This window comes from Falco cherrug, chromosome 7 (genome assembly GCF_023634085.1).
Source record: "Falco cherrug isolate bFalChe1 chromosome 7, bFalChe1.pri, whole genome shotgun sequence".
Lineage (NCBI taxonomy): Eukaryota > Metazoa > Chordata > Aves > Falconiformes > Falconidae > Falco > Falco cherrug.
The window spans coordinates 40,954,118-41,098,296 of record NC_073703.1 but is presented as its reverse complement, the minus strand read 5'-3'; the positions used below and the strand labels follow the sequence as shown (position 1 = coordinate 41,098,296).

Here is a 144,179-nt window from a genome sequence, read left to right as displayed (position 1 = left end):
GAAAACACATTCACAGCTATCAGGAGAGAGATCCTCAGTCTCAGAAAATCTCTAAACCAAATAGCAGTATTCTGAGGAATATTTTTGCCTTGCTTGTACACATGTACTCCTTCCTAAAAGTCTGTGGTTGGCTACCACCAACGGTGGGGTGCCAGGCAGGCCAGGAGCCTAGCACAGGTCTGACACAGTGTGACAGTTCCCGTGCCGAGCCGGCACACAGCATTCATGCAGTCCAGCTGCCTGGGCTGCCACAACCCCTGAAGCGCCCCTTCACGTGCTCCCATACCGTCCCCTTTCCTCTGGACTCCCGGGACAGGCGACCACGCAGGCAGCCTCCCAGGCATCATGGCCCGCTCAGACAGACGACACAGCATAAGATCACACCCTTATCCGTTTAACTGGGGTTAAAGCTTCATTCCTATTCAGGCAGTAAAGATCCCAGAAACTGCCCAGTTTCAGAGGGGACCAGAAGCCTGTCTGTTCAGTGGGGTATTTCTCACTCTATTAGTGCTTTCTTTAAATACATGTAGTAACGACTTACTGAAAAACTAGGCTGCTTGACATTGTTGTGAAGTTCAGGCTGTCTTCAAGGCCCTTACCTTCAATTCACATGTTGTAAGCCTTTCGAGTCTGGTATTAATAATAAATATTATTCCATGCATCCTTATTTTTTGCTTAATTTAATTACAGAAAATGTAATAGCCTTATGAAAACAATATATGAGTTTTCAAACCTAATTAACATGATACAAGTGCACAGGTCACTAAAACAGTTGTTTTATCTGGAAGGCTTCCATGCAAACAGATAAAAACAAAACTACATTTAATTCAGCAGTTTCAGTTGAAAGTTAAATCAAAGATGACTAGTTTTTGCCTAGGGGTACAGCCTTCCTGGTAATAAATGCTTTCCTCTTGTCATGATTTTAGAAAAAGAGAAAGAGATATGAGAACCCTATCAAAGTGTTTAACATATGTCCAAGTCAGCCATGACCAAAGCTTAGCTGTTAGATCAACCCTCTATCACCAAAGAGAAAATCAACCCAGATGTATCGTACTGTTTTATTAGCCTGACAGCAAGTTTTACATTTAAGGTAAACTCACCCATTTTTCCCCCTTCTCCACTTTGCTATCCCTTCTATACCACCCCTTAAAACCCCAAGTCTGACCCCACAATTGCTTTTGGGGTATAATGTAAGTCAGCAGGAGCTCTGAGTCCAGTGAGACAGAAGCTGAGCCTTATGCTTTTACCCTCGTCTTACATTTTCTTGAATATTCTTCAAGAGTTACCCTGAAGAAAAAAAAAAAAAAGCAAGCAAGCTTGATAATGGCAGCAAAGCCATCTGTAAATCAGGCCTGGAGACCTGCATTCAGCAAGTGGTTTATTGCTCCCAGTACAAAGAGAGGCAATTCCCTCATTTCTTGGAAAAGGGAAAAAAAAATGACTCTGGTATCCAGGATGTCACGTGTCTGCCTGCCCACAGGCATTTGTCTGTCCATCAGCCAAGGAGAAACAACTGCCCACTGACAAATAGACAGTGTTGTTTGACAGGCATCAGAGCTGATTCATCAGAGGACTAGAGCAGACAAATGTTTTCTCTACAGCAGTTGAAGAAGCTGCTGCCTACCGCAACCTCGGATGGTGTTCCTGCTCCTGTGCAGCCACTCAGTGTCCCTGCAGCTCCACAGCTGATGTGTCCCCGTCACATCTGCATGCACAGCCATGCTGCCCATCATGCTGTGGGAGGACTGCGCTTTCACGGGGTAGCCTTCACCCTCAGAGGGGATTCCTTTGGGTTTCCATGGGTCGTGTCAGAACAGAGGGGTGAGTGCAGGGGCGGAGGAGAAACCACACAAAGGAAACACACAGAGACCTGTGTCCCTTGGGTACAACTTGGCAACCCAACCAGGTGAGCTCAGAAAGCCAGTCCAGCTGCCTGGGTGCCTCAGGGCTGGAAGAAACCTTTATTTTAACCACAACTTTCAGGAAACAAAAGCTATCCAATAAGCCCAAATGCACAACAATCAAGGCTGAGTTTTTAGCACCTGGAAAAGACAAATCCACTTGGGGTAAACAAGTCAGCTGTTCCTTCGCTGATGAGTACGTCCAGTTGACAGGTTCAGCACACACTGGCAGCACCGGGGTGAGGGCATGGCAGTTGATGGCTATTCTCAGTCAAAAGCAGGGCCGGAGCAATAGGAGGCAGGTTTCCCAAAATGACTCAATGGCTATGAAACCCACTCAGGAAGCAAGAGACCTGCTCTGGAGCCATTCCCAAGCTGAGGGTTTAGATCCACCTCTCTCTTGCATCAGAACAGCCCAACCACCAACAACACGGTGCTTCAGGCTGAGCCCTGGAGAAACAGCAGACCTGGCTTCTGGCCCCTGCCTGCATACTTATTCATTTGAAAATACCATTGCAAAAGCTGCACAAGCAGAGCAGGAGAGGAGATGCAGAACACCAGAACTGCTGGTGGTTTCCCCCTTGCTGGTGTCAGCCATCCTGCTTGTGATGCTCTCTTGGCCTTGGGACTGGCATGGCTGCCTGTGTTGAGGCCACTTTGCTGGGGCAGGCTGCCCCATCCCAGCCTTGCCCACAGCTCCCCTGCTTCCCAAAATGTCCCCTCCACATGGCAGGTATTCCTGCAACACAGCTGTAAGTGATGTGAATGTGCCACTCCCCCCGCTTCTCTAGGAGCTCCAGAAGATATCAAAGTAGTATGTGAAGACATAAACCCCCACATATCTCCATATTGTCCATATGTCCATAACCCCCATAGTCTGGTAACTTTCACTGTGCAACAGCCCATTAGCAGCTTTTTAGAAACCAGTTCGCAGCTTTGTGAGTATAGAGCCAATGTCACAGCACAAAGCCTGTGTCTTTCCTTAAAATAAAACTTAGGCCATTTTCACTTAATGAATGGGATTCAAAATGTAATGCTGTTTTTCTGCTTAGTTCAAACTCTTAAAACATTGAAAGAAGCTACCCACTAAAATCATTACCTCTGCAATCCTATCAGAAAAAAAAAAAAACCACACTTTTTTTTTTTTCTATACCTGGATGTCAGGACTTTCATTATTTTAAAACTTCTCTGCAACATCTACACCTAATTCGTAACAAAATGTCCATTTTACAAGAGCTCATACCAGCGCAAGGGCAGGTTTTAGATGGGTGAGTGCAGAATTACACAGTGAAACCATGCAGGGTTTCCCCAGAGAAAGGCTGGTCATATGGCCAGCAGCTGTGACAGACCAGTATCCTTAGGTAATGTGAAAAGTAGTAATAATTACGATTTCCTGCACTCCCCATTTCAACAACAAATATGTGATAGCTTAGAAGAAAAAGGAGGAGGATAATGTTTCTTTGTAAAGATAAAAAGAAAGTGAAGATTCAGGGGGAAGAAAAAGCTGAAGAATGAATGAAAGGAAAAATACTTCAACAGAAAAAAGATTTTGTACAGTCATACTTCCCCAGATGCACAGAGCAGCTTGCAGTCTAGAATTACTAGGGACAATTAAAATGAAACAATAACAAATGTATAGTCCAAAGGTGAGGTGATCCCATTTCCTCCCCTGGTCCCTCTCTCAGCCTGCAGCTGATCCAGAGAGCATGAGGAGGGTTGTCCTGCAGGCAGGTAAGGCTAAAAAGTCACCCCAGGTTCACACCCGTGTGCATCCCAGCGTAGGTTTCCCAACACAAGCACAGCAGGGGTTTTGCAGACAGCATCAACACTGCTAAATATAGATATTTCTCCTTTCTGCCCTCCCAAGGTGGTCCCCTCTTGAGCCACTAGAGAAAAAACAAAAATCTGTCCCCATCACACACAGCAGAAAGGATAGAAAAAGTTTAGACCAACTGAATAATTAGAAGCAGTAAGGAATAGTTATGAACACTGGGAGATTCCTCTGGTACAAGGAAAGGAGGACGTGACAAGAGCTACCAGCTGGAAGAGGAGACAGAGCGAGTGATGACAGGACCTAAAATGGCTTGCAGTTGCTTCTGGGCTGCTGCAGCTACTCTTTGCTAAATTTAAAAAGCCAATGGCCAGAACAGCCTTTTGGGAAAATATTCCTCTCGCCAAGGAGCTCCTGTGCTAGAGGATGTTGCTATTCATCAGGGGAAGGAGGCCTTGGGAATCTATTTCAAGAAAGGGCTGCTGCTGTGTAATAATATATCCGGCGATGAACCCCAGCAGATTTATCTTGTCAAACTTTTTTGAAAAATGTCCTCCAAGCAACACAGTTTGAAGGAACAGCTCCTAAATTTTGGATGCAGAGAGCTACAGAGATTATACTGTCATACATCACCGGTGGCACTCTCCCATCCCTGTCCTATGCCAGCCCCGAGAGGTTCATATCCTTCATTTAGCACCCTTTTGTGCCCTGCAAGTACTCTCCAGCAAGATCCTGATTCCTGCCCCAGGCCCAAGAGCCGCATGGCAGCTCTAGGAGCGCACAGCTCGTAGCTCCGGGGTCCCAGAATCAGTCCCCACTGTGGTTGCCAGGACAGGTGCTATCACATAGACACAAAGCAGGACTTCACAACAGCATGTGAGGCAGTTTAGACAAACAAAAATCAAATGTGAGATGAAAGCACGTGTTCCCCTGCCTGTGGCACGTCCCTGTTTCTACTGGTGAGGCGTGAGACCAAAAATATGAACGCAACAGGGCCGCAGTTTTTCTTGTCTTGTACCACTTCAGTTAATGTCCCAAGGCAGCTTGGTTTTGGCAATTTTCTTTTCTCTCCTCTCATTTTGCTGGCATTTCTATTTCTTTTCCTATCAAAATTTCCAAGGCCACAACAGCAGGAAGGAGTGAGAACTGCAGTAGTCTCAAATCTTGACTAGTGACGAAGAAACAAAGTGCCATGTGAATGTTGTTTGCTATAATCCCCACCTGCCCAATACCCACAAAAGTTCAAGGATGCAGGCTGTGATCTGTTCTGCTTAGACTTTAACCTGGGATGTCATGCTGAAGCAACATGAAGGGCTTGAATTTGACAGTAAAGAAACTTTACGAGCATTTCTTATGAAGGTTGTGCTCAAGATGGCAGAAACCTCAATATTTTGGCCTTCTTCCCAAGAGGAACTGGCTAAATTAAGGCCCATTTCTGTTGTGGATATAACCCTAAACCAAAACCACAGGGATCTGACTCAATATCTGCCTGCTTGAAAATGAGGCAGCTGGAACTCAAAGCTGGAATCCAAAGACTTTCAAAAGGAAAGTTCAGGCTTGCAAAGGAAAACCTAAATCCATCAAACCCAAACACACACACCTCAGCAGCGAGCTCTGAGCCCATCCTCTGCCTTCAAAAAGCCCTGCATTCCTCACATCCTTCAGAAAATGCAGAGTACTCCCAAATCCAAGTGCTTGCTTGCATGGAGACTGGATGGGGTGGAAAGAAGCAACTGCAGGCATCACTTTGCTTTCCAGACACCAGCACTGTCCGGGCTGTGGTTGCAGGTGGAGGATGCACTGCAGCGTGGCAGAAATTCACCTCAGCCCGCTCAGGCACTGGCAATGATTGTCCACTGCTTGGAGAGCTTGATGGTGGAGCTCAGCTCTGCACTGCTCCGCAAGGTCCGAGGCTGTAGCATAGGAAAGAAGCATCCTCTTTCCCCTGAACTCTGTAAATCAACAGTGAGTTTGACCTGGGTTTCTCAGTCTTGTTCATCAGGCGTAGCTGGACTGAGGAGAAAAAAAAAAAAAAGCTTGCTGCAGCTTTGTTAAAAATGTACTTTGGAAGCAGTTTAGGAGAGGGCATGTGGCTGCCCTTACAGCCCCCTTGGGATGCTGTGCTTGTGGGAAGTGCAGCGATGTTGGATGAAGTCTGCATAGCTCTAAATCTGCTGCAAACACCCTGCTGGTTCACAGCCAGGTGAGAACAAGGACTGAGGTACAGAGCTGGAGGCCACATCTTTATATCTGTAAAGCAGGGCATGGAGTCCTCTTTTTTTTTAATCTCAAACAGATGGCCCTACCATCAAATGCACTGCACCCTTCTTTTGATAATGCCTAAACTAAACAACTCGGACTCCAGAAGGCTGAAAACATAGATCTCAGCTGTGAGCCTGCACTTTGCCCTGTGGGGACCATTGCTAACTGCAGTTAGGGATGGGTCTGCCCCAAACCTCCTGTGTGCATTTCAAACACACTCCAGACTCTCTTTTCAGAGCTGCAGATGTAAGCAGGGTGAAAATACGCATTCAACCTCTGCATTTCAACTTGGATTCATTCCCCATATTTCCACTTGGATCTATTTCTAATTTTAACTACATCCATAATAACGTACAGGGTTTGTTTTCCCTTTTTTTAAAATAGCAGGGCCCTCAGCTCCTCAGCCTTGGCTGTGTTTGAGTTAATGTACAAGCACACCGATGTATTTATGTCTCTGCAGACAAGGGTGAAAAGGTCAAATGCAGCTGGCTGAAATTCTCGCCCAAAGTGAAAACACTGTGTGACATTGCAGTGACACAGTGACTTTGACACAGGGCTGACTGTCCAACAGTCTGTTGCATTTCTCTTTAGGCTGTCATTCTGCCAAAGTTTGATCAGAGAGGAGCACCCAGGGCAGGAGCAGCTCCTTAAGGGTAACACAAAATTCAAGTATGCAGAGATCTGTGTGGCCAGCACAGAGCGTCACTAAAAAAACAAGCATAAGGGAACATCCCTTCTGGGGATAGGATTATGTTGATTCCCCCTATCCAAACCCCCTGAGGTTGCAAGCCTGCACTTGTAATGATTGGCTGACTATAAAGCCTGTCTCTTTTTGATTTGGTCTAAATACAAATCTGTAACAGAAATTATTTACATTATTTTCTTTTTTTTTAAGGCACATGTGTGCATTAAAAACATTTGACGTGCACAAGAAACTGTAAAGAAATCTTTGTGCAAAGGTTACAGAGACTTGCTAGGATACCTCTCGGCAATTTATAAAATGAGCTAAAATATTTGTAAGAAGAAATCCCAATCCTGAATAAGAAATATGATCCACTTCTATACAGCTCAGCATTAAGTAAAAATGAATTTACCAATGTACTGTCCAACAACCACTCAGACTGACGTGGCCTGATAGATCTCCTAAGCTTTCTCACATCTATTGTCTCTTATTTTCTAGGACCCTGTCTTTAGAACAGGGGCCAGGGCTTAGTTCTGTATGTTTTCAGCACCTTGCAGTTCTTGTCCATGCCCTGCATGCCTAAGCACTGCAGTATTGTTACTGCACAACACCGAACAACTGAATTACAGAACTGTTACTGAGCAATATAAACACAGGTACTTACCTAGTTTGAAAAGCATGTATTAGTACCACCCAGCCTGCAAAACTGTGTGACATTACTACAACTAAAATATATAATTTGCTCAAAAGTGAAGCGCACTGCCACAAGCAAAATCCTGAAACTGGCCTCCATGTCCTTTAATACCACACTGACCTCTCCCTGCAGCCCTACCTGGCTGATTGAGGTTCTCAGGCCTAAAACCTACATGTTTTGTCCACTTTACTCCCTGGTGCTTCAGCTGTCACACAGAATAAGTATTGTGTCAGGAAACGAGTTTTCTTGCCAAGTTTATAATATTCTGGTCAAACAGAATTGTCCTGGCCTGAGGTCTCATGCACTTCCACACTTGAGAAATTCAGTCTCATGTCTTAAGGTTTGGTGTCTTGACACCAGGTGGTACCTGTTTGTACTTCCATACATACAGCTTGTGTACTGTGTCCTCCTAAGATAAAGGCTACAGCATTTTTTCTAGGTGCACTGTGCACTCCTACCTACTCATTTCAGTCCAAGCCAAAAAGCGTTATCCATCATAGAGATTGGCCTGTAGGTCATCTAGAGCTTATATTCCATACTCAAAACCCAACTTTTTTTAGAGGAAATGGTAGGAATACAATTAAAAGTTTTAATGAGATCTTCATCTCTGTCATGTTTTTTGAAGAGCTAGTCGGAAATGTCATAATTTTCCTTGTTTCATTAGAGGACATCATGAGGCCATGGTAAATGATCCATAGCTGGGCTGCATTAAGCAGTGGATTTTATCATGTTGCAGTGAAAAGTTTTCCTGTAAATATGGGCCATGAGAAGCGTTGAGGATTGATAGTGGGTCTGCTAATCCAAAAGCTTTGGAAAAATATTGGGCTAAAGCTCATCTTATGTAAAGAGCAAACATGCCTTAAGCTTGAGCTGTAAACTCAGGGTGGGGGACGACGACGGACGGACGACACAGGACTGGGGCCATCTTTTCACTGTAAGTCTCTGTTGTGCCCAACACAACAGAGCTGGTTGTTGGCTGCTTCTTCAGTACAAATAAACAGGAATAGCAGCAAGCTGAGTCATGAGTGCATTCAACACAAAATCTTCACAGAAGCGTTTACCTTGTAGTCAACAGGACCATGACATAGTATCCTCTTCATTCACCCATGGAATACATGAATGCATCTGAAATGGGAGTTTCCAAGCCATTCCAAGAGGTCAGATACGCATTCAAGTTTCTTTCTGTTCCAGAGAATAGGACAGGCTTGGGCATAAAAGTCTTATTCCAGGACAAAAATAAAAGCATCCCTTTTAAAGGGAGTTTCTTCTTGAAGAGCCTAGGACAAAGGGATTAAACCCTTCTTGAAGGGGAATTAGGGAGCTTCCACAGCAGCTTTTACACCACTGGCTGCACCTGCACCTACTGCTAAGACAGGAGAAGATTAGAGATCAACTAAATCTGAATTAAAATTAACATTATAAAAAATTTCAAAACTGATTCTGGGAATTAGGCTGTGATCTTATTTACATGGGTATTAATCAGGATAAGCTCCAGAGGCTGCCTAGAGGATAATAATGTTACTACGGGATTTAAACCACTGTAGTTGGGATCCAAATCTGAACTACTGGAGTTACTCTAGTTTCATACCAGTGAAACTAAGCAAATAATCCAGGCCTTTCTAGCCCGATCCCTCACGGAGACCAGCAGTGTAACTCTGAGCCTAAGGAATCCACTGCATTGTATAATCCAGGAGGTGGCCAAGTAACTACACTTACACCTTTGTTTCTTACTTTATTACTTCTATTTTCATAGTTTGTTTATATTCAGACCCTGCCTTTCTCTGAAACGATTGTTAAAAATTATACACGTTTTTAAGCAACTGGAATATCATCCCTAAAAAGCTGGTCAAATTCTAATTTCTTAATGTGTTGCTCTGGGAAATATTTTTGCCATAATGTTAAAAAACTTAAACACATAGCAGTTCCCACTACCCTTACCTGCACATCTCCCTTACCTGCTGAACACATGTAGTCTTTGGGAACATGTGAGGAGTTGCTGTATTCTAGCACAATGACAAAACCTAGCCTAAAGGAAGCAAACATTCTCAGACTGAAATTCGAGGTGTGGTTTAAGATCTGTTAGAGGCAACAGTTCTGTGATCAGCCCACAGAGGATTTACTTCTGGAGGCCAATGAATAGAAGGCATTGGCACAGTGAGGACACTGATATTAGGGATGAGCAAGTACCCACTGATGAGGCATATGTGATTTGCTTGGCCTCAGAGGTTGTCCAGGATGCTGTAGATTGATATTGTAAGTGGGCAGGTGAGTGCTGAAGGGGAGTGCCAACAGCCAGACCTTGGGGTGTGGAGCCATCGGGCTTTACTGCCACTGCCTGGCCAGCACCCGCTGGACGACCCTCATATGCTGCAGGGCTTCCTTTCAGAAGAGGAATTACTACAAATGATGGAAAGGTTTCCTAATAAAAGAAAGGGAATAAATCCATCAACTTCTCTTCTGCTTAGTTCAGCAGAGTCCCATAGCACTTGTTAAAGTTTGTGGCTGAAAGGGGACCATAGGTGGGTTTTGATTTAATCTTGGCTCTGCTGAAGTAGATGTCAAAAACCTTGCTGAACTTCAGGAGGGAAAAAATTAATATGTTAAACCTTGTCCCTTAGTGATTCTGCTTTGCAGAAGGCAAAGTATCACCACTTGCCTGAAGCACAGGCAAACAAAATCTTGCTGACTGTAGTTTATTTTCTAGGTAACATAGAAGTACTTGCCACTCTGCCCATTTGCCTCCTAGCTCCCCCCTAAAATCTAAAGTGAACTCATTCACTCTACTCTGCCAAGTTTTTGTAGGAAACAGTACAGACAGTGAAAAATACATAATTCATACTGTTCCTAACTTCCCATTAGAGCATCCTTCCCGCTCCATCTCCCTGTGAGGGTGTAGCATATGAAGGCACAGACCCCAAATGAGATCTTTTATTGCAGACATAAGTGCTGGTTATATACAATTGCTAATCTATCCAAGTTCTGCCCTGGAACATACCTACCTGCAGCAAAGCACCTTTACAGCCAGTTCACACTCCACCAAGCTGTTTACTCCCTCCATGCTCATCTGATGACATCTCTTCCTCCCAGGTCAGGATTTAAGCCGTGGGAGGCTTTGGGCACCCCACTCATTGCAGACAGGTGTGCACACTATTAATTTGCAGGTGAGTTCAGAGAGCCAGATTTAGTGTTAGTTGTTTCCTCACTACATTTTAAGGTATAATCACTCTGCAACCTGGCACCCAGACCATGAACAAAGCCTTTTCTTTACCTCCACACGCAGGGCTCAGAAGCAATCAGGAAAAGCCTGCAGAGATTTCAGAAAGAGCCCTTGCATGAAGGCAGCCTGGTCTAGTAGGCATCTCAAAGCTCTTGCCTTGGTAAAACTGACCTTTGTGGCCTCCCTCAGGTTATCCCCATCTTTTCCGGCAAGTAGGGAGCAAAAGAGGTTCAGATTTGTTTCGGTCATGCTGTTCATCAGTGATGGGGGAGAAGCCAAATCTGTCAGCTCACTGTTTTCTGCTCTACCACCACAGATATCAGGTCACCCAATTGCTTTTTTTCACCAGTAACAGACTGCTTTTTGAAGACTATTAGAAATACTTGTTAGATAAGCTGTTTCCATTAGAGTATCATGGAATTTTGTAATATTCCATGCATCAGTTAGTATCTTTAACCCAAGGATTTTAAGGCTTTGGCTTCACTAGCACTAACTTATTTTTTCAGACCTTATTTCATGATATTTGGAAAAGCTTATTTATAAGTCTTGCCTTGAATGTATTGTCTTAATTCTCTGTTTGGTTCCAGTCCCAGTAGACAGCATTCTCCAGTGCCTACTTAAGTGTACAGAAGGGGCCAAAATGACAGTTAATTCAATGAGCTCAAAAAACCACATAGATTCTACTGAAGAGCAAAATCCTGTAAATTGAGCCTGTATTTTCATTGTATTTAGAAAAAAAAAAAAAGTTATTTTCTTATTAATATTTAAAAGTCCTGGTTTGATCAAATTGTTGCATATTTCTTTCTGGGTAAGTGGTAGTGAGTAGAGATTTCTGACAGTTGTATATTAAATGCAGGTGGCTCTGTGAATGCTATTCCTGTCTGATACACTACATTAACCATAACCTGCAATTTTTTCCAAAAGAACTGGAATGCATTAAATTGTTTAATAAAACCTTACTTACCTGGATAAACTCATTTCTAGTTTGCATTTAGGTTCCCCTAATGCATCTTTCCATATTATTATTTGTAACATAAAAATCTAGAAGTGTTTACTTAGAAAACCAAACATCGAGTGTAATCCTGGTAATTGTCCAAGATTTTCCTTTTCAAGACTGAACTTTTTTCTATACTTTTTCTTGCCATATTCTGAATTGCTAAATATTTCATTTAGCATTAATTGATAACTTCATTCCCACTCCACAGCTAAATTCAAAGCTCACATACCCTTCTGTATAATTTACAGTTCAATGCACCTCTTTTGAGTTTGCCTATAAACATGGATTCAGGCACTAAAGACATCAAGAGGTTTGGAGGTGGACATATCTGGATGCCAGTTTTTTGCTTGTTGGTGTTGTTCAGTTTAAAGCAAATCCACAGAGTAGAGTGGATGCAGCATCATGGACCTGTATCTTAATGAGATCATTCCTCATTGAACGGAAGGTTTTTAACACAGAAGCAATGCAAAGCAGTTAAATTTTATCAGGAGTACAAATAAAAAAAATATTACTTCACTTTGTGCATGGTGAACACAATAAACTTCAAAATTTTGCTGTTTTAAAACTTATTTTAAATGCTAGAAGAAAGCACACTTGGGAGAAGATAACAGCTTTATCTTGTTTTCATGGTTAAAGCAAAACATAAAATTCTTTGTAACTGAGAGTGGCTGAGACACAAAATGCAGGCTCGCGATTCCAAGTGTAGCATCATTTATACCCATAAGCAGATTAAATTTTAAAAGTTCTCTCAATACCACTGACCAGAGGAGCAATGTCATTGTTAGAAAACACACGCGCTGGTTACCTTATAATCAAATTTTCACTGCCCTTTCTGACAGGTTTTTAAGTTACTTAAGGGATCTATTTATATGTGGAAGCATCAACATCATGCAGTAAATCCAACCACAACTCAGTCACATATTTTATTAAGTTTAAGTTCAGTGAAAGTGCAGAGTAAACTAAGGCCCTATGTCTCTCAGTTACATCTGATTTGCGGTTGCTATAAAAAGGCCCACATGCCGCTCTTTCAGATGTGTTTTGGATTGAAAATAGGATTAATGTGCTAAAGTGTGATTAGAATGGTTAAACACGATTAATTGGAACAGACTTGTATTGCCAAGGGAGCTCCGCTGTTACTGGCCGGCCTCCAGTTTACCAAGTGAACAAAGCAGGCCAACTGTCCAAGTTTTTCCATGTCTTTGCTTATGTGCCTTTTCCTTTGCATTTTCTCATAGCCAGCTTGTCTCAGAGCAGATTAAATACAGCTGAGAATGTTGGTCTAGGTCTGCAGCGCGGATCCTCGGGGAATAAGCAGGAACCTCAGGCCCAGACTTGGCTTCTCCAGCGCTGGTTGAAAACTGCCATGCACCTAGGGCAAGGGTCCAGGTGGATCGACTAGGGAGTGGGAGTAATTTGGGGTTTTTAAAATGATCTATTAAACCCCTGAACTTTAATCAAGCTGCTACCATACTGACAGCTGTGATTTACTCGCACATGGCTGCAAGGGGTAAAAGGGGCAAGGGCTGTGGAGCACAGGCACTTGTTCCAAGCTTTAGGGACAAGGCGTTTGCCACACGTGTGTGCACCCGCCAAATTAGCATGCTGGTGTGTTTTTGTCGTGGCAAAAATTCACATGTATCTGTGCCACAGAAAATCTATTTCGGTTTTGTTAGGAAATATTTGGCTGGAGGTTCAACAAATCCTGCCCCTCTCCACTGACTGCCCTTCCCTGCCTTTTCCAAGCGCAGATTAAGGATTTAAAGCTTAGGTAATCAAAGCTTTAAACTGATCCTGCCTGGAGAAGTCAGAATGGTTTAGTATATTGTTCTAAAAACAGAAATACCTCAGTGGTTTGTCGCATGAAGATATTAAAGTTTGCACAAATTAAACTCAGGAGTGCAGACATTTTGAGCTAAATTCCTGGCTATAAGCAACTAAAACCTTCGTAGCAATTAAAACCATGTTTGATTATTTTTTTTAATAACTCCAGGCGCAATTCAAATCACAATGGGATCGCCTTTCCCAGTAACTAAGTCATTGTACAGCTTGTGGAGTAACGCTGTTCTCTCTGGGAATGGGCTTGAAAAATACACATGCATATACAAGATCTCCAAGACGGCATGCACATGTGTACACAACAGTCTTTCAATATTTAGTATCCTTCTTTAAAAACTATCTAACCACTGGGGACAAAAGGGTAACCATATATTTATCTGCTGGGGTGTGAGATTCTGAAGCAATTATTAGAGAAAAAAAAGGAAGATAAATTCAGGGATATTTCTTGCTGCACTCTGGTTCATTTACGTGACTGTACATAAATTTCCATTTCTCTGAACAATGGAGAGGCAACCAGCATGCACTATCCTTGCTCATAATTTACAAACTTGCCTTGGAGTCAGTTTAGTGTTGCTTCCCCCTAAGGGAGGCAGCGGCAACCCCTTCATTTGCTTTCTGCTGGCTTTCCCTTCTCTGCCTTCCTACCTCCCATTCTCTCTGCCTCACATACAGCTTCCCAAAAGCAGGCATATAGCTCCTGTGTCTGTGGTCAAGAAACTTCTCCTCTCAGCCAGCTCAGTTTCTGATCAGGCTTTGCTATGAAGTCCATTGCATTGGATAGATGATACTGCTTCAGAGCCAGAATGGGTTTCCTTTCCACTTCCCATTTGAAAGCGTGCTCAGCACACCGTAGTATCCCAGAACAAAAGGGGTAAAGATTCAGAAGCCCCTGCATGAGATTTCTACCTGCTCTTTATGCAAATGTAGCAACCTTCTTTAGTGCTGTGCAGTAAGCACCAGTGGCAGCAATCCCTTGCAGAGGTCTGATTTTAAGCTGCTGCATCACGTGAGTTAGACTTCTAAGATTTTCTTGTGTAAGTAGATACTCAGCACCTTTAAAAATTAACTCCAGCTTCAGAAGAAAACAGCAATTCTGGATGTCTGAGACATTACAAGCTTTGCAATCATTTGGGTACTCTTGAAAATGCTAACCTACCAGCTCGGTGCTTGCAATGAGTGACTCATCCACATAAAGGTACTCACAGTGTTTCTTTTTGTTAGTGCTGGTGAGTTATTAAAGCCTTCTTGGCAAGCTGGAATCATCAAGCATGTCTTTTACCCCCTGTAGTTCAAGGCATGCCTCTGCAGTTTACGAAGCCTACTGCAAAGTAGGCTATCGGGTGCCCTCCCAGCTACATTGTCACCCATCTTATAACACCCACCTTGTCAAACTTGTTAGCCTCACGCCCAGAGCACATAGCTGAGCCTTGTCCAGGAGAAAACCAGATCTAGTAACAAAGGCAAACCCACCACATCAAAAATACCCATTGAAAGCAAGTTTCCAAAGCCCTATACATGGACAGTCCTTTGGAGCAGCCTCGCTTGTCATTAAAACAGTGAAGTAACCATTCAGATGCTTTGAAAACCTCTTGTAAGGATTTCCCTTAATCAAAACACTCAGTTCACAATGCTGCTTTCTTTGAAATGCAGTTTTACAACGCACTTGCAGACCTGCAGAGGCCAGTTCTCCCTCCATTACACCCACGTGGATTGGATACAATTCATCAAGAAGAGGAGCAGTCTGTGGCTCACAAGTTCTGCCAATTCAAGTAGTGATGGGTAGAAGTCTCTGCTCCCCGCTGGGCCAGACTATTTACCCGAGTTACGGTACCTACATGAAGGTGGGGTACCAGGCAGCCTCCCTGCTTGGAAGCCCTCAGTGTTCACAGCCTGGTACACAAAAAAAAAAAGGTCAACGTCTTTTTCAATTTATGTTACTGTGCTGGTCTGTGGACTAACTGAAAATCCCCATCAGGTGTAGCTGTTCTGGCTGATGAAGGCACCATCCAACTAACTTCTTAGTCACCACAGCTTAACCCAACAGCACTTGTGAATCAGAGCCCTGGAAGGGAATTTTGTCTTTTAAGACTTGCCTGGTGGGGTAGGCTCAGCATAGCTGATGTCAACAAAGTTATCACACAGAGATCCCCCAGTGACACGAGTTATATAGGTGTGTGATTGCCCCACCTTGGTTGAGAGCAAGTATTTCAATAACAACTCCCAGAGAGCTCCCGTATTTTTGACTCATCAGAAAACAAAATGAAAGGCCAGTGTTTACATCTTTGATATGGTATAACTGGAAACTATAATTATTTTTCAAAGTACTATTGCACCCTGGTTTAAGTTTTAAGAACAGAAATTCCACTGTCAGATGGCTTGGATAGTTCCTCACCATGTTCATGTGCTAGATGTGACAATTACAAAGACATGAGAACATAACAGTACCTGTACCAGGTCCAAAGGTCCAGGCAGACCCATTCCTGTCTTTAACACCAGCCAGTTACATTTTTCATAACAAAAATTGTTAGAAAGTCACTTTTTTAATTGAAAACTGATTTTTCAGTTTGTTGTGAAGTACACTAAGAAAGAGCAAGGTACAACTTTCCCCCTATACCACCACCATGTATTGGAAGCTGTCAGTGCTGCAAAGGACAAAACTGCAGCTGTGCATCCCACAGTGCCCAGTGTAAGCGATGTGACTGTCCACACATCCTGTGCCTTAATTATGCATTTGGGGATCTTGCCTTAGGGGAGGTTTCCATTTTTGCTTTTTTGTTAGATATGATCTGTGCTTAATGCATATGCAGACACATATGACACCACTTTCAGATTTGTGTAGAACACAACCATAAATCTCTGAGAGAGGGCTGTTTACTTTGGTACTTATGTCTGCTGCAAGCCTTACTTTAGTTACCTAACCTCAGCTTTAGTGATCTAATCTATCATCTCCTTATAAAATGTGAGATACAGCAGAAGAGAACCTGAAGCTGAATTGTAAGCTTTCCTGCAAGAGACATAGAGCAGTGGCATATAAATGGATGGGATGGAGTTACAGGAGTGTCGATGGAAGCAAAATTGGGATCCAGGTTATTTATAGCACTGAGTTAAAGCAATTCAGAAGTTACCACCTGGTAGGGTACCTGAGTCTTTGCATGGCCATCAAATTTTTTGTGACCTATACAAGTCATTTAGCTTCCTTTTTCTGAACATCCATAAAGCTGGGGGTACCAGTGTGACTTTGCACAGTGCAGTGAAAATAAATGCACAGGTGACATAAAAGAATGATGTTAACTGCTATTGTGCAAGTAGACTGGATAGATCACATTCGTTTTCCTACCAACGCTTCCCAAAATAGTACATTGACATTTATAATTCACTTTTGTGGATTTTTCTTCTACATAAAGTGTAGCCCCACAAAATCCTTTCCAGTTGAGTACCATTACCTGCATTTTTATAGACAGTGAGGGAAAGAGAGAGCTGGAACAAAACCCTCAGGGACTGGATCCAATAGGATACTGAATGCTCCAACCCTGTTAAGGAAAGCACAAGCACTGCTTACACTGAAGCCAGTGAGTCCTTCCTTTGATTTCAATAACATGCTTAAGTGTTTTGTTGGAAGGGGGCCAGAGCCCTCAGCAGCTCATAGGGCTCTGCGCTCCCGTATTGCCCAAGCCATGCAGCGAAGCAGCAGCAGAGTGGTTGTATCATGGGCATATCTCCTCTGAATTTCTGAACAGGGTGGCCAAGATATTAAAGATAAGAGTGAGAGTCTGTCCCGGGTTTTACAGAAAGCTCTGTGCACACTGGAAGAAGAATTTGGAAAGCTTAGTAAGGGCTGCCTAAATACATATTCAGAGCAAAATTCTTTTCTGCATGCACCTGGTTTGCATGAATGCCATGCTTGTGCGTGTAAGGGAGGCATGTGTGCAACTGAAAAGAGGAGCCTGAATAAAAATGACCACTAATTATATATGACAGAGCAGGGCAAAAAGGCCAGCTTTACACATACAGGTGTATATAACTTTCTTTAGATCCAAAATCCGATATAGGACACTGAAGTCTGAATCGGATAGCTCTGGTTAACTGAAGTGAGGGCTTTCAACTTAAGAATGACGCTTGTCCCTTTAAGCCGCACAGAAGAAATATATTGCCCTCTTTGCCTGTTAAAATAGAGGGGGGGAAATAATCAGTCATCAATCCTTAACATTTCTGTGTTATCCTGCTAAATCCTCCCACTTTTGGCTGAACCACACCCTTTGGGGAAGCAGAAGATTGTCATGACGCATGTGAAAAACACGCAGAGCTAAAGAGCAGCATTTGGGGAGGAAGGCTGACCCCAGGTCCAGCCGGCCCTGGGAGCTGCTGGCAGCCCCATGCAGGCATCCTGTCCTCCACAGCACCCCAGAGCCATGGAGCAGAATCAGGCCCTTGAACAGGGGCTGAACGTAACATGTAGGCACTCAGCAGCTTTTCATACATCTTTATCTCTTCTGCCATAAACTGCAGTGCACTGTGCAGATTTATGGGAATTCTTTCCATGTTCACAACTTACAAGTATTAATAACTCGTCCAAGTTGGAAAAATAATACACCATTCCTAACTCTATTAACTACAGAAAATCTGGTCTCAGTTAAAATAAGATCCCCTTTAGCAATGCCCAATATACAATAAATATTCTATATAAAAGAAGCCAGGCTGCATCTTATCTGAGGTACGGTAACAGTAATGTTTTTGCCTGAGGCACCGCAAACTTCAGGCTTAAGAAGTCAAAATGACAGGGTGCAGATGATCACTGGAAAGTTATCATTTTTAACCCAAATAGTTACCTTAAAGTCTTTTTTTTATCTAATAATCATTACAGACAGGCAAATTCAGCCTGGCCACAAATCTACGCTGAGACATAAAAGTCGTAGATAACTTACTCAAAACCTGATTTTTTAATACTTCTGTTTCTGTCACTAATCTGCGAGAAAAAAAGGCATTAGCATTTCTGCTACTGCTATACAAAAGTGGCTCTGAGTTGCTCAAACAAGCAGCTTCATCCAGTTACCAATGGTTTTAAAACTACTTGCCTTCTGATTTAAGACTAAACCCTGCGGTCCTTACTCTGACAAAACTCCTGTTGCAGTCAGTGAAAGGTTTTTGGTTCAATTAAGGCTCCAGAATTCAGGTTAAGACCTTCGAAGATATTTAAATGCCAGATTTACGTGTTTTCAGTAGATGTTTGGTACTTGAGTACCTAGGTCTGGGTCTTACTGCTACATAAAAACTGTATCAGTGTGCTATAGTATCTCAGCATCTTTCAGGTTTAGATATGTCAAGACATGTCCTCAGGGTTACTCCGTGGGTCTATAAGTTGGAAATGCTTCAGACCAGCACAGCCTCACTGCAGCTATAATTGCATTACTCTCACACTGCTTTAATCCAGCAGAAAGACTTGCTGCACACTCTGCAGGGGTCACTTGCAAAGCCAGCTGCCAACTCTGTGCTATTGCAACCTGTTGGAGAGTGCAAATGTCTTGAATTATTTACTGAGAACAGCCTGCCTCCGGCCTCAGAAATTCAATTAACCTGATATCCAGTTAATTAGAAGCTAAACCAAACTATCGTCTCACGTACTACTCAGAAGCCCTTCACCAATCCCTGTGCCTCTGTTACCACGTTTTCCCATTTTCTCTTCCCCTTTGATTGGGGAACACTGAGTGCAGTCCCTGAGGATGGTGAGGGGTGGTGGCCTGTCCAGGAGCTGTGTCACAGACCACATACAAACCCCTGCTCTCTAGAAAAGCCTTTAGTCTGTGTAGCTGTGCATAGCAGCAGGGCTGAGAGGGGACATCCATGCTGTGACCTGGCACAGGGTGCCTGCCCCTCACCTGGCCTCTCTGCTGGCCTCAGTCATCTGTGGGAAAAGCTGGATGCAGCCAGTGCCCCTCAGTAACCCAGCACAGGGACACAGCTTGGACCACCAGGGGCTTTTTCTTAAGATTTTTAAGGGATCACCCTGGCCATGAGACACGCCCAGTGCCTCAACCTCATCATCAATGAAATGGGCATGATGAAATGTAGGTATTTCATCTACATAGTGTGAGATCCACAGGTGAAAAAACCTAGCTGGAATCACTGCAGTGGCACACTGTGGGAATACCCTGTGAATTTATTAATTATCTTTTCATCAGGGGCTATGATTACTATTTGCTCCATTTTTGACATCCTTAGAAATTCATGACATTCATTCATTCAAATTCCCACTTTCTTGCATTGTTTTGTAGCTTAGGTTAGTCTACGGGCTAGATTCCAGTTTGAAGAGTTTGGGACCAAAATTACCCCAAATTTGCTTTTATTTGAGGATGTGTATGGAACTTGTCAGAAAAGGAAACAAGCTAGTGATGGAATTCACAGCAGCTTGTGGACCCTCCTGCACTTAGAGATGCTAAATCCAGAACATTTGTTTGGTTACATCTTTCTTAATCACGTTGCAGTACTGGTTGGCTCAGTATTGCCTTTTTTTAGTGGTTTTTGTCTGAGCAGACAAAGTCAGAAAATCATCTCTTTGGCAAACAAGATTTTTATTTATTTATTTATTTATTTATTTAACATCTTTGTCCAAGTTACCTGTCTAGCAAGTTTAGAATGACTGAAAATTAAAGTCAGTGAAGAAACTGAAAGGTTTCATGTGCATACCAGAAAGTAAACTCATGTTCAGAACAAGATTTGGACAGTTATCTCTGAACATGACCTCATGAATCTGGCAGCTCTGCTGGCTTCCACCCTTAAGCAGAGATTGAACTCTTTGGTGGATCAGTGGCTTAATCTTTGACTTGCTTTTCATTTTAACAGTGAGGGGAAAACCTCAATAATTTTGCAGGGTTTTGTGAGCAAGTGTCAAATCACTAGTTCATCAGACTTATGAAGAGTCTGCAACTGCTGTTGCTTTTATCCAGTTAAATCTGCTCTTTACCTAGTCAGCTTGTGATTTTTTTTTTTTTTTTGAGTGCAGTGAGTAATTGCTTCGGGTCCTCATGAATTCTGAGAGAATGGTATTTTTACCCCAGAAACACACCCTTAGCCAGATTTCACAAGAGCTGAAGTCCCCAGGGCCAGAACTTTCAGTTGAAGAATGTCCATCTGAAATGTAAGTCACTGACTTCTAGCAGGAAGATTTCAGATTTGCACAGGTTTGAACAGGGAAGTGGACCCCTAGAGTTACTGTACACATTGCTCCTTCAGTGATGCTGGGCTTTTCTGTTAGTCCAAACCTTTCAGACTTAACCAGAAGCAAGCGTGGGATGCCCTGGGTTCAGACATACCTCTTTTTTTGCCATATAAAATCTGGCAAAGAGAAACGCCTCATGATGCTGTCTTTCTACCTTTGCACTGTACAAGTAGCAGCTTGGAAAAATTGGTATTTTTCCATATGGCAAACGCCAGCTTTCTGGTGAATGCCCTAGAATTTTGATTAGTATTGCTTCTCACAGGAATTCCAGTTGGAAAAGCCAGGAGACCCTCTGCATTTGTGTGATGTTCAGGTGGTAGGATCCCACTCTCCTCCCTGTGAGCCCCACAGCCAGCTCTGCTACACCACACTGGCCCCTTACACCTTTGCAGGGCTGCAGGTCATCATGGACATGTGTCCCCACACCCACTACCATGGAGGGTCATCATTTTAACCAAGGGAGTGGAAGATCTGATGGGAAGATGCTTCCACCACAAATTGGATGTTCAATAGTGTCTTGGGAAACAGCCCAACACCATACTGCAGGCAGTGTTGGGCAGATGGGTTTGAATACAGCCCATTCTGCTCTTCAAGTATTTTGAAAAGAAACAAAGTGCTAAATAATGGGAGTCCGTGAGGGTGGAGGAAGCTCTTGTTTTTATTTCCCTTGATAGTTTTCCTCTATGAAAGAGGTTTGGCCAAACTCACTGCTTTCTGAGCTGCAGCAGTCATACTTAGGGGAAAGATACAGTGAAAAGTCTAGAAAAATTGAAAAATACATTCTTTCATAATGAAGTATGAGCTAAAGGGCTTGCCTGGGTTTCAATATAATTGACAGAAATTTGTGAAAGATGTGAAAAACACAAAAAGAGGGAGTTTGCTTTGATCATCCACATGGAAGAGGTCTTCAGAAGTTTGAATTTCTAAGCTATCCTGGACAGTTACAGCGGGTTTTGAAAGTCATTAAAGGCTCCTTTCACAAAAGCGTTTGGGTTGGCATTGCCTCCAAGCTTCCTTTCTCAACCAAAGGAAATTTTCAAGTGTGTCTTTAATTATGACAGTTGTTGTTATGGAGGCCAGACGCGTTTCCCGTTAAAAATTGCAGGAAAGTTTTTTTATAGGCTTCAGTTTGGACTCAATGGCTGTACCCGCAGAGTATTTTAGGAGTAGGTGAGAGGTGGGGCTAAGTGCAGTGCCTGCCTGGAGCCAAGGCTGGTAGCAGAGAGAGATGTTCTGGCACAGCCTGTGCTTTGGGCTCTGTGCTTGGCACAGCCGTATCTCACCTCCAACCCCAGGCTGACCACAAAGTCCAGGGCCCTTTCAGCAAGGGCTCAAACATCACCTGCTCCCAGAAATATCCATTTTGTAGACACTGCGAGTTAAAGATGACTCCCCTCATCCTCATCCAGTCCTGCTTTTCCCTTGGGAGTGCAGAAGTTTGCTGCCTGCAGGAGCTTTCACATTAATTTTAGGGCTCAAACTAGTAATGCCTAACCCACATACTAGTCCCATTGAAGTGAACTTGAATTACTCACTTTTTCAGAGATTTAAATCTCTTGAGAAACTGTGAAAAAAAGAGCCATGCTCTTAATAAATACTAGAAATATCCAGCCTCCTTAAGCACAGCCAGTTTTAGTAATTAATTTGCTATAGATGTAGTTAGCTGATTTAAAGAGTCAGTTTTATTCTGATTAAAGCATTTACTTCGATGTCAGCAGAAGGAAAATTTACTGCCTCAGGAAAACTTAAATGTCAAATGTGTGCTTGGATATGCAGAGTACGGTAGATAGAAAGAAGACTATGTTTTCACAGGCCATGTGCTTAAAAGCACAGTCAGGTTAAAGAGCACATTTTTGTTGTTTTAAAGCTGCCGTACCTGAAGAAGGAGTGCAGCTAAAGGGAAAATGGCAAGAGAGAATGTGCCCTCATGTCCATGGGAAGAACACCAGCAGCTCAAAAGGAGTGCCCGCATATAAACAATAGCTGAATTTGGCCCAGGACCCATAAAAAAGACATTCGTATAATATTGTTCCAGTGCCAGACCTACTGCTTTTGTTTTCTGATGCACATTGCCAGTTTTATGTTTTTAGACAACAATAACCATGGGTACTCTTCTTCTCATAGACTTGCAATGTCTAAGATCCCTTATACTTCTGTAAAAAGTTGCTACATCCAAATCGATTCTTGCCCAGAGAGAATACCAGCCTCCAGAAGACTATGCCAGAAACATTTCACCTGCACAAATGCAGTGGGAACATTACAGAGAAATTATTGAAATACATTAAAACCTACCTCTTCCACCCACATATTCCTGTTGGAACTAAGGGAACAGTGCCAGTGGCTAGCTGTAGGTATTAAGTGACGTCCTGGACCTCTGAGGGTACCTAGGACATTAGCACAAGGCCAGCCGAGATGACAGAGGACCCCTACAAGAGACTTGTGCCCTTATGGAGTGGTGCCTGGAAGCCACCTATATTTAGGGAGCTGAATGTCTCCTTAAGTAATTGTAAGGGTGGGAGTTTTTAAAGCAGAAAATAGTACAGAAGCCCATGAAATCTAGGCTACTCTAGACAGAAATGTGAAGGGGGGACGAAGACTCCCAGTCTGTGCACTCTGGGGACCAGACACTGCATTCCCACCAGCAGAGCTGGCAGGGACTGAAATCTCTCTCTGTATTCCCAGTAACTTCAGGTTCATCCTAAAATATTCTAGGCTTCTACTGGCTGTGGTCAGTTTTGAGGTTGCTCACTCAGCACCTCAGGAGAGGTGTTGCAGGATGAGGCCATTAGCCTATATTTACATTGCCTGGTAATGCCATCAAATGTTCTACTTCTAGTCATTAGCAATCCATCCTTGCTGCCTTTCCTCTCCCTGAGGAAGTGCTCTACAAAACCTGTCTCATGGATTTCTGTTTTTTCATTATTGTTGTAGTCTCCCCAGTTTATCTTGCTCTTTCATTAAACAGCAAACCACAGATATGGTTTCAACCTAACAGCCTGTTTGCAAGAAACCAAACATTCAGGAATAGGAACACAACCTTTGCACTTAAAAATTCATTTAACGTGATTCATTGTTTTGTTCTTTGCTTGAAGCATGCTTCACTTACATTAATAATATTTTACCTTTCACTTATAAATTCAAATACAAAAGCAGTTGCAGTTCTCCAAGTGCTCGTATATGTAAAATATTACAACATTATCACTTTCCAAAGGTCAGTTTCTCTTCTTTCCCTTAATTAGGATTCAAGATTTCCAACAATAAGTTGTTGCAGCAGATGTACAGCTCTTTTATGTTTACAAATTCACATCTCTGCTTTTTCACTTTGTGAAGAGGAAAAAGGAAATGGTTTTAAGTGGGATAAGTACACTTTTTTTCTAAACAAAATAAGAAAAGGAAGTTCCAAATATGGGGGAAACAGCAGTAATCAGTGATCTGATTCAGTAAGAATTTATACACAGAGTCCATTACTTTTTGAAAAGTTTATCAGTCAGTCCCCATGAAACCCACACTGGAGTGAAGTGGTATCAGCATCTGATGTGCTGTGTCTTATGTGCCTGGATGTGCAGGTCAGAGTTCCTTACTAAGAGAGCTACAGTCATGAAATGGATCTTCTCACACGTAAAATTACAATATAATATCAATATCTTGAAGACATTTTTTTTATGATCTTGCAGGAGTAGACATCATTTTGTGACTGATTAAAATAAAGGGTAGGATTTCCTCATAAAAATATACCCTAATTTGTTAGACAATATCTGAAAGGAAATCTTGTTTGGAGTGAAAAAGGTGTGCTGAATCAGCCAACCTGTCTGAAAGGACAAAGATAAACCTAGTGAGCAGTGTTATTTCCTGTTACATGATTTTGCTGCATCTAAATATATAAATCTCATGTAACAGGAACCATGCCCTTTGGGTCCCACAAGAACCTGAGGGGGCATGGAGAAAGATTATAAACGTGTTCTTGCAAAAAAATGTCTGTTTTAAAATAAATAAAATTTGAAAATGGGGAAAAGAGCAAGTAATCCACGCACTACTTTTTCTTGATGCGATTCCTATTTTTCTGATTTCATGCATATATATGTTCCTGGTGTTCCCTGTAATTCGGCTGTGGTACAAGGGAAGGGAAATTTTTGGCTTGGTTATGTGCTTGAACCTCAGGGTCAGGGCTGGATCCCTGCTTCTGCTGGAAACTGTCTGTGTGTCCATGAGCAGACAACTGTTCCTCTCATGTCTCAGCCATTTGCAGGACACTTGTATTTTCCTGCTGCATCCCTGCACATCCCAGTTGGACCGCAGCCCCCGGGGTAACACCGCTGCCACATGTGGGGATCACAGCATTTAGAAAGAGGCCCCTGGACCTTGTCAGCAGTACAAGGCATGGCAGCTTTTTGAGGTCCAACCCTGCAGACACCAGTACCCTCGAAAAGCAGAGCTCCTGCTGTTTAGGTGGTTGGGTGCAGTTTCCTAAACAGAATGCCAGTGGGAATCACTGACCGCATTCTCAGGACAGAGCAGCCTTCCGGGGCAGTGTGGTGGCATTTTGGCCCCCAGTTGCCACTTCCAGCCCCGTGGTTCAAGGTTTGTAACCCCGCTGTGGAGATGACTCAGCTGCCTGTGAAGCTGTACCGAAGCCATGGCAGTTTACAGCCCAGAGTAAACCAGCCCTGGCCTCAATTTGCCTTCATAGAGCAGCCAAAAACGGTGCCAGTTCTGTCTTAGCCCTGAGACACTCATTAACTCCTAGATACAGGTTTTAGGTGCTTTAATCCTTATAATTCAATTCTCCTGGATTCCCAGTGACTTTAACATCTTTTTGAAGTCCTTCCAGTTTCTCTAGATCCTTTTTGGCAATAGCATGCCCAGCAGTGAATGTAATTTTGTTTTCCTATGTATTTTCTAAATCCTAGCTCTTAAAGCATTAGGGTTTTATGTGTGCATATATATTCTATTATATGCTATAATATATAATCTTATATCTAATGTGAAGAATATGCTTTCATATCAGTGATACCAATTTTATTGGGAGAGAAATACTAGCAGAATTTGATTTTTGAGTCACCAGCTGTTTTTTCTTTAAGGATATTTCTTTCTTATTGGTGTCCCAGTGAACAACTAAAATGTAAACTAAATTAAGACTTAACAAAACACTGAGATGATTCATACAAGCATAAAATTATATTAGTCCAAATTTTTCTGTAGTCTCTCCAGAATTATTTGAGCTTACTAGCCAGATTTCAGGCTGCTATCACAAAAGTCCAAAACTGGACCAAACCTTCTCAAGGCTCAGATATTGGCTCTCTCAAACTGTCAGTGCCAATTCTCCTATCAAAATCCACCTGCTGTCAGGCTTGGGCAGAGAACAAACAGCAGCAATGGTCACAGTACAGGTTAAGTTTTCAAATAACTGTGCAAACACTTCTACTCCAGGTCAGTGATATTAATAATAGACTTTCAATTGATTTCAGTGGGAATTGGCCCTATATACACTTCTGTGTATATATCAGCAGATATTCACCTATGATAACTAGCATACATTGACTCAGCAGGGGTTTGTGCCCCAGTAGGAAAGCTGTGTCAACATGTGTAACCTAGATAGAAAGGCTTAGGCAGAGCTGTTTCAGAGAGCAAAAAAAAAAAAAAAAACCCAGAAAATTTATTTGTGAGCTATGAACCTTTACTTCAGTTCTGAAGTCTACCACAGGCTCCTTGTTGATACCGGGCAACCTGCTTAGCCTGTCACCAGATTCTCCACCATAATGGAATTCTTCCTTACTTCTTCCAGAGGGCCATAGGACCCAGCCTTTGCCCACTGCGACTCTAGTACTGGTGGCCTGTAGCTGCTGGTATCAGCTGTGCTTCAAGGTACCATGCAGGGAATGGTGAATCAAAACCATTCACCACTGAACAGACCTGCAGAAGTTCGCCTGTGCTGTCCAACACACTCCGAGCAAGAGCAACTTGCTATGTGAACCTGGAAAAGGACTTTACAAACTTAACAATGTGTTTCAAGGTAATAGCATTTCATTTTCCAATTAGCTGGAAAAAAATAATTCTCTGCTGTCCCACACCTTGTGAAATGGCCCACCTAAAGGCTGAGGCAGCAGCTTAGGCTAATTTTGCACTGACGTAAAATGACAGCAGAGAGTAATAGAAAGTCACACCGTGTACCAGGCTGAAAAACAGACAAATCTTCACTCTTCCATTAAACAGCCACGACTGTAAGAGGGGGTTCATATCACCTCCTCAGCCCAATAAAGTGCTGCATGGGGTGAGTACTGTTATTTAGGATGAAAATCTTTGTCTCTACCAGAGATAACAGATGCTGCTAATAAACTCCAGGAGCTCAATCGGTGCTGAGCTAGGTATGTTTTTTGAATGCAGGATTTGAAGGATTTAAGCAATTATATTAAAAAATGCCTCTTTCCTTTGTAAGAGACACAGTTACATACTATTGCAACTCACTCTGAAACTATGAAGCTAAAGGCAAGAAATAGGAAAACATGAGGACTTTTGAATAGTGAGAATTTGCACAGGGAATCAAAGAGGTTTCAAGTTCACTTGGTGCAGATGTTTCTATAATTGAGACACACTAGAAAAATGCATTAATGCACAAATCAGTCTTGCCTACAGTTATCTGAACCATAAAAAAATGTCCATAGTCAGGATATAATTCCCTATAAAATCCTATAGGATACTTAAAAAACCCCCCACAACATAGGTTCTTTTTTCCTATTAACCTCTTTAGGACTTTTTCAGTAGGGGAGTCCACAAGGAGCACAAACAAACCTAAAATCTGTTGACCAATTCACCCCACAACCGCCTTTCATACACTCACCCTCAGATATTAAGGAGCTGACTCTTAATGAGGCCAGCTAACTGCAGCTGGTGACCTCAAAGATTTATTCAGGTCTTGATCTCACTCCTATTTAAACCAGTAAGATTTCCTTTGGAACCAGCTCAAGCTCCACTAACTGCATGTTCCCAGTAAGCCACCCAACCCAAGTGCAAATTCTTGCATGCAAGGGCAGGAATTGTACCTACGTATATGCTGCTGCTGCAAAATGCGCAACCATTTCACAGGCAGAGAAAGAACAAGGAGTTTCACCAGATTTTGACTTCTTAGAATTGTAATGCTTGAAGCATGGACACTATTCAAAGGAAAAAAAATGTCTAGGAAAAATCTGAGGCAACCTGGAAAGAATAATTGAGTCCTTGTCTTTCTAAACGTGACATAATCCTCCACTTTAATGGCCCCATATATATGAAGAGAACTGGCATGCTCTTCTCACAATAGACTGTTAGCTACCTAGCCAAAATCAGCAGAGACCAGCTGTGCCCTGCTGTACCATCCTTCAGGAAAGTTATCTTGGCTAGACGTTGAAAACCCCTAAGACTCACTTCTACCTGCAAGTTGCACATCTATGTGCTCTCAGAGAGCCCCTCAGGCACACAGCCTCCTGCTGGTACACTAAATTTTAACAAGGATCTCCTAACCCAGATCCAGAGATTGATTAAGATTATCAGGTGCTGGCTCCCAAGCATATCTGTTTACCCTGCATTGCTCCTCTAAAAGAATAGCAAACACTGTTTAATTTTTTTTCCCCCCATTGAGACCGTGATTGCCTTGGTGGATCAAAATAATGATACAAACAAGAAGGAAATCGTGTCTCTCCCTAATCTTTATCTCAGCCCAGTGGGAGGCGGATGGATAAGTATGAATAACAAATTATCTTGCAGTGGATTCCACTAATCAGCCCCAGGGTTGGGCTGTTTCACTGTGAAGCTATTCTTGGCGTTTTGCAGTGCTAGTTTAGGATTTGGGCAGAGGACCCTACCCCCTAATTAAGAACCTGAAACAAATTGAAAACAGCTGTGAATAATTAGACAATTTAAGTGCTGTTAAGAAGGAATAATTTTTGTAGCCATCGTAATAAATCTTATGCTGTCCGAACCCATACGCTTTACGTGAACTTTTTTCTGCTGGTGGGTTAGTGCATTACTCATAAAAGAAACAGTATCCCTTTTGTTTTGATTGGGCCTGTTTAATAACAAAAGAGCATATCACTATAAGTGGAAGTGTGATGACAAAGAGAATAGCCTTTACTTTCCCTAATTTTCAATCGTTGTGGTTCAGATCCTATGTCAGATTCCTGGCATGTGGGTTTGGTGGAGGGGAAAAAAAGGATTCTTGATTTGCATTGTAAATAATACCTGAGCCCAAGCTACTTAACATTTTTGGGATTTCTTTGGAAAAATACACATCAGGAAAATTCTTAAAAATTTAACAACTGACCCTTTAGCTTCATGTAGCAGATAAGTTCTTGAAGTATTAACTAAGACTTCAGGAAATCTATTTTTCTCCAAGATTTTCCACCTCTTTTTTTAATCTTCCCACTTGTCTGGAACTCAGTTAAAGTGTTTCACAGAAAGTAATTTATAGAAGGAAAGCTTTCATCATGCACTGCCAAACTATTCAGGGCCTGATTCAGCAACCCATAACTGGCTTTATTAGAAATCAGCTCTGTGAACATCTAAATATATATTTAATTTTTATGTTATGTATAGCTTTTCTAAAGGCAATGTATCTGCTCACACACTTAATGGTAACGCCATTCTTAAGTCCTTTTAGGATCCAGCCTTTGCTTGGATAATGGCATTACCTGCAAACAGGTTATGGAATGAACTTGATTATTTAGAAGTATGCTTTGGCTTTATTACTGTCTTAAAAAAACCTACACCCCTTTGTCATTTTGATGGGTTTATATCACATCATTCCAAACTGGACACAGATTCTGAACATCCAGTTTTTAGAGGACTCATTTGACACTGTTTTGTTTTTCTTCCATTTCCAGCAAAAAGAAAACAGAGCTCACCATGGCATCTGTGAGTTCACAGTGTTCGCAACACCGACAGGAGAAATGGAGCTGCAGGGAAATACCTGATGCAAAGTACCTGGTTCTGCACTCCAATGGTCTAGATTTAAGTACAAAAAAAGGAAACAAAGCATTGTGCAAAGCCTTAGAAAATGAACCTTATGAAAGTGGTCTAAGAGGGGGTAAGGCTTGCCATCCACCTTTTCTCTAGCTCATAAAGTGGCAGCCCTTGCTACACACCTTCCTTCTGCAGGTCCCACGACACCTCTCGCTGTTCCTCATCTGCCCGCAGACGAGATCTGTGGCAGTTGCTCCTGTACTTAAAGCTCTGCCATCCTTGACAATATTTATCCAAGGCCCTGTGGGCCATTTCTGCAAGTCTGAATTACCTGTTGTACGGCTTATCCCCAAAGTACCTGCTGTGTATGACCTCATCAGGATGTTGCTGTGTGGGGACTTCTCTTTTTTCCAAGTTTTCCATGGACTGTACTTCTGTCCTTACATTGGTATTCAGGTATTCTGCACGTGCAATCAGTGGTCCCTCTGGGTATGAAGAGCTGAGATTTAAATTTCAGATGTGGTATCACCTAAAAGTCTGAAGACTACATATAGTAATTAAAAGTCTGCTTCATACTATTTCAGAAGTTTCTGTGAAAAAGCTAGGCTGTCACACAAGCAGAGTGACAGTTCTTTGCTTTCTGTGCAGAACCACAACAAACATTTCCATCACTGAAGTTATTTATAACATTCGAATTCCTTTAGAAAAAGGAAAAATAATGTTTTAGGTCCTAATGATACTTTAAAATTTAAGAGCAATATGAACACACTATCCTTACTTTTCCACCCTTCATTTTTCATTCACCTGCTTGCAAGGGCATGAATAAATTTCTTTTTTTGAGAACAAAGACTGAATGTTTTCCACAGAAAAGAAGTGCACCAACAACGAGGAGGGAGTGAATAGGTTGTTCCCTCATCACACTGGAGCAGAGGGAATGTCAGCAGGGGCATACCTATTTATTCATACATCCTTCTCTTTCCTCTCTATCAGACACCCGGTGTCCTCTTTGGGGGACACATGTCTAATGAAGATCCCCAGAGGTTTTCTAATTTTGGCCTGGGGTACAGCTAGAGTACACAGTGGCCAAAAGAACAATTTTCTGTTTCAACAGTACATCCTTTGGCAACCAGTTTAGGCACCAGCCATCAGTCACATCCATGCTTGGGGCTCATTGTTAACCCCACACATGACTTCTGGGTGGGTCAATGCAAGTCCTCGGGGGCCAACAGGTAGATATGGAGGGAAGCAGATGCAAATCAAAGCCAGCTCCTTTGGCTCTTGTTGGTCTTGATGGAGTCGTGGTGGGGGAAGGAGCAGTTTTGGCCACCAAAGCAAATGCCTGTGTGTCTGCCCTCTGGCAGCCACCTCTGTCCTTCAGCTTCTGATTCCATAAAATGGGGCTAATAGTTCCTCACTCTGTACTATTGCTGCAAGGCTTAATCGACAAAAGTTTATAAGGTGCTTTAGGAGCCTTGACTGCAAGTTGCTGCAGACTTGCTAACTACATTATTTCAAAATAAAATAAACACATTTTATATAATCAAAATGAAAAGAAAAAAAATTTCACCACTCCTTTCCTCCCCTCCAAACCAGCTTCTCAGGACTTCTCCAGCATGCGTTACACTGCACTACATACTCAAGGTTTCACAAATAGACATAGCTGGTTGGCCAAGAGAGCTTTTTTACCCTGGTGTTTATAATTCCAATTGGTGTAAAATTTCCTGATGGTTAACACATCCCATTACAGACACTTTTGAATGAATGACTCATTCCCAAATAATTGACTAGCTTTGTAATTTGGGAAGTAAAAATCACATTTATGAGTCTCTGGGGGGAGGGCCTATAATGTTGTGCATAAAAAGTAGATAAATCATAAAACCTGATATTTTTTTTTCTTTTGTAAAAGCTTCCATTAGCCTTTGTGTGCACATTAAAGCAATGCCCTCTAAATGTGTGCAGCTGCTTTAAATCACTGGTGCACTTTAAAATCAAGTCTTTTTATATCTTGATGTTAAAATTACATGTTGGTTACTGTAATTCTGTCCTGTTTTTTGTGGAACATCCTTGAATCAGATCTGCTTCTGGAAAGACCTCTCCCTTCACACTAAGTTTTCTAATCCCTGTAAGCAGAAGAAGCCTAAGTGTTTTACAGCTTGTGTAAATGGCATTTATCAGGTAAACAAGAGAGACAAACAAAAAGGACCAGTCATTGCCAGTGCAATTAGGACCCCATCCTCACTTAACAAATGCATGCATTGTAGATTGAGGTTTAAAATAAATGTGCAAAGCGATTCTAATGGGATTTGACAAGGGTATTTGATAGCTGCAAGGCAAATCTATTATTATCTACAAAATATCAAGTTACAAACCTAACACACACCCTGCTTCTCACCCCCCGCCCCATCTGCACCCCAATACCAAGGTGGTACTGAAGCTGCATATTTAAACTCCTGAATGAAATGGCCATGCCACTTGCTTTGGCTTTGCAGTCTAAAAGTCCCATACACCTTTGTGTTAGCAAGGCCTTTTCCCACATTTTCAGAGTACTGTAAATTAGTTTAGTATGCTTGAAAGAACCTGTAATTGTAACTGCTCTTGTTGACACATCAACTTGATGCCACACAGAGCACGACTGGGACCATATCCCTTGGTTTTGCAGCTACAGTGCATTTCAAGTGCTTGACAGGTCTGGCGCTAAGATGTTCTGAATTAGATTTGAATTACAACCGCTAAATGCCCTTGTCAAAGCTTGTTATGCCTGAAACTAGCCATATACATTTAACTGACTATTCCTATGGAAGGTATACTGCTTAAACAAAGACATACTCCAAAGTTTCATACAGAATTGTCAAAATATAATTGAGTTAAAAAAACAACTAAAGCATAAGAAGAGTAATCATTACTGCCTTCCCTCCCCCCCCCCCCCCCCTTCCTACTTTGAAATAAATCCAAAGGACAATTTAGTGGAATCTTAGTATAAAATAAAAAGAGCATATGCAGCTCCCACAGACACATTGAAACCTATATGAACACCAGAATCATCCATACATTGATACTAGTGTCATGAAAGGCCACAGCAAAACTTCAGGTTCTTGCCCTGTGAAAAAGGTTTCATTTCGCATTGCTGGCATTGGAGAGCATCTGGCGCTGCAGGAATACAATGAACTAAAGCTAATACATATATCAGGATCAGGCCTTGAATTCTTGAGGACCTCAAATTTGTGCTTCATCAAATAAAGGAAGCATAATATTTATACATATACACATGCGTATGCATGCATATACCTCTATGCCCATACACAATATATAATGCATGCATGCAGTGTTTATTCAGTTTAGCCACACATAACAGAAACTTCCTTCTAACTTGCAGATGCATTCATGATTACGTACTAGTGGTGTAAGGCCATAATCTTCGGCTAGAAAATAACATCCAAAGAGCACAAACCAGATTTAGACAGTGTTTGTCTATCAGTCCATGCTATCGAGAGCTCAGTAACTCACTGGGGCTGCATTGTGCTGCCCCTTTCTAAACCCTGGGCTGCTGACACTGGCTGCATGATTGCTGGAGTGGTCTGCTGAGGCTGCCTTGGTTGGAAAAAAAAGTGCTGGTTGTAAGCACTGTTAACGTGCAAAGGAGCTGGCTGAAAGCTGAGAGAAAAGAATGAGGATCTTCTGCATACTAGCTAGCTATCTTAAACCCTCTCTAAAGAAGGAAGACAGATTTGCTTAACCTAAACCCACCAATGCTCAGGCAGCACAGAAGAGGAGGAGCAGGTTATCATCACATCCATTGAAGACACGACAAACATGGGCCTACCAAATTCTCCTGCATGAGTGAAACAGAACACCTTGGGCAAAGAGCGGTTGCTTCATCACAGATTTCCTGGTTGAATTTGAACATAATCGTGGAGGTTTTCTAGACTGGAGGGCAGATGTACACTATGATGAGCTCCTGGGTTTGCATTGCAGTCCCTGGCTGCCCTAACTGGAGACATGGTCCTTAGTGCCCGCACTTACCACCTCTCCTCTCCTACAATAGGAACTGCGAGCACAAGAGGTTTCAGAGGGGGGTTGTTGGCATTCCCTAGTAAGGAGCTAGCACATGGCAGAGGCATATATTCAGATGTCCTCCCACCCACAGTAGATGTGGATGTAGACTCAACATGAGCCCTTTGTTTCCAAACTAAGGATAAAGGTCCTTCCTCTGTGTGCTTTGGTTTGTAGATTGTAGTTTCTTTAGGGAAGACACTATCCTTCCCTGGGAAGTGCATAGAACACCCAGCGCAACGACATGCCATTTCAACCGGGGCCTCTAGAAGGTACTGTAAGACAAACAGAGAATAATCCTGCTTAACAGATGGACAAGGGCTAGACAAAGACCAGGGCAGCTGCAGCAGGGCCGGGTCCCCATCTTCAGTGGTGTCCTGGTACAAACAGATTTGGAGTGCACAACTAAGATTTCTCCCATCTGAAGTGGCCTAGGCACTACCTCAAAAGATTAATTCTCCAACAGCAGCAAACAAACAAACAAAAAACAAAAAAATGAAAGAAAAAAAAAAAGGAGAAAAGATTTCTAACCCCATTCCAGGAGCAAAATGTGGTCTGAACTGGTCAAAACCTGCTGACAGACTTAAGCAGCATGAGAAACCTGTTTCATGATGGTGGTTGGTTATTTTAAAACTGAGCTGAAAGATTAATGGTGAGATTTTCAAAAAATGTAGGCTCCCAGTGACAGGAACCGACAATTTGCTCATGCAATTTCCCATTGCTGTGTGTGCAATAGGGAGAAACGGGTGGGCAAAATGACACACAGCCATTCTGTTCCTATACTTTTTCTGGAAACCTTAGCCCTAAAAAGGCAATAAGCAAATAATCAGAGTGTTTAAATGAAAGGCAGAAAGACTTAGGCCGAGAGATACATTGATATTCTTTGTTAATTTTTTTTATTCAATTAAGAAGCACATGCTGATTATTTTTAGCAGTGTCCCCCTGATACAATTCAGATGTAAATCACATTTCTGTAGTCAGCTGCTGCTGTTTAAGCAGAAATATTTTGACACTATAATTATAGGGTTGAAACTATGCTTTACATTAATGTATAAAACACTCATTAAATTAAAATTCTTCCATGAAATCATGAAAATAAACAGTCTGTCTGAACTAGCATCAACAAATTCACAGGATGCTTCTGCGTTTTCTCAGGGCTGGCCTTCAAGTGACTGTATTACAAGGCCCTTATTTAACCGTGAAGTGTTAAAGGTTCACATTCTTTTGAAGGTCCCATTCTGCTTATTTTTAAAATTATTGCTTTAATTGTTTTTACAACTTGTAAGATTTTAAAGCTATTAAGCCTCAAAGTTGTGGGAAAAATGAAAATGGTGATTATTATAACTTGCATAAGTCTGTGAGATGGCAGTGGCACGGCACTCTTTTTCAAGGATGGATTAAATAAAAGGGGTCCATGGCACCATATGTGGCATGTCACAGTGGTCTATTATGGCTAAGAAGCAGGGTACACAGTGTATTCACAGTGCCTTGTGGGACAGAAAAAAGAAACCAAAAGCTCAAGTTGGTAATGGTTTTAGGGGATCCTTCTTGCCCTGTCCCTTGCTCCCTACCATCTTCCTGCTTTTCATCCCCCTCCCATCCACCATGGACCTGACCGTACTGCAGGCGATGGGTCCAACTCTCTGTGCCCTAGTGCAGGCAGAAGTTTTTGGCAGGAGGTGCCAGAACCAGAGCATCCTAGTGAGGTCCATCCACAGTGCAACAGAGGGAAAGGGGACAAGTGCTAAACCCTGCACTGCAAACATGGGCATTCATTTATCAGGTCTGTTTGCATTTACTCGACTCCCCAAGGATAAGAAGTTGCGCCTCATCAAACCTCCAGGTGTCCCAAACTGAGGTCACTGCCCATAAAAAGAGGCAGTTTCCTCTGGCCTGATGGTCTCATTAGAGGGACCCACTGATGGGTGATGTTATCAACCCTGGTACCTCCACCACCCACCACAGGCTTGAGCAAAGCTTGCTGGGTGGGACCACGGTCAAGACCCCTGAGCCTTACCCTCCACACCCTGGGCATGTTAGCAAACCTGCACACATTGGCACACTAATCCCTGTAAACCCTGATCGGGTTTTGTTTGCTTTCTCTTAATCTGTACAGTATCACTGATCTTTACAATGCACAGAGTGAGCTGCAGCTGCGCTGGGCTTGGGAGTGAGCGGCTCAGGATCTTCAAGATGCAGATGATGTAATCACAGTGGTCTGAAACATTTTTGCTACATCTATATTCCATTGAAATCCACAATTATGGCTGACTTTTCTTTGATTGAAGATATTCCAGAAAGATGGACTGCAATGGTAATTGCACAATTTTATCTTAAGATACGAATCTGAGACTGATCCCTCTGGTCTTATGAAATTACAGTCAACATGTTATTTTCTCCATTTGTGCATGAAACGTATATACAACAGCGGTTGCCGCAATGTATATTTAGTCTTAACTTGTCAGAACCATCAGCTAAAAAATATTCAAACCCTTCAACCATTTTATTAATCAGGATTATGCACAAGAAAAGTCTGTTTCAGAGTGTAAGTTCTAGTACACATTGTAATTTAATAGTAAAGATCTTTCTTTTTTAATATTATAGTTGTCTTTCTTCAGCAGCCACATGAATGATTTTTTGTCCAGCATTACTGGTATTATGGTTATCCCTCCTTTCCCACAGGATTTTCCACATTGGATAGCAGTAACCCTCTTTTCAAAGCCGAGATACCATAGTCCAGTGAATTCAGTTAAAGTTTTCCTTGAGGTCAAAAGGAAGAAAAATATTTTATCACTGGAAAACATTAATTTTTTATTCTAGCTTCACATTATCATGAAATCTGCAGGGGACATTCAGTGGGGTTTTGAGAAATTCCACTAATAACTGAGTATAAGTTACCCATTTATTTTTGTTCCAGATCATGCCACGAAATATTTTTAGTTCTCAAATTAGAGAATCGGCAAATAAAATTTTTTACTATATGTTTATTCAGATTAATTATTTTGACTCTTGATCACTAGATTTTTCAGGTCCTACACAGAAAGTCATGAGAATTCATTCAGATTTTTGAACACTTTATACAGATGAAGTTTGGTTATTGAAATAGGAAAGGCCAGGCTAGAGAACCATTTCCTGGTTAGTATAGTTTCCTTCGGAAAAAGGAGAAAGAATTTAAAAAAAATCTAAATATCTTTTCTCTTGAAAACAAATTTCAGTGCAAAAAATATTTCTAGTAAGCAGTTAGAAAAATCCAACATTAAATTTCTTAAACACATTGCTGCCTCTGTTCGGATTACCACAAGATAGGCGTTACTGTGCACTAGTACATAGTTATAGTTTACTTTCCCTGGATAATTCTTTAGTATCTGTTGAGTAGTCCTTTTCCCTGAAAGCATCACTGTTAGCAAAATTGCTCTCTACAGCATTCACAGAAAACAAACACAGCTGAAGTGAACTCAGGACACAGCTTAACAAAAATATTTTTCTAGAAACTATTTGCTGGGACTCTCTCTTATTCAAGACACTACATATATAACGTAATTTAGTGACAAGGAAGCAGTGACACATTAGCGTAAGGGTGAGTGTAAACTCTGAGGACAGAGTGACTTAAAACAGTACCTAGCGATGGCAACGTAAACAGACATCAGTAAACACTTGCAATGACCAATGCTCAAATAAATCAGATTACTGTGAAGTAAGTATGTTTATACAAATACTCATTTTGGTGAATTTAAGGCACTTCAGATACAAACCTTACGTTTCAGACTAGCATGACCTCCCATCCGTGGCAGAGGATTTAACTGCCTGCTCCTACCTCTTTTGGCAGAGCTTCTGGAATATTTTTGAATAATGTACGTAGAGGCCACAAACAAGACTCCATAGTCTTCACTTCCCACCAGCTATTCTGCCTTCCTGTTCCTCCCCTGTGCCTGGAGCAGCTCTGAAGATACTCAGGAAACAGAGCTACTCATGAAGGAGATCAGTCACTGACACCAGCACTAAATACCCAGCTCCACATGTTTCAAGAAAGGCAGTTTGACACCCATTCTGCATTCAGTTTGAAATACCTCCAAGTACCTTCCCCTCCCTCAGAAACAATTTCTCCTACCCTATGGTAGGCTGGTCCATTTGTGGCCCCTTACTTAACCAATGACGATGGAAATATCTGAATTCCTCAGTGTCCAAGATCAACAGCTGACGCAACCTTGACTAACAGACTCCTCACCCACACCTGCATCACCAGGAGCTTGTGGCTTCCTCAGCTTCCCCATGGCCAGGAGGTACCAACATATTTCAAACCTTCAGGAAATATTAGAGCTTCCCCTACCTTCTGCACATTCTTCCACCTTTCCTTATATTCTCAAGAAAGAAGTTTTCTTTCTCCTACATTCTCACATACCAGAGCTGACAGAATAAAATAGGGACTAATTCCCTCTCCTCATTAACACCCTAAACGGTGACTCCTGCTATGGTGTGACTCAGGCATCTGGGTGATCACCATCAGCTGGCTCTGCCACCAGCCAGTTCAAGAGCCCCATAGCTGAAGTAGGCAGGATGAGGAGTGATGACCAATGAGCTGCTCATCCCCTCAGTAAAGCAGTTGCCCATAGGGAATGGAGTTTTACTTTTTTGAAGTTGAGGAAGCTGCAGCCTAAGCCCTCCAGCAGCACAGCCTCCATCCCTGGTCAGAAGGGCTTGGTAGAAGACAGAAATGGAGGTGGCCAAGCAGACAGCCGGTCTTTGGAAAACGTGAACATATCACCCCTTCCCCAGCATGGTGACAAGGACTGTTAAGAGACAAACAGATCACTGGCTGTCAGTTTTACAAATAGATCAGATTCCAATTCAACACACATTTTTTTCTGAAAACTGGAGAGGTGCCTCAGGCACCTCTTCATCAGAGTGCCAGGAAATATTTGGGAAGCAAAGGTGGTGACCAGCCCCCTTTCTGTGCCCAGTACCTCTCCTGGACTTGCTCCAGCGTGACTCGAAGGCCGAATTCCTGTGCAAGACCTCTGCCTGAGCAAAGTGCAAAGGTCTCCTGCAACACCCAGTGAAGAGCAAAGCTTCAGCCAGAGACACGGTGTTTTATTGCTGCTTTTCTCTCTTTATTATCAACCATGAGACAGAAATAAACAACTCAAATGTTGACTAATGCACACTTAAGTACCACTTTTTGCCCGAGGGGTTCGGGAGGTGCTGGGCTAGGTGCCTGCTGGCTGGACATGGAAGATGCTTGATGGTTGTCCCATCCTGAGCATGAGGGATGAAGCCTCCTGGACAGAACCCACAAAGGGGCATCTGGCTGCCGTTCTGCCAGCAAGCATTTGGCAACAGGGTGTTAATGGACATCATCATCTCAGCTGACTGATGATGAGGTTAGAGTGTTCACTCTCAGACTGGCAAAGAAAAAAATAGATAGAAACATTATTTGGCCTCGCTAGCAGCTAGAGCCCCTTCTCTCCGCCACCTCCACTCCACTGCCCTCACTCTCTCCCTCACACATTCCCAGGCACACTCGCAGCCTCTGATCGCTTTATTGCTTCCAGGGGGAGAACGTTACTTGGTCTTTGCACAGATTTCTGTGCCTTCCCTTACATCTCTCTCTTCCCATCCCCAACTCCTGAATATGTTACTAGCACTAAATAAGCAGCACTTCAAATGGTTTTGAAGCTTCCCCTGGCAAAACCATAAAATCTGTACTGGTAAAAATTATATATATTTCTGTCCCAGCTTCCCAATCTGTTTCTTTTAAATCCAATAAAATTTATATCATAGGGCTTAAGGGCAGAGGGCTTCATACAATTGAAACTGATTCAGTAAATGCAAAACATAAAAATAAAGTATTGGTATTTGATATTCCTATATTTCAATATTGCTTTGATATTCCACTATGAAACTTAAACTGGGTTGGGGTTTTATGCATTCTTTCCCCCCCCTCTTTGATTTCCCCCATTTTTCCTTTGAATTTTGTCTCTTTCATCACTGGACCATGGATGAGAAATACTTGCAACTTGTTTGTGGAAGGCCAAAGTCTAAAGCAGCAGCTTGTTTAGAGAGTTATTTCACCATCTGTTCTCTCTTTTTCCATTAGATGGCTGGTTTTACATATAGAATCATTTTATCAAGCTCTCATTCGCTCTGTAGTGCATCGTCTTATTTCATTCACATGCTCACACAATCACTCACCTAACTTTCTCTTGCTACACAGTACCTATTTGTACTCATACCTCAACAGGCAATATTCTCCACTTTCACTCATACCACATGTAACTCGTTGGAACCAGGGTAGGGTTTTTCTAAAATTGTATAATAGATCCAAAGATGTGATGGCTGTTATGATCATCTAGTCTGACTTTTGATATAGCAAAAGCCATAAAATAACAAAGGTCAAGACGCGATTCCTCAACCAAACCGATACCTTCTGGTTGAGCTGGAGAACATTAACAGAGATCTCCAGCTTGGGTAATCCACTACAGCCTTGGAGAAGTTGTTCCAGCAGTCAGAAGTAACTGGCTTCTTTTTGTGAAGAAAACACTGCTGCCTTGTAAAGTTTCCCTTTTTAGCTACTGATCTTTATTCCCTTTGCGCTGATAAAATTGAGACCTATCTGATATCCAAAATCTCCTCCCCATAAGGGATCCTGGATGTGCCGGTGGCCCCCAGAGCAGAGGGCATGCATCTGGGCCATCCTTTTTAGCAACACTGAGCTGTTAGAGTTGTTCCTCTACCACCTGCAACCATGCCCCAGTTTCTGTCTGACAAAATAAATAGGTTACATTTATTTCTATTTTTGCTATAAAGCAGGTTTTGAAGACCTTATCAGCCCATACGTTTCTGGACATTTCCCAGTCATAGTTCCCTAACAGACTTTGTGGAGTCTCAAACTACTTTCAGTGCTGGGTTGAGGAACCTTTTCCAGCATCAGGGTGAATCACTTAGTTCCTGCCTGTATCACAGTAATACATGAACCCTGCTGTCTGAAAGCAAGGACAGATGGCAATCTGCATAGATCACACACTTCTAATCACTTCAAACCCTTCACCAAGCTAGGAAGATGTGGATTAGACTCCACACAACAGATAAAGCTGATGCCATCTCAGCAGAGAAAGTTAGAATAGTTAACTTCTTCAGTTGCTTTCCAGGTTTTTTTTCCATGAGTCTAAACTGCATAAAATTCACAAGACTGTGTAATTGATGTTTGTTTACCTACCACCACCTGCATTCAGGGAGTTAGGCATCTCCCTCAGGTTTTCCCAATCTCCAAGCCACTTCAAGCACCCGTTTTAAATACATACATATATACAAATATTAGAAAAATATTTTCTTTCTTTCCTCCAAAATTTGGGATTCTATACCAATATGATTTCTCAACATCTACTTTTTTCAGCATTTACTGTGATATAGTGACACCATTTCCATATGTGAACACTACTGCAAGCAGAAAGGCTGACAGCTCACAGCCTGCAGGGTGAGATGCTGGAGCCTTGCATTGCTGCAAGGATGGAGCTGGAGCACAGCAGGGTCATCCAGTACTTGTCCAGCCCTGGACCAACCAAGGGATTAGACTTTAAAATCTGAATGGTTTTAGCTTTAGAAAAGCTAATTTTGATACAGTTGTTTCTTTATTACTTAGCAAAAATTTTCACCCCAAAAGCAGAATTTGTTATGAGCCTTTTTCAGAACGTCTAGCCTTTAGCTTCTCAAGAAGCATTTTGTAAGGGGAAGATTTGTACTGTTCACTGCTAAAAGAGAAAAAAAAAAAGGAAACTTCTTCATCACTCTTTTTTTCCTGTTTTCTGACTAATTCTTATTTCAGGATAATCCTCTCACATCCCTGGTTTATTTAACATTATGAACTATTCTTGATGTTCCTAAGAATAGCACCTGGATGACGATTTCCTCTTCTATGAAGGTGAAAGAATATCACCTTTATCCTACTTGGTGGCTGTCAGATTTTTTCAGGGTTTTATCTGATATACACTTAATCTCAGAAATTAATTTTTCATATATACACAGACATTGTAGAATGGAGGTTTGAAAGGGGCAGAATTCATTTGGAATACCACAAATTCTGAAACATCCTTTTAACAGCCAAATAGCTGACATCTTATTATTGGGAAGATGCTCTGGGTAATTCAGCCCGTTTTGAGGTGCCACTGCCATTTTTTAAGTCATATCATACCTGTTTCTTAGTGCAATTTGCTTTACACATCCACTCATTTTAAGACAGCAAAAAAATCAGTCTGACAAGCACTTGTTATTCTGAAATCACATATTAAAGAGACTAACATTTGCAAAAGTGCCACAACTATTAAGGGAGAAGAACTTCTATGAGGTATAACCTTACTGTGCAGTGGGTAACAGAAGCATTAATAGGAAAAGCCTAAGTGGAAACAGTTGACAAAATAAATTAAAGCACAGCTCTCCCCTGAAAAATGACTAAAAATGGCATCCTAGGGTCCCATGTTTATTATGTGTTACCGACTCCAGATCAGATTTGCTTAGTATACAAATAAGGGGTGAAATTCTAGCTGGGCTGAATTCAGCTGGAGCTTTGCAGAGACTTCAATGGGGCCAGGATCTCATTTTAAGAGACCTTTTTTTTCCTTTTTGAGCAGCCTGTGGAGATTTGACTTGGAGGATCACAAGGCTGGTTGAAATGTAAAACAGAAAAATCCTAAAAAATTTCAAAATTGTTTCCATTTTGTAGAGTTGAAAACAGGCCAGTTTTTCACTTCTGTGTTCTATAGCTGAAGATTTTGCATACGATGTTTTTAATCAATGTTCTTATCAAGGATATCACTGACATGTTTATTAGCATTCTTTTGTGCCAAACCCACAAAATTTGGAAAAATGAAAATTCTAAATGATCATGCTGGCATTGATCTTGATAATGCTTGTCAATAAAAATGTCAACAGAAAAAAGAAGCCAACTCACGATGTGAAAAAGTCCAGTTTTCTCTAATAATCTTTGTCTTGAGAAAACGTCAGCTTTTCAAAGAGAGGAGGAAAGTGTTTCCCAAGACTTACCTTCCCCAGTGCTTTGCGTACTTGGACTGATTTTATGGGTTCTCTCATCCTGAAGCCCATGAAGGCTGGTGGCTGCCCGCCCTGGGTGTTTGAACATGTCGGAGAAGCCAGCGGGGAAGATAACCTGCTGTTCTTTCCTCCTCCCTGGTGCTGGTGGGGATGGGGAGCGAGATAGGGAAGGAAGTTTGCTTTGCCATTTCCCGTGCTGCACTCCTTCTGCGGTTAAAAGGAGACTCCAGACTCCAGAGCTGTCAATCTGGCACTTTACACTAGCACTGAAAAACAATTTCAAAATCTATAAAAAAAATTAGATCCCAAACCTGCTGTATGTGAACAGACAACAGCAAGAGCCGTATCGAGGACTTTGATTGTGGGTGAGGCTGGCTGGAAGGAGTCGGTGCTGTGCGGATATTACATTTTATTTTTGATAGTGCAGGACCTCTCTGTGCTTCTGTCATGTCTAAGCTGTCTGTTTCCATCAGGGAGAGGTCTTACAAGCACAAAACACATGGGCAGCCTTTCGGCCCTGTTTCAAATTTCTGCAACACAATAAATCCGTTTGTTTTTATTTCTTCTTTCTGTAAACATTTCTCCATCTAACATAGTAACTGCTGTTTATACAGTGCAGTAAAAACACAGGTCAGAGCACAATAAGATTATAGTCTTACTTCAATATGTCCAATCCATAATAAAATAAAACCTTACAAAATATCCAGAGGAACAGTTTGGGGTTCTCTTCATATTAATGTATGTCGTATGGGAGGGTCGTATTGGGGCATAATATTTTCCACAGCTGTCAGGACTTATTTAAAAGGCAATATCCTTTATCTGGGATTTTATTTAGGTTCTGTTTATACCATGTGTAGGATTGTTAATCCCATGATGTATGACTCAGTGGTGTATGATTACTTGAGGGTAATATGTACAAAATGAACTAAATATTTTGGGATAGATCCATGGGATCTGACACACTGGGCTCACAACAGTACAGGGTGTGTGTGAAAAGGAGGGAACAGAAAGGTAACTGCAAACCGATTTTGTGTCGTGTGCTTGGCCCAAAGAGAAACCGCAGTGGTTCTGTGCCGGTGCATTCCCCGTTCCCTGTGGCCCCCACACTTCCTTCCACAGGGAGGCAGCGGGTGGAAGCCTGGATGCTTTGGGCTTGAATCCTTTTTCACAGTTCTCTGTGTTACACTCCTCTGTGCTGGGGCAGGAATGGGCATCTATCCCCTGCCCTGTCTCTCTTCCATTCACGGGCATGCCTGAAGGGGCAGAAATCCCTGAAAGGCCAGCTGCATCAACTGGCATGGGTGATGTCATCATGAAGGACAGAAGTAGGCTGATGCAGTGTTCTGAGGGCTATATGACATGAAATATGAAACATACAGTATGTCTTCAGATCTAAATGACATGAAACATGGGTTTATTTCATGGCGTGAATGTACTGAGATGTGCTTTCTATCAGCTGTGAGTCTTTTGACATGGAAAACAGAGGCATACCTAAACCCACTGAGCTAAATTTGTCCTATGTGTAACTTCATTGGCCTTAAATCAGGAATGTGTTTGGCCCAGTGACCCTACAGGTATTTATTTTTGCTGTGTAGTCAGGTTCTTTCCAAGCGAATGGAAATGAAAGGACACCATTAAAAGGATGTAAAGTAGCCATACTATTAGGCTGTTAATTTTCTCTTAGTCATTCAGTATGGTATGGCAGTTTATTTGGTTAGAGAATCTGCAGAGACACAACCAACTTCTGTGCTCCCAAACTCTGGGTGCTCCAGGAAATAAATGAAATATGTAGAGATAAAACTTGTTGAGGTGCCAACAGGCCAGAGTTTTGTAAGTATTTAAAACCCCGGAGAAATAGACAGACCCTTAAGAGGACTCTTCTTAAGTGCCCATACGCCTGATTACTCAAGTCATGGGGGTGCGAGTGAGGAGGGAAGGAAGAACTCAAACATCTGAGTAAAATGCCAGGCCAGGAAGATTTAACAGCTGAGATCCAGCAAAGTATTTTTGCCATTTTAGTGCATAATATAGCCAGCTTTTGAAAAGTATAAAGCAGGGCAAGTCTTCCTTGAGCACAGGACCTGTAAAGGACTTCTTAGTTTCTGGGTGCATCGCCAGGAGGCATTAATGTGAAACCGAAATCTCTGAGGTTTTGACTCATTCCAGGCCCGCAGTTATCTTGAATGACATTTCTGAGCCCTGGACACACTTCTGTTCTTACACAGACCGCAACTGATGAAAGCAGTAGGAGCCACATGCATTGCCATACGGTGTTGAAGGTCTCCTATGAACAACCACACAGCGAGGGGTGCCCCACCAACACAAGGCTGCCCGGGAGCAGGCAGGCAGCTTCAGCCACGGGCAGGGGAGGGACAAAGGGGCAACAGCAAAGTGCAGGGAGAGGAGATGGCCCCCGTGGCAGGAAGGTCCTGCCTGTTTTATGTGGGGCTCAGGCATCCATCCAGGGAGATGCCATGTGTGGGGCTGGAGGGTTACGGTGCCCCGCACAGCTGCTCAGCGCAGGCTGCCAGGCTTGGTGCACAGAGCAACACAGGGGGAGCGGGAGGGAGTGCGATGAGGAGGGCTTATGGACCTTGGGAGATACTGGAGAGGCACCTTCGTGGGACGGCGTGGGACTGGGATACTCAGCTGTGTTACCTCAGCATGAAGAATTCAGGAGGAATATGACCTGTTTCAGAGAAAATAGATAGTATTGAGGCACCTTCATCACTTCAAGCCAGATTCAGAAATATTTACGCGTCCCTTGATAGAGATGTGAAACCTGACTGGAGGGGAAGATTGGAAGACATTCAGTGTAGCACAGCTGTGGTAGGCTGTATTTGTACACTCCCCAGATGAAAACTAATGTTCAAACTTTGCTCTTACACACATCAGTTAACTCTTCAAGCCCAAAGCAGCCATACGGGCAGCCTTGGCACCGTAGTTGGAGGGCAGGAACTGTATAAAGTGGGGGGATGAATAAGAGAGCAGGTAGGGTGGTGAAAGCACTTGCTAGACTGAACTTCAGTGATACAGTCAGGCATTGCACTGCAACAGTACTGCACACACCTACAGGCAGTGTTTCACCAGCAATGCAAGCAGCAACCTTGGTTACAGTTGAGCATTGACTGCTTTGATGGAAAACAGTTTGTAATGGGGTGAATTGGACAACTGCAATTTTCCTGAAAACTGTCAGTATGAGACTTAGCAGGCGAATGTCTCTGTGGTAGAACCTTTGTTCACACAGGATGTTTAACACCGCAGGATGCTACAATGGGATGTTACTGAAACATCTGTAGGTGAGAACCCAACTAGACTGCATTGTGCTGGCCACTGGCTATCTGGGGGCACCTGCTGCCTGCTGACACAGGCTCACTTTCCCCTTTATTTCCAGATCCAATGTTGCATTAAAAGAAATAAAAAAAATGTGAAACTGTGTGCAGCATTATTTTCTCCACATCAAAGTGTTTGCTGTGGACACAACCACAGGGAGGCAATGTGATTGCAGAGAGGGGGCAACAGACGGTGGGATGCACCTTTGTGCAAGAACAGCAGTGCAGCCCCACAAAATCAAGACAGTGACTTAAAACATTCTGTGTTATTGATTTACTTAAAAATGTAGGGCAACTACTGCCTGCTCTCCTGCTCTTCAATCCTGAATAGTGAACTTGATTTCATTTTTTAAGCTTTCTGTGTCACCATGACATCTAAAAATTCACATATCTTCAGTCAGAGAAGAAAAAATATTGCTTGGTTAGGTTTGCTGCTTTTTTTTTTTCTCCCAACAAGGGGGGGCATTATGCAATGTACTGCATATCACGATACTGGGCAGTTTTTGGCATAGTGTCTCCATTAATGTACAGCCACAGTAAGAAAAAAATTGAGAAGTCTTATGTACACCTCCTAATCTGACAGACATATCCCATTTATCATTTCTATGGACTAAATCCTGAAGATATTTATTAGCTACGGATGAGATACTTGTTTATTTTTCAGTGCAGATAAAAGACCTTGTCATAGAGCAAGACCTTCTGCTGGATGCTATACAAGCCTTCCTTTTAATTTAGGCTAAAAAACTTTTACACAGTATCCTCCAGGCAAACATCAGCTCACTCTGCACATGCTCAGAGCATGCTACAAGCAATGGGGTCATGTTAGCACGGTGTTGTATCTATGCTAGTCTACTTTTCTAATAATTAATAGAGCTGCACTAAACGTAACTTCTGATCAAGACAGGCCATAGCAGAGAAAGCTTGCATTCATTCAGAGCAAGGTTAAACTGCTTCAGAAAATGGGCCGACCAGGCGTACACATAGGCAAGTTCTACAAGTGGCTTGCAGAAGCTGTTAGATTAAGTAGGTGAGGGATGGGAGAGCTTTACAACTTAAAACAGTGTGGGCAGCTTTCTGCATTAATTTCAGCGGGCACATCCAGCAGGACCTGCAGCCTCTCCACCTGGTGAACAAGGACCAAGCTCTGCTAGGCAGCCTGTGGGCCACTAAAGGGGTCACGAAAGAGCTTAACGGACAAACCAGAGAAACCACAGATGACTTCTGGGCTGAGGAGAAACGTACAATAGAAGAAATGCAAAAGTCCAGGACTGCTGTCTCTGGGATTAAAGGGGTTTTTTTTATGCTGTGAAAAATATTTCATCTCATTCATGACATGTAGACCTTGGAATTCATAGAAGTCTTGTGAGATATTAAATGTATAATACCTTGTGGTGAAAAATGTACATTGCTGAGCAGAGGGTAACAGGGGCCATGTTACCTGCTGGATCTGCCCAGGCACACGTGATGGCCCAGGGGAGAGGCTGTCACCACGCAGCCTGCCCACACCATGCTGCCCCACTGGGCATTTGGCCTTCTCTCTCTCTGTCTTTCTTATTAATTCCCTTAGCCAAAGACAAAAGCTTTGGTGAGAAGCAGCTGATTTTGTACACCTTTGGAGGTTTGATCTGAGCACAGCACTGGATGCTGGGAGGTGCCAGTGCAAATACTTACCCTGACCTACCCAACAACCAAGCCACCACAGATCCCCATGGAGCTGTCAGAAGAGACCTCAGATCCTCCAGAAACTGCTTATGACACCACAAGGGCCACTGGTGTGTGAGGCACATCCTGCCCCTCACTAGTTTCTCTTCTCACCTCAGGCCACTTTCAAAATCCCTTTGGTCTGTGGGAAGATACGCCAGGAACCCAAAGCGCTCTCGATGAGCCACTCTTTCATTTTACTCTTGTGATGATATCTAGGGCAGCACAAGAATAAAAGGACTCAAATCTTTCATAGGCTTTTAATCCAAGTGTTTCAATCTACACATTCATACCTCTCTTAAATATCTTGCTTACTCAGCCTCCAAATTTCTGCATAATCCATCCATCCATTACACCCTATACCAAATGTTTTGCCTTGTCATCTCCTTGTAAATAGAGGGTGTCAAATACATGGCCAGCTCATTGGACACAGCTAGGGAAATAGTTTAATCTTCCCAGTGGAGTAATTAAAGAAATCATCCCAACTAGCCGGTCAACTCTAGCCACACACCTAATCAGCCTGGCTGGAAGCAGGAGGCTTGCGATAGACATGCACTGGAAGGGGAAGGACATGCAGGACATGTGGTCACACATGGGAGAATTCCTGGTTTTGGCAGCTGTGTTCCCAAGGATCTAAGCACGGGACTCAGTCTGAGAAAAGTGGCCCTAAATACTGGAAAGATGTTAAGAAGCCTGTGATGGGCTCTCCTGGTAACTGCTTCAGGAAAGGCAAATCCTTTAGTTCAGCTGAGATTGTGTACAGTTTGTCCCCTCTTGCCCTGTTGATAAAATTGTTACCTTGTCTTGGGCAGTAACCCTCCATCTGCAGTCATGAGCAAGGAGCTTTGCCACTCAGATGAGGAGACAGTTATCTAAGAAAGCAAGAACTACTTTATTGCAAGTATTTGTCTAGTATCATTCAAAAAGTACTGTACTGCATTTTATCCCACCACGTGCATGTTACAAACTCTGGGCAAAAAGGGGCTGATAACCCAGAGACTGGAGGTTCCTCTTTTCCTCATTTTCTTGAAGAAGTTTCTTTTTGCCTTACTTAGTTTAGTGCTGGATATCAAAAAAAAAAAAAAAAAATCTCCAAACAAACTAGTCTGTTGTAACATTACTCAACTCACTAACAAGTCTGGAATTTAATTATAATGTCTTGTTTTGAGACATTCATTGTACAAGCTAGCAATCCTTGAACTTTTCATGAGCTAAAAGGCTTTTCTGAGGAGCCTGGCAGTCTGGCAGAGGAAAGAATGGAGATCAGTAAACCGGAGAGGTGCAATGGCATCGTGGTTCTTGCTGCTGTCTGCAGTTCTTTAAGGGGAGACAAGAAAAGGAGCTTGACTAACAGTAAACGACAACACTAACTTTTGCTGTGTCCCTTGGTGGTAACACAGGAATTGTTTCTTTCCTTGACTTTTTTTTTTTCAGTCTTAGGATTTTAATGGACTTCCCTGTTTTTCTTCTTCATCCCCACAAGGAAGAGTATTTCTTTTCCTTTCTGTTTTATTTCCATTTGCCTCACAAAAGGAACTCAGAAGAAAGAAGAAACCACAACCAACCTGTTCATCCTAATGCGCTTCAAGCATGGTTCCACATTTATATATGAGACTTAGCTTGCTTCTATTATATGCTTTAATTAAGCCAAGGTTCAAAGTCCCACCATACCCAATAGAAACCTTTGGCTTGGAAGCGTGACTGGAGCTATCGAGGGAAACAAGGAATTCGGTGGAATGAGGTAGTCAGTGCACTAATTAGTGTCCAACAGCTGCATCAGAAGTTTGAGAAAGGTAATATTGAACCTGGAGCTGAAAGGACATGAGTTGTTCTTTCCTTCATGCTCAGCCACGTGTACCTGTCTCTCACTGTGTTCACAGCAGGACTCCGGGGGTGAGGTCAGTTGGATGAGGGAGCTGATCTGGCTGACAACTAACCCTCAGGGAAAGGACAGGAAAATCCAACACAAGCATGATGTCTCTGGTATGAGGAGGAGGGGGCGACTGGTTTTAAAACTACACCCAGGTATATGGAAAATAACATTTAAAACATCTGATCTACGATTATTTAATGCTGTGCATCAGCAGAATATCCTGTTAACAGAGAATAAATTCACTCCAGAGTTCTCCTGACTCAGTTCACCAGAAAATTTGTATTTTTAAGTTCCCAAACTCAAACACAAACATGTTTCTTCGAAGAGTGAAGTCTTACTGGAATTCATAATATGTGTTCTCGTTTTCTGAGTCCTAGTGTTTATTTTAACATTCTGGAGCACCAGAAGAAAAAAGGTTCATTTATTGAATGATTTGGTGCATTTCAGTGGGAGAAAGCTGCTTCCATAGGGGTCTCTGTCTGCTGCTGTTAGGAGAAGGGCAGCAGGTCTCAAAACTCAGGGAGTTTTGTCTGTTTATACTAGAGGTCTCAATTAGGTCAGTGTACCTCGTTTGCCGAAACAGGCTGCAATGAGAGTTCCAAGCTGACATTACTAAAATGCTGTAGCAGAAAGAAAAATTATCTGACCTGTAAATTGAAATGAGGCTTTTGATAACTGCAGAACTAGAATACATCCTATTTATCATTGACATTCAGATGGGCCACTGTGTAAAACATATGTCAGCATCACTGATTAGACATCTGCCAGAGAAAGGCAAGCAAACCTCATAGGAGAAGACATTCTTCAATCAGCAGGACTCCTGACGCTCCCCATGGAAGCTGCTCCATTACAAACAGCTCTGTTTCCTCTACCAAAGGTGTGGTGGAAACATCTCATTTCTATTTAGCCGATCAGACAACCATTTCTTTGCAAACTGGAGTGTGGTATAAAACATTCAGAATGAGGTCTTTAAGCAGTTATACGTTTTCTTGGACAGTTTTTAATTTTAGACCTCTGAGTCTTGTTACTGTCCAGCCAGAGCTTGCTAGCACTTTGGGAGTGCCAGTTTCCTTAGTGTTTGAAGTGACAGCTACATGAACTGTGACATTTTAAAAGCATGATGTCTGCTAGGCCTGTCTCAAAAGTTGTATGTGTTTGTTAAGCCCATAAATCTGCATGTTCACTTGTTGCATTACAGTTTTAAATTCAGATTCCAACTTTTGCTTCTTTTTGCCAAAAAAAATGTATATGCCAGTGTTTAATATTTCACGGTAAATTTATTATAACTGGAAGAACTCATGTAGTGTAACACTCTCAGGCAGACGGGGGTGTCTATATGGCAACCTGGAGGTGTGACTGCAACTTGAGCAGACAGCAAAGCTAGCTTTCATCTGGCTTGCTGGGTACTGATAACAGTTCAGCCATGGCAGCAGAGGGCTGCTGCCCATTGAGAGCTGTGCATCTCGCCGCGGTCTGAGGCTGCTAGTTTCAAGCTAGGTTGGAGGGCTTTCATGGGCTGCAGTCCCTTGGGTTTCTGACATGGATAGACAAATGGACAAGGAGACTATATTAGAAAAAGATACTTTTCAAGGAAATGTCAATGGCTATTATGGCTGTCAGATGAATGAGTCTGGAGTTTCAAAAAAAGGTCAGAAACCAAGAATTCTTCCCCACTTTTCCTTAGACCTAGGCTCTTCAAGGATAAGGGCAAGTTCCTCTTGCAGGTTAATAAATGGCTGCAATAAAAGGTATTCAAAAATCCATGCTAAAGCGAACAACGGAAAGGTGCCCCAAGGACTGTGAGAACCAAAACAGATGCAACCTCCTAGCCAAGAAGTTTCCAAGCCACAGACTGGCATAATATGGAAAATATATACAGAAAATATTGCAGTATATCACCTGTTTCTTTCCCTAGGCATCCACAAGCCACTATCAGAAAGACAGGGCTGTGGGCAAGAGGCACCTCTGGTCTAATCCAATATGGCCATAGTTTCATTCTTGTCAAAAAGGTAGAACCATGTTTCATTTCCCCAGTGAAGAGAAAATACCCACAAGGAGTCGTCTCAAGGAGTTGTTCCTGGAGCTGTGCTCCTTAAGTAGGCTTTAAAACTATTTAGGAAATAAAACTGGCTCTCATTGTGGTTAGTCCTATGATATTCTCAGTTCTGGGATTCATAGTCGTTTGAAGAGCAAACATAATCTTAGAGTTAAGAGAACAAAACTACAGTGCTGCCTCCCCACTGTGTGTGGTGCCACACACTGTGAACCCCTGATGGTGTTTCGGCTGCCCAGTCTCTAGCAGGATGCAGCAGAACTGCAGAAGGGAAAGGCAACAAACATACTGGCGAAAATTCCATCGAGGGCAGTAAAAAACAAGGATGTGTTGAACTTTCATACATGGAAGCAGTCGGTGGAAAAGGTACTTTGAAAAGAAATGACTAAATGTGTTGGGGGTGTAGAGGATAAGGGGGTACAGTAGAAGTGTGCAAAATCACAAATGCTACAGAGAAAGTAGAAAGCAAAAGCTTAGATCTGCTGCAAGGATAAGGAGAAAAGAAAGTCAAACCTACGCTTTGGGGACAGGGTTTGCAAACCAGAGATCAGTATCTCCAAACTTCAGTGTATCTTGCTGAGCCCATCTGAGAAAAGGTCCTTCAGTTTTTCTTTAGAAGAGAGGAGTAAGGGAGCAACCAGAGGCTCTGAGATGTCTCAGAATCTGCTGGATGATAAGCTGGGAGGAGGCAGGAGGCAGAAGGTATAGGAAATGCCCCTGGGGCCATAACAGCTTATGGGAATGACTGTTCACTCTTGTCCACCCCATGGGAGTGGGCCAAGCAAGCTCAGGACGGCCAAAAGGAGGTACCTTCTCACCCAGGGGTTATTACAGCATTGGGTATCACTGCTACAGCATGTACTGGAGGTCAAATACAAGATAGGTTCCAGAAGGAATAAAAAACTTCAATGGCTCTTAAGCCCTGTGGTGGGGACACAGCCTCAAGCTCCAGGAATCCAGAAGGCATGAAGTACCACAATCAGGTGGTCTACCAGGAAGGATAACTCTGCTTACTCCGTTGCTTATATTCTTTCCCCAGACACCTATAGACCACTGCAAAGCTGCATCCTGGGCAGGGTGGCCTTTCAGCCTGACCTGGTCGGACACTTTTATGCCACCCTTACATAGTTCACTCCCTAAACAGACTGGCGTCCACACGTATTTTTTCATTTCTAGTGAACAACTCGTCAGTGAGATGAAGCGACAATCATTCAAATAATGCCAGTCTACAAGAGTGACAGGTCTGGGATCAAATAAGATATATTTTTTAAATCAGTTGAACAAGCGACTATTTTCTGGAGCACAGTAGGAACCGGGGTGAGTGCTGCTCTATTAGCTCTAGAGCACAACATCTGCAATACTGTATATTTAATAGGAAACATGCCTGCCAGAGTGGATCAGACCACTGTTCTACTGTCTTCATCAGTAGCTATTCCCAAAGGCTTCACAGGAAGGCACAAAACATCCCTTAATAGAGCACTAAGAAATAATTTATCCATAAGAAAACCATCTCCTTAACTCATTTTGGTTAATGATGTCCTCTCTACTTTGAAGGCTGATACCTTTTCCACTTTGGACCTCTTATTATTCATATAAATTCCTAACCCTGCAGAGCGGTTGGCCTCAGTAATACTTCCTGGCAGAAAGTTCCACAGGTTAATTATGTGTTAATTATTTCCCAAGTTCCCTTTAAAAAACCTGCATCCAAGTCAAAGAAAATCCTCACCTCCCTTTGGTTTCAGTAGACTCAGGGGCTCTCAGACCTTGGCAGTTGGGGGTGGCATTGACAAGGTGGTAAGGAATCCAGCTACGCATGCAGTTTGCATTAAATGGAGCATACTCCAGCTGCTCCCATTTTTGATAGAGATCTGAGAGCTGCAGAGATTTAAGGTTCCCCACAGTGATCCATCATGACTCTAGATGCAAACAGAGCTGTGTTCTGGGATGTGCAGCTCCCCATGGAGCATTTTTCCATGCCAACAAAGCCATCATTGTGTGTGTGCATGTGTGTGTGTGTGCGTGCACGCACGTGTGTGTGCATGTGTGCATGTGTGCGTGTCTGTGTGCACGTAGTGAATGGGGAAGGCAGCAAGTGGGAGTGAGCCGCAGCACACAGACTGGTATCTTCCAGAAGTATTAAGTAAACTTCTTGTATCTCGCCACTGAAGTAAATTGCTAAACGTTTGCTGTGTCTGACATGAATACCCTGAGATGGTGCTTTGATCCGTGCCTCCGCGCGGGCTCAGTTTCACACCACACCTAGTCTGACCCAGCCGCCAGCTGCTCCCAAGAGCGGCGGCCCAGCTCTCCCTCTCCCGCTCACCATCATCCATTTCCCATGATTTCTTTGTGCTGGGACCGCGCAGCCACACACAGATGCGTCAGCTCGTCGAGTAACCTGGACACCAGGTCATGGTGGTGCCCCCACGGTTGGTGTGACAGGAGACAAGGGTTGGGAGCAAATGGCTGGTGGTCTCCTGGCAGCTTACAACCAGCAGAAGCGGAGACTAGTGTCAGCCCATGCTTCCCCCATCTTCAGCAGCCCTGCCTTCTCCCTTGTGTCGATGCCAGTGCTCCCAAAGTTACGCAGTAAGTCAGATAAGGAACCTGATCTGACTGGAAGTTAGCATGACCATAAAACAGAAAAATAACCAAAGACACACTGCGATGGGGATAGGTCCCTCGCCCAGCTTAGGATGTAGTCTGCAAACGTCGCTGCTGATGCTGGGGGAGAGGCAGGAACATGGTGCTGGGAGGGCAGGGGAGGGCAGGAAAGCAAGGTTGGATGTCAGTTCACACAGTGGTTAGCTTACAGGGACTGAAAAATCATAATTTTTTTCACCTTTTAGTCTTTACATTTGGGAAGCTCTAAACATGCTTCCGACACAGCCATCAGCCTTAGGTTTGCACAGCATGTTGCACACAGATGCCAGTCTGTCCATCAGTGAGGCTGAGCGCTCCCCAGCACAGCCTGCACCACTCTCCCATGCCCTCCCCAGCACAGGGCAAGGCTGTGGAGGGGTCCGTGAGATCTAGCAGGAGTCCACGTAAAGGAAGCCTGGCGAAGAAAATTAAAACAAACAGCACAGGGGGTTTCAGAGACATGAAATCAGAAGAGGACAAGGTGAGGTAGAAACAGATTTGCCTTCCAGGGTACACAAGGTACACAAGCTTTATCACAAGAGCTCTGGAACATTATATGTTCTCTGGGTCCCTCCCGCTGGGGACAGCAGCCGCTAGGACTTGGTGGGAGGTGGCACCTGATAGACTGGAGCCTCTCACCCAGGTCTGAGAGACCAGACAGACACAATGTGCCTACTAGACAGGATGGACATTTTTTTGCAGACCAGAACACCAAGGCTGTTAGCTGTGCTTAATGTCACCAGTGTTTCAGTCTTATCTTAATGGATAGGAGGGCCCTATTTTTAGAACCAGTCAAGAATCTAAGAAGATCAGCTCAAACAGTTTTCTCCAGCATTCAGATTACACTGCTCTGACTTTGAGTAAAGAGAATAAACCCAGAGAGCACAATTTCAAAACAGAAACAAATGAAAAAGGGTATTACAGGATTTAATTTTCACAGGTCATGGACTGCTTGATGGATGTGTCTGAACGTGTGCTAGCATCAGAATTGCTGACTCCTGATCCAGTAGCCATTTCCTTCCATATTTCCAGATGCAGAAAGTTTTTTCCATAGTCTTAGTGCTACATTAAGGAGGGCAGCATGAGGACAAGGACCGCTGGCTGTGCACCTACTGGAGCTTTCCTAGGGAAAGAAGCAAGGACAAATTTACCTGTTCCAGCCTCAAAGACGAAGGGACAAAGTTTGAAAAACTGGTCTTCATTCTTTCCTTCTGCAAATGCTGGCTTTTTTTAGCAAGCTAAAAATTATGACACCTAAATACTTGGGGGAGAACAGACATTGAGAACACTTCTGCTACACCTTGGCATTAGTGGTGACTGCACTGGTTTTTTTAGAAGCTTCTGAGTGGCAGAAAAGTGGATATGAAAATGAAGAAGTAGTTAGAAATTGTACAATATTCAAGCAGACTGTAATAATGTTAAATACCATTTTAAAGCCTCTAAACTACTTTAAAAACAACAAGAAAGGAACTGATTTACAACCTGCTTCACAGCTGAAGGGTGGAGTCCAGTAGGAGTATTTGCCTTTGGATACGCTAGTAGAAAAACAAACCTATATTAATCCAGCCTTGAACATAACTGCCAACATTTTGAGTGTATTTGTCTGTTAACAGCATAGCAAAGCAGTCAAAACAGACTTTGTTTTAAGAAGGAATAAAAAGATGAAGGCACCACTAAGACAGAAGTCAGTTATTCATTATAATGCTTTTCACAGCAGTGCTTCATGTCAGAAGCTGTGGACTTGGTTGTTTTCTTTGTCGTCAGATGGCTTGACATGCAAGTCATATATGAGCAATTCATATACACCCATATTTATAGTGTATATATATATACATATATATATATATACACTAAAGAATGAATTAGTAAACTTTTTTATTTGGTGAAGAAGCATGAGGTATAGATACACGCTCCAATGCACAAAAAAATCATATTTTGGTCTTGGTTCCTGGGCACACTGGTAGAATAAGGTCACCCACCATGCACCCTCTTTTGACCAGCTTACCCCAATGTCATTAGATAATGGGCATTAAGCCGGACAGCAACTACCTTCAAAGTAATTGAACGGAATAAGCATGCTTGAGTTGAAATACAACATAGTGGGGCACAGCCATCGTTGGCTAGTGAAAGGGGGAAGAATACGTAACACCAGCAGCTCCTGTGTCACGCTGCCCCATAGGAAGACGTGAACTGCAAGAGCAATGCGGCTGTGAGTGACAGAATGGCTCAGCGATGTCTCTCTGCAAAACTCAGCTGATCAGATCATGGTGCAAACAGGCTTGCTCAAAACTGCAACCAGCTTGGCGATTATTCACACCACACAGACTGTTATGGGGACTGAGCTGAGATGTGTCTTATGGAAACCATTACAGAGCAAACGGTTGGGCCCTATCTTCTCTGTCTAAATGAACAGAGCTTGACTGAGTCAGCAGAGGTTACCCTTTTTACAAAAGCAAAGAACGTGGTCCCCCTGCTTTAAACCCTCCAAACATGCCAAAACTGTCACCTTTAAGGGCTGAGCAATCAAGGTTTGCTCTTTGCATCCAAAACGATTCTTTTGGCAAGTCCTTGAACACAGGTAAAGTAAAATAAAGTAATTGAAACATTCCAATCCATACCTAAAAGAAAATTAAATAATAAAAAAGACAGACTTACAGCAAGAGAAAGGATTGTGGTTGATTCGTAGTTCCAAAGTCTTCCTCAGTGAGAAGTTTAACTTTTGCTGATTTGGCATGTAGCTGCAGACAGCACGGCGGAGACTCAGGCCAGCCCCAGCACCCATACCTGGCTGCTCACACAAGACGTGGGATAGGAGGAAAACACCTTCCTGTGGTACACTGGGATCTTGTAGAGCCATATTGCTTATTGGCCCCACCACTGCTAGTAATCTGTGGATAAATAATAGCATCCAAAGATGTCAGTAACAGCTTTTCACTGTGCAGGTTATGCTACTAACGTAAGTGAAGAAACCTTCCCCTGCACAATGTAACTTCAAACACAAAAAAGCAGAAGTCTAAGGTCATAAGCACATGCAACTACAAAATAAAAAATTGTTTTATAACAAGAAGCTGACTAACACTCCTGTTCCAAAAAGGACTTGTTTGGCATCCCTCGTTATCCATGGCAGAACAGGTACATTTTGGGTTGAAGACAACTGCTATCACCATGCTTTCGGTTTGCTTCACAGTACAGAGCAGCAGCCCTCCAACTCAGCACCATTCTCCAGTTAGGTTTCTGCTGGTACATCCATATTAAATTCAGGGTGACACTGACACCCCAGCTAGCTAGCCCAGTCAGCTCCAAAATGACAGCTCTCATTTTAATGAGGAAAGTTTATATATAATTAAGTGGTAACTCATCTGTGGCTTGGGCTCCTCGGTTGCTCTCCTCACGTAAAGCAAAAAACATGCCAGTGAGCTCGTGACAAGACTGAACCCAATGGGACTCTCACCATCAGCATGAAAGGATCAGGATTTCAATCCGTGATGTGGCTCAGTCTATATCCCTGGCTGGGAAATTCACTTCATGAACTATTTAACAATCTGTTGCTTTTGGGAGAGTTACTTATTTTGCCTTGCCTTTGTTTTCTCCTCTGACAGGGATAACATTCAAGGCTTTATAAACTGTTATTAGCAAATTTCAAAGGCACTTTGAGATCTTGAGACCACAGCACGCTACAGGTGCACAGTGTTTATTCTCAACACTTCAGGTCAGTGGTCCCTCACCTAGGAGCTGCGAAGTCATCACACGCAGAGATGGGTCGCAAGTTCAGTGGAAGTACAAACGGCAAATTAGCGCTCACAAGTAAAAACCATGAGATGAACCCAGAAGTGGTACCAGAGTGAGGTCACAAACCTAGCAGTGAAACCAGAAAACAGGTCCGTCAATTTTGCTAGTTCCAGAATGGTTTAAAAAGCACGCTTTGTACTGATAAATATGTTTCCATTCAAGGCTAAAATGCAAAGTCTCACAGACCTGCTTTTCTGTTGAGCTCTCCCTCAAGAACAACAACAGAAAAGTTCTGCCTGTGCCAGTGATCTACTCAATTAGATTTTACTTCCATATGTGTTAAGAGATTGGAACAAGATTTTAAACAAATGTTTACCCTGCAAAAAAGCCTTAACAGACCCAAATCTATATTTGCCATGGGTATACATAATCTGAATAATAATAATAAAAAACCTCTGGGACATACTGAGAGCATCAGATTGGCTACAAGCTTTACTGCACGGAAAAATTCTGGGCAGGTGGTTGTAATCCTTCTAGAAAGGACCAGGGCTGGATCAGCAGCGCCTTGGGGAGTTAGGTGCCCATCTCTTATTGGATTTACACTGTGATAATCTAAGCACAAAACTGTTGCTTCTTGGGTGACTTCATTAAAAAGCTGAAATTTTTGTTCATGATGCCACATCTAATCTAAGCACTTGGCTTACAGTCAGTTTATTTTCTGGGTTTATCAATGGTCAATGACCATCGTCTTCAACCTTTACAAACCTTACTGGTTCTTCCTGTGCATTGGACTCTCTCTTAATCCTAAAAAGTGTATTTAATTTTTCAGGAGCATTATGTTCTGGAAAATGTTTTTTCAAGGGGAAGTAAAAAACCCAATAAATACCACCCCCCTCCCCGCAAAGGGTTTTCATTGTCGAGTATAATTTATGCCCACATAAGGTTAATTCCTTAAAATAAATACTGCAGCCTCAGAGAAAACCCTTGTGCGGGGTTTGCAAAGGGAAAAAGTGCCGCAGCAATGGGAGCAGCAGCTCGCTGCAGCCTGAGCCCCGCTGGTATCCTCGGTGAGCAGAGCAGTGGGCCGGGGTTTTTACTGGCCTCTGTTGTGTCTGTTGAACTGTTGCTCTGTCTTTAGTGAAATCTCAAGCAACAGAAATCCTCTATTAAAACCACCTGCGCGGCTTTGTCAGCCGAGCTCCGTGCTGTCAAATAACTTAGCTTCTTAAGCCAATACAAGTCATTAAGAAGAAGGTGAATTAGAGATTTAGACGTTGCCGATAGTAACTATCTCTGATCAATTGATATCTTCCTCTGATAAAGCGGCGCTCCATGGCCGACCCCCTCCTCTGCCTCATCTGCACAGACCCCAACCACTGGATCTAATTATGGGTGAGGAACACCAGGCCCTCGTCAGCGCTGAAAGGCCATCAGTAGGCCTATCCATTAATAACTCTCCTGTGCGCTGTACATTGTAATTGTCAGACTGCAATTTACAGTAATCCTCCAATGCAAAAACTTAAATAGCTGCAGCTGATTTGAAATTCATACAACCAGTTGAAAGAGAGAAAAACAAGATGCACGGGTTAAAAGGCCAAATTGTGCAAGTGTGTGCGCTGAGTGACAGACATTTTAGTACTAGCCTGGGACCATATTTTAAAAGGTCACTGAAAACTTTTGGCTTGGGCCCTCTGACAAACAATGAACTTTCCATATATTTATTTGCCATCTCTTTGTTTTTACAGCAAGCAGAATAAATGAGTTAAATGACGTTGTGCGGGTCTGCACATTGTCAGCACAGGTTATAAGTCATTATTAAACTCCATCAAATCAGACCAAACCCGGTCTAGGCAATGAGACTAAAAGTTATTTGCATTCCTTCTGTCATAAAAAATCATATCCCCTTACCCAAGACTTTCGTTTCTTTATTAAATGCAGCCACAAGAGTATTTCAGGTCTGGCAATGTGAGCTCAGGAAAACCTACTCTGTATAACTCAGTGTAACAGCTTAGAACCGATTCCACTAAAATGTCCCAGTTGAGTGTATCTGGGCACTCAATCAAGACACACATATTACTTTTAAATAAGATTAGCCTTTATATTTTGCTGCTTAAGTTAAAACTTTTCATGTCATTCTCTCATTTTATGTAAACTCCAACATAATTCTGTTTTAGAGAATACTTCAAACAAATTAAAACCCTCAACTTAAACGTGTCTAGCAAAACTTGCCTAATGGCATAGCAAGCTGTTTGGTGACACTAAAACACTTTTAAATAAGATGAATTTTCCCTGCGTTGCCCTGGCTTTGTAATTACTGCTGCTGAACAGCATACGCCTTTGGTTACAATGGCAAAAGCAGCGGCTTGCGCTCTGAAACTTATTTGACAAATAACTTACAAGTGACCTGCAACATCTGTTTAAAAAATCGTCCTTTTGTATCTGCCTCAAGTCGAGTTCAGCATTAATTATGAAATGCAAACATATCATCTGGGGCCAAGGGCAGCTTTTACACATACACAAGCCACGGCGCGGGGAGGGGGGTGGGCTGCAGACGCCTTCCTCACGCCAGTCAAGGGGAAGGAAAATGTTTAACTAAACCTCCAGCCGAGCTACCAGCTCATAGCGTTGCACTGGTGAGGTTCAGCTATGCCCAATGATGGGCCTGCTCCCAGGTGCTCAGGGAGGCACGAGCCATGGTGGGACAGGGCTTGGAGAGGCAGCTGGTGATGCCCAGCACCTTCAGCCGCCCTGGATGTCAGCTGGAGTGGTGGGAGCACAGCACCTCCAAAACCCAGCCCAGAGCCTCGCTTGGCTGGAAGGTGTCAGCGATGGCTACGGAGCTGCGTAAGTCACAGCAAACCCCTGGGAGCTGCAAACGCCTACAAGAAAAGCAAAGGGCTTCACAGCCCAAAGGACACTGATAGGCTTTAATAAAACTAAAGACAGCCCAACTTACAGTCAGAAAATTCTACAGTGATGGAGAAGATGTGTTCTTCAGTCACTAAGTTTTAAAACCTCTACCCAGCCCTACCTCTAGGTAGTTTACTGCTGTGCTGTTTGGTGCAATGTCAGCTCAGGATGAGATTCAGCTCATAGTACAAAAGCAGATGGAAAAGTGAAATAGAGCACTTCTCTCTTCTTCAGAGAAGGGAAACATTTTTTCAAGGTCTTATAAGTCTGTTTTATGTGGAAGTCAGTAAAAAATAAAAATAAGAAATTCCGACCCTATGTAATCCTGAATTACATTATTTTGGATCTGATTTAAAAACTACCTAGCAAGGTTTGATTCAAATAACATGTGCAGTACAGATATCCCTTCACATCAATAAATATTAGTAGTATAACTATTGAATATAAACTTTTAAAGAACTATTTCATTATTCCAATCAAAATAAACTGCTTTTAACCCCTTTGAAAGCACATGTATAATGCAGTTGGACAATACCAAACCTATAGATTTCTGCAGCTTCAAAAGATATTTGCTTGTAAGAGATCAAAGACAGATCAAAAATTTTCCTTCTGCAGATCTCTTTTCTCTGTGCTGCTTTTTTCATTTACCTTCTTATACATGAATTTAATCAGCAACCAAGCTCAGCCATCAAGTGATAATATTTCTGCAGCTAATTGTGGCATATTGGAGTCTAGTATGAACTATTATTAAACTGTCCTATAATTCACATTTCGTGTGAAAAGCTGGGACTTGAAAAACACCTGCCCAAACAATTCATAAACACACTGCACAGCAAATACCTATGGTAATTCACTGGATTTACAACCGTCATATTATATTAAACATACAGTATCAAAATTTATCACCCATTACGCAGATTCCTGTTTTAATAATATCTTGTACTTGTACAATAGCACCTTCTCTCCCAAAGGGTCCCAAAGTACTTTAAAAATCATACATACAGGAATTGCTTCATTCGCTGTGGAAATACAGCTGCCTCTGGGGTGGAGCAGGGGTTGGAGAGGAGAGTAATTGTGCACAGCGGTTATAAACACTGACAGTTGAGAGAGATGGCTGGGGACGGGGAGCGGAGAAAATGATACCGAAGTCTCAGGAGCATCATATAAAAGGCATAACCCCAGTTGCAGGTGAGGGAGGTGTGTAGGCAGCTGTGGCAGAGTATGCGCTGATGCGGGGTGTTCTTGCAGTAACCATCACTGATGAGCAGTCCCAGCCGTACGGCCAGGCTGCAGCGTTGGGCGCCAGCCCTCAGGCAGTGGGTCAGGGAAAGGGATGAGCCTCTGGTGGTGCAGCCCCTGGCTGCTGAGGGAGTCAAGCTGAAGGCTTAAAGGCTCCATCTCCAGTATCGCCACGCTGCATTGCCCAGATTCCCCAAAGCTAACTCCAGCTGTGCTTCCAGGAAGCCATGGGACAACGGGAGCCCAGCGACTAGAGACCTCTGCGGTGGGCAGCTGGGTGAAATTGTCCAAAAATACTGCAATATTAGAAAAAATCAGGCAGATGCATGGATTTATGGCTATGCCATTGACCCAGTTAGAACTTGGCTGTCAAATACTGCTGTTACCTACAGCCCTGAAAAACAATTGTGTTCCTCAGTTGACTACAACTGCAGCTTTATCTGCTTCTTCATGCTTGCCACAATTCCTGGTCTCCTGTGGCTTCATGCCAGCCCCAAATCTCTCCAGCTGGGCTCACTCAGGGCCTTCTCAGAACCTCTTTGATCATAGCAAGGAATCAACTTCCGAACATTAGATTAGATTTAGCTTTACTAGGAAATCCATCAAAAGCTTAAAGCCGTCCCCTGAAAATCATCACTGATGAGCTTACTCCTACCTATTATTGTTTCTCTTGTACCAGAGAGCCGAAACCTTAAGCTGCAATTGCTTCTCTTTAGTTTGAGACATATCGTCCCGGTGAACGCTCAGGGTCGAGATGCTTTTTCAAAGCAGACAGAAGACTGTGCCAATGTGGGGGATGAGCAAATGATGCTCTCAACGTGAGTGATCACAATGAGGTGAAAAACAGAAGGGGATTTTAAGCTGAGTGATGCCAGGTCATAACTACAGTCTTATCTCTTAACAGCAAAACCAGTTTCCCACCTAGCAAATGCAACCCTACTGTGCAGGCTGTCTGTAGCATGGCTGGCACAGGGCCTGTACCTTTGCTGCTGGCACAGCAGACAAATTGCAGCACTTCTCACCACAAGCCTGCTTTGGATGCAAGGCAGTTTTCACTATTGCAGTTAAGACATGGAGTCCTCACAGGGGTCCAAGCAGTCACAAACTCCACAGGACTTGTTTTAGACCTCAGAGGTCTAAAGTTTGTTGGAAGTGGCAAAACCTGGTGACTTCCACGGTACCCAGTGACCAAGCTCAACCTTTACTCCTTGCAAGGCTCTGGTTCAGTTGGTCTCTTTTTCCCAGTCCCTCCTGCATGTCCCACTATCACCTTAGAACTTGATGCTGGAATAAGCAAACTTTGGCTCTGCCTGTTTCCACCACTGCCCAGCCCTCCTTCACAATGCTCACCCCTCTCAGGGGAGCTGATTTGTGAGCAGAGTTGCCCAGGTCTGTTCCTTTCCTCTGTACATTTAAGTGTCTCTGATCTTGGCATTTCTTCCGAAATATTTCCAGCCTACAACTTTCTCTAATTGTTGATACATCTCAGGTGTTTATGTAGGTCCCCCACCACTGCCTGGTACAGTCACCGTAGTTTCTGGGATTTCCTGACACCCATCAACACACCATATCCTACACAAAAAGCAGTTGCTATATATCTAGCATGGACTATGTACTCACATTTAGTTTAGTTCCTGTAGCCCATGTGCCATAGGCTCTGTTGCAATTTATTTAGCTACTGCATGAAGTAACTCTTCACCTTAGCTAAACTGCCAATAAACCAATGTTCCTTTACAAGAAACCTTCCACAGAAGTTGCTATGTGGTTATTTTATGTTAACTTAAGTGACTCGCAACTAAATGTTACATAAAATAAGGAGTACCCTTGCGATGCACGCGCACAAGGATGTGTGCTTGCTCTGTAATCAAGGCTCTGCAAGGTGGGTCAGGAAGGTCTGAACTGCCCTTCTCTTCTGCCTTGCTGTACCTGCTGGGGACGGGGGCACTCCTTGGGAATTCAGGGCAAGTAGTGTTCAGTGCAGGAATGCTTCGAGCTGATGGATTCCACAGACAGGGCAACTTTTTAAAGCCCAGAAAAGGCATCTGGTCCACAAAAAATTGGTTACTACATCTTCCATAGATCTGTTCCCATATTCACCACCAGCAACTTCAACACCGTGGTTGAGGCACAGTCCTGGGAACTTCTGCCCTTGTTTTAAGTGAGGTTTTTGCTGGCATGGCCCTGCACAGCAGCCACTTGGCCAGACAAGGGGGGCAGCTGCCTGTGCCATGCTCGTTTGTATAACGAGATCTCTTGTACCAGGAGCACATGCACTATGTAAAGCTAGGAGGAAGGTGGTGAACGTTGCTGGCAGGACCATAATGCCCTGCTATTTCAGACAGAATCACCCTGAAAGCAATAATTTCTTAAAACTGGTGCTGCAAAATACTGTATTAATTGCTACAGATGTGTGAGAATAGGGCTATCAAGATACTGAGGCTCCACTAAAATCAGGGAGGGTTTTGTTCTGACACCAGGGTCTTGCCTAAATTCAGGGTACTGGAGGTTGAATACATGACAGCAAAAGTGACTGGTGTAGGTGGCTGTGGTATAAGAACATTGAAAGAGATACCTATGCTTAACGATATCTGTGTTCACTGGTACTTGTGCTAACGCTGGTAGCTGTGAAATTGGCAGCTTGTACAACCATAGCACTGCTCCTCTATGTTACTTATTCTCATTTATAAAACAAAGTTAAAAACCTTACCCTAAAATTGATGCCAAAGTGACACTCAAGTACTTCTGTGAAAACTGCTTTCTTAAAATATATATAGCTGAGGACTGGGTTGGTGGTTCTGCAATCCCCTCATGGAGCTCAGAGCTTCACAGTTAGGCAAGTAAAGGCTGCAAACTTAGCACCAGGTTATTACAAAGACTGGAACAGCTGCAGCAGTTCATACTCAATCCCCTGCTTCAGGACATGTGGCAGTAAAGAAGAGGGGATCATGATCATCCTCACCTCAGCAAAGAGACAAGTGTGACCCTGGAGTAACTACTGACTCCCTGGCCGTGCTGCAGCTACATGAAATCTCTTCTGGACCCATCACTTCCCCTGAATGAAGACTTCCAGCTTCAAGCTACCGTGTGGGACCCATTTTATCAGCTGGGTGCCAGCCCCAGATGGGGAGGAAGGAGCCTTTCTCTCATTCATCTCATTTTGAAAGGATGATCCAAGGGTATGAAAACCCAGCGGTGCCCCACTGCTGCTGACATGGCTCCGCTGACAACAGAGGCAATGGGTGGGAGCTGGCCCAGATGCAGCTAATCTGAATTTAGCTGAAGCATCCTAGATGTCAATAAAAGCTCTGAGGAAGACGGCCCTTGTTCCTCCCCTCTAAATCTTGCCCATATGGCAAAAGAAAATGGAGCAAGCAGTTGGCTATTTGCCTCAAGAGGTGGGCTATCTCAAAAATAGGTAGCTGGTGAATGTGCCACCCTTTTTACCTAAAGAGCCTGAAAAAATAGAAGCAAAACAGAAGAGGCTGCCTTTGCACATCATTGCGTTTCTCAACTTTTACTTGACATCTGGAATTTACACATATTATGGCTGAAGGACTTTTGCATTAAGTTCAAATGCACATGAATTACAGAGCCCAAGTGGATGTCTTCCCAGTGACTTCAGTGGGAGCTCAACAGGAACTCAAAACTACAGGAAATTTTCAAGTTAACAGAAGAAAATTACTTCCATTTAAGAGTTAGCATGAGGCTTCCAATAAAATATATATAAAAAAAAGGGAGAGAGTATAAGCCAGGTAAGTGGAGGTGATTAAGCTGAAAAGTAAATTATATTGTTTTCATAACATAAGGAAGGTCCTCAGTTATTTGATTCACCAGAATGAAAGTATTGTTCACATTCTACAATAAGGAAGGACATAATCACAGCTATGAGAAAAATAAAACCCACTTACATGTCAGTACTGCCTGTGTCCACTGACATGGAGATTTCCTCTAAGGAACAGAACCTGCACCTGGACTCTAGCAGAAGTGTTAAGGGAAGCCCAGCCAAGCAGCAAATCTGCTTCTCTGTGTTTTTTTCTGGTCACTAAGTTATGATTAGCTTTGTTACTACCCCTTTTCAGGGTATGTGTATTCAAAAACTTGGTCCCCTCAGTTTTTACTCAAATTCCTTTTTATGTATGGTTTTACTTAAGAAGAATAGCTGCTAACCATATACATATCTTAGCTCTATTTATACAATTACGACACACATTTATTCTTATGAGGAAATGAGAAACCAGTACCTGTAAACTCTTCTTCAGACAGACGTAGAGATATTCTCCTTTCAATTCCTATAGTGTGACCACTGAAGATTGTCTGAAAGACAAATGGTAACTATCCTAAAAATTTGTGCCTTGATGTTATAGCTTTACTAAAGTTAATTTCTCTTTTTAAGTCAAGCCTGATGTTCCTTCGGGGGGGGGGGCAAAAAGAACCCAGTCGTTGCTTCATTCTGAGTAGCCTAAATTTAAAAAACTAAAAGGATCTTTATGTTTTTTTATGGTTTATATTTCAACACCATCGCTAATATGCTGTACTGAAAATCTATGCTAAGTAGGTGATGTTCCCCTACTGGCAAAAAATCTGGCCACCTGTCTCTGAAGCAGAACCTTTTATTGATTTTACACTTTGACTTTCTGGAGAACTCTGTATGCTTCACGTTACTACCCAGCGAGGGATGGACCACTTCGAAACTCAAGCTTGATAGCCATGCCTTATCTCATTCCTCCACAATGAACAAGAAGATAATGGCATCTTGAACTATTTTATTTTTTTTTAATCATTTTTTCAGGCCTATTTCCCTGTAGAAAATTCCAGAAAAAAGTTTTCCCGATTTGACCCACTTGTTAGAACTTGTGGGGGTGGGGGCTGTGTTGTCATACCTTACTATAGCTTACTGGCCTACACATTAAAGGGCCTTTCCTACCAGCGCCATCAGGCTCAGGGTGGAATCTAGAGGGGGGAAAGAAAAAAAAAATTAAAAAAAAAAGAGCTGGAAAGGTACAGAAGATCCATAAGGTTCCTCAGGATTCTCAGCTGAGATTTGCTTGCCTCATCACAGCTAAGCTAAGACAAGGAACAAACTGACACTGTTGAACAACAGGTAGACTCAGTTCTTCCCTCAAGTCCCAGAAAAAGATACCACCATGCCTATCAGCAGTTCAGCAGGCTCTTCTCTGTAACCTAAAACACAACGTGTAGCAGAAGTTGCCCATTGCAGATGTCAAGAAACTGCTGCATTGGGAAGTTTTCAGAAAAGAACACTCCTGATGACTGGCATGCCTGCCTCATCACTGTAAAACATAGGCATGACATTGGTGTGCCAGTCAGAATGCTCTACACGCATATTTTCAATATTCAGAGTAAGTGAAATACTAGCAGAAAGCAACTGGCAAACATAATTAAAATCAATGTTAATAATGTTGAGACTTAGCTAAAATAAACATCCTATTCTTAAACCATGTGCTGAATTGTGCAAACTTGTTTTACTGAACCCTTGTGCTCTGGGGCCTCCCAGCTCTGACAAATTTTGCAGGTATAATGGTCAATACAGAGATCAAATTGTAGCATGTACACCATCATTTTTAACCTGAGCGTCCCTTAAGAGTCTTCACATAGCTATGAAGACAGTTCATTCATCAGAGGAAGGAGACAAGCAGACTTGTCTTTAAACAAGGTCAAGAAATAATGTTTTCACAAATTATTTTTTTTATTTAGACTGAGACTGAAAAGTAATTTTTTGTAAACTCTAGAAGATTTATGGAAAGACAAGAGGAACTAAAAACAAAAGCAGAAAGACAATACAAGGTGAACAGACCATAACTTTATTGGAGATATACTCAGCTACAATTATTACAAAAAACTATTAAAGGTAATTGTGATCCATAAGGTGCAGATTGCAAACTTCTGCAGCATGATTACAGTATGAATGAATTACATTTTATGTCCCTTAAAGACAGCTGCAGCATGTGATGGTAAATATTTTATTGTCCATCAAATTATATTTGTTATTCATTCTACTTGATTTTAACCATCTTTTCAGTCAAACTATTTACAATAAAAATGCCTGCAATTTCCAATTCTTGTTCACAAACATTTTTCTCTTCAACTTGCTGCTGCAGTAAATTCTGAGTGCATCTACAAAGCAATTAAAGTAGTCTGTGGTTGCCATTCAAATAAAAGAGGGAAAAAAACCCAAAGAACTTTATTGGATAAAATTTATTTTTAGGAAACTTAGCTAGCTTTGACAGAAATTAATTTTAACTGCTAGTGGAGTATACTACAATGACCTCTAGGTATCTGCTAACATAATTCAGCTTGAGTTTCAGTTGATATTTAGATTACATTTCATGGTCATGAACTGTAGTGTTTTAAGTTTTAAACCTAATATGAAAGAAAGAAATTAACTAACTTCTTGAAAATTAGAGAACTGAAAAAGGATCAATGTCGGTAAGTACCAAAAAATCAAAACCCTTTTGCCTCACTCATGTAATAAATACAGAGATTTCCACAAGAATTTTGTAAGGAACCCCACTCAAAACATACAAACCCAGAATACTGTCAAAGGCAAGTGTAGTATCACAGCAGACCATGATGCTATTCGTCATTTTTTGATTACGTGTGCTGCTGCGACTGGGATACAAAGATTTCACTTTTTATACAGATAAATGCATGTAGCATAGTTATGTTATATGCAGTAACCATGCATAAACCCCACATTTTCCAGTTTATGGTTCTGTATTTGCTTACAAGGAGGAAAACCCAAACTCTGCCACATACATATAAGCACAAGATCTTCAGGTATGTAAGCGAATGCAGTTCCAGTGATTAAAATGATACCACACCAATTTGCACGAGCTGAGGATCTGGCACCTCATCCCTGGGCCACTACTATATTCCTCCCCAGCACGGAAACTGGTTCTTGTCCAAGTTCTGTACTCTGCAGTCACAACATCCTATTGTGTAATGAGACTTAAAAATAGTATGCTTTTTTTCTGTACAGACTTTCACAGCATCAAGCTGAACAAACATTTCCAAAGTCGCTACTGGGTACTCAATATTAAGACTGAGCGGAGATTTAGTTGAGGTTGACCAAATTACTAGGGGTTGTCTTCTTGCAATAACTACATTATATGTACAATACGTTGGTTTGTTCAGAGATAATTACTGGAGTGCCAGAGGTCATTCTAATTTTAATTACTTCACATAACAGTAAAATGATGTAGTAGAAAAACAATAGCTTCAAAATACAATCAAGAGTTGTTACACATCTTTGTTGTATTTTTCCACATACAGTAAAAATGCCACAGACATTACAAATGACCTATTTAAGTTGTGCAAGTAAATGACACATTGCAGGCATTATAATTACCGTTTTCAAATTCAGTAAATCAGAACAGCAGCAAGGCCAAACCACATTTTTCCTCTCTGTTAAGCATTTTTTTCCTTGAAATGAGGTAAAGCATGGTACCAAGTGCAATGCTTATTTGTGCTACATGAACAGAACAGCGCAAAAAAAGCCATAAAAATAAAAACGCAGCATAGTTAGGAGGACTGTTTAAAGTACAGTATAACAGGACTTAAGATAAAAAAACCAAGGTTCATGCCAACTAACCCCCACACTATTTATGATGAGCCTGTGTGGTTGCTTTTGAAGATGGGTTGCAACAGTCCGCTTACACTTGTGCTTATAGCATGTCAAGTGATTTCTGTCCCAACCTTCAAATGATCAGATTTAGGTCTTTAATAGCATACACTGTCCAATATCAAAATTATATCAGCTGTAGGGTAAAACACACAGATGTATAAGATGGAAACTAATACGAATTTTCTATCTCAAAGGATAAAAAAAATATTTCAATGAGGTCACACTGGAAAAAATTACGGCATTTAAAAAGCATTTAAAAACGCATCAGCAGCAGAAACTACTTTATAGTCAGCCACTACACATTTCAGATTTCCAATTCATAGGCTCTATCTAGTAACAAAGTGATCATTAAACTATTCTGAAACACAGAGCAAGTTCAGTTAATTTTCTTTGCAGCAAAACACTCCATAGCACTTCACTGCTAACAATTACCTGAAACCCCTGAGAATCTATGACCTTGTAACAATCAGTAAGAAATTTTAGGTTTTCAAAGGCTAGCTTAAAATTTAGTTTTTCATAATGCAGTTAAAACTAGTTAGGATTTCCTAGATGGTCTGATTTTATTGGCTGATTGATGTCTGGCCAGAAACACAGAATTATTAACATTAGTAATCATGTATTTTCACTAACAAACTCCACTCCTACCATGAAGAAAGAGCTAAAACTGAAATCACCAACTTTTTTTTTTTTTAAACAGCTAACTCAAAGCAATTTACCTTTGAAAATTTAGACTGCATGTTTTTCTGTTCCATCTCATTTACACCTGTTTTATACACACCATGACTTGCAGGTCTTATACTTCTCCGTTATATTTTCATGACTGAAGTACCAAACAAACGCTAGAATTTTTTATAAGTTAGTATTTTAATTTTCAGTCTGACTACAATAACAATGCTGCTTTCAAATACAAGAACAGTCTTTTTTGCAGAATGAAAAATGACTGAGATAGAAAATGTATGAACTTTTGAAAACTGTATTTCAGAAAAGCTTAATGTCTATCCCTTGTCACTAAGGCATTTCTTTTATTATTTTGTTAAGAAAGCAAGAGCTGACAGTTTGTTTTATTTTAGTGTGCATTTGTGAGGAAAGGAATAGGGTTTAAAAGCAGGAAATACAGTATTTATTTGTAATTTAATACATAAGACACAGCATCAAGTTCAAACAATTGTGCTGGAAAACATTAAAACACCTTGCTCTGCTTTCTCAAACTTCAAGCATAATTAACAGGGCAAAATTGCAGCAAACCTCTACTGATACTGGTGGGAATACAAGACCCACAGCTTTTTTAAAAGGTAAATTAAGAGGTATTATAGTTACAGTGCAAAAAATTAAAATTTCAAGCATAATATATAAACATAGCACCAAAACAGAAAAAAAACAATGCATGCAAAAAAAGAAGGAAAAGAAAAGAAAAAAAAAAAAGAACTGAGGTATTTAAGTGAAGAGTGCCTACAAAAATCTAATTAAAGTATAGGCAAGGCCTAAAAAATAAAAGTATGATTTCCCCACCCCCAGTAAAACAAAACACCAATGAGCTAGTTTCTCTAAATTAAGGACCTAAATCACAGATGTATCAAAAGTACGGCAGTTATATCTCAAACATCAACTTTCATGTTATTTAACAGCACAACTTTGGTAGGTGAAATATGCATGCAACTCTGAAAAGTACAGTAAGAAATTTACGTGGAAATATCTCTAAGTGTAAAGGTGCTCTGTTTGTTAAATACGTAACCAATTGACTATAAAATCTGCAGCATATTTTAGGTGTGATATGTCTAAGGTTATTTTGTTAGAGTGACAGTTTGCACTGTGCAATTATTAATTACTGTTTCCAGTATTGGAACTATCTAGCTTGCAGGTTTGTGTAAAGTTGGAACTTTAGCCAAAGACCATATTCTGTTTATGGTATAAAAAAAACTGTAGACTAACCACCTCCTCAGAATTGTTAAAAATAACCTAATTACATATATATGAATACAATTTCTATTATAATCCTGTAACAAGTCACAGCTATAGTAATGAGTTGTACTGTAAATATAGAGCTGTATCATTGTAAAATGCATAACAAAATGAAGGGAATGTAAAACAGTTTGTTCCAAAAAAGATCAGAAATTAAAGATTGTTAATGAGGGTTTATTTATTTTTAAGGCAAGAACCTTTTTTTATGCAAGACTGTGTGGCATAAGGGAAGTGAAGTTTCATTCTACCAGTATGCCAGCCATTTCAATTAAAATCTGTCCCTAACAAATAAGTGCAACAATGATTGGGAATGTCATCTTAATGTAAAAAGATGACATTGAGAGAAAGGAGGAGAGACAAAAAAAAAAAAAAAAAAAAAAAAAGGAGAATACTGGCACACTTATTCTTTCTTATACCCAATCATCCAGTACAGTTTATCAACTGTTTTATGACTGGCACTAGTGCACAGATTGAAGAACTTCAAGATTACTATATATAAATCTAGCAACTGCATTAGGCATAAGCTCCCTGGCCTTCTAACACTAAGCAAAGCTGTACTGACAATAAAAGTAAACCAAAAAGACCTGACAACAATTATTCTGAACACTTGCTAAATGTCATCATTAAAGCACTCTCGTGATTAAACAAAGCAGAAGTGAGGAAAGAAGACAAGATTGTGTTTGCGCAAAAAACTATAACTACAATTAGTTCCAAAATTTTATACATGTTAAATGTTTTATCTATTCTGTTATCAAACAAACTTTAAATGCTGTCTTCCAATTTGTTCCTCTCAACACCAACATTTTTTTTTAAATTTGCTTTATCTGTATGTGTTTTTTTCCCCCATTTTACTTAATTTTAAGAGGAGTCTCAGCTGTTTGGGACCTGAGGTTGATTTGCTTTGAGGCTTCGTAGTGCTCTTCTTGCAGCTGCAGATTTGGCAATCCTGTAGCTTCTGCCAACACCTTTAAACTTTCCCTTTCCTACAACTTCCACTGTTACTCGGACCTTTCCATCGTAAGTTCTTTCTGCAGGGCTGCAAAAATATACACGAGAATTACTTACTGCCTAGGCAAGTTAATGTGAAATAAGAGATCTACTTTCTCATTTCTACAGAAGTTAAAGCACTATAGTTAAACAGAAATCTTTTCTCAGAAAGTTATGCAAGGAAAAAAAAAATCAGCAAACACAATGATCATGATAGCTGCTTAGTGTAAAAGAAATTGTAAGTAAATTTGTGATATATAAAAATCCTCAGTAGCTTATGAATCAGTTTAAAACACTATAGCAGTGTGTACCAAAGGAAGTGCATTCTTACCTAAATTTGGCTGTCTCTGGCTCCATCTCCAGCAGCTCTCGCACTGGGGAACGGGGCACATTAGCAGAAAATTTTTCTATTTGGAAAATAAACAAACATACAATATTTAGGTTTGTTCTCTTCACAGCAGATAGCACTTAATTATTAATTATTTTCTGAAAGCTGAAAATACCTATTAATGGCCTCATCATCGGATAGTACACTTGCCAAACCATTTCCAAAGACATTCCACTATCCATATAAATGGCACCAGCAAGGGACTCAAATATATCCCCCATGGCCTTTGGTACTTCAATGTCTTCCTCTTTTTCTTCATCTTCTTCAGATCTTCTGAGCTGTTTGCAATTAAAAAAGCCAAGGCAGGGTGGGAAGGGGGGAGAAGGGGAAGAGAAGAGAGAAACAATTGCCTCTTTTAAAATAAAACAATGATCTTCAGAAATGTAAGCTCTGTTACATCCTATCCTGAGCTGCTTCCTTTAAGTTTTTCATTGACAACTTTCCACAGTGAAATTGTTCTTTTGTTCCCCAATGAAACCAAGTTGCTGGATATATCATTTTTCAAATGTGAAAAAAAATCCTGAACGCCACTGTGTACAGAGACTTTATATGCTTTGTGAACTCCTCCTGTAATAATTCTGTAGGACTTCACCATGAATCTGCTTTTTCCAATAAGAAACAGACTTTGCTCTATCAGTTTAATGCCAGAAAGTACTCATAAGAAAGGAAGAGTTCATACACCAAACATCTCCTAGGAGGAGACTTTAAAATCTTCAAGTCCAATCTCTGGACAGAAGTTGGATGTACCTTTCCTTACCTCATTTATCCCAGAAGACAAGCATGAAACAAGCATTAGTAGAATAAGCCATTAATAACTGGTAACTAGCAACATTAAACTGAGCTAACAGGCATACCTGGGTATTTTTCAAATGTAGGAGGCAGTGTTTTTTCTATGCTAATTTAAGACAATAGTCTATTCTTACTATTAAAACTGAAATTTCAGTATAAGTCTTAAACGTCTTGAGTTAATCTAATCCTTTACTAAAAATACCTCAAATACATATAATTACATTCTCCTAAGTCCAAACAAAGTAACCTGACAATAAACTTTTTGACCATTGCTCCTCTGCCTAAAGAGAAGTAAGTTTGTTGGTCTCTTCCTCAGTATCTGCCCTCTCACTCCATTTGGCCCCTATTTGGGGTTTAAAACCCAATTCAGTCCTCTTACGAGTCACCATAATACTTCATAAACTAGCCCCACCCAATATTTCTACCTAAAATAAATCAAACAAGAAGTCAGACTTGATGTGTACACACTCCAAATGGGGATTTTCATGTTAAAACCCAAATTCAACTGTTTTGAATAGCATATTTTATCCCAAGCACAAACTGAAGCACTTTTGAGTTACACTGAAATAACGGAGAGAGAAACCAAGAGCTATAAGGCAAGGGACAACAGATGTTTCAGGAGTGAGATTTTAAAAAAAAGAAAAGCAGATGACATGGAAACACACATGGAAATGAGTCTAGCTGGCATGAACTGCAGAAACAAAGACTCTTGCATTAACTCTGAAGAAATAAGGGTTTCAGTAATTCAGTGCCAGACCAAGATAGGGAGCAGGCGTAGGGAAAGTGAAACAAGAATTTTATTTGAAACAGCTATCATGCAATTTGGTTACAACTTTGGTGGAAGTTTCTAGGCAATCTTTTTGCATACTAGCAAAAACAGAGCAAAGCTAAAAATCATTACTATGAGCTCTTAAAGTAAGTTTTTAGCCTTTTCATTCATATTGTGAACAAGACAGATAACAGAGTTTGATCTTTTGATATAAAATAATTTATATTATCTAAATTTCAGTGATAAATTTGTAAAATCAATGTTTTCTGAATCTTCCCATAAAACATAAGGATTTCACTCTGTAACAAGAGCGCAAGGGCTGTAAACACATACGTGTAACTGATACATTTTGATTCCCAAGATTTTAAATTGTGTATCAGAAAGAAGAAATTACTAAGAGATAACATGTTTATTTAGTGCTGGAGTATTCTCAGACAGAGTATTTTCTAAAAGACTGATCACAGTTTTTCAGAAGATCAACTATTAAGGATATCTATTAGCTAACACTTTTAAAGAAAGGCCACCTCTCCCAGGAGTCTATTAGAGTATGACTCACAAGGCCCTTGCTCTCATGTATCTTCAGAACAGCTTATCTAAATGAATTAGTTTTAGTCCTTTCTCCAGCAAATAGATATTATCATTAGCTTCCCTGCATAGCAAAGATATGATCTGTGTTTGCAGGTCTTCAGTTAAACTGTGTTTCAAATGGCTTATTTGAAAGATGCATGTATTTCCCTAGCAGATATAAAGCCTTTAGGAGCATGTCAAACACACGAGTACAGACAGAAATAGTCTGAAGAAAAACAGTAGAAATCTCCGTCTGTCCTACATTAAATAATCCAGCATTGTGCCAAGGTAGTATTGTTCATGATGCTGCATGGAGAGCCTATCCTGAGTCAACACTATGTGACTTAGTAACCCTTCATCATAATTTTATGGTATAGCTGTGCTTCCAGTCAGTCAGTGAAGAAAGCAAGCTAATTTCCATCCCATGCTGTTCTAACAACACAAAAGCAAAACAGTGACTGAAATAAAGCATCACAGAAAAACCTAGAGGGGCAAACTGGTTTCGATTTAATTATTTTCTGAATGTTCTTACTGACTTTACACTTTATGAAGACTGTATTTTACTTTGCATATTGCACGTTTTGTCACTGGGAGCCTGCTTCTTTGGCTGCTGTGTACATAAAACTAAAACATTACAAAAATGTGCATCATGCTAAGAAATCCAGTGACATGCTTCAAATCAGATACTGAACACATTTCTTCTACTTCCACTAACCTCAGAATCCATCCCTTGCATTTCATTCTTTTCCATTTGAAACTGCACAAAGTCATCAATAACATGAAACAGTTCAGGAGAGACAGCTTTGAAGTACTTGTGGTAGTCATACTTTACAGCTAATGATGCAAAAATGGTATTATTGACTAGAGCAGATCGTAGGTCAGTAAGAACTCCTGGAGAGTGTTGCCGTGGGTCTTCGTAAAGGTGCTTGGTTATGAGGTAGTCCAAAATTGCATCTCCCAGGAATTCTAAGCGCTGGTAACAATCTTAAAGTGTTGGAAATAAAAGAATGTACAACAACACAGTTAAGTTTCACACACACATTCTTTCCAGGCCCTTCTGGGTAAGAGGCTTGGTACACTGCCATAAATTTCACAAACTAACCAATGCTCAGAGAATACAATCTGTTGGTTTTTTTTAAAGGTATCTTTGTGTTTAAACAGATCATTATTGAAATATTAAAAAAAAAATCAGAAAAAACAGTAGTTATATCTAATAATAGCCACCTTTGAACCAATGCTAATTTGTCAGCCTAGCAAAACACTTCTGTTTATAATCAATTAATGCTTTTGCTCAAGATCACCACATTGTGCTGAGAAACATCAAAAAAGTACAATCAAGAAATTTCACCAGCAGGCTGCTCTGAAAATGGTATCAAATCTCAAAAAAAAAAAAATCAATAAAGAAATCATTGTATTAAAAAGCAGGGGTACACATACAATCTGAGATTTTTCATCTAATTTGTCACACATACAGATTTCTCAAAAAGCATTGACCAAAGATTCCCATTCAGAATGGATCTTTTAAACTGGAAACTAAAATTGCCAAGCCTTTCCTGTTTGGAAAATTGACAGAGGGCGTGGGAATGCAGAGCTATGGAGGTCTATTTTTAGAATATAAACGAAAGCAAAAAACCGTCTTGAAAGCAAACGGGGATAGGTGGGTAAAGAAAGAAGGCAGGCAAAATTACTACAGAAATAACATGCGAGTGAAAGCTAGTACTAAGTTGCTTTTATAGCAGCTGAACCCAAGATGCTGCCAGATCTCAACTGCTAGCTACCGCTTAAGAGAAAAAGTGAGAGCAATTCACAGTTTTCTGTCTAGGTAAACAGAAACGGAATCAGATTTCTGCTACCAAAAATGTAATTTCATCTAGACACTGTGACTCAAGGTTTCTGTTTATTAGTGTATCTATAAAAAGGAATTACCTCCCTTTCTATATGTTTTGGGAAATATCGTAAAAACTAAATATATTATGTGGGTAATATTACCTCAAATGAAAAAAATCAAAGGAACATTTCAGTGTTTTGTTGGGACTATATCTCTATGTACTAACATTTCAAAATTACTTATTTCTTTAATTAAAGCAAAGCTTGCTTACTTCTTGGAATAAGGAACCAATTCCCCCAGTATGGAGAAAAATTGACTGCTGACTGCACAGGAATTTGCCATTCACTTCAAACAGGGTTGGAATTTTACCATGGTTTGTTTTAATTGCATGTTATCATAGAAAATATTTAAAGTTTTAGAATGAATGAATTCTAATTAGTATAAGCAATTCAGTAAGATTACAGAAATACAAATTTGTACTGCCGTAAAATCTTTTATGAGATCATGTACAGAAACATTAAGCAGTTAACACCTGAAATTAATATTTAGTCTGATTTAGTCAACTGCTTCCAACTCATGACTTTAAATATTTACTCGATAACACGCCTAGACTTAAATTAAGCCTTTCAATTCACAGCTACAAAGAGAAGTCTCTGTATTTTGCTACCCTATAGACTATTCAGCTAATAACAATTGTGTAGTCTACTTTTACTCTTCAGAAGTACAAAGGGTAATATTCTTGGAATTAAATTATGGCCAAATTTGCTAAATAACATGATACTACCTCTAGAAGTACACTGCAATTTTCCACAATTCTACAAGAACTTGTTTCAGCTAAATGAGCATCTACTATCAGTCATATATAACTAGTGATACAGCATCAGAGACGAAAAACATTGCCCTTTCCCAAAATTTGGTTAGGCTTCAGTAAATCTATCTGTATCATGTCAAAATACAAATAATCATTGAGCTACAGCTTCAACAAGTATCTCCCTCTAAATGAGGGGTAAGATATTATTTTCTAAGATTTTGTATACAGAGATTATTGACTTCTTAAAGTAATGTACGTCTAAGAAAGACTATATATTAGAACACAAACTGCTCAGCTTGCATTTACAATACAGGAAAACACTCTAATTTGTTTAAGACAACTTACCAGTAATGGTATTATAATGGTACGAGGCATGAGTAAATGCCTGAAGAAGATAAGCCTTGTTCTTAAAAGTGTAGTTAATTTTCTTCTCAAAGTTTTCAAAACCAGAAATAAGGTGATTTAAGGTTTTTTCAGCATCTGGGTGATCAAACATACACCTCGGTGGAATCTTCAAACAGCCATACTCCAGGTCTTTATACAGAGAAGGCTCTGAATTAGCTACAGAAGCAGAAACAGAGTTTGGTGAAAGATTTTTCTGCTCACTGTTACAATTCTCTCTGGTAGCACACAAAGTGCCTTCCCAATCATTCTTTTTAATTACAGGGAGCACCTTCAGCCCCAATGAACACAGGAAAAGCTGAGCAGCTCTTTCACCACAGCTGGTCAGATAGCAGCCCAACAGGGCTTCCACACAGTCTGCAATGCTTTTGTCAGCAATACACTGCTCTGTATGCAAGTCATACGAGATAGACTGCTTTCCTGCATCAACACCACAGTTTTCTTCTGAGGGATTCCAGAAGCCCACTACAAAATCATCCTCTTCAACAGCCTTGCTAGGATCCAGATAGCACATAGCATCCCAAGAGCTATAGTCAAAATCATCAAAATCTGATGAAAACTGAACATTACCCAGGGATGACTTTTTGGGTGCTTTCCATTCATAGTTTGAATCAGTGGTTGAAAAGTGTGACAGTGAAATTTTCTTCACAAAAGCCCCTGATCCCATTAACATATTATCAATGAATTTGATATGCTCCTGATCATACTCCAGAAAATCATCTTCAAAGTCTGTTTCTTCCTTGGGTAACCTCCACATTAGGTCTTCATCCTCTTCATCATCATCATAATCATCAAGTTTACCATTAGCCAACAAGTTCTCCTTTGTCTATGAAAGAACACAAAAAATATGCTACTGAAGAGGGAAGTGAGAAACTTTTATTCCAGAACTGTCAGAAGACTAGGATTTCAGTAGTGTCTTCTAAAATAAGACTGGTTTTTAATGTTCCCAATTTCATCGTCTGATCAGATGCACAATGCAACCTCAATTAACACTAGCATTCTAAAGACTAGAACAATTGTCTTGAAAAACAAACCCTTAATTACTAACCTATAACAGTGCACGGTCTACAAATAACAAACACGTGCTGCATTTCACAGGAGCCAGTGCTTATACTTGAATGTGATGCACATTAAATTCACCAAACGTTATACACTTGCACATCAAAGCAAACAAAAGAAAGTTCTACATTAACAAGTAGAGAATTACAAGAAACAATTTTGGGTGCATCATTCTCTCTAGCTGCTAAGTAAAATGTTGAATCAATGTAATTTCGAAGATTCTTTCTACATCCTTTGATGGCAAATACTAAGGGGTTTGCAGGTTCGCTATAGTCACTATCACAATCATCTCAGTTTTGGGACACAAATGGAAAACATTTTCAATGAAACTACTACAATAACTTCTCTACCCTTCTTCAACAATCATCACTTGAAGCAGCAAAATACATTTATCCACACCCTCAAACACAGCTGCGAATTAATTCAGTCTACATGGCAAACTAGAAGAAAGTAAGTTTAGGGAATCACTGTAAGTGATTTTTATATTTCACATAAAAAATGAGAGTCTAATACCAGTTAGCTGGCAAGAATCTAATGCTTGTGCGGGTAACAGTCTTGACTGCATGTGTTGGGGATTCAGTAAGTGAACTTGCTGCTTATTACAGGTTATATATCGGCCAGTTTTTGCTGTACAATACAAGCTATACAACGCCGTACAATTTGCCATGGTCCTGATCCAGGAAAGCACTTTAAACATATTAGCTAAATATGTCACCTTCCTAATATCGAAAGGACTACTCACAGGCACAACCCAGCACCACTGATGTCAGTGGGAATTCTGCCACTGGTTTTGATAGGAGTAAGATCAGAATCAAAGTGGTTTTCTGGATTGGGTCCTGAAAGCCAACACCATTTTGCATCAAGTGAAACAGCCTTTATCTGCCCTCAATCTACGTATGTCACATTGTAGGTCTCTGTCACTTAATCCTGCAAGTCTGTGACCCAGATGCTACCACTGGGGACCTCTCCCTTTAGGCCAAATGCACAGCTCTCCAGATGTGTGGATGGGTGGCAGCTGTAAGGTGCACTAGGCAGCACTTGAAACCATCTAGGGATCAAACAGATCACGATGTTCCTCATCAGGATGGAGCAGGCTTAGTCAGGTTTAGTAATGAGAGAAGAGGACAAAAAAGTGGCTATAGAAATTCATAGTTGAGACTTTCTGCCACTGTAATTACCCATCTCACAAACACACAGCAGGGATGTCCGCTACTTTGACCAGAGAGGAAAATTTCATTTGAGATAGTTATTTTGTATACTAGTAGCAGTAGAATGCTCTAGATAAGACTAATGACTCCCAACTAGAGCTAGTGCTTCTTTCCTTCTTGTTACACGTCACCTGTCTTATCTGTCACTGAGACAAAAATACACTCTCTGAATGAGGCATGTCTACATGGATGATTCAAAACAGATTTCACTGTCTGTTTTCACAGATTTAGTAAATGATAGATTTCATTTTTACTACAGTTTTATTCACAAGTTTCTTAAAATTAGCTTTAGTTAGCAGGACGGCTACATGAGCTACCCTAACGTTTTCTGCACATTGCTTCTTGTATTTTAAAAAAAAAAAAAAAAAAAAAAAAAAAAAAAAATCAATCCTAAGTGATGAGAATGAACAGTAGGTAAGCGAGATAGGAAGCAATTCTGATAGTTGATTTTTTTCATCATTAGATAGCATTTCCAAAATAAATCAACAATGAACCCCAGAAGAAAAGACCTTTTCTTAAAGAATACCTGATTGATTTTGAATAACTTATGGCCACTTACAAGCTAAAAATAAATGTAAATGCTTTTTTTTGCATGCTTTTTAGAAAACAGCTATTTAATCAAATGAACAAAGGAAGATCCTTACCCTTAATAAAGCTTGGTAACACAAAAAATAACGTTTGACTAGGCTGTTTATAGTAACGATTTGTCATAATGATGAGATTTCTAGCCCCAGTTATAGACCATCAGTCCATGGACGGAAAATGAAATTTACATATAAGAAAGCAAAATATCTACATAGCACAAAAAATCTACTTCTTAATTGCATCACTGTCTGCATTTTGGTCTAAAATTGTGTTTTATTTAAAACTAAACAGTGACTAGCAAAGAGGAAGAGGCCACTGAAAAGTTATGGAGAACTGAGAGCTTTTTAAAACCAATGATTAGTTCCTGTCCCAAATGTGCGATCTTATTTTTAGAAAGGTATAGCAGTAAATCTTTGAACTGAAATCTTGGCACAATACAGAACTACAATAATCAGGTTGTTTTATTCTGCAATAAACATTTATTTGCACAGTACATCTACCTAGCAGTTCTCTCATGTGCCCTCTGGTGGTTCTACAAACCGAGTGTGGTCTTCAGAACTGGGGAAAAGTAAAAAACAACCACCACCAACTTCCTCCCCTTTACCCTGCAAACCAGTCTCAAACACTTAAAGGCTATGTTACTGATTGCTGTGATCAGTGAGATTTCTTATATACACACTCCTAAACTCATTGTTTGTAAAGAGTAGTCAGAAAATAGTATGAATCATTCCTCATTAAGATTTGTCATTCTGAAACTTTTGGTGATAGACAGTGTGGGTATCTAAGCCAGCATTGTATGAGATGCAGCTCTCAGTCATATCCATGGTGTAGCCAACAGCAAGCAATACTGAACATTTTCTCAAGTCAGACCTAATCTTTGTTCTGCCTCAGCCCTATGAAAAATACCAACTCTTTTTCATATATTCTATAAAGGCGGACTCATTATTTATTAACATCAGGCAGTGTTCTGCCTATACATACCACAGCAAAATCAGTAATGATAATTCTGTTTAAATTTTCCATGAGAAATTTCAGAAAAACTCCTAAGAGCATGCTAACTACAAGCAGCAAAAGAAAAGTTTTTTTCCTCTGCTTTTCCATTAACATATTCAGTCATTATTGGATGATGTCCAGTGAATTTCCTTACTTCAGGTTCTATTCAGGATCAGTGTTCCTCTCATTTTCAGTAAGTTACAGTGAAGTTTTAGAAGGGAAACAGACATACATATTTGCTTTGTTGGTTTGGTTTTTTTGTTTGTTTTTTTTAAGAAAACATAGCAAAATATCTTTGGCATAGGAGGATGTATGGGTGAGAGAATACAGATACACAAATAATTATTCCTCAACAGAATTAAAGTCTTACCATTTCATCTTTCTCCCACTTATCATTGTTGCTCTTGTCCTGGTTTACTATGTAACCAGGAGGAAGCCAATTGACCGGAGGATCAAAAATTGATACCACCATACGACTAGGCAGTCCTTTCTTCTTTCCAAGGCGATACAAGTTACAGTTGCTGACCTTCAAGAAAAAACATTCTGATAAACCTCTGGATATACATTTACATAAAAATATTGAAAAGGTTAACATGCAAAAGGAGCAAAACAATCTTACAAGATCTGGCTTGACAATGTATGTTATGCATTTTCAAAAGGGAGTTCAGCTTTCTTAATATCGTACAACCAATCCACAGCAAGATACAGATTTTATTTATTTTTTTTAAGGCCAAGCATATTAGGTGTGACAATTTCAGTTAAAGAATTCTGACAGATTATTTTATCTTTGCAAAACAAAATTATTGCTACCTTTAAAATAACAGTAAATATAACTTGCAAAAGTATCATTAATTACCAGTGTTAATAATCAACAGTTAGACTAGATTTGGAATTAAAAATGATTGCTATTATGGACAGACCAACCTAAACCTTGGCAAAGTCTTAAAACAGTTCCACATAACAAATCTTATTAAGTCATAATCTAGATGTTACTTGATAGCCTTTAAAATTCTTTTAAATATTTTAAAGGGTAGAGAAAAATGCACTCACATACAAAAAGGAAAAGGAAGTAAGTTTGTAACTACCAACTTCTGATCTTTGTTTCTCATTTGAAACACACTTTCTATGTTTGTTTTTAAAGTCTTGAAATTTGAACTTGAATGTTCAATCACTTCCTTTATTTGAACTGTCCAATTTATTTAGCCCTCCTTATTTTCCAAGATTAAACTACTCAATCATTTAATTCTCAGTGATGCATTTTATTAGAGGTAGACAATCAAATCCTTAGCATTCCATTCAAGCTATCACATTATGTGGGGGGAAAAAAACCCAAACAAAACAAACTTTCATATGATTGACTATTCCAGAATTTAAAAACAGGAGCAGCAGAAGTGAAGACTCTGCTCCTTACTGTTTACATTTACTTTAAAATACTTACAGAAGTTTTGATGCAACAGTTCTGTAAGGTTTTTTGTTGTTTAGTTTTTATTGTTGTGGTAAGATCATATTGAAAGTTTTCAAGGAAAGTAACTTACTGAGGAAACAAACGAAAGGTCAAGTAAAGCTACAACCTAAGGGTCTGTTGCTGCTAACTCAATCCTTCATTCAAGCACTCCTGTAAAAGAGTTTCTACACACCACTCTAGTGTTCAGCCCACCAAGCATCCTCACTCACCCTGACCTTTCAGTTCTGTTCAGCCCTGCCCTTTCTTAGGCTGATAATCAGCTGGTTTAGATTTCAAAATGAACTGTAGAAAACAGTTTCACTCACTCATAGTTATGGCAGTATTAATCCTGTAGTCCTGTATTCTTATTCCTAATATGCATGCTACCTAATGTATAATCAGTAAAGACTGTAATTAAATCAACCCGTTGCCATTTAATCTTCCAGCAAAATTTTTTATATATATGGCTCGTTACAGCATACCTTTTACATAATATCATCGGATTGTTACTACTTACTTTTTTGCTTCTCATATATGACAGACGTCCCTCATGAGCATCAGGGTAAGTGCAAAACAAGTACGTAGTGATGGCATGCTTTAAAAATGAATCACCAAGCATTTCTAGCCGCTCCAGATTAAATCCATCACTAGCATTTGAAAGAGTCAAAGCTTGAAGAATGAGACCAGGATTAGGACCAAGAGTTTTTGAGGAGTACCCACTGGAAGGGCTCTTTTCAGAATCTGCTCTGTCTTTTGAAAGATTAATAGCTTTTGAAGTACTGGTGGTCACTGCCATTTTGGGGCATCCATCTGAGGTAGATCTGTTAGCATTTCCATCAAGGTATTTATTACTCAGTAGAGTACATTCATTGCTGGGCTTGGGCTGGTTCTCACTGTTGTATAAATTCTGAATGGGATATGAGGTAGTTGGTTGTACAGGTATTTCCTGCCTGCAGTAATTCAGCTGATTTCCTTGGCAAAAGTCTCTGTTAACTAAATCACAATTGCCATTGGCAAGATTTTTATTATAAGAAACACCATTAATTGCTGCAAGTTCTGCCGAGACATCAATTTGGAGTTTACTGGGTGACTCATTGAGCAATGTTCTGTAGTTCACAGACATTTGGTCATGGTTTTCTGCAGAAGAGGTTCTATTAGCACCTTGATGTGCAGCATTTTCAGGGACTACAATTGTGCTGTGCTTACAGTAAATTTCATTCTCTGCTAAAGAGGAGTTAGGAATAGAGATGAAGGACTTGCTGTCAATAGACTTTTTCCATCCGAAGTCCAAGTTAGGATATCTGTAAAGATACACACCAATTTCGTTAACAAAAAAATATTATCACAAGACAAGAAGTCTCTACATGCACATACGTGTTTAAAAAAAGCCACATTCTTCTGAATGACTGAATGACTGCAGCATCTAACTTCATCATTTATAATCAAGTCTTTTTAAACTGTTTCACTGAAAACTGACATGAATTAAACGAAGGGCATGAGTTTTAAATTCATGCAGTAATACTTATGTTTCCACCTTGTCTTCCAATGAAGTCAGACATCATATTGAAAAATACATACTGAAAAAATACATGCCTGAAATCTGCAGGAAGTGATTTAACCCCTACACCAGCATCAGTGGCTGTTTGAGCTCTTAGTTCCTCTGCTGTCAAAAGGCAGTGCAGGCGATAAAGTATGCTGGGGAGGCAAACTGCTTTTCTCCACAACGATGCTGGAATAGGATGTATAGCACAGAGCTCTGGAACCAGTATCTGGGGAAAGGAGGGGTAAGAGAAAAATTTTACCTGTAAAGCTAGTCATCATATCACTGTTAAGAGAGATGCAACTTGAATTAGATACTTCTATTTTACCTGCTTATTCTGCAAACTTTCCCACTTTGCTTTCCTCTTCTCAGCACTGCTTAGTGGAAGGGCTTTTCCCTTCTGATTCAAATGGCGAGGAGTCAAAAGATTAAGTCTAAAAACCATGTAAAAATACTTTAATGTAAGTAGATAATTAATGAATAGAACTTACTAGCCTAAACTGTGATGACTTATTCTTAGTATTCAACCTTAATACATTGTGAAGCGCAGCTACCTCTGGAAAGGAAGTTGGACTCGGGTTACGGTTATTGTTACATAACTTAAGTACCCCTCAAGAAAAACAAAACCCAGTAATTATTATGGAAAACTTACGGCCTCAGCTTTATCTCACAATTAAAAAAAGAAAGACTTTATTGTTAAACTACGAACACCAGACACAAATACGTTACCTTGAAGATGTGTGGTCCACATCCAGCAGTGGCTGGTTGACATTGGTAAGGTCAAGATTATACTTTGTTTTATAATATTCAGCAAAAGTTTCATATTCAGGGGAAGGGAATTTACTGAGTGGAGTAAGATCAGTGTATACGTCAGCTACATAGAATCGATGAGGCTGATCAAAATTTCGATACCTAAAAAATTTAAAAAAAAAAAAGTATTTTGGCATATGTTATAGTGTTAAGAATAAAGCTTGTGCTAAGCTCTTTCATGCTTTAATGTGGATGGATGATAAACTTAAATAGGTCACACTTGAGTTTTTGGATTTTTTGTTGTTGTAGAAACCATTTGCTTAGCTAACTCAAATACTAAAGTGAGATGTGTCATCAGATAAGGGAGAATAAAAATCAATCTATAACGTATGAAATTCCCTCTACAGAAACATTTAAATTAAATGCAGGATTTATGCCTTCAGTATCTAATATAAAATCAACCTGTGGACAACAATCTCCAAGAGTAATATTGAGAATGATAATTTCTTAATTCCAAACCCCTAAAAATTAAATTTCATAATTCGGCTTTTTAATGTCCAGTCTCCTATGTGCTACCATAAGTAGAAGCAGAGTTCTATTGTATACAAAGATTGCATTCCCTCACATCTAAACTGGCATTTTAACAAAGTCACCCTCCCAATAAAAATTAAAATGCAAATCCCCAAATACGTAAGGTAAATTCATGAACCTTCCAAGGATAATGCAATTCTGGTAATACAGGCAGAATATTAGAAAAATAAATGCAGAATGCCGCAACACCTTTAATGTGGCTACTGATGCTTGTTGGATACTATGGTGATAAACATGCACAGGAAAACAGTAATTAAAAAACATGAAATCAACACTCAATATTTAGATTCACATATTAACATATTTCATACTTCGATCTGCTGCATCTATCATTTTAAGCTTCTATTCAGGTACCTAAATAGACATCTCTAAATAAAATTAACACACTATTAATGAGTCTTTTCAGCTTTGTTCCAAAGAGAAAAATCAAGAAAACCATATTCCCAGGCTGTCTGAACTTCTTCACTGAAGGACATGCTGGTTAAAGGAGCTTTCAGAAAGTCCCTTTTTTTTTAATCTTATTCGCAATTATGCCTGTTCTGAAGAATTAAATCCCAACTGTATCCATACAGACACTGTATTATGCTTCCCCCGAGGAGCTCACAATCAAGTAGAATAGGGAAGGACAAGCACATATTTCCACCATTTTTATGTTGACTGGAAATGGAAGTATTTGAAATCCTGACATTTCTTGATGTACGAAACAAGGCCAAAATTTTTTTGGCTTCTCCCAAGTCTGACCATAATCAGATGGTTACTAATAATTCTCTTAAGAAGAGATGTTTCATCCCAGTCCTACTCCCAATCAAAAAAACCCCTAAAACAAGAGAGGGAAGAGTAATACTGGTTTAGGTACTATAGCCAGATCTTCAGACAGGTGAAACACCACAGCTTCACTGAATCCAACAACTGTGTTAATTCGCAGCACCTATGACTTACTTCTACAGCATTAACTCTGATCACATGAAGCAATGCTTATACACAGTGACGATCCATCCCACATTTTTACACTATCATTTTTACCACAGTATTCACCAGTACTGGTGGGAAGACATTTTATCTAACACAGATGAGGCCAAAGCAAAGTATTAATATGTATCTTCCACATACGTTCTACAACTACCATTGTTTACAATATACTAGGTACAAGCAAAAGCAAATCAGCCCGTTTTCATTTTTTAAATCATGCCAAACATAACATAGGAAACAATTAAGTTTCCACAAATCCTAACAGTTCTGGAGAACCTTTGCATACCCAGTACGTGAAATGAAGTAAATTCCTCCTATGAATACCACTCGATAGAAAGATTCTTTTAACCAGTCTTTTTCACTTGTTAATTTCTCCACCTACCAACAGCATAACTTTAGCAGACCTTCGGTATGAATAAGCAGTAATCAGAGAACAGGACTCCCACTCGATCTTCCAAGTTATAATTGGTTTTCAGTAGGCCAGTTCTTGATGAGGTTGCAACGTTTTATCAGAATACTACCTAAGTTTTCTGGTGAACTCTACTATTCCTAATAAAAAGGTAACAAGACTTGGGAGGCCTAAACACTTAAATCCTACTATGTAGAGTAACTACTGACTAAAAGAATATCTTTACGTTATTTCTGACACCACCAGATATCTTCAGATTAATAGCACACATTTCTTACAAGCAATCCCATTGCAGATATTAACATCCCCTTATTACAAGTGCTCGTATAGATACAATGGGTACATACCTAAAGTATGTATACAGTACTCACCGTGGAATGATAACCGCATCCTGGTAATCTTCTAACTTGAATATAAAAGGCATTTCTTTTGTATATTGTGTACTGGGAATGCCTGTACGCGCCTCAGACTTCTCAATGTCTTCCATAAACTTAAAGTCAATGTCCAAAGTGCTGGAGTCATCAACTTAAAAAGGAAAATGCATAACTCAGTTTAGGGGGTTTTCTCCAGGCTGCACTTTTCTGGGAAGCTGTAAATTACGATATATTTTTTCTTATTCTATACACATATTTGATTATTTCCCATAAAAATTTCAAAGGAGACCTATATACAATTTCAGACCCTTATAAAGTCAGCTGAAACCAAGCTGACAAATCAACTCACATCACCAAGTTAAAACTAATTTGGAATTGTGAAGAAATAAGAAAAAAAATCAAATTTTCATACTAACACATTTGGTATTATTTCTACACCTGAAATTTAACATAAACATTAACGAACATGTTACTAAAGGAATTCAAAGTGAGTATTTAAAAAACAAGAGCTCTGTTCTTACCAACATTAAGAGGTAGAACACAATAGGCTGAATCAGCTTCTGTGGGTTTGAACTCTAGTGCAGGTTTCTCAAGACGAAGAATATGTGAAAAAATGTACTGGTGGAGTCGTGTTATCAGCTCAAGCATTTGCAGAGACAGAGTAAAACCAGATTTCTTAAGCTCAATAGATATTGTAACCTCTCCAGAGCGAGTATACACAGGAAAATGAGGAATCTAAATAAGAAAAAAACCAAAAGAAATCGAGAGTAAATCCAGAGTAGGACCTTTGCAAAGTACCTTCTGTTTGGTTCAGATACTGAGGTAGTGCTTGCCTGACCCCACAGCAAACTGGATCAGAATTTTGACCTTTGATGACCTTCAATTATGGATGAGATTTTGAAGGCTTAAAGAATAGCTGTTTGGTTTATTTAAAATAGTTCTCTGCGTTTTACTGCTCTTCTTTTTATGCAAGTTCAAGTAAAAATGGAAGTCTCTTCCATCATGAAGAAATGTGAAAACCAGCAATATTCCTGAAATATTTTCTTCTGCAGACAACAGAAAATAAAATCTGAAAAAAACTCTTCCTCAACTGAGTCTCATCCACAGAAAATGCCTTTCTATTAAAAATTGTCCAAAGCAAGGCGTGCCAATTTCAATTAACATAGCCTACTTTTTCTGCTGCTGCAGACTAGGAATGCCAAGAGGACTTTTTATCATAGCTTTCATGCACGCAAGGTAGCACTGCAGGCCATCTCTGTAGCTGATAATGCCACTCCTATCATACCTCATACAAAATAGGAGGAACATTTTAAATTTGCCACTGCAAAACTATAAAAAATAGAATTGTAAAACAATAGTTCGGCAAAAATAGAACAGATTGTTCCACTACTAAAGACAGAAAACGAACTGACTGGACTGGATGGATATTATTGCTTATTTTCTGGAGGTTATTAATACAAGTAGCACTTACTGTCATTTCCAGAAGTCCCCAAGTCTGAGGGTTAGGGAGTAGAGTGGAAAATGACAGGTTGCAAGGCATGTAGAATAAGAAAAGGAGTTAGAATCATTACCTGAGGTATAGGTTTGGCTGTCAATATGCCAAAACATCTTGTGGTATCCTCAGGAGGATACAGCTTTCGTCTCCTGAAGTTGAGCTCATCAGGTAGAGGAGTTGTCAACACCATTCCTATCACATATAGGTAACAGGGCTGATCAGGTTTAGGATAACTATCCCTTAAACATTCTGGAATCTAAAAATCAAAAACAGAAAAAAAAAGTAACGTGATAAAAATCACCAAAATTCACCTAAAGAATTTTTTTCAACATGGCTTCACATGCTTACTTGAAAAGTATTGCTAAAAATCTGGACTTAAGTAATGCTTTCTTTCATAAGCAAAAACGTTTGGTCAGCAGCCTAGCCTGGCAGCCATGAGATCTGTCTGAACACTTGTATCAGGGGAGCACGATGCTCCCAGATCTTGCTGTTTGCCAAGAGGCAACTTCCATTACATCCCCAAACTTCCTCTGTACACACCCTGTGTTAGAAATAGAAGTCTAACTGTAGGACACAGACACCATAAATACAACTGAAGTTTTGATGTTAATTTCCATATTTACCCAGTAACTCTGGAGGACACTTTTTAGACTTTAGCAGGAGAAGAAGAAAGGAGAGAGAAAAAAAAAAAAGGGGGTGGGGGGGTGGGGGGGGTGGAGAAAAAAAAAAAGTGTATGCCCAGAAAAAAACCCTACATCCCAGTAATTAAATTTTCATATAAGCTTGGCTGAACTTACAGCTTCATTAACACGGATACTTTTCCCAAGCATACTTTTAAACGTATCAAAAGTGGTTTTTATACATGGAACAAACACAAACAAAATTCAATACACTGCCCCTTTACCCAGGCACTACACTATACAAGTCTTCAGTAAAAACTGTAACTTACAAATGTTAATACTCACAACAGCCAAAAGCCCTTTTAACTCTGCTGCTCATATTTGTCATAGACCTTAAGAAACCATGTTTTATGTTTGGTCAGAGTTCATTACTTTGTAGGTCTCAAGAATGATCCTCCTGTTTATCTAAAACTAAATTTGCAATACATGTAGTTCTGGATTTTAAATTTATATTGTAGCAAAACTATGGCCATGGCTTAATGGAAAATTACTCATAAGTTTAATAACTATATTAAGCCCAGAGGATCTTGTAGACCTTAAACATTTGCCAAAGCTTCTTTTCCAGATGTGAAAAGTTGAGACAAAAACAAGCGAAAGTATTCTTGGATTCTGTATAAAAAAACCCAACAAAAACAACTGAGAAAGCATGATGCATCACTTGACAAATCAACTCCTCTGAATAAGGGATATCATAATCGTGCATTTTATGAGTCACCCCTATTCCAACAATCACTAGTGAGATAAGAGGATCGACAAAGTCACTTGTAACAAGAAGCACCAAGAAACACTGTGCCAAGATTCAAACCGTTTGTGAAGTCTTGCAAGAAAAAGGTTTTCTCATCTGTTCCCTCTGTAACATCCTCTGTGATGCCACTGTATCCTCTCCTAAGCTTTCCAATAACCAATTATTTAAAGTACTAATAAAATTAGGGCATGTGGAGGATGCAAAAAATAGAATTACTTTAGGGCTGTCACCATAACTGAGGCTGGATGTGAACATACAACGCAGCACTACAGCCTACCACTGAGCGCACATGCTGACATTCCTATGTGGGGCCAAAGGCTAACAGTTTCTCTGTGAAATGCAAAGATTATCAGAAGCTACTATGCAACCTATTCTGAATTAGTCACCTTTACTATTCAAAGGACCTTAGACAGAACCTGTAACAACTGCAGGGGAAGAAGGAAGGTTCCAGAATAGTTGCAAAATACTCTGACGAAGCTGCTATTCTCCATTTTCTCTTAATTTTCAAGTATTTGACGTTCTCCCATAAATACTATCTAAGAAGTCCAATTCTACAAACTGATGTGGCTGAAACCTGTTGTAACAGATCTACGGATACGTTACTTACTATAGCTCTACATTATTAAGTATCTTCTGTGATTCCTTTAGCATATTAAGTATAATATTCAGAACTTTTAAAAGAGTGTAAAATATTGAAAATATAATTAATTGATATTCTAAAGATTTAAAACAAAAAAAATTATGAAATTTTGTGTTTGACTAGTACAGTCAAACTAAACTAAACCAAGCATATATAAAAATGAAAATATCTGTGTTAGGCACCTGGCAGATAATTTTGACCCCCTGGTCATCTCCTTCTTCAATCTTCAATTATTTGTCTAAAAAGCCAGTACTTTTTCCTTTGCTGTAGTACATTCACCAGACAACTTAGACAATTTTACAGATTATTAATGCAGGACAGTTCTTCCCAGTTATTTCTATACCAGACAAATACAGTCAACAAGCTTTACAGAAACTGTACATTCTTTGAACTACAGGCATGCTCCCAAAGCATATGGTCATAGTGCAAATTTCCATACAGTTAAAACTGCAAAATATTTCCACTATAAATACAAGACTTGTCGCAAAAGATTCTTATCAGTTAAGACCAAGAGTTGAAAATTTTGTCTTATTAGTAATAAAGCATTTGATCGGAGAGCTGGACAGTAGTGAGTGATACTAACAGCTTTAGGATAGCACTGTCTCCGTTTTGTAGAGCCTGGCCTTCCTGGAACACTGGTTTCTTCTTCATCATGTAAATCAAGCTCCTCCTCATATTTAACCGTTTCTTTACCAACTGGCATCAAATGATCATCCAGTTCACCTGAATATTATGGAAGAGCATAAAGAAATAGCATTATGAACTAACATCATCTTGGTCTTTCAGATACTACACAGTAGACGTGATTGCTCATGAAAACACTTCACCTAAGTTTTTAAAATATGCTTACAACTGCAACGCTCCAAAAGCGTAACTTTGGGGATAGAGTGATAAAAGATTGGATTTTTGGCAAAAATACTTATTTGTAGTAAAAATCTCTGAAATTTTCAAAAAAACATTGACTTCTATAATGAAAATAAAGAAAAATAAACTCTCTTTAGCCATAAAAATAACAAGTAACAGAAACACTCATTTAAAGATCACTCACATGGAGTTATGCCAAGAAAGAGGGAACAGTTATATTTCTGTATCATTCTAAAAAGGGAATTACTACTGTTGACTGTGCACTGTCAACACTGAGTTGAGCCATCATGGTGTTATTCTTGGATACATTTATTAGTATGAATTCAGTCATCAAAAGGTTTAACTCGGGGAAAAAAAAAACCCCACAAACCACCCCAGACCTGCAATTTTTTTTTTTTCCTTAGAAGATAAATACTTCTGTACTTCAAAGTACCCATAACATGGAATTCCCTTTAAAACATTCCACAATAAAGAACATGCTCCATTATACTTAATAGAGACAAGAGAACTGAAGTAATCCTGCAAAGTCCTACTTCTGGAAGATGACTTTACACTAAAGAATGTAATAAATTTAGGGCTGTCTATTTTATATTTTGATTTGCTACAATTCACTTTAAAAAACAAGTTACTTTTTAGCTGCAGAATGTAGTCCCTGACCTATAATCAACATCTTCTGGAGAACAAGACTCTTCTCCCCTTTACTAAGTATATTCAGCATCAAAATCTGCACGTCTTGTATTAATGTTGCATTTGCTGTTAAAGATAAAATACGTTAAATAACAAGACTCCCCTGGAAAATTTAACTTTAGCTTACAAGGTGCAAGCTAAATTAGTAAGTACATGATCATATCACAAAATAAGGCAAGAGAAAGAAAGCTAAGTAGATGGCTATAGCAGAAATGCACATACATGTACAACATCTGTACCATGTTAAATTCTCTATTACAAAATATTCTTTACCAAAGAGGTGTTGTTTTTCCAATTCTTACCAATTTTGTGCAGTTTTTCACAGCAAATAAGAGCTACAACTCTCTCAGCCAGTCTTGCACAACTCATTGGAGGACCCTATAAACATTCAAACATTTCTTTAAAATTTTGGTTGATTAGCGCATTACTTCTTACACATATTTAATTAGTTTAGCTTAACTCAAACATATAAGGTAAGCAAAGCTTTTTTTTAAAAAAAAAACCAAACACACCACTGATGACAGTTTTGTGAAGATGTTCAGACTAATGTGTTTTTTCCAGAGAAGTCAAAGTTACAAATTACCAGAACTCAACATACTACAGAACAAAACCAATAAAGGTCGTTTTCCAACTGATACATAAATGCATGAAAAACCAAGGTACTGGGAAGAGTATCTAAATATTTTTGCCTTTGGAATAAACAGTAACTGCCGGGAAATGGATTATAACATAAACAAACAGTGATCTAAATACAGTTACTGAGTACAACGTACGAAAAGCAGCAGTGATTTTCATTAACAACAATGAAACTAGTTCTAGAAATGGCACAGAAATCTACACCAACTTATTCACTTATTCCCATGCTTTTCCTTCCCCAAATACCTACAACAATTGAAGCTCGAAGAGGTGAGTTGATTGGCAGGTAGAGAGTAGAGTAAAACGTATGATCAGGTAGTTCTCGGGTTTTACACTTGGGAGCTAGGTGTGTAAATGGATCACTTGGTAATCTAGCGCAGTACCTAAGTTGACAAAACATTTTACAAATCATCAAAACCTGCAAATTGAAACCTAAATGTATTTCAGTGGAATCTTGCTTTACTGGTGTAAAGACTACAGAAGATTTCAGGCCATACTGGGCCCTACAAGGGTATGCCACCGACTCATATTCAATGACTACTGAGTAGAAGACCTCCAAGGCCTTTACTACAAAGCTGGTCTCCAGCAAGGTTGCAATGATGCACAAGAACATTCCATCTCAGGTCCCAGAGTTCGCAATTGTCTTTATCTCCTGAATTTATTGTTGTCCTATTCCTCCTATTTGTCACGGTAGCCCTTTCTCCACTGCATTCACTTTCCCCTCTCCCAACTTTGCATCTGTCCTGGTTTTGGCTGGGATAGAGTTAATTTTCTTAGTAGCTCGTACAGTGCTGTTTTGGATTTAGTATGAGAAGGCTGATAACACACTGATGTTTCTAGTTCTTGCTAAGTATAAGTCAAGGACTTTTGAGTTTCTCAGGCCCTGCCAGCAAGCAAGAAGCCCAGGACAGCTGACCTGAACTGGCCAAAGCGATATTCCATAGCATAGATCGTCATGCTCACTATATAAACTGGGAGTGGTTGGCCAGGGCTGCCGATCGCTGCCCAGGGACTGGCTGGGCATCAGTCCGTGTGTGGTGAGCAACTGTACTGTGCGCATAGCTGCTTGTTTTTTGGGGTTCACCCCCCCCTTTTGGATTTTGTTCTGCCCTCTCCTTCCCATTACAATTGTTGTTGTTATATTTTATTTCAATTACTAAATTGTTCTATCTCAATCCACGAGCTTTACCTTTTTCCTAATTCTCCTGCCCATCCCACTGTGGCAGAAGGGGCAGGGGAGTGAGCAAGCATCTGCATGGTACTTAGTTGCCAGCTGGTGTTAAAACCACAACAGTGTCAAAACCAAATGTGCTGGTGTTAAACTGTACTGGACCCCTTATGACATAAGTAGTGCCACGTATAACCAGCTGCTAGCTAGCCTTCAACAATCATCTATCATTACACCCTTTGAATCCAACTGCTTGGCCAGGTTTTATTTACCAGACAGTCCACCAAAATGGACTGTATGTCAAGAATTTGGCTACTAAGGTACTACGGCAGTTGCATCAAAAGCTTTACTTAAGTAAATGATATTCACTGCTTTTTCCCTTCTAGAGTCAATCGCTTCATCACACAGGAGACAAGAAGTTTGGTCAGGCAAAACCCACCCTCAATAAAACTGCTGGCTGCTGTCGACCCCCTTTTCCTTTATGTGCCTGGAAACTGCTTCCATGAGGACCTGGTCCATAAGATTACGTATGACTAAGGTAAAATTTACCAGTCTGTAGCTCCCTGGATCTTCTTCCTTGCCTTTTTTGAAGTGTCATAACACTTACTTTTTCCTGTCGCTGAGGACCTCCTCCAACTGCCATGGCCTTACAAAGATGATATTTAGCTAGCTCCTTTAGAAGACACCATCCTGTCTTGTGAATTTTTATTATGTTCAGCTTACCATGTTTTCGTTTTTCAACATGATAATAGATTCCTATTACAAATGCATATATTAGAACTGGAAGATTTTAGTACAGTTTTAACAAGCCACTTTTATCTATTTATGTCTTTTTAAAGCTAGCTTGTCAAGAGCAAAAAACTAAAAAAAATAAACTTCCTACCCATTTTGAAACTGTTTTCAGGGCAGCTTTTAATTAAAAAGGAATTGGTATCACTACTTTTGTTATCAGAGCTAGAACCTCATTAGGATAAACAGACAAAAAGCAAATTATCCCTTCAAACCACTGTGACCACTTTCTTTAGGAGGGAGGATACCACCAAGTTTCCCAAGAGGAAATATACACAATGCCCTAGCCTATGCTTCTATGTCGTGAGACAGCCTAAGAAACTTTCTATTCAAAGACAAGAAATATAAAGTGAATGTGCCTCTTACCTATTTATGTGTCCAATAGCAGTGTTAATAGTAACTCTTGGACTGTTCTCATCTGGCCTCAACACATAGGGTGGAAATACATCATCATCATCAACAATGGGTTCACTTTCAGTTTCATTGGTATCAACAGATTTTGAGCATTTGTTTCTGAGGATCTTAACATTTAAAGAACAGAACATGTGAGATTTTTCCCTTAAACACTACTATGATATATTTAACAAAAGCATGTGCATTCCCCTGATCCCATACCTTCTCAATTGCTTTGTACGTCTTAAGATCTTCTTCAAAACTTTTGATTTTGTCTGTATCTGCTAACATAATGTAATTGGAAATTGGTGCTCTAGCTCTTCCTTTTGACTGCACATAGGAACGGTATTCTGTGGGCAAATCAAAACGCACCACCAAATTGCATTTTGGTATGTCAACACCCTCTTCTACAATACTAGTAGCAATAAGCAAGTTGGTCTCATGTGCTCGGAATTTTCTAAGAACCTGTCAAAGTAATGAAGACAAATTTGAGATATTAGTCCGAGATCTCTTTTAATCATCAGATTCATCGAAAGCAAAAAAAAAACCCAAAAACAAACCCAAAGCAATGAGAGTCAGTCAGACATTCCAAAAACTTGTTTAAATACGTAGATATAAAACTACTACAAAAAATCTTCTCAGAATCACAGAAAGACTGTTTATCAGAACAGATTTCTAGGAAACACATCTGGTATGTCATATTACATGACTCCAAGAAGCCACTAGCAATACAGACAATCCCACCTGTTTGTTTACAATTTTTCAGCTGTAGCATAAAAAAATAAAAATAAATGCTACATTCAGAGGGTGGAGCACATTCTAGAGCTGGTACTTCTGATCTTCTTCACAGTATTACTGTACTACTAACCCAATGCAGAGAAAGATGGTTGATGATCCGATACAAACATGACTTGAAAGTTTTAATTTCTGCTTGTGCAATTTGACATAGCAGTATCTTCAAACTTTTTTAAATGAAGAACACCTATATCTCCAGTAAGTACGTGTATTTGTTAAACTAAGGGTATTCCCTGAACTTCCAATGATAGTGCCAATGACTCTGCCTGTTGGTTTGGTTTTTAAGACACACAAACTATAATAATAATAATAATTTTTTAAAAGAAGGAAGAAGAAAACAAAAGGTTCTGAAGGTACTGCTAGTTTCAATTATTTTTCTTCAAGTTACCTCTTCCTGTTTTCTGAATTCTACTTCCATCTGCTTGTTACGAGGCTGGTTCTTGCCAATGCCATGTCCAGTTATAAAATTGCTACTGATGTAAGCCAGTTCTGGATCTTGTTTGCCAGCTTCTTTTATTAACCTAAAAATATTACGTAAGTTTTTAGAAGTCACACAACCCGGAAAATGGAAGACAATCTTTTGTTTTCAAGACCTACATTAAAAGAAAAAAATGGAAGCATGATAATTAAGCCATGCTAACAAATAAACTGACCTTAGATTCTCCAAAAACATTAGTTCTACTGAAAACCTCTGTACAGATAACAAAAGATGCTTTGTATGGGTGCAGTCTATAAGTATATGTGCAGCACATGCATTTCAGACCTATCATGGTAAAACCTGCTATTTTTAAACCAATCTATTGCTCTAAGGCTCCTTGTTGTTAAGTCACCCTACTCACAACAATTTAGTTTACCTTATTTTCTGTAAATTATGACAGATTTTAGCAGAAAGACCTGTAACTGGTCCCTCAACAAAGTATGTTTCCTCAACATAAGGTTTTAATTTTTAGGTTAAAACATTGATTGTTATTCTCCTTAATGTTAAAATATGTATTCTGTTCAGGTATACTAATGACAAAATGTTGACCTGTTTTTCTAAAGAGCGATGCTCAACCTACAGATTAAGATGTTTACTACTCTTAAAATTAACCCAAATGCATCTACAATTGGAGGATTTAATGCAATTCTGTAAAAGGAACACTGAACAGGGAAGCGAGGATCATCCATGCTCTGTTTATTCCCCTACGTCCTTCAGGTTACAGAAGCAGAAAATGCTGGCTTGTGCATTGTTCTGATTTTACAGACGTGGCAGAAGATTGGTCATATAGATAATGCACTGAATCTAGAACTAGTCATTTATAGATTTAAAAGCATAATTACATTGTACAAAGTAAGTATGCTGTAGCATCCTTAGTTCATCAGTTATTAGCATGGACAGAACCTGGGATTTCTCAACTGTAACAGGTTTTTGAGCAGCAGAGCCCATAAAAATCAATGGATCAGATACAAAAAAATTACTCCCCTTGCATGTCTCACTATAGCCACCCCAGTACCACTTTGCTCATAGCACATCCATCATGTCCATTGCCACGTGCTCCTCATACCCAAAGGACAGCCTTCCTCTGTATAACTCGACAGTCACTCAAACCTTCCCCAGTTACATCTCTAGAAGTTCTGCCTCATGTATGAGACAATGGCTGCTGTGCCTGTCCCCAGCTACACACCTACCACCTGCTCAGTGAGCTGCTGCCAAACCAGATGGAAAATGCTAGTTTTCCCTGCCCTTTCTACCCTTGGAAAACTACTGAAGTCTCTCCTCTTTACCCGGTCTTTGTTTTAAACAAGATTTATGGGAACATAAAACACCTTGAAGACTTCTTTCTTTTGCAGTCTCTTAAAACAAATGGACAGGAAGCATAGGCAAGAGAATAGAAGAGTGGCAAATAGCTTGCCATCCTTATGGAAATGGATGAGAGGGATCCTCCTGCACTAAAATGCATGGGATTCATTAGTTCAAGGCTAAATGAATTCACATATCTGTACACAGCCTAGGCTTTTGAGACAGACATACTATGAAAGTACGGGTTAATAACCAGACAAAACCCCTAATTTTTTAAAAAATATTTCTTATTCCACATGGCATTTCTGTCAAGTCATATAGCTTCAGTTTGAGTACCTACTAAGAATCTCAAACACTCTTAGTGTACCTCATTTCTTATAGAAATAGACAATTAAAAATATCTGAATAAACATTTCACTATGCACATCTTTTGCAAGTTCTTGCAAAACATTCAAGACTTCAACTCTGTGGTTAAAAAAGTATTATTAGCAGTAGGTAACAGGTGTTGTTTTTCAAACAGACACAAGAACTTCTGCTATCAGACTTTCTCTAAGGGACCTGGAGAGGCACCACAACAAAAATAGAAGGAAACTGGCCTTAAAAAAATGTTTTCTGTTCTGGAAAGGAACTTATGGACAACAGAACTCCATTGTATCCACCAAATAAAACAGTAAGTGAGCCACTTCATCAGTTGTGTGTAATGATAATCAAAGAATAAGCCAAGGGTTTTTTTTGTTTGGGTTTTTTTTTGTTTGGGTTTTGTTTTTTTTTTACTAATTTGTAGTATTATACAGTATGTGCAGTGGATGCTGCTAAAGGTCTCTAAAGAAAGAGATTCAATCTAATTACTGCTTTGGAGAAAATTCCTACCCATTTCTCCCATAAAGTACAATACATGCCATGAATTTTGCTCTTCTTCAGTCATCACTGACTTCATAAAATGGGATTCTAGTCTCTACATATTACCATAATAAATATATTTTAAGAAAAACTATAATTCTGCTTTAACAGTTCTGTGTAATGATCCATAATGGGTTAGTGGAGGGCTTGAGTGGTTTTGGTAATACTAATTCAAACACTCAAGACTTCCTTATTCAGGAGACAGTCTTTCCATCTGTATATACAGAATAAGTACAGATACAATCAGCAGAGTCCCTTCAACTAAATCCACTCACACATTGCCTAAATTACTATTTTTTGTTATTCTTTACACAGATTCAGTATGATCTCCTAAATAAACTTTAAAATAAGAGTTCCGAAAATACAAGACAATCCCCCACATATTAATGATATTAGCATCCACATGCTGGCAGCTGAGTCTGCTTTTCTTTTCTTAATTTTTTTTTTTAAATAAAAAGCTTTACCTATTTAGAACAACTGCTGTATATCTTCTTTCCACAAAAATAATTCCACATAAAATATTAGTAAAGGGAGATGGGAAATTAGTCTCTGGCTTCTCTTTCTCCTCAATTTCTTCATCCTCATCATCATCTTCAGAATCACTCCAAGATACGTAATTATCCTGATTTCTATTGTTATACCATTCAACACTTTCAAACTGCTGCCGTTCATATGGTTTATATTTGCGCAAGATTTCAAGCAGCTTTATTACTTTTGGGGTTACAAATTTCAGGTCAAGTGAGGCAGGCGAGAAGTGCTCTTCACAGAGTGCATGGATTTTCCTTAAGAAAGTGTCTGTAAACAATAAAAATTTCCTGTGCAGCTCCTCTTGTTCATGTTTGATATACTTCTGTAGCTCTCTCACCATCATCCCAGCTACCTTATCTGCACACCAGGGTCCCAGAACAACCAACACAGCTCGACAGTCTGACAGTATCTACAACAAAAGAATTAAAATATCAGTTCAAAGAGTACATTCGTGAACTATTCATTTAAGACCAGGATCTTGTTTCTCATATAACAATCTTTGTAAGGATTATAACAATTTTTCTATTATAAAAATATTTACAAGTCTGCTTTTGTTATTTAGATGACTTTGGGAACATTGGTGTTTCTAATTAAGCCAGTTTTCCCCTCCCCCCTAAATTACTATAACTAAACTTTGAACTTTGTACATTTCTGAATCTCAAAAAAAAGCTTAAAGAATATTTTGCAGTCTTGTGGAACTGTGATTTGAATTTTACCTTAAGATAATTATGTTAGAAAGGAGAATGCTTCTTGAGACAGCTAGATAAACAAAGCAGAAATTATTACCCTTTGTATTTTAACATGGAATTAACAAAATTAATGCTTTACTGGGCATTGCTACTTTGTTACTGATATTTGCCAGGGTTTCAAAAGTATCTAACCAGAAACTTGTACAGTGGCCTTAGGATAATCTTCACAAGTCTAGTCTCTCAAAGGAAAAAAACCCAAACAACATCAGGGTTTGTATACATGGATGGAATAGGAAAACCAAAGAGAACTACACCCTGCTCAGACAAAACAGCACGGACAATTGTGAACCACCACCATCTTATCTTATGGCAAGCTGTTCCCTCCTGAAGAGTCAAGTGGTCAAACAAACTAGAAAACCAGAAATGCAGTACAATAACAATACCATTAAAAAGATTCACGATCTGGACATACTGTTACAAGAGAATTATAACAGTCAGAATGACAGTTTTCAGTTGCTGCTTTAATTTCTCTTTCTTCTTCCCTTCTGTGAGGAAGTAAACAGGTATCATCCTTTTTACAATATCTTCCCAGACATTTGTTAGCTGTAAGACTTAATTAGGGGCAAAATTTATCTAAACTAATTACAACTGCACATAGAGGCTTGATGCTCTCTGGTATCAAGACAAAAGGCAGCTCAGGCTGAAAACTGATTTATTTTTCTTAATATGAGTGCCTCCATCTTCTTGGAGAACTACTGGATCAGAAAAAAAAGCACAGAGGGTTACATGCATTAGAAGCACAGCAGTTAATCCACTCTTCCGGACTATGCAAATCCTGGTGACTGCCCCTAGCTGCCAGCATTCCTTATATATTTCACCCTATAACATTTCAAGTTTAGCACAGAAATAACCAGGACTTCCTTTTCCTGAGCGGCTGTGATAGGCTGCATTATGTATAATCCTGCTCTCTGGCCCAAATAATCTTTTGCTGGACAGCGTCAGAGTGTTGGGTTTCTAAGAATGTTAAAGGAAACCTGAATACTTTGGGCTGAAGAAAGTACGTTCTCCAGCTTCCTCACAGGCTATTATAGAAATGTGACTCACTACTGACTTCTTGTTAATCTATATACTTAAATAGTTGTATCTCAGGAGGTAATTCCAAAGCACAAAGCCCAAGAGGGAAAAAGGGCTGCCTGGACCCCGTGACATGCCTTCTGGATTCCACCCTTCACCTTGCATGAAAACATAGGGGCGAACACAAAGAAAGTTATGGGCAAGCTTCAGGTTCAAATTCCATTCCAGCAAGGTGTGGCACTAGTCCAATATTGTTCTAAGATAAATTGTAGAAACTGTAGATCTATGGCTGGAATTTTTGCCCCAATTCTTACTTTATCATCTTTTAACATACCTAGGTACACCTTTTCCATATATTTCCTGATGCATTACCTCCTTTTCTGTAACGAATTATTCAAAGGTCATAGGAGATCACGAAGATGGCAAATTCTTGACTTCAGAAATAAGGACCCACAACACCAGGGTGCAGAATTGTTTCATTGCCTTAAGCAAATCTGAATCTCAAGCTAGATGAAGTTCTAATCAATGGCTGTCATTCAAGCCCCACTCATTTATGAGAAGACCTGCACTGTTAGTGAGTACAAAAGTTCAGAAGTCTTTCTGCTCAGTCTGGGATGGCTAGCTTAGATTCTGTTTCAGTAATGTAACACACATAGCAAAGAAAAACAGTAGTAAGATTTCTGCTCCCCAGGTTTTTCACATAGCTTGATGTCCTTACCTGCTTAGAAATTAAGGTAGAATCTCTTTCTTTTGAATGTACAGATATGTTGCAGTCATTTAGAAAAGTAAGTGCTTCATCCAATTCCTTTAATAATCTTCCATACAACCCACTTTTGTCAGTATATGGTCCACAGTCTACAACAATCTCACATGGCTGAGAAGTATATCTTAATTGAGGGCAAAGATCAAGTTAAACACAGCTTCTGAAAGTCAGCTATTTCAGCCTGTTAAGGTTATATGGCAAATAACAGCAACATGAAGCTTATTCAAGTATATTTCATTCCCCACCATGAATTAATATAACGAATAGACACACAGCTAAATTACTTCAACGTAAAAAAAAAAAATCCACTGCCCCAAATACTAAGCTACTCCATTGTAAAACACTCTTCTAATACACTGCCTAAAAAGGAGGTTATTATCACTACCTTCATTTCAAATATTGGAAAATTTAAGGCAAAGCAATCAGAATTTATTTGACAACCATCTTCAATTTTTGTTTTCCAAAATGTACTCTTCTGATACGGCAAGATTTATGAAGATAACTCATCATAAACATGATTTGCATAATGTAAATTTAGGTCCATATATACACTTAAACAAGTAAAATAACTAGTATTCTTAAATGGCAAAGCTATGAGTGAGAAATTCTTAAAAGCAAATGGCTCGCAAGTTCAGAAAGATGCATTTAAAAAACACACCCACAGAACACCTGTTCCAGACCATGAAATAACCATCTTTACCTTTAGCTGAAATTCAACAACACAGTACAGCTGGTGCAGGAAAACATACTACATATGAATCATTTCACAATAATTTTCCCCTACAAGTCATCACACTATCACCACCTTTACTTTAAGCAACGTTCACAAAATTCTACATTCTGTTAAGAACAGAGGGAAACACCTACTCAGCTCTGCTATTTAAATACAGTTTTTACTACTTCCTCTTATCTCCCTCTTTTTCATCAGCCACTAAAGCCAGGCTACTTATTTGAGAGAAAAATACAGTAAAAAAATCATGCAACTTTTCTGGCATTAAGAACAACTTTTTTTCTAAATTAAATAGCAACATTAGGCATACTCTGAACATGACCCAGTTACTATCCAAACATAAGAACGTGCATTTTACAAGTTCAGAAATGTGTTGTGGAACGTGAATTTTTTAGGTTGGTGGTGTGGTGTGGTGTGTTGGGTTTCTTTTTGTTGTTGTCATTTGGTTGAGCTTTTCAGTTTGGTCTTTTGGGGTTCTTTTTAGTTGTTTTGTTGGGTCTTTTTTGTTTTATTTTAACAGCTACAGAAAACCTGAATACCAAGGCAAATCACCCTTTGTACTTAACTTCAAGGAAAGATGTGCTTCAACACTGTTACTCAAAAAGCAATTTAACATTCCCTCTTCACCCTAAATAGAAGTAATGGCACCACACACACACAAGGTCTCCTAAAACTTAAGAGGAAATAATTCCACTGGTTTATTCCTCCATCCAAAGTGAAAATGCAGGCATCAATTTGAAAGGCATAATTGTACAACGTACCTGTCTAAGACCACCAAATCAGTTGCAGTTTCAGCATTGCTTTTTAAAATTTTCTCCAGTTTCTGGATCTTCTCCTCTAGCTCAGCAGGATCGCATTTCCCATTTAAAATGGAAGCAGTTAATCCCAAGATTCGAGGACATGATGGATAATCCTCACAGATCTGTGAAGTAAAACAGAATGAAATACCTTAGGACAATGATCCTGCAAATCTAATACGAAACTAGCAGACTGCTAACTTAGATGCTTAGTTGGAAACTAGCATTTCAATAGCAGGTCTTGGAAAAGGAACAATACATTGAATGAGGTTTTTCTGTTCTACTGACTGGAGATTAAACTAGAAATTGATTAACATTTAATGGCAATTATCTTTAAAGGTAAATATTTACAACATGGAAAAATATAACTAGTTAGCATTGCACAGAATATCCTTGCTACATTTATAATACACATCTCCTAATACTTCCACATCATGTAAAAACTAAAGTATCATCTGATAAATTAAGACGTTCTGCTTAAACTTGAAAGAGACTTTCAGAACGACCTCTATTATACACATTTCTCATACTTTATAAGCCAAATACCACATGGACCTAAGAACATCCTGGAAAGAGCCCTACAAACATCTTTAGAAATGAGTATTTTAAAAATAATAAAACCCGATTAGTACATCCCATTCCCAAAATCAAATATTTTATCAATGAATTTTGTGAATTCCCCTAATTTCGTAACTTTACCTTCTCTAGCCAGGTTTTTCTTTAATCCCTTCTGGAAAATGCAGTAAATACACTTTTTCATCTGATACTATCACTGAAGTCTTAACTGATTACAGTAATTTCACAGTCCTGGAATATGCTGAAATAAGATTCCACTGATATTTTTCATTGGTAGCAAAAGCTGTTTTAGAACGGTTCCCACTTCTCCAGCCCTACCACCTGACTCCTCCTCCTCAAGCAAGTCTTAAAATATTCATGCAATGGAAACCCACCTTCATAATTTCACGGTATGGGTGATCCTGGATTGCAAGATGGCACTCATCAAACACCAGAAGATTAATATTTGACAGGGATAAATACTCATTTCTCAAAACAGTCAAAGCAACATGACATGTCATAACCAGAACCTAGATTGAAAGGGGAAAAAACCAGAAGGGTCAATATAAGAAAAGTGCAAGCTGTCTTAGGTCAAGGTGAAGTAGGAAAGCCTTCTGCAGGTCTTGCTAGACAGTATTAGCAGATATCGCCTCCTATTCATCTACATACACCACGTAAGGAAAAGGAGAATAAAACATTATCTACTTGAGGAAGTAATCTGTCTGAACATCTTGTATGTATCTCTGGTCACATCCCTAGAAAAAACTGAATACAACAAACAGACGATCTCAACATCAGCCAGACTACACAGAACAAGCGTCATTAAATCCATTACAAATTAGTGTCCTTTGTATGTCCCATCATGTCTCTGGCAAGAAAGATAGCTCTTCATAAACTCATAACCACCTGCAGCTATAACAAAAGCAGGATGTTATCACAATTCTTTTTAAAGGAAAACCCATTTTTTGTACATGATCACAGATAAAAAGCTGAGTTTCTTGATAAAGTTACGCACTCTTTTTACACTAACTTTGAACTCCACCAAGTATAGTAACAATTTCACTTGTCAGAGTTCCTCAGACTTATTTCACAGACCATTAAACACTGGTGAAAAAAGCCAGAAATTACAAATATTTGCGTTACAGCAACATAGTTAGGTCAGCATGGAAAAAAATCCAACCAACCAACCAACAAAACCCAAACACCCCAAAACAAAAAAAACAAACCCCAAACCCCCACACCATTAAAGCTCATGATTTTACATCTAAAGGAAGAACTACACAGATATAGTATACCTAAAAAGGCAGAAAAAAAATGCATGCCCAAGAGAATGTACTGCATCCCCAGCAAACATTCAATTTTATCCTCTTTTTTAGTACATGGTATTTAAAATTTTTTTTCAATGGTATTTAATGTACACTATGCACACTTGAAAAGTCTTCTGCAATCATCATCATCATGAACAACATGTCAGGAACTGAAAACAAAGGATTAAAAATACAACCTTTTAAAAACAGCCTGAGAACTCCTACTCATGTTTTGCCTCAAAATTCATATACAAACACTACCAATATGTCTGTTAGAAAAAAAAGTTAATGTATAATTGGAAGAAGTCACTTCTGATCAAGCCTAACTTACTGTAGACTCTGCTTGTATTTATAGTTTATATTTAATACATCACCTGATGCTTGGAGAATTCCTGACTCCACTTCTCTTTTGTCCATGATTCAGTTATCTCTAAACTTGAATACTCTCCCACTTTAAGATCTGAATGTGTCCTGACAGCTGACACTTGTTGAGCAACTTGATTTGCTTAAGAAAAAATAAAAAACACCCTCAATTATATAAAGGTCTTCTCACACATTAATTTTCAAGATGTGTGTCATATTACCTAGCATGATGTTTTATAACATGATCTTTAGCTTAGACCAGTGTTAAATCATGTGTACACAGCAACTGCCTCCATGTAAAACCACAGCAAGGAAACAGACTGGTAACTAAATTGCACTTCAGATTCAATGTCTTAATTTTAAACCAGGAAACAGATGTCAGAGGGATAAACAGGTTGTAGTAAATGGATTATAAGCAAAACATGAAAGGTATCACATTCTATAATCAGTTTAGCATATTTGCTGTTGAATACTTTATGCAAAAGTTTCTCCCAACTTTGCTTTCACGCAACTTCTATTAAGGAATATTCCATAGAAATATTAACAGCCTGTGTGGGAACTCGGTACGTTCTCCTCCTTACCTGAGTTGACCAAGAACACAGTTCTTTTTCCATTTTTGTTGAAATCTCCCCTGATCTGATAGGACAGCTCTTTAGTGAGTAGTACTGCAATAAAAGTCTTCCCTGAGCCAGTGTTTAAGCAGACTATTGTATTATGATCCAAAGCTGCTTCAAGCAGTTCAACCTGGGTTTAAAAAATAATAATGCCCTTACTTGCTGCAATGCAGTGAAAAAGCTGACAAAAAAATGGCACAAGTGGTAAATAAACTACAGACAAATCAGTAATACCTCCAGAAATCTTTCCACTGCCATAGAATTAACACACCTTTCATAACAACATATTGTCACAGTCTTTCAAAAAATATTAATACACACTATATATAGTCTGGCTTCTAAATCTAAAATCCTTTAGTATCACAATTTGCTGCTATTTTAAGTAGCTATTTCTAACTATACCTTTTCAATAGATGATTCTGTTGCTAGATACATTGTGTGAAGAAGGATGTTAGAGCTTTTAAGTCTAGCACACATCAATTGACCTAAACAAGGAAGTATATTAGCTCAAGGTGATCCAAGCTTATACTAATCAACTGCTAGCTTTCAGGCACCTCTGCAGTGCAAAGACAACTGAAATTCTAGAGCTCAGAAATAACCTTCCTTAACAAAATGAAAATCAGAATGCCCCGATAGGGTTTCTGACATTTCCGAGCTGCTTTGACCAGTATGTGAACAAAAAAATAAAATATCAAGATTTACTATGGAGAAGACAGAAGGTCAGGGGGGGAAGGAGACATGATTGTATGCATACAACTGAGACGCACAGTGTCGTGTTTACTGTATTTGTCCCTAACAGCGTATTGCAGAGAGCAGCAGGAGAATACTCAGCTTAAAAGTTTTTCTGCTCATTACAGCAAATTGAGAAGAAGGAATAGGGGATATTACAAATGTAGAACACAGCCAAGCTGAAGAAAAAGGGACACAATTAACCCCCAACAAGTGGAGCCATGAGACAAACATGCCTAGACTATATACAACACTGCACATTCTTCAGCTGCTCTGGCTCTTTTTCCCCATTAAGTTAATAGAGTAATGTTAGAAAAAAGTACAATTAAATCCATTAGTATTATCACCAGTACCTGATATTTTCTTGGTGTGTAAATGTTATCATGAATTGCTTCTTGTTGCCATGGTAGTCCAAAAAATGGACCCATTGGGGAGGAAGCAGGGGTCATGAGCTGCAGTCCCGCCATGCTGAGGGATTGCAAAGCAGGGCTTTTCATTCATTCATCCAGTGTTTCTTTCATTGCATTTTTGTTCCAGCACAGCCTACTATGGGAAGAAAAAGAAACAGTATTAGATACAGTCACAATAAAAAGCAAAAAGAGAAAATTTATTCTAATAAAAAGACACCACTTGATCTTACTTCCATAAGATCTCATACTGTTTTCAGCAGAAAACATTAATTTTAAATTTACAACTTTCCTACTTAAAGACACATGTTTATCAAAGTACCAAAAAAATTCAGAGGAGCTGTACTTTATGGGGCAAAGTTCATTCTAGGCATTTGGATTTATGCAGATACATTTGAATATAAAGTTCCATTTATGTTCTGACAGAATCCCATGTAAAATATCTTTAAGAACAATTTTTTTTTAAAATAATGTTGTTTCAGCTTTACTTCAGGAAAGAAATTGATTTTCCAGACCACATGCATAAATAAGTATCACATTTTCCATTTTTCTTTCCAACCAAAAAGTCACTATGACCAGTTCAAAAAAGCTTTACATGCACACACACACACCCCCACCCCCCCAGGAACTTTAATCAGCAGGGAAAGAACAGGAACTACACAAGAAACAACCTCAGCATTATCCAATCAACAGATTCGGATAAGGTTATCTGTTTAAAGAACTCGCTGAAGTATTATAAACAATTGTTGATGACCCTGATAAAGACTAATGGAGAAAGGGACACTTACCAGGTTAACCACTAATTTCCAGAAATATATTCTAATTGATAAACAAACAATCCATTCTCAACTTGATGAAAATTATGCACTAGAAAACACTTTCCTACTAAAGGTATGAAGTCCTCATCACTGCAGGAGGTTTAAAAACATTTGCTACCTCTCAGGAATGATTACGATTTAGAAGAAAAAAATAATAATCAATTCCACCTTGCCCAGGGAAACAGATAAAAGCCTAACAATACAGAAAAATGTTGCTGAAGTACAATACAACATAATGCAGCAAATCTAAGAAATCTTGCATACTTCCCCTCCTTCAAATCAGATACATACCCTTTTCAATAAAACAGTATTTTCAAGTTTTAGTTCTCAAAATTCCTAGATGCGCTATATTCAGTTATCATCAATCTCAAAATGAGAAATGCATAAAATTGACAATGCTTTCAAATTTCATCATTCATTAGGAATACATGAGGAAAAGCGAATTATCACCCTATTGCATAGAAATGTCCTTGCTTTTCTATATGAATGAAAGCTGGTTAAGTTTTGCAAATGTGCACTAAGGAAGAAAATCTGAGAAAAGTATGATACGGTATCTAATAGAAAACATTAATTACTAATAGTTATGAGAAATAATTGCTTTCAGAGATTACAAATAAAGCAGTACAATTTAGGATAAAAAAATAATAATTTATTTCTGTTCCAAGATGAAACTTTTTTACCATAGCCTTCAACTAATATAACATTGTAGCTCTTTGTCATATATTCACATTTTTAAGTTAAAAATTATAATTTAGGCCATGTCTATACACCGATATATATTTTAACTAATATTAAGTAACTATGGGAAGCTCTGACAAGAGAGATCAAACTGATCACTCTGGTTTTCCATCTCGGGTATATCTTGCAAAATAAAGAGAACTGAATATATTGAATTAGATTATCACTCCTCTTGCAGAAGAAATGCCACTTTCTATAAAGTAGTCAGAGATAAAGCTTTGTCTCATTTTTTTTTTTTTCCAAAGAGGTAGGGGGCATCCTGAAGGACAGCGTGGTTAAGTTGAAGTAACACTGTTCTGTTCAATTATAAAGAATTATTTCTCTTTTGAATAAAAACATGCAGTAGTAAATGCTACTTAGTGAAAGAGGGTAAACATAACTTTTTGGTCTTTGGCTCAGCAATAAGTGTACTTCATCCTCCATCAAAAACAGTATTTCTTTACTAAAAGAACTGTGTTAATATTGCCAAAATCTTGTCTGATATTTAAATTTGAGCTTCACAGAAACTGTTGGGCAGAGACGACTCCAGAAAGAAAAGTTGTATTCAAATTTTTTTTAAAAAATAATGATGAACGAATGTACATTTTCACAGGGCATACGAAAGAATGCTTTTGACACTTTATCTGATTTCTTCTCTCAGCTGCTTTTCAATGAGTCTCCAAACTCATGCAAACCTTCTCATTTACTTTTTCAGTTCTGTAACATAACCTAATTTCAGCCGGAGTCTCTCAGATTATCTAAATAGATAAAATGGATCAATATGATGTTGCTTTATTTAGCTGCAAATAGAAAACAACCTAGTGTACACACATCATAAAATCAGTAATACATTGTTATTCATGTCAGCTGTAATACAAAAACACTCCTATAGATTTTTAAACTGTTTTTATACATTTCAAACAAAGCATACAAGCACACGCAGGTTCTGTTCTAACAATTCAACTAGTAACTTTAGAGTGTTCAAATCTGGCACAACTGGAAGATATTATGCTTCACTCCCTCTTTGGAACTAGTGGCTTCATGGCTGTTCCTCCACTGGGACTCGACATCTCTGGGAGACAAATGGCAGGAAAGATGCATGTACTATACAGTTGCATGTAGCAAACATGATCACCATTGACATTCTGATCTATGAGCATCTGCATATCAAATGTACTGATATTAATCAGTATGTGACTAATCAGATTAAATCAGTCACATGGCAATGACAGTAGCACGATACACAATCTTCCCCAGTCACTGATAGAAAGCACATGGAAACTGTGCACTGCTAACCTCAGTGAAGCTTTTGTATGAACTGACAGCTTAGGCGTATGAGAGCCAGGGAGAAGGGAGAAAACGTTGAGAAAGCGTCATACTCAACCATCTCCCCAAGCTTATAGCTTAAGCTCACCAACAATATACCTAGCTTCTCTTCTTATATCCCATTGAGTATCATACTAGTTGGTAACACACACACAAAAAAAATCCTTTGAAGAACAAAAAGTCTTTATCACATTTACAGTATTTCACTGAAATAGTCTCAGGAATGCTTATCTACTTACATATAGCAAGTCATATGGAAACATTATTAGTTTGAGACCTCATCAGTGTCACTGTAATCGCTCAAGACTGGAAGGGACCAGGAAAAAAACACAAATATTTTGTACAGTAAAAGCTAAAGCAAATTCCTCATTCATTCCTGCATCTAAGCCTAGCAACTTCAGTTTTATATATCACTTTAGACCAGCAACGCCTCATCTTTGTTTACTATTCCACCTATTTTGTGTTTCTTTTCCAAATCATAAATACAACTTTGGGAACATAAAATAGCTGTATCACATTACCAGGAGGGAATTAAGGAAAGAAATCCAAGCTTAGTTTAGAAGGCTGCTTGTTTTTTATTTACATAGGAACTAATATTCACAAATAATCTTACCTCCCTTGCTACTCACTTAATGAAAGTGATACTAGGTTAGCTACTCCACTGCAAGAAACAGGGGGATTTATACTTACGGTTCCAGATTGATCTGGAAGAGCTGTGAAACAACATATATTCTAAACTACAATTTCGGTTTCTGTGTATCCTCGCAAAGACCTGCCTTAAAGTACAATCATGTCAGAGATCAAAAAGCATTCTCAAAAAAAAAAAATATCCTTTGAAGTGCAAAGGAAAAGCACACGAACACTGGAACTTGAAAAGTAAGCACAAGCAGAACAGCATTGCCTGCCACTGTTAATCACATCACTATCACCTTGCAATCTGACAAAAAAAAAAAAGAGAATTTTTCTGCACAATTAGTTAGCAAAATAACAGTAAAGCTCGCATGTGGCACAACACACTTGAAAAAGCTTAAATTCCCTCCTACTGTATGCTAACTCAGGTAAAAAAAAAATAAAAGTTCCCCTCCTGAACCATCAATGCTACTCCCTGCTGTGCTGAAGTTTCCTAGTCCCGGCCTTCATTTGTATTATTTGTATTGGAAGTATATAAGATCTGACAATATCAATGTCAATGTTATTATGGGAGTAAGCCAGAATAATGAAGTAATTTTATGATTCTAAGTCTATATTTCAACAGCAAGGAAAATATCAAGTTCTTCAATAAAATAAAAGCAGTACAGGACTACCTAGAAATCAAAAGGGAAAACACACATCTACTTGAAGAACAGGCTTCAAATTGAAAACACTTGAGATACAAGTACATGTGTTCAGAATTTGTGGACAGAAGTCAACTGCACATAGCTAACAAACTAGCTAACAGCAAAGCTGAAAAAACCCCAACCTAGTCCTTCTCAGCCAGTGTGAGTAATAAAGACATCTGTTAAGATGTTCCACCTTTATCCACTGAGTTATTTTGAAAATTGATAAAATTTTCAGGTTTTTACCACCATTTGTGTGCATAGTATGTGTTATATTCATGCCAAGTTAATGCAAAACTACATCTCCTATTAATCACAAGAATTTATTACTGCCATACGCAATGTGTTTAATCTGGTTTTTTTTTCACTAATTCTGATTTGTAATTCTGTAGCCAATATAATCCTTATGATACACAAATTATTTCTAATGCTGTAGGTTTTCATCTTTGTCCAGCAATGTCTAACTTATTCTCTAAATACAGTCAGTATCAGCCAAAAAAAAAATAAAAATTGGCCTCCAGGGGTGGGAAAAAAACCAAACAATAATCCACTTACTCTAAAGTAAATAAACCATAGTCTACACAAAAAATACAAACACTCTTGCTACTTGAATATTCTCTTACACTAACATCTAAAGAGTCTGAATATCATGTTCTTTACAACAAGTTTTACGTCTGAGTGTGGCACGAAACATTAACTTGCTGAAAGATCTAACAGAAAATTCGTACTTGGGTAATGGTGGACCAAATAAAAAACAGTAAAAAATTACAAATATAAAATACAGAGAAGAAAATTAATGTAAATGTTAGCTTATAAAATATTCACTGATGATGTTCCACACCAGCTACTGCAGAAGTCTGCAGTAAAGTGACTTTTACTTACACTACATGATAAGAATTACATTCCCTACGCAGTGGCAAGAATGGGTTTTGCCCAAGTGAAAGCAAACATACAAGATTCCTACAATGTCTGGTTTCTATACCTGCTTTTAAAAGTATATTTTTTAAAAGGATTTGACGTTTCCTTAGAAGTCCAAAAGCATTAAAAAAGCATATTTTGTGTATACTATTCCTGTCTGTAACTTCAGTTCTCTGAGAAGTTAAAAAAAGTTATTTGGAAAAAAAGGTCCAAAAACTCAAACATCTCAAAAACAAGTGAAAAAGTCTCACTTCCATGGGAAAGGTTTTTTCCCTCCCCTTCATTCAGCAGCTGCTATCTAGGATACTTTGAGCATTGAGATTTCTGCTCCCAACTCAAAACTCAGTCTCTAAACAACATAATTTGGCCCAGAAGGGCTAAAGTAAGGAAATACTGTCAAACTATAATCACTCAATAACATGAATCAGAAATTTCTTTTACATTATGCTATCTTTAACATACAATTCAGCTGCATAAGACACTCCTTATCTGTTATCTTTGAAAGACCTCCACCACATGCATTGCCTAACAGTAGTCAGGGGTGAGGGGAAAAAACGTATTTCAGATGTGTTCTCTTTCAGGAAGGGCAAACAATGCATAAATGCTTACAAAGCTCAAATACGAGCATTTCTATAAGAACCAGCTCCCCTGGTTTCCCTAGCACAATCATCAATATTTATTATCAATGCTCATCTTGAACTGTATTTTATTTGTTCTATTCTTCTGATACAGAGCCAGTCTAACAGCACAAGCAGAACAGCGGTCCCTAACAGCATACCAAGGCACACCGGAGCAGCAAAGACTGCTTTCTGTTTTTCAGAAGTTTCATTAAAGAGCTTATTAAATGAAGATTACATTGAGGCTCTACATTTGAACGACCTGCTTCTGAAGCATTTCTACAAGCAATAAAGAGTTAAAAGCTGGAACTCCTGCCAGACTCCTCCTAAATGTCTGTATACAGGAGAGAAAAGGAATACAACATGACACTTAAGACTCAGAAAAATGCACAACACTTAAGTCCCTCATCTAGTGTTCAGTCATCAGTATTAGCAAACCTGGATTTGAAGCAAAAGCCTAATAAACACTTTGTTGCAATTAGTCTAGCTCTACCAACAGAGCCAGCAAGACACAGTTCACACCAACAGTTACGCTGCTATACATTATTAACATACCACTATATATCAACATAACATACATGGGCTATAAGGCATTTACCAGTACAGAAATAACCGATACTTGTTTTCACATTTTTTCTAGCATATCTATAGTGACACCAGTGCATGAGACATTCAGAATAGAAGTTTAGAAAGGGGATGCTTGTCCTTTAACAAATACAGACCATGTAGCCAGATTCTGGCGCAAACTGTTTCAATTTTTAACACAATGTGTATAAGACCCTGTACAACAGGCCTAACTATGTAGTTACTTAATCAGTGGTGCTGAACTGATGCTATGCAGGTTCTTCCTCTTTCACCTCCTTAACACAGTGGACAAAAGATTAATCAGGAAGTGTATGGCACCTAAGACAGAAGACAAGGTGAGGACCAGTGACATTAGATAAATTTCTGTCTTGCCTATGTTATCAATTTAGGTATCATTTTTTCTTCAATGCAGCCTTAATCAGAGAGCCTCTTTTCCTGGTTTTGCTGAACTTGTAATTCAAACTGAATCATACTATTGAAACTCAGGCCTTAACAATTTACCTGTCATTTACTTTCCTCACCATTCACTTTGTATCTCGTACCTGGAACAACATATAAATTCAATTCTAACTCCAACACTTCATATATCACCTCTCTTCCCAGTTTTTCTTCTAATTGACTGTATTTCAACAACTTAACCACATTTGAATATAAAATCCACAAGCAATATTTAAACACACCCCCCCCTTCTAAAAAACTAAATGTATTTCTAATCATATGCCGCTTATGCCATTGCTGTATCTAACCATGTACGCATAAAAAAAAAAAAAAAAAAAAGAGTAGCTACTTTCACTATTCTTTCCAAAGAAATTCACAGTAAATTTCTATAACCTCACACACGTAAGTTATTTTACTCTGTGGTCCTGAAGAAGCTTTAAACATAAATAGCAGAATACAGTGAAGTGATACAGAAAAACCCGCTTCTCCCATACTACACAGCATAGTCTTACCGTTTTAATTTCCGCAGTCTCTGTGTTTATGCTTCCTGAACTGCATTTTGACATCATGATATCAGCTTGTAGATTAATCGCATAATTTGCAAGCTTCGGCTCTTAAAAACAAGAACAACAACAAAACCTATCAACTAAAAAAATAGTTTGAAAAGGGAACTACAACAGCAGGGTCAATTGTGGCAATTCAGTTGCTTATAAACATTTAAATGTGTCAAGCCTGCACTGACTGTAACTTCCTGACAGAAAATGAACTACTTATGTCCATCCATGAATTATTTTAGTTTAGTCTTAAAAATAAGAATTTAAAAGTGTGATTTAAAGGTTAATTTTTGGTAGTTTAAAAGTACAAGGAAAGCATACTTCCCAAATCCTATTTACAGGTATTGTAATTAATATTAATAACTGGTTCATGTGAGAAATACAGTACTATGTTCTACATAATCTTACTATGTTCTGTATAATTGTACGGCTTCCATGCACATGTATTTTCATTTTATTTGAGTTAAACATTTTAAATAATCAGAATTCAAACTTCTTTAAACTATTTAAATTTGAAGCCACAAATAATAAACTGATGAAAAAGCAACAATCACTTATTCCTAAGTACATTAAGATATGGGTTTTTTAATAAAAGTAATAATACTGTGCAATTAAGATGATTTGCATAAGAAACCCATTTAGCATTTAGGAGTTAGGAAATATAGCCATTCTATAAAAGTACAACTTAAACCAATACCATATTTAAGCAGATCTACAGTGTTCTCAAAGCTTTAAATTAAAAAAAAAATTACATTATATACTCATCTAAAGTATGAGCTTTCCCAGATCTAAAGAGAGAAGTTCTGAAGTCATTTTTTTTAAAAAATCAATACTGAAAACTTAAATACGAAATGGAACTTGATGAAAATTTCTACTCCAATCAGTTGCATAAAGTTAACAAGGAGGACACTCCCAAGATTACTTCAGTATGTTCATTTTTACCTCAAATGCTGATGCTGAGCTTTTCCAGAGTCTCCAAGCCTGTAATTTTGTTTCACCCTAGGTAACCTAAAAGGCAATATAAAAAGAGAGCATTTTAACATAAACTGCCATAAAAATCAATTGTGCCATGTGGTAGTCTGCTTTCTTGCATTTTAATATTTAGCTCTGTAGCAACAGCACATGGGCCTTCAAAATCTAGTTATCATATGTCCTTTTTTGGCTAGGAACACACACAGTTTCTGAAAGATCAGCCTGAAGTGCTCAGGAGGTATTTGCATATTTTGTTGGACTCAGCTAGCAATTACTGTAGCAGATAAAACTAGATTTATAGTTTTCCTCCCCTATGCTCCCTCCATGCATGTTTCACCTAATACAGTAATGAAATCTTTAACAAACTTATCATTCAACACATTAAAAAAACACACAAATACCTTCAAAGAATGTATGTGTTTCCAAAAACCAAAATAATCAAACAGTTATTTTCTTTTACAACAAGAATATGTAGGTAGCACAGCAGAGAAAATCCGACCAGTACTGCATTCATGTTCAAAAGTTTTATTCCCAGGATCTAAGTTTTAAATTTGTGTTTGTACCATACACATATCCTTTTTTCTTTTCTGCACAGAATACAGCAAACTGCTGCTAAGATGCAGCAAGTTTAACTTAAATTTACTGTAATATGTTCTTATTATGCCTAGGTTATTCATTTTTTCACTGCCCCTAAAACATGAAACAGAGTATGTATTCCATTGAACCAGAAAATACCCTAACAGCTGAAAACTGTCACATCTCCAGTAAAAATGCAGAAATACACTTTATATTGGCAAGAAAACCAGAAAGGAACAATAGAGCATTTAGTCACCCCACCATATAACAAACAAGAACAGGAAAAAAAAAAAAAGGTTCAACTCTTGTCAGTAAAGCTAATGCCATATATGGCTTCACATCGCACATTTACTTTATTCCCTAATTGTAGATAGCAAACAAAAGGCACACAGATCAGTAGGCAAGATGTGGGAGAGCCAAAAAAGTATGTAATTCTCCACCAACCCCAACAATTTCCTTTGGCACATCAAAGCGGTAAAACAGAAGATTGCAGCTTTAATCCATAGGCAGACATGAATTACAGTAGGCTCTTTCAATGCCGAAGCCAACATACAACCAGACAGGCCACATTCCTGAGATGCAGTCAAGTTCTCATACAAAACAGTGGACTTATATCACATTAGCATCTAAATGGTGTTGGTGCACCCACTTAGACAAAAGCCTGTTGCAGTAGACGGCCAATCCTTCCTGTCTGCAGGCCAAAGGCATCTGCAGCTTGCCAACCATCCCAGCCAAACAATGGACGCAGCTAGGGTTTACCACAGCAAATAACATAACCAACCCCTCCACCATTTATTAACTATAACATTGGAGTCCAATTCTGTCAGATTTTTTTTTACCACATTAAAACCCAATATATAGATCTAATTTTACTCTACAGTGCCTGGGGATCTTGTTAAAAGAAAGCAAGAGGGGCAAAAAGGAAAAGTTAATGACATTGACATTGCTAAAAATTAATTTCTAACATGTCTTCCATTGAACAGTAATGCCACAGGTTTTTTTGGTGGGTGTGTTTGTTTTTTTTTAAGGTTTCTATTAAAAGGTCAACATTCACCCATTTTATGTAAAGGTAGAAGGTGAGAGTTTCAATATAACTAGCTATTTGGAGTGTTTAACTAGACACACCACAACCATATCAAATACTGAAAGAATAAAGCAGCATCATGAAAAGAAAAAAAATAAATCAGTTCCTATAAAGACATCAAGAGAAGCATCCAAGAAATGACATGCCAGTCACTTCTGTAACTCTCTAGTGCTCTAGAAATCTGCAAGCAACCACTAGTTACTTCCACAAATCTCAGCCAAGATCTTCAAGGATCTCTGCTATTTGCTACTTAAACATTTGCCAATACAAAAATTAAGTATCTAAATATATCAAAGAGTACACAAAAGAATGTATCAACAAGTTTGTTTTTATTTCCTGGGTTTGTAATTCAGTATTTTAAAATAATCATGGTAATATGACACCTAATTGTTGCTATTAAGATTGCAGAAAAAGGACTGAAATTTACAGTAAAAAAACTACTGACACACTACAGGCAATAGGCTGAATCCAAAATACACACTATCAACATTCTTGCTCTTCAACATCTTCTACAGTTTTAAAATAAACAGCTATTCCCTCCATCCCAGTAATGATATTATTTAATTAAACCATTATTCAAACAGTTAGCAACTTGAAAATGAAGTTCTTATCTTGCAATAACATCTATGCAATTGGACTCAAGCTCAGATGAAGTTTCTTCATGCAAATACAAACAAATTCCGGCATGAACCAAAGTCCTGCAGCATCAGAAGGGTAAGGTAAAAACTACCATTACGATTGGAAGGAAAAAGTCCATCTGGGCTGGCATCCTGCCTCTCTGTAATTACAGCTGGTCACAGATGTTGGGAGGTGTGTGTGTGAGACTATAAAACAGGTCTCATCCTTCTCTTCCATGTAGTTATTCCAGCAACCTTATATTACAAGTATTTTCCTTTGGTTTATTATGGTACAAACAACAAAATTAGTCAGAAGCCACAGCTCAAACTCACTACTGCCTCAGATTAACTCCAAACCAAAATACTCTTAGCATCCAATGAATTAAGCCTTCTGCATGGAAGTCAGGAAAAAATTTACACTTGGGACACCTCTCTCTAAATAAAAAATTTGCCCTGTAAGAACACCCTGAAACACATTTAATGGATGTAACAGCAATTAGAGCTATTCCACATAATATTCAATTTGACTTTTTTTTCCAATTTGCTGCTTGAAAACCAAGCCACAGAAAAGCCATAGCTAAGTTCACAGATCCTAATTTACATAGGTAACCACACTATTATTGTATCAATATCACAAGAAATGATAACTGACCGTATCTGTGAATTTATTTATCATTCAGTCCTTTACTTGGGTACCAAATTATTTACTTGTAATTACTTAGTTTATTTAAAGGTTATATTCAAGCTTTTCAGGCACCTATGTCTTTTGACAGGAAGGCAATTAAGCAGACATCAGGACAGGGATTTCTCTCTTCCCCAATCGGGAGCAAGCTGTGAGGGAAGTACAATTCCAAAGCATCAATTATTCTTGCTTATGAAAAGCAAAAGCAGCAGCTGCCCCATGAATATAACCTCATGTGGGGATTTCAATCCCATTATTTGCATAAACATAAATCCTTTCTCTCCATGTGGCAAAAAGTCAAGCTCCCCAAGAAGCGGGCTGTCCGCAGTTTTCTGTTTCTGTGCCAGAACATCCAAAGTTATTAAGAGTCCTACATTACAAAAGGCTTTCTGTGAAGTCAGCAATTCTGTGATGCAAGACCTGCAGATACTTGGGGTTTAAGTCACTCTCTAGAATTTCCATCAAATTTAAAATGACAGTTCAAGTCTCCTATCATTGGTCATAATTTCAATTTATGTATCACCCAAGAATCAGTGTACAAATGACAGGAATAATCCCCAAAAATAATGTATTTAACAGTGCAAACTAACTCATCCTAATGCAGCCTTCAAATACAGAAGTACTATGTACTGGTTAGCACATTATTTACTCAAATTACATTTTGGGTTTTGTAGCTTTCGACCAGCCTTCCTAAAAAATAAAGGCTTGTCAAAAGTTGCACTACATGTCTGCACATGTTCTCTCCCTGCAAAGAATTTGCTGGGATTGGATTCACTTGCTGTAAAACTGGGATGAAGTCAGTATTAAGTCCATAAAGATTTGTATTATAAAGAGACTGGTTTTGCTCTCAAATCCAGAAGACATTCAAAGCTGCTCAGATGCCACAGAACCCAACCTCCAGAGGTAACAGAGGATGTGGGGGAAAAATGATAGATGGGAAACAATGGACCCCAACAAATAAACAAACAAACAACAACAAACACCCCCCCCACACACACTTAACTGATTCTTTCATGTCATTGAAGAAAAACCTGAATCAGTGGTAAGACACTTCCACAGGCCCACCAATTTTTTTCTGAAACATGTAAGAATGTCTAAGAGTCTAAATGAAAATGCTCTGGAACAGGAACAGCGTCGGCAAGGGGTCTCAAGCAAGATGAAATGCATGAAAAGAATGTATGTGCCTGATTGTAAAATGATCCAAATTGATTCCAAAATGGAAAAGGTCATTAAAAAATGAAATTATTCGCACCTTAACCTACATATCCAGCTAAATAACTTCCTGTGCTGAGCAGCCAGAAAAGGCTCTTATGTTGAGGCTTTTCTTATTTTAAGAGCTGAGAATCAACTTTAATTATCTGTGTGATGATTATCTCAAAACAACAAGTGTAATGTGTTTCTGCAGCATTAACAGACCAATGCTGAAAAACTGCACACTGTGAAGCACTTTACATCGCTTCCTGGTATTCTGAATTTTCTACTTACAAAAATTAAAACAACTTTTCACTTAACAGTAGTAATTAATACTTTTTATTTGAGTCAAACTAAAAAGAACTGCCATCTTTAAGGCAGAGGCTGTTACATCCTACTGAAGCATCAGGCCTCAGCACAGAAGCAGCTACCTTAGATCATACATACCTAGCTGAATGCAATGAGCAACAAAGTAAAAAGTTACAGCATTTTATAAAGTGTCATTTCCCTCCATGTAAATATATGCATTTAGAATAGAAAACAATCACTCCTTTACATTCTTTACAGTTAAATATAAGACTTCAGCAGGTCACAGAAATTATTTTTTTTATTATTTTAATGCATCAATCCTCATTTTTCAATATTGTCCCATAAAGCACATAGATTTGCAATGCTGCATGGGGTTCAAAACTGATGAGATGATATAAATACATTTTAATAGTATAAAGCTAGAATGTAGCATTTTCATATCTCGGGTTATTTGTAGTGCTGTTGACCTTCAAGAACGGACATGATATGGAAACTGATTCATATATATACACAAGAATTTACTCTGTGAAAAGGTAGTGATGGGAAAGATTAAGTCCCTATCTGAGGTAACGTGGCAAAAAATAACAGTATATGATGAGACATGCTTGTTTTGTCTCTTTTCAGACCTGAACCATAGGTAAGGAAAGCTGGAACAGTTTGCCAACATTTGAGGACTTAATCTGGTACTATGTAACTTGAAGTTATCACTGAAGAAAAACCTTTATTTTTAACAGATGCCTTAAATGGAAGTCTTAGATTTAAGAGTAAATATGGAAACACGATTGACTTTGAAAAATAAAAACACTCAAGATCCACAAAACACAACAGCCTCCTCTCCGCAACATGTGGGATCACAGGGGTCTTAACATTGACTAAGAAACTTTAAATTCTAATGTTTTTTCCTTCTCCTTTGAAAGCTTTTTGTTCTGATCAGCTATGAAAGCTAGTATGAGGTCAAACAGATAAACAGCCTAACATGTTACAGTTGTGACATAACCCATTAATTAAGGGTGCCTTACCTCCAATAATGATGCAACACTAACACTTTCAATTCATAGACACAAACCAAAAAATACACCCATTCCTGATTCAACAATCTGTCCATTTTCTACAGCAGCAGAACAAATGCAAGAATAATTGGAGATAAAATAGGCATCCTTGCAATTTCTCCGAATGCACATTAATAGGTATCTCTGCCTAATGCCAAGTCTACATTACAGTTAGAATCTTTTCAGTCCACTGCAGCATTAGTCCAACGTTTCACATTAGTACTGCACGTTACATATACAGTATGGATACTCAGACTATGTGGCTAAAACAAAGTATACAAGTTGCTCCTCCTTGATGAATGATAAAAAGTTTCAAAACCTGAAATAAGCTGCTTTACTACAGCAATCATTAAATAAATTAAAAAAGAAGGGAGGGAGGGCAGGAGAGCACGGGGCAGGGCAAGGTAAGTTATTACTCTTCATTTCTCAGAGTGGAGTAAAAGGTACTCCTGCACACGAGCAAAAGCATTCCCAGCTATGCAAACAAAAGGATGGTTCCAGACATCAAAGCAGTTGTGGTTTACTGCATATGACATTACTCATTTAATGACTATTGAGGCAGGTTAGAAGGAAAGATAATGTAATATTGCTAAACAATTCCACTTTTTCTACATTATTATCTAAAACCACTCAGGGCTGAGAAGTGTTTTAAAGGAGGAAGATTCCTATGAATGGCACAATTAAGAGTTTCTGACATCAAGTTTGCGTTCAAGAAGCGATATAGTACTGCACCTGCCAATCAGCCCTTCTGTTGAGCACAACTTGAAATTCCTATGGTTCCTTCAATTCCAGACTGTGTCTGAGTAACTGACACGAAATTACACTGGACAGACAGACATACCTACAGGATTCTGGTCCACAGCCATCAGCTGAAGGGAGTTCTTCTCTTCTGTAACACTAAAATACAGTGCTGCAATTCAATCAGTTGTGAACCCCATTTTCAGGGCAGAACAAAAGTATACTAGTTTTAGTAGAGCCCCTTTTCTAAAAATAACACTGTAAACTTTGCTTTACCTGGAATTACCAGCTCCACAGCACTGGTTATCAAATAATAGTAGTATCAAAAGATAGAAAATACGAAACAAACGAAAGAATTCTGTCCTGTTCTTACCACATCAGTTGAGTTTGCATGAAGTTGTCAAACCACTTATCATTATACCAAAAATACCATCTTATTACCAGAAGTATAACAGACAATTCACAGGTTGCTTCATTGTAGCAACATTAAGCAGCCAACGTCAAGCAATCATTAGCAAAAAATGAGGGATTTTACAATTTTTTAGTTTTGAGATTTCAGAAAAACTGCAGCCATTCTGACAGCTGCATTAGCAAAGCCTGGACTAGCTCCCCTTTCTGCTGGTGTCCTAAGCTTCTACTCTGTATACATTAAGACCTGGGGGGGGAAAAAAAATAAAATATATATATATAATTGACAGCCTGGCAGGTACACTCTGCAGAAATCCTGAAACTGACATGAAAACAGTGGGAGATGACAAAATTTTGCAGTTATCAACACATCATTCTTCTGATCTGGGAAGTGCTGCAAACACTTCAACTTAGTGATGAGTACTGGATTATGAGTACTTTCTTGCCCTCATTTATCCTCACAGTACCCTGAATGTGACCAATTCCAGCAGGTCAGACTGACTATGTAGTTCTCCAGAGGCCAACCAAATCCAGACTCTCTGAAGACATCCATGAAGCAGCACAGAAGGGAATGGAGAGCAGAACAGCTGTAATGAATACATACTTCCTTTTAGGAAGGATCAGAAGAAACACTGCCAGCACTTAAATGACAAAGAATACAATCCAGTTACGAGGGAATCAAAGGAAAGGAGAATTTATAGAAGCAAATCAGAGAAACATTAATGCAATCAACATCTTGGAACAGTAGAGCTACTTCCGCTTAAAAGAAAAAAAAAATAGAACACCTCACTATAAGCCTTAAGGTGCTAAATAATTTGGTTAAAAAGCAGGGGAATAATCAAGCATTTTAAGATAAATGATTCCACTATTAACAGCCCAATACAGCAAGTCTGATTAAATTGAAGGCATTAAACCCCCTTAATTTAATCTTGATTTATACCAGGAAACCTTACATATAGAACGGTTAGTTATAAAAGAAAAAAAGAAACCGTATCAGTTAGAAGCTTATTTTGGTTTTGTAGGTATTTTTAGAAACAAGTGCTTCTATACTGGTATTAATTACTTTGATTTGCAACTATCAAATACAGGCATCTGATTAATTAGGAGGGTAGTGTCACAGCCATTATTAACATTCAAGTAATTACATCATTTAGCTTATTAATTAGGATATTCCACTATATTGAATAATTCCCCCTGCCTATAATGCATATGATGGTGTATTTGGAAAGATTTTACAACTCAGTGCAAACATATCTTAAAGTTATAATTATAAAACTTTAAATTATGCAAAATAAATATTTAAATACATCTGGCTTTCAATTGCATTGACTAATCATTTGCTTTTATCAGCTAATGAGCTGACATATTTGAGTAGGCATGAACAGATGCACTAAGATGCCAAAAGAGGCAGATAATTGATTGGTATGACTTTCAGAATGATTTAAACAGATTACACGCCTAACTTTCAATGGAGATTTGAAAGATTTCCCACTTCTTCCTCAGCATTGCTTTCTCAACTTTGAGCAACAGGAGATCTCACTTCTCTTTAATTACATCTTTCTTGCACAACAAAAATCAAAAGTACTATCTGGAAAAATGCATAGTAAGCTTTCACCATTTTAAAGACCAAATTGACATGTACTTACTGAAGGCAGGATACAATTCTAACACTCAAAACTTTCCTTTTCTCCAAAACTGCATATAATTAATTCAGAACCAGCCATTTTCATAATTTACAGTTCAAACTACTTCAGCATCTGTCAAACACATACTAAAACTAACTGGTGGAAAAAATAAAAATAAAAAAAAAATCCCAGGCTGTAAGTCTAGGCCCTTAAGACTTGCAATATAAAAATAGTTTTGAAATTAAATTTTAGAGGTATATTGTTTTTAGAAGTCTGGCTTTGCTGCACAGACAAGAGCTTAGAGAAACTGAGATTAATCAACTAAGGCAATGAAGTTCATTCAAAAAGTAAAAGTTCGTTAAACACTTATGGGCAAGCTGTCACTGAAGAGAGTGACCTTATTACTCCTCTTCTAGTAGGATTAAACACAGAACATATGCAGAGGTTTAACATACCATAATTTCACCAGATCGGTATTTCACTTTAGCTCTTTCAAACACGCTCATAAAAATTTGTGCTTGGCTGTACAGTCAAGCTTCTTTAAAATAGTCACTGAAGAAATATGATCTCTCTGGTGTAGACAAAATACAGGAAAGTCGCTTTATATTTTATCACTTTCCTTTTGTTTTCATTCAGCATTGAGACAGAATGCTGTATGATAAAAAGCTCTCAGATCACAGCTTAACACGCCTTTAATATGGCACTACTATACACACAAGACCACCACTTACTCACTGTTCAACTTACGTGCTGCCTCCAACCCTCTCTTACGCTGGCACAAATGTTCCCAGGTAATTTGTGACCCCATCTAGAGACAGACCATAACAAAGTAAAGAAATCACACACAATAAAACTGTTTCTTAGATGAATTAGTCTCCTTAATCTACTTCATCATACAGCTTCTGAAACACTTGCACCAATAAAGCTTAACAACAAATTCCACAAAGGTATTTTCTTTCTAGCAGAAATGCTATCTAAAATGCATACAGCCCCAGATACAGTCTATGCACCTCAGATGCCTAACAGGAAAAAGGATGTACTGTTTCGAGTAGTACCTCCATGATCATATATCCCCTAATTAGAATGCAAACTTTTAAATAATATGAATATTTTATATTAAACTTTTCTACTTTAGTCTTTTTCATTAACCCACTATCACAGTATCAATGGCAAATACTGCTGGCTAGTATTTCACATGAAAATTACATAAAAATCAACTAATATTCTTAAAAGTATGCCTGTAAATTGAAACTTGCAAATATCACTTATCCTATAAATCCAATGGGATACAAAAATCTAGCCCACACTTTTAAATGCTGAACTCCTAACACTGAAAGGTACATTGTTTACAGTTTAGATATTCCTACTCAAAGATTTAATGTATCTTAGCTGTACCATCACCATACTGTTACTTGTTTTAACAAAAACTGCAGACAATTTTCACCATAAAACTGAGCTTAGCCTATTGAGAAAAAAAAAACACCACATGGCCTGGAAAATTAGTATAGCCTAACCCTACCACCAGTTGTACTCTGAAGGCATATGTATGGGGTGGGGAAAACAAAACCTTCCTCAAGTTGGGGAAAAAAAGAAAAATCAGAAAGTTTTCCTGATTCACAAAGGTAACTTGCCTCACTCAACTAGTCTAACTTGTTACTTTTGAACTTTCCACATAATTTTTTATAAGACTTCTGTTATGGGTACTGTGGGGTCCTAAAGCTTTGATTTCAAGTCGAGGATTACAAATCTGTACCATGTTGGTGGTAAACAGACTGCGTAGTTCGATTTTGTTTTGAGTTGTTTCAGGGGGGACAGGACAGGGCACAGACAGACCAACACTTTGTTTGATTTCTGGGGGTTTGTTTCTTTGGTTTTTTTTACATCAGGGCAATGATTTGCCCTTCTATCACTGAAGCCTAACCACTGCTTTCAAGAGCTTTTAAAGCTACTCAAAGTGTACCTGAGAACTTGAACATACAATTACCAACAAAACAAATGCCCCATCACTTTCAGAAGAATGGAAAACTGGAGAGAGAAAACCATAAGCTTTTTAGGCTATCAGGTTTTGATTTGTATTTGATTATATTACTATCTCAGAATATATAATCACTAAGTTTGAGGAAAACTGGAAAAGTTGTCGTAAAGTTTTAAGCTGGTTCTTAAGCACAACTCCCTAATTATGGGGTCATGACTACAAACTACCACTAGATAAAAATGAGAGGTTTTAAACCAGATACAGCTTTGGATCTGAATTTCCCAAGCTAATAGCTAGTCTAAGTCAGATGCACTATCTGATGGTTGTTACCTTTGTTAAAAAGCTGTTAAAACCTCAGAATAGTATTCACTAAAGAAAAGTAGTTACATCAAATTGCATTTTTATTTCATTTTCATAACACACCAAAAGCTTCCCCCCACTTTGGTTCATACCCTGGACTTGCCACAGCCAATTTTCATATACAAAACCAAAATATTACTGTAGTAACACACATTTATAAAAGCAGCTATTAACAATAAGTGAAAAACTAGAAGTTTGAGAAAAACATGAAAAAATATATTAATAGGCAAGAAGATAAATCAATATTCATAAAGATAATCAAATGGGAAGTAGTATTTTGGGATTAGATTTCATGAGACTGCTGATCCAATCCCATGGCAATCTAGCACTAGATGAAGCAACCCCACTCTTCACTGCTCCTTCCCTCCTCTAAACAGCTTTGACATTTGTCTTGACTTTTTGGAAGAAAAACAGTTCAGCACACTAACCAAGTGATTTTTCTTGACCTAGGCAAGTTTTCTGCTGGTTCAGCAAGCTGAATTAAGTAGTTGATAGGGATCAGATGAGTATTAGAACTGGCATGAGGAGACAGTTGTCATCCATTTTGACAGCCACTACACTGCCCACATTAAGAAAACAAGCAAACTGGATTCAGCAGGTTTTTGACTCACTCAAAACCAGACACCAGCTTCTCTATTGCCAACTGTTGCTGAACTGTGTTACACTAATGATAATAAACCTAAAAATTCCAGAAGCAAAACTTCGTACTGTCTAGTCCAAAATTACTTGAATGTTGCAAAAAGAAACCATTCTGTGAAACATCTAGTGGCAGCAGATAGAAACAACGGGATGAACCATTAAAAGATTTTAACAAGTGTTAGTAGTTGGCAGTCAACGTATACATTAGTAGCATTATTGGCATGCTACTCAAACTGCTTGCCAGAAATCAGCACCTGCTTCATCATTATGCCAGTCACTACATGCCCTAAAATCATCCAGTAATTCCTTGTAGACCCTCATCCACTGCAATACCAACCAGTCAGCAGACAGTTTTAACAAATCATGAATTCTGCCACTGAAAACCCACCTTCTATTCAGTTTAGGCAACACGTAGTCTTGAGAAGACCATTTTCCAGACAATTTAGTATTAATCAAAGCAGGTTTCACTTCTCAACTTCTAAACTGCAGAGCATTAACTATGCAAAGATTACCATAGGGAAAATTACTCATCTCCTGGAAGGTGATCATATGTCTTTCAAAACCCAGGGAGTTCATAAACGTTTTTGGCATTCTTCCAGTCCTTTTTCAATGAACTACTTCAAGGTAAAAATGCAGGCCTATGTTGCCCATTACCTTCGTAAAACCTACACCTCCTCCTCCAGAGCTCTGTCACGTGTGACAGCTCAAATTCTTTCCTCTCAAATCCCCAGTAAATGGTATACCCACACTTCTTCAGAGGAAGATTTTACTAAATTGTAGCCTTTCTGATTACACAGTAAGCAAATCAACTGATCTATTCAGCATATGAACCTATGGACTTGAACACCTGGATATACATTTCTTAATTTTTCATTTGTAATCTTTTAAAGTATACAGACAGCTGCATCTTGCCCCATCAATTACAGCTTGCTATGCTTTTTAGAGTCAGCCAGTCAACTCAGGAGGCTGATATTGACAGAGCTCAATATTTTTTGGAAATAATGAAAAAAAACCTTCCCCTGCACACTTTTTTTACAAGTAGTAAAAAAGTGTAAGGTAGTCCATAGGATTTTGTTTAATTTTCATAAGCTAACAGAAAATGCATAATTTGCTTACAGTAACTGTGGAAATAATGAGGAAGAGAGGAGAGAAGAGGATGATCCCATGGCTTAGTAACATGCTTCTGTCACTTTCCTCTTATAGTCTCTGCCGTTCATGCTGGCTGTTCACTACACTGACAGAAAAAACTGATTTCCTAGGGTAATTTTTCCTCTTATTTTGCCTCACAGAAACAGGAAAGCTAAGTAGCAAGAAGAATAAATGAAGAATACACACACATCTTCCTGGGGACTCATATAATATACAGCAGAAACAGAGGTTCAAATGTTTTTTCTTTTTGCCCACTCTCTACCTCCAACAGTTAATTGGGGTTTCTAAAGCCTCCAAGCTCATAGAGACAGCACTATGTTAGCAAGAGTAACAAAAAATCATCTTCAGTAACTGAGGAGGATGGGAGGGCACCTCTTGCTTTCCCAACATTTTTCACGGATCTTGTATCACTTCTTAATAACTTTACATAGCAAATTGGCAATATAGGCATTTAACTTTAGTGTAAAGATGACAAAAGGTTGTGGGTCACTGGAAAAAATGGGAGGCCAAAGCTTTCAGTTGTATTGTAAACACTTTCTTTCATTTCAAGCCCTCTTGCGAAAATGAAAACCTACTAGGCATTGCCTACAAACGTAGCAAGGCAGACAGGTTTGTCTGTTCATAAACACAAAGCTTAAGTGAGGAACTAAAAGTGTTACTTGAGATTGATCCCAAGCACTAATAATCCGATTAAAGATGATTCAATATGATCAGCGAACATTATGAATTCATAAAGCCACAATTAGTAAGTCAGCTTAAATACATCTAAACCAAATGCCTTAACATACAGAGGCAGAATATAAACATTGGAAAACTGTCTTTGACTTAGGCATTCAGATGTTACACTTGAAGGGGTGAAAAGAGAGATACCTGAATTAACTTGCCAAATCTCAGTCAGTGAGAGAAGTTAGGCCTTCTGAATCCTAGACAATGGCCTAACCACTAGATTACCTCTAGAAGTTTTTACTATCAACTGTGAAGCAACTTCACCTTTAGATAGGTAAACCTTGTTCATTTCTCCTTGAACAAGAAAATACAGAGCCAAAGTCACCATAAAAAGCCACTAAGAGTTGCAAGAAACCTGTAAGAAACCTGGAGCTAGATCAGAAACAAAGTAGACATCACAAACAAAAGAGAAACATAAATTGCAAAGTTAGCCAGCCCAGACATGCTTGCTGCATAGCCAAGCCATCTCAATGGAGTCAAACAAATTAACTTTTAAAAGCAAGCTGTACTTGCCTCACTTCCTAAGGAAAGGAGATTTATGCCATCAGTAAGTGGCCAGGTCTAAAACTCCAAGTCAGTTTTCAAAACCAAAAGATTTTTTAAAAAAATATCTTAAGTTCTTCAACTTTCAAGGAGACCAACTTTTTTTTTTTTTTTTACCACTACCCAACTATTTTTTAGCATCTCTGCTGAGGAAAAGGCTGCTACATGCCTTGATGACTTACCAGGAATCAGATTCCAAAAGAGGAGAAAGGTAGCGGAAACCACATTTTAAAAATTAACAGTAAGGGGTTTGGGGGTTTTTTTTGGGTTTTGGTGGTTTGGGTTTTTTTTGTACAAACGAAAAAACACTAGGATACTGATGAGCAATGTAAAACAAAACAAAAAAATCCCAATGACAGCTAAAACCGTCCCAACTTGACCACCTCTTGTTTCCAGCACCCAATCCCTCAAGTCAGCAGTCACCCTGCTGCATCCCAGCCACAAATGCACACTTATTCAGTGAACCCAAAGGAACTGATCCTTTATGAAGGGTAACAACAGAAGATGCAAAACATGGGCAGAAACTGATCATGCCACCTGTGCCAACCAAAACAGGATCACAGATTCATGAATGTGTTGCACTTAAGTAAAAGCCACAACAAGCAATACTAAAGTCTCTTGGATCCAGGTGTATTTATGCAAGGAGAAGCTGGAGGAATATCGCTCTTCCTTCTCTTCCCAACAGAGAAGAGGATTTCAACATCTTCAGCTGTGTAACAATGCAAGTAAATTCCTTGATACTAGTTTCAGTTCTCTGCTCCATGACTCCAAAAGGTGCAGGAATTTGAAGGTGACAGATGTCAGGGAAAATTTACGTAAGTAATGCAGTCTGCAATATAGAGCAGAAATAACGGGCAGATTTGAGATACACTGCTCCACGTTCAAACTTGAAAAATTATGACATTACTAGGTAAGGCATGCAAGAACTACCAAACCCAGGAGTTCACCTAATATAGTATCATGGTATACATTAAAGTGAGCATTGCTTTGTCTTGTGGATTAAGTCTTTTATAATGATTATTTTAACTACATTCCTACATCCACTGCCCCCCTAAATGATCAACACAGTTTGAACACTGAACCTTAAAATCCCAACCAAAGACTGAAGTTAACTTCAGCTAAAAAAACGAACTTTTCACTGTGTATCAGGTTTCTTCTCTCCTGGTTTACCACAATACATATGGAAGTCATGAAAGACTGGTTTAAAGAAAGATCATGCTTTCTCCTCTACTCCAGTTATTCTTAGCCTTTAAGGTAGTGTGTTCTAAAAGCATACTGCACACAATTATATACAAGCTCCTGTTCTTAACAACACTACAATTATATTTTTTTCTTTAAGGGAGTCACTTTCTGGGGGGGAAAAAAATAAATCAAACTTCTGTGCTATCAGTCTGAAGAAATTACTGTTGTACATATGAAGGTGATGCAATACATATGGGCAGTGGTTATACAGCTAAGCATTAGGACATAGGAACCATCTTGCTATTCTGCCAGTTCTTGCTACTCTGTCAAGCTCAGTATACTCTCTGGTTTGTACCACCTATGTGAGGGGAAAAAACCCCTGGACGTCCTCACAGAGCATTACGGAAGAATGGAACAACCTATCTCAAAGACTGTTTTGATGTTGTACCTGCTGCCTGATAGACTAGATCATGCCTTGAAATAAAACTCTCTTCTGTAGTCTTAGCACTTAGTATAATGCTCATCATCCATAAAGTGTACAATCCTTTAGAAAAAAAATAATTCTTGAACTCTTGCTATCATATTCTACAGCTTATCTAAAGATACATCAGCGTATTTCAACTCCAAGTTTACCACATCCATTTTAATAAATGGCTCCTTGCTTTTCTAAGAGGGATATGCATGGTTCTGTATTTGGTTTTGCCAGTAATTTGCACTCAGTTACACACCAATACACATTTAATCAGTTCATACTGAAATTCAACACGGGTGAAGTAGTGATACTCTAACCAGCTATGCTGAAGCAACTTTGTGCAAACTATGTCCTGAAAAACCAAAACTTATTTTACAAATTTTTCAAGTGGGGAATAAGAAACTTCTATGGAGTATATAAAACCCATGACAACAGTTTTTCTGAATCACAGGTTCTGCTTTTTTTCTTCTTATAGGGTACAAACGATCAAGGTACTTCTCAAAAAAAGCATAACTTCTATAAAAACCTTAGTGTAGTCCCATGTCAGGCAAAATAGTTCTCTAGCTTATTTGCTTCCTCTACCACCAACCAATGGAGGATATGTATGAATGAGTATAACAGCAGGGGAAGCAGGTACACCTTCCACTGACCAGTCACCTTGATAATTGCCGAGTCTGAGAAGATACTCTTGTGTCTGATGGTCTCCGATGATTTTCCCTACAAATTGTTTCAACTTCCTCGTAGAACTGTGGCATTCCCAACACGCTGCTGCACCATGTCTTTCAGTTATACATGGTGCAAAGAAGTATCTAATTTGTTTTGAATCTGTAGAATACAGAAATCCTTCAAAACCAGGGAAACACCTGAAACCAGCTACCTAACTACTTTCTTCATGACTCTTAAGTTTCGTAATGTCTGATCCCTCCACTGGTATCTCTTTCCTCTGGGTGAAAAGCCTTAGTCAATTTCCAATCTACCTCTCTCTTAGTCTAATACAACCTTTTTAAAGCAGTAGAGAGATAAACGGAAAATACTCAAAATGTATTTAGTAGTCCCAGAAAAGATTTATACAATAGTATATTGATGTAATTTTCTTCTCAATTAATTATTAATTAGAGCATTACTCATTTTTTGACTGCCAAGTACCAAGCTGCCACATTCACAGAATGGTATCACCAAGGTGCTTTCATGAACTGCAGTAGCCAAGCCAGAGTTCAGCACTTCTGAATAAAATATACATATTTTATAATCCTATGGATTAATAAATAATAAAATAACAATCCAGTGATTATACACATAAAAGCACCTTCCAGCTGAAAACTTCTAGTAGCATCGTCAAAGCTTTTAAATAGACTACTACATATCTTATAGACAGACAATGGGAAAGACAGACTCTCTTAGGGATGTAGAAGAATTATGGCATAACAGAAATCAATTTCAGCTTGTGTCTTTATCAGCTTGTTAAAGCAAGCACCACCCAACCCACTGAATATATACACATGCTGTTTGCACTTTAAATAGAGTATCCAAAATGACTTACTACATTTAAAAAAAAAAAGCATAAAACATAGTAAAACACAGCGTAAAATGACTGTTTGCAACGTAAATTCATTTTGTTTTGTTACTCTAATCGTAGTAATCACCTCCCAATCTATACACTTTCACTACCTGAGCCCACCACAAAACTTGGGAGTTCAAAACCTAAACATCAAAAATACTCATAACTGATCATCTGAAGTGCCGAACATCCTCCAGACTTTTAGCAGTTGAAGTTAACTGTAACTGCACTACTAAGAGATTCATTTTTTACAATTAGTAATTTCTGGTTAGTGCTAGTACACAAGAAACTCCCCTCTTTTTCAGATGTCACTTTCAATCGATTTCAATCCATTTCCCACCCATTCGGGTTCTTTCAGATTACCTAACACAGTAACAAACCCCACTGCATAAATATTGGTCTCTTTAACCTTTTGTTTTTCAACATAAGGCCGCACAGCACAAGGTCTCCCTTAATCACGCTGCCACTGCGCTCTTTCGCTCCATGCGCTGCCTTCACTTAAACTGGAAGAGGACGGAAAGCGAGCCGAGAGAAGCGCCAGGAGTTTCATATACCGCCTTCAACATCAGCGCTTCAGAGCGGGGACTCTTCACTGCCCGACGCTGCTGTCCCCGAGCCCCTCACGCCCCGGCTGAGGGGCTCCCGAGGCCCCCGGCCCCGGGAGGCGCAGCGCGGCCCGCCCAGCGCCCACTCGCAGGCCTCCAGCGCGGCCGCCCGGGGGGCGCGGAGCCGGAGGAGACAAAGCCGAGGGGCCGGAGCGCGGCCCCCCCGCCGTGCGGGCCCTGGCTCTGCCGGCGGCGGGGCCCGCGGGAAGTTGCCGAGGCCGATGCTGGGGCCCGGAGGTCGGTGCCGGCGGCCCCCGGAGCCGCGGGGTCAGGGACGGCCGCTGGGACCGCAGGCGGGGCAGAACTAAACGGGCCCCAGCGGCGGGAGGGAGCTACCACCGCCATGCCGCCCGTCTCGGCGGCGGCGCCGGGGCTGCGGGGGCTCAAGCCGGCGCGGGCGGCGGGCTCCGACACTCGTGCTCGGCCGCCATGCAGCTCCCGGGGCGAGAGGCAGGCGCGCCCGGGCCGCCATCTCCTACCTGCTCGGATGGGACCTGGCCCGGCGCTTCCCCCTACTACAGGCCGCGTCTCATTGTGCCGCCGCCGCCTCACTCCCCCCAACTGTCAGGTTCCTCCATTCACCTGGGCCCGGGACAGCCTCCTCCCCCTCCCTTCCCCCTGCGCTGCCGGCCCTACGCAAACGGAGCGCCTCCCCCCCCCTCCCGCCCGTACCAACGGGGGCCGCCCCACGCACGCGACGCAAGCCCGCTCCGAGAATTCCACCCTGCGCAGTTTACACGCTCCACATCCCCACGCTATGAGAGGAACCAGGCGATTGGCGGCGAAAGACGGGTAAAAGGTGAAAGGTTCACAAGGCAGCCAATGCGATAGCAGGATACAGCAACCGCCGGGGAGCTGCCGGGTGGTCCATGGGCTCACGTGTGTGCGTGCTCCCCTCCCCCGCCCGAGGACGGCGAGGCGCTCGGCCGCCGGCTCTCCCCGCTCCCCCCCGCCCCCCCCCGCGCACGCGGGGAGTGGCGCGGTAACGCTGAGGCGAGGGCGGCGAGCGCCATTTTGAGAGGGGTGTTGAGCTGGGCAGAGCTGCGCGGTGCGGGGCTGCCAAGCCGCTTCCAGGGCACCGCTCTTCCCACTGAGACAAGCGCGGTCACAGAGAGATGAACATGAGGGAATGGGGGCGTCCTGTCGTAGGGTTCTAGGCAGGCGCTAGGGGAAAGGCGATCCTTTTGGCAGTGTCTGGGCAGAGTACCGCTGAGCTCTCTCATCGCTGGCTAACAAAATCCTGCCTTTCCATATGCTCGGGCAGTCATTTCCATTGGCCTTGCTACTAAAGGCAAAGAGCTGCTTTTCCACTAGGGAGCGGGCACCCTGGGCCCTTGCTGGTGCTATGCGTAGAAGGTGGAAAAAGAAAGTACCACTGGGGGTGCTTAGATGAGTGTGTACTCCCTAAGCCGCAGCACCTTTTGCCGTTGCTTATGGCAGATTGTTGGCTAGCTGGACCACTGGTCTCGCTCCAGTTTCTTGCCAGCACTCACTTGACTGGCATAACTAGCTACTACTAATTATTTTTTTTTTTAAATTGTCCTGAAATTTCTTGAACAGCTGATGTAAGGTAACTTTTCAGTGAAAACCCTTCAACTACAAATGAAGAGCTGAGGGGAAATGCATGGCACTGAAACATGAGAACACAATTTTCCTTGTGCCTCACATGCTGCCATTTTCCAGCTTTTATTTTCATTACAATTGACATAAAACCCTGGAAGCTGTGTCCTTGGAAAACTGGGGAAATATAAGGCAATGTCAAAAGCCCTGAACAAATTATCTACCTAAACTAGGTTGTCACACAAGACTGCCATACAGTGCATGATGTGGGAGAAGGTTCAGTTGTAAAGTGTGAGTAAGTGGTCACTAAGGTCACATAGGACTGGAATGAATTTACAAGAACTAGCACATTTGGAGCTACCTTACGGTTTATTTTAACTCCAATCTCAGTTAATTTGAATTCCTTCATTCCCACCTCCCATGGCATCACCTGCCAACAGTACTATCATTGCAACTGGTGAAAGTCCAAACTCTCCACACAGATACGTAGCTAATAACCAAACCTCCAGGTTTGATTACTGCGTGGTTTAGATCCATACCACAGCCTGGAGCAGATAGATGCTTAGGACAAATGATGAAATGGATAGCTCTTGTAAATTCAAATTTGGAGTTTGAAAGTCCTTAGGCCTAGTGCAAGTCCTCATGGACTGTCGGAGAGCTGAAGGCAGTAATCACATGCCAGTCACATTTGGTCACTTCCCCAGATGCACTTTTATGAAACCAGAAAGGAATCGTCCTGCTGAATATCTAGTCATCGATTACAATAGCGTTGGAGTGCAGAATTGCTGCTTCTCTCCTGAAGAGCTGCATCTGGAAGTGACCATGAAAAAAGCTGCATCTGGCTCAAATCACCCTACCTGTCCTTCAGTGCATTGCACTCATCTTTTGCAATGTCAGTGTCGATGTTCAGCTGTTAAGATTTTCCTGTTACTCCCCGTGAAGTTAATGTCTCTTCCTTTTTACCTTGATGCCGCCCTTCTTAGGGTTTCATTTCTATTATGGAGAAATGAAATTGCTGACCAACAAGAAAGAGTTTGGTTGTGGGCTGGTTTTGTTATTTGGTGGGGCTTTTTCTGAGCACAGAAAAAAGAACTATGCCAAAAGATGGACGTAAGTGGTGAAAATATTTGCGGTTAGGGACTCCAGTTTGCTCTGGTGTGTCATTTTAACTGCTAAATGCACAATTCAGTTTTCAAGCCGAAATCTTCCTCCCTGTCCTCCACTCACAAACATGTCTAAAAGCTCAATTACTTTTCAGTAGTTTTCTTACTTTTTGCGCAAGAAAAAAAGTACTATATTTTACCCTAGTTTACCATCATGATGGGATACACACACTTAAAGCTCAGAACAGGCCTACCTATGGTGCTAATGAGTGGTCAGATCTATGGACTGACTGCTCTTACAAATCACCACATCAGACTGAAGATAAAGCCACATGTGGGCAATGTGGTCACTCTTGTGGAAGAAAATCTTTCAGGTAATGCAGATGTACATTGCTAGCCCCATTCTGCCTCCTCCTGGCACCTTCTTTCCGCGGGGGATAGATTTGGTTGTGTGCTGTATTTTGCTGGTCTGTTTGCCCTGATTCAAAACCATGCAAGGTGTGCAGGTACAGAACCAGTTACATTTGTTAGGCCAGGTGACCAGGTTGGAGTCTCCTACCCCTAAGACCACGTATACTTGCACAAGGACCGAAGGTTATCCTTGTTGCCTAGTAAAGAAAATGATGATGGCGACTGTCATAAATGCAATGCAGAGACACTTCTGGCCAGCCTTTTAAGTTGTGTGTGAGTGATGAAAAGGCAGAGTGTATGCAATGGAAGATCTGTCACTGGAGGTCCAGCGTCCCTCATGCCATCTGCACTTTACTGGGGACTTGCCATCTTCCGTAATACAACTATGCCTACAAAATCATTATGAGAAGATAAAGCTAACTGGAGTACTCTTAAGGTTTATTTAAACCAGCCTTAGAAAAATTATTTCAGATTAAAAGAGATATTGGAGGCCTAGGGTATTATCAAATTGTTTTCTTGGCTCATACCACTGTTGCTATTTAAAGTATGTATTCTGTAATGCCCGTGTTATTAAACATTACAGTATTAGGTATTTTTATAGCATTGAAGGAACATCCTTCTGTGTTTTATGGATGGAAGAATAATTATATCCCGTGACAAAAGCTTAGGAAGAGGAGCAGCTGTTCAGTCTTATCCAGTGGGAGCTGTCAGAACATATGGGTCTATTTTTCCAATTTTAGCTGAAATACTGAGGAAATTGGCATTCTTGATTATTTCTAACATAAAATAGAGCAGAAAGAAACCCTCCTTAATCCTCTGCATGCCATGATTAAATAGTGAATTTTATCCAATTCAAGTAGGTTCAAAGAGAACACAAGCAGAATACTTAAATCACAGAAAACAAAACACACAAATGCCAGGAGAATTCTGGAAGTTATTTTCATATGAAAAAGGGTGTCTTTCTGCACACTACTTCCTCCTTGAGCCTGCCTGTTGACAGGAGTTTTTCATTTAAAAGCACAGTTAGGATAAAATTTGTGTTGTTCCATATTACTCTATCACAACTACCCTCTCCCTATGGTAAGAAATGGGTATTTTATGTCATGTGCTTGTATAATGATAGCTCAGAGTTTAAGCCCGAATAAAAAAATTACTTTTATGTTGATTTCACATATTTCTTAGAAATATTTTTAAAGATAAGATGAAATCATGATAGTGATGATACAGAACTCTCAAAAAAAATCTCAAAAGAAAATAATATTTTGGACTGCTTTGGCATTCAGTGTTTGGTAAAACCCCTACAATGAACCACAAACCCAAAGCAAACAGGCCATTGGATGAAAAGAATAGAATAGCCCCACTAGTTAAAATCGAGAACAGAGTCAGTAATGTACCAAATTGCAGCTTTCTCCATATCTTTAGTACTGGAAGTACTGGTGTTTTACTCCATGGGATAACTGTTGTGAGACAAGAAAATGGAGAGATTTACCTCCCTTCCCCTTTTAAAAAAATCATCAGTAAGGGATGGGGGATGGGGGGTGGGGGGGGTGGGGAGGTGTTTCTGTTTTTTTCCTGTTGGGTAAAAGTAAAAAAAATTAGGTTAGAGAAGATCAAAATTGCCATTAAAAAACCCAGATACAATCACTGTGTGACAAGTAATTGTCTTTGTTCATGCAATAGAACTGTATAATCTTGCCAGTGGAAACAGGCCTTGTGCTTTTTGGTTCTATGCATCTCATCGGGTTCTAAAATGGGCTCTGAAGAGAGTCGTTCCCATGAGACAATGGTGACCACTGTTGTTCCCTGCAGTTGATACCAGCCATGATGCTATTTTGCCATTGCGGCACATGTTATTGCAGTAATGCACTTTGAAACAAGCTGGCAGTTACTGAGAACATATGGTCTGGAGTGTTGCATTCACATTTCGGGCCAAGAAAGGTTGTGTCTATTCTGTAGTCCACTTGAGAAAATTTAACTTGGGACTTTCCTGTCAAACAGTCTTTACTCTGGCTACCAGGCTTTTCAGTTCATAGCTGTGAACAAAGAGCAGTTGCCAACACTTTAAAGCACGATGCTAATAATAACCGCTGCAATGTATTAGGAGAAAAAGCTGCAGGTATGATTATGGAGGAGGAAGTTGGAAGAAAGAACAAACGAGCCTGTTTTGAACAGATTCCACTCCTAAAACTGGAGCTGGGATTTTAAAAGAGTGTTAGGTTGCACATACGTTTTGTTCCACCCTAAGATGCCATTTCGAATCTTTTTGGGGCATGCTTTCACACTTCAATGACCCAGACTTTGTAATTCCAAACAAGGATGTTTTCCCTAGTGCAAGAGGAACTTCAGTATTTTTAACCGCTTTAGTGGATTTTTGACCTCTTTAAACTGCTTTTCTGCCTTTTTAAATCAGCATAAAAATGGGATATGAACTCTTTAGCTCTTCCTGTGCAGGGACTCGGCATTGATGACTACTGCCTAAAAAAAATGTTGTGGTTCCTGATTGTGGAAACCTGTCACTTAGCAGAAGCATAACTGGGAATATCTCTCCTCATCCATCACTGACTTGAGCAACTCGTGTAATTCCTGCACTTCACAAGCAGCTGCAATGGCATGGTACAAAAGACCTATCATACAATAATTAACGAAAGTTCCTAATGTCCTTGAGAAACACTTTTTCATGCTCCTTTTTTGCCCAAGAACCAAGAAATAGAACTTTGCAATGTATAAATCTACTTAGCTGCTCTATTTATTTTAACAAGCAGAAAAAGCATATTGGCAAAATGATAAATCAGTTCCCCAGGGTACTTATCAACCATAAAAAATAATGCAAAAATAATAAATTCAAAGTATTTACAGCAGGTGGAGCTATACATTTTGCTTTGATCATATGTTACATGATACTGCCAGATAAAATGTGTCTGGCAAGAACAACACCAATGGTACCGTCTAACCAAGGGATGGAGTTAGTCAATAGAAGGCTGCATAATGGCATAAATTACTGCAATTAACTCTCCTGGAAATAATCCTTATAACACCAACAGAAACAGCAACTCAAGAAAAGATTAGTGCTGTATATTGGTCTCAGTAGAAATCACAACTCCGGTCTAAGGCTTTGTTGTATCTGCCCAGCAATTTGAAGGTACTCCTGACCCTGTTGCCTTTTGTTTACCATCAGGTAAGATAAGCACTGAAGAGAGAACAAAGGTTTCAGTACAAACTAGTAACCAGGATATATGCCGGATGGCCACAGGTTATCTTTAGGAGGTAGTAACCAGGATATATGCCGGATGGCCACAGGTTATCTTTAGGAGGTAGTAACCAGGATATATGCCGGATGGCCACAGGTTATCTTTAGGAGGTCTGGGCTCTGGTACAACCAAAGTGTGCATTCTCAGATTACTTGCATATGGTTCCTTACCTGAAATGAAACCTGTGCTTGTCTTCATTGCTGCCATGACCCAGATGGGTATGTTTCCTATGCTGCATTCGCATCTTCTTTAAGCTATAAAGTGTGTTTACACAGCAAGGGTAAGGGAGATTATTTTTGCAGTTTTCATCAGAATTACTTTTATCCCAGAACACTTAGAAGAAATCAAGTCCAACAATTCCTGTCTTACTGCATTTAAATTCGAACTAAAGTTTGGATCCCATACTCTTGTAAAAGTTTACTCTACTCCCACCTTCTGAGCTGATTCATCTTGCATATTTGAACTTCATCCCCTGCAGTCCACTTGCAAATTCCTAACCACATTGTTGATTGCAAAAAAATTTAACCCAATTTAAAAAAATTCACAAACATTTTGTCCTCCACTTAGTATCATTCATGACACCAATAAAACCTACTGGTCTCAAATTTTATCTAGAGTTTTTAAAGTTAAAGTAATGCAGAGGTGGTAGATGCCCCATCCCTAGAAGCATTCGGGCTCAGGTTGGATGGGGCTCTGAGCAACCTGATCTAGTTGAAGTTGTCCCTGCTCATTGCAGCGGGGTTGGACTAGATGATCCTTAAAGGTCCCTTCCAACCCAAACCATTCTATGGTTCTATGATTCTGTAAGTCAGTACTGCTAACAGGACTGGACCCAAATATCCCAAATTCTCAACAGCATTATGAATATTCTCTTACTACCTACAAGGATTAGGTATGGGAGAGGACGGTCCAATAGGCAGGTAGCAGCTACTCCAGGCGTGGTGAGAAACACATTGAAAGCATGTGAGATTTGATTTTGTAGAAGGAACAGAGGAGCTTTTACGGTTCCTCAAGCATGATACCCACCAAACTTTTAGAGAACCCCATTCCCCATACACTGTTTTCTTTGTCTGTGTTTATGCAGTTTAGATATATTTTTCAGGAGATACATCATGAGGCTGATTCTGAACTGTATTGAATCTCTGTTGTACTTTATTTTCTTTTTCTCATATACTGCAAAGGGAATTAAGGTGTAGAGGGAAGAACGCAGTAAATAGGAATCAGTACCGCACCTAGTAATTTACTAATCCACAAGTCTAAACATTTGCATAGAAACAGGCCAGATAAACTGAATTGTAAGAACAGTAAGTAATTAAGCACAACTGGTTTTGTAAGCTTTCTCATGGCTTGCCTTTATAAGGCATTTATATGCATTAATAAATTAATACATCTTCACCTTTATAAAAATACAGAATTCATTCTGTTTGTTGATCAGAATAAAAGTTTAGATTCTTTATTCAACATCAAAAGTTGCTTTTTGGGGTAGGTGGGGAAACAATGCACTTCATTAATTTGCTGTGTTTACTGAGATCTCAGCTAAAAAATGAATATAATTTCTGACCATGAAAATTAATAAATAGATAACAATAACACATAATAAAATACATAATATATAAAATATATAATATATATAGTAATAATGAAGAAATAAGTAAGAACAAAATGGTTCTCTCTCCTGAACTGAGAATTTTGAAGATAGGGAGGAAAAAGGACAAACCCACAGATAACAGATTATATACAGGAAGCCTGTCCATTTATTTCAAAATTGGAGATTTTATAAAATAAATTGGAACTATTCACTAGTAAATACTATTCTTATTACAGCATAACAGTTTCTAAAAACATTTTCTAGTGTACCAACTATACAGAATAAAATATTTCTTTCTCACAAAAATTAGCTTTGAGCAACAAGTGCAAACATCCAATACACACCACTGACTGAAAGCATTCAGAAGAAATGTATTCAAAAGTACGCAAAAATGCATCTCCTTCAGTGTATCTTTTGATACCACTCAAATCATCCCAGCATTTGTTCTTGTTTAAATAACCATCATTCCTCACCACTTGCCAAAGAGAAACACGTATTTAAAATATTACATTCCTTACTTACATATGATTTCTTCAGGATAAAAGGCCTTCATTAACTCTTTAGCAAACTAGCACTTTAGAGATTACATTTTAAACTGGAGAACATTAATCACAAAGGTAAAACAGTTTATTCAGCTTTTTACACAGCAGAATACAATAGCACAGTGGTATGCCTATTAAATATGCTTTGTTCAAGACAAAAGCAGAAGTTGAACTTTTTATTACAATAAAAATAGACTTATTTGACCTGTGTAAGTTATTTGGCATTAAAAAGTGATGGCATTATTTCTCTCAAAAATAAGCAGCATATAATTTGATTTAATATTTATATTTAATATAACTTGATTTGAATCAGACCAGTCATTTCTAACTAAACAATGGTGATTGTCAGTTACAGTCCTACTAATGGCTGTGGATCAGGACCCCCCTGTACAAACTGGTCCTTGGACACAGAGCAGATCTGTTCTGTGAATCAAAGAGATTCCAGGAAGGCCCAATGGAAGTAATGAAACTATCTGGGGAATAAAATATTACCTGACCTGAACACAGCAGTGAAGGCCAGGATCTAGCCATTCTTGGAAGGGTAGGTTTTAGTATTTCTGAGTTAAAATTATTTATTTTTATTGCCCCTTCAAACTTTTCATGAAGAAAGAAGTATATTAATCACCCAGGGGGAAATTTTCTATTCCAGAGACATAAACTTAGACGTTCCCCTCATGGTGAGAAAATAACACAGGTCTCATTTTTCCATATCAGCAGTAGCAGCTGCCTGGAAAGGAGTCATCAAAAGTGCCACTGAGGTGGAAGGAAGTTTTCCATGTCTCACATTTAGAGGAGGAAAGAAATACTTTGATATTCCACAGTTTCAGTTAAGATAACCATGATATGAACATGGCACTTGAAAGTAAAAGGTATATAGTGAAAATAAAAGCATGTGAGAATATTATTTTATACCTTTTATTTTCATTAAAGATAGTAAGCAAGCTATCCCATTCAGAGTATGACTTTTCCGTATCATTTAATGTGCTTATATGTCCCATCCTCCTGCATGAGCAGCTTCACAATCTTGGGGCAGCATGGGCTGGAACAAGCCATACTGCAAGTGCTCTTTAGATGCAGACCTGGAACATGAACAAATGTAAGTTGGGCAGCTGTAAATTAGCGTTCTCAGTGGTATGCGGAGGGAAGAATTTGACGTTATTTACCTGACAAAAAACTGCACAGTGTGGAAATACAAAAACTCGGGGGGGGGGGGGTTTTACCTCCATTCAGATCCACTATCTATTAGCTCAATGGGAAACAGCAGGCAACCTAATGTCAGGGCAAGGGCTTTCAGCTGTAGTGGTTTGGCAACTTTCACGGCTACATCCCAGACTGTAACCTCACCCTCATCTTCCAGCCATCCATTCCCCGCTGCTGTTCTCTTAAGCAAAAATAGAAGTAGAGGTTAACATCCTAAAAGAAAAAGAGGGTTAATACCGCAGAATTTAGGCAAACAAATGCTACGTGTACGATGAGGTTAACGGAACTCAGTGGCATTGTTTGGGTACATTGGATTTCAGGGGGTCCAGCGCTAGGGGCAATGCATAGGCTGCAGCTACTTCCTGGCCTATGTGATTATCGTCAATTTAAGTCCCCTCAGGGCCAGATCCTGTAGCGTGTGCTTAGCACACAGATGGGTTGTGTTGACTTCCACAGAAGTAGAGGAACTGAACACATCACTGGATGCATTCAAGTTTGCGCTTGGCA

At 39.6% G+C, this 144,179-nt stretch overlaps 1 protein-coding gene and 1 long non-coding RNA gene across 7 annotated transcripts; both read right to left on the bottom strand.

The window, feature by feature from the left end:
- Positions 1-55,125: 55,125 nt before the first annotated feature.
- On the bottom strand, positions 55,126-66,392 carry LOC114015757 (uncharacterized). The gene is made up of 4 exons (XR_003559865.2): positions 66,318-66,392; positions 57,924-58,053; positions 56,854-57,086; positions 55,126-55,321 (listed from the first exon to the last, which is right to left on the bottom strand). It is a non-coding gene; the product is annotated as an uncharacterized LOC114015757 (long non-coding RNA).
- Positions 66,393-67,877: 1,485 nt separating this feature from the next.
- On the bottom strand, positions 67,878-134,639 carry DICER1 (dicer 1, ribonuclease III). 6 transcript variants are annotated; one of them, XM_055715135.1, is made up of 31 exons: positions 134,500-134,639; positions 125,559-125,619; positions 122,882-123,773; positions 116,503-116,568; positions 115,519-115,619; positions 108,218-108,410; positions 107,103-107,265; positions 106,533-106,663; positions 105,247-105,381; positions 104,261-104,421; positions 102,725-102,893; positions 100,180-100,652; positions 97,424-97,556; positions 96,463-96,705; positions 96,214-96,368; positions 94,141-94,273; positions 93,557-93,632; positions 92,287-92,426; positions 89,715-89,894; positions 88,665-88,878; positions 88,141-88,294; positions 85,780-85,962; positions 85,379-85,484; positions 85,104-85,279; positions 84,028-84,811; positions 82,437-82,592; positions 78,165-79,047; positions 75,896-76,164; positions 73,171-73,333; positions 72,999-73,074; positions 67,878-72,716 (listed from the first exon to the last, which is right to left on the bottom strand). In XM_055715135.1, the coding sequence occupies exons 6-31, from the start codon at positions 108,359-108,361 to the stop codon at positions 72,551-72,553; spliced, it is 5,766 nt and encodes a 1,921-aa protein (XP_055571110.1). In that variant the 5' UTR covers positions 108,362-108,410; positions 115,519-115,619; positions 116,503-116,568; positions 122,882-123,773; positions 125,559-125,619; positions 134,500-134,639; the 3' UTR covers positions 67,878-72,550. The 6 variants fall into 6 exon arrangements, with proteins under 6 accessions (XP_055571110.1, XP_055571108.1, XP_055571106.1 ...); XM_055715133.1 differs by lacking the exon at positions 122,882-123,773 and having other exon boundaries at positions 134,500-134,638; XM_055715131.1 differs by lacking the exons at positions 122,882-123,773; positions 125,559-125,619 and having other exon boundaries at positions 134,500-134,636.
- Positions 134,640-144,179: the final 9,540 nt, after the last annotated feature.

Bases quoted from the DNA above. Each gene is read 5' to 3' on its own strand.
- DICER1 (XM_055715135.1), bottom strand. From the start codon at position 108,361: ATGAAAAGCCCTGCTTTGCAATCCCTCAGCATGGCGGGACTGCAGCTC. The intron at 96,369-96,462 runs GTATGGGATCAG...TTAAATGTTAAG, and splicing joins CGTACAAAGCAATTGAGAAG to ATCCTCAGAAACAAATGCTC. The intron at 73,075-73,170 runs GTATTTTCAGCT...TTTTCCAAATAG, and splicing joins GATGATGAGGCCATTAATAG to AAAAATTTTCTGCTAATGTG.